At 39.2% G+C, this 106951-nt stretch overlaps 3 protein-coding genes across 6 annotated transcripts; 2 read left to right on the forward strand and 1 right to left on the reverse strand.

Moving 5' to 3' along the window:
* Window positions 1–3742: 3742 nt before the first annotated feature.
* LOC129771562 (ADP-ribosylation factor 1) lies at window positions 3743–31230 on the forward strand. Of its 2 annotated transcripts, none has more exons than XM_055775313.1 (5): window positions 3743–4218; window positions 17296–17765; window positions 17830–17939; window positions 18004–18129; window positions 29543–31230. In XM_055775313.1, the coding sequence occupies exons 2-5, from the start codon at window positions 17618–17620 to the stop codon at window positions 29705–29707; spliced, it is 549 nt and encodes a 182-aa protein (XP_055631288.1). In that variant the 5' UTR covers window positions 3743–4218; window positions 17296–17617; the 3' UTR covers window positions 29708–31230. The 2 variants fall into 2 exon arrangements, with proteins under 2 accessions (XP_055631288.1, XP_055631287.1); XM_055775312.1 differs by lacking the exon at window positions 3743–4218 and adding an exon at window positions 7473–7944.
* LOC129771559 (recQ-mediated genome instability protein 1-like) lies at window positions 23844–97390 on the reverse strand. 2 transcript variants are annotated; one of them, XM_055775308.1, is made up of 5 exons: window positions 96431–97390; window positions 95664–96368; window positions 79993–80100; window positions 79739–79931; window positions 23844–23955 (listed from the first exon to the last, which is right to left on the reverse strand). In XM_055775308.1, the coding sequence occupies exons 1-5, from the start codon at window positions 97295–97297 to the stop codon at window positions 23900–23902; spliced, it is 1929 nt and encodes a 642-aa protein (XP_055631283.1). In that variant the 5' UTR covers window positions 97298–97390; the 3' UTR covers window positions 23844–23899. The 2 variants fall into 2 exon arrangements, with proteins under 2 accessions (XP_055631283.1, XP_055631284.1); XM_055775309.1 differs by lacking the exon at window positions 23844–23955 and adding an exon at window positions 38661–38707.
* LOC129771561 (dicarboxylate carrier SLC25A8-like) lies at window positions 62943–79727 on the forward strand. Of its 2 annotated transcripts, none has more exons than XM_055775310.1 (4): window positions 62943–63308; window positions 73440–73784; window positions 78622–78919; window positions 78986–79727. In XM_055775310.1, exons 2-4 carry the CDS (start codon window positions 73653–73655, stop codon window positions 79582–79584), a joined length of 1029 nt encoding a protein of 342 aa, XP_055631285.1. In that variant the 5' UTR covers window positions 62943–63308; window positions 73440–73652; the 3' UTR covers window positions 79585–79727. The 2 variants fall into 2 exon arrangements, with proteins under 2 accessions (XP_055631285.1, XP_055631286.1); XM_055775311.1 differs by lacking the exon at window positions 62943–63308 and adding an exon at window positions 72877–73000.
* Window positions 97391–106951: the final 9561 nt, after the last annotated feature.

Below are 106951 nucleotides of genomic sequence, written 5' to 3' on the forward strand. Positions count from 1 at the left end.
CAATATGTGAAAACAGCAATATACTTCAATCTAGGATATTGTAACGTCCCAAAGATCACCACTGCAATCAGTCATCTTTTTATGTTCTTGTGACTACACTTTTTTATCACCTTTTTTTTACGAGCGCTGATTATTGTAGTCCGATCCTCACTCCACCCTCCTTTTCTTTTCCTCTCTATACCACTCCTCCTACTTCTGTTCAATGTGTCCATACCTTCATATTCAGGTATGCTATTTTTGAGATCAGTTGAGTGTAAGACCCTACAGATATTTTTTTTCTCAAGACAAGTTTGATTTTATGAATTTAAATATTCGACGAGATTTTTAAACAGCGCTTCTAAGTACACGATTTGTAGTTATAAAACAAAATTGCTGTTATAAATGTAGCACTGCATGGGGATCGACTGTTAAAATTTAAAATATTTGATATGATTTGATATGATATGACGAGCTTTTCGGAAAAGTGTTTTTTGAAAGAAAGAAGGCACGTGACTCTCATTGTGCTAAACGTCCATTACGGAAGATGTTAGGCCTGATTCTCGAATACACTTCACGGTGGAAACGGAATGAAACGTATCTGCGATGACAACGGTACGGTGTCGACATCTGGATACGAGATTAGTTTCCCACTAAACTTATCATTATAATATCAAATTATCTTCAGATGAAATTTTTATATGAGATTATTATATCACATGAAGAAAACAAAGTTTTCCACTCCCATTGAATACCAGTTTGATATGAAAAAGTTAATTTTCATTAATGATTTTTTATTTGAAAAGCGCTCATTCTGCCTGAAAACTCATTATTATCTTCGACACTTCACTAACTCGTAAAACGTAATTCAATGGCGTGCCGTTTATTTTGTTTCCACCGTGAAGTGTATTCGAGAATCAGGCCCGTTGTTATGCGAAATTTGCTGTCCCTGCTCGTTCATTCTATGCCATCAGAACGGATAAAAAATCACATCGCATCACGTTCAAATTACGTCACATTATAAGGGAAATGGCGCTTGCGCCACATCACTCCTCCTTCGGAAGGGAGAGGGGGTCCGAATAATTTACACATAATTCATCCAACCATATTCAAATCACACATATGGCAACTGAAAATTTTCGAAAACCTCGCAAGGATAGGACAGGATATGAATAAAAATGGATCGCCAAATGTGTTGGTGAGCGCAAACCTCGAGGAAGGATTCGCCCGATTTGAGATGTATTGCGCACCGCAATCAAAGCTTCATTCGACGCCACTACATACATTGTTTGACCGAAGCCGAATATTTCACACTTTCTGACAGATAAAATTTGAACAACGTGTACTTATCGAATAAATTCTACACCAAACACGAAATACAAATATTCAGTTATTGAATGCCTGATTTTTTTTATCTGTTCATCAAACCTGTCGGTACATGGTAACGTTAAATATATCAGTTGAATTGAAGACTGTTTGATAATTGAAGAATGACAAACATGTTTGTACCCAATTCAAACCAAACCAAATTATCAAAAAGTATCAAATATTTGACCTCTGGACAAACAGTGATTCGTCGACCTTTACAAAAAAAAGGTCTGCAAACACCAACAGGCTACCATCCGTTCTGATAGAAATTGAAATATAGATTATGAAGCTAGTCTTATAAACGAAGATAGTTACCGTATCACACTCCATATTCATCAATTCAACTGAGCTTCCCTGTATCGCTGGAAACTTGAACCAGCAAACACAATCTGGTGGCCCTATCTATATAAATAAAAATGGAACACCAATTTGAATTCTCATATATTTTACAATTACATCGTGACAAGCGTTGTCAGTCCATTCGGTGTTTGCGCTACAGATTTGATGTTTGTTCGTAAGTGGAAATGGATTTGCAGGTGACATACCGCACTTTAATATCTCTTATGTGGAGGCGATCTGGCGTAGTGGTAACATCCATGCCTCTCACGCTAAAGGTCACGAGTTCAATTCTCACTCCCGACATTCTTCCAAAAATGGAAGTAAAAAGTGACGAACCAGCCAAATGAGTTGAAAATCACTATAATACAGTTTAAAAAAAAAAATTATATCTCTTATCTATATAAATAAAAATGGAACGCCAAATATGTTGGAAAGCGCAAAACCCGGGGAAGAAGTGGTCAGATTTGAGCCGTCTTTAATTTGCGTCCCTGCCCGTAGATCAATGTTATGGTGAGAAACAAAAATAAAACTCATATGTTCTACAATGGCATCGTTGTTGATCCAATCGGATTTCATCACTTGTAGAAAATGTGTTACTTTATTACCAGAACACATTTTATACGAAAAAGTTCATTTTCACTCATAATATTGACGCAGTATTCGTTTATTCCACCTACTATTTTTGTTTTACTGGAACAGAACACTAAGTTTGATGCCATCAACGTCAAATTGTTGTCATATTTGCACAACTAGATTGGATGTATTAATACCAAGTTATGATTTCATATGCCGAATAATACCCCTTGAATGATTTCTGAGTGGTAAGCTGTAGACTACGCGTGACCACAGTGCAAGTCGGAAGAATTTTTTCAAAGAAAAACCTCTCGGCTCATAATAATGAGTGACGCTAACTACTCGGCGACAGGAGCACTACACTTCTCAAATCCGTATTGTAGTTGAATAACTCAGTAGTTCAATAAAAGAAAGATAAATTGAGTCATGGAGCCTGATTCTTGAATACACTTCACGGTGGAAACGAAATAAACGGTATGCCATTGAACTACGTTTTACGAGTTAGTGAAGTGTCGAAGATAATAATGAGTTTTCAGACAGAATGAGCACTTTTCAAATAAATATCATTAATGAAAATTAACTTCTTCGTATCAAACTGATGTCCAATGTGAATGGAAAACTTTGTTTTCTTCATGTAATATAACATTCTCATACAAAAATTTTATCTGAAGATAATTTGATATTATAATGATAAGTTTTAGTGGGAAACTAATTTCGTATCCAGGTGTCGTAACCATGCCGTTGTCATCGTGGATACGTTTGATTTCGTTTCCACCGTGAAGTGTATTTCAGAATCAGGCCCATAGTATAATCACTTAATATAATTTTAGCTTTGATGAATTCGTATTTCAACAATGTGGAAAAGTATATGGTGATTGTCATATGTATCAATTGTATGCTGCCACATCTTTTGCAGCACTTACTCAAACTTAAGCATTTCAAAAACCTTATATTGTCTCATTCCATTGCCAGTGATGTCCTCCTAACTGAATCATAAGTTTTTGCGCAATATTAGCTACAAATAGCATTGAATGCTTGTGTTCGGTATGTATTCAAATTTTACGCAAAAATAGTAGATCTGAGAGGTTTATGCTCGGGAAACATGCAATGACACTTTACTATTTTTTCGTGGAATGCATTCCAAACTGGACTTCATTGCTCAAACAAATGAAAATAAAAAATTGACTAGAGTATTTTAATAAACTCAAAAATTACATTAAAGCAACAATTAGTAACTTAAGAATCAGTAATGGTTCATCTTGTACATAAATCAGTATGACAACAAGAATCTCAATATAGTTATTAAAATTGAACAAATAAATGAAAGAATAGAGGAACACAAGTCTTTTAATCAATCTTCCAGTGTACAAAACCATAAGAGCTCCCTCGTCCGTTTAGTACAAGCCACTTGCGTACACGCTGACCGGCAAACGTCAAATGTGTACGTCATTTGTGTACGGCCAGTTTCGCCCGTTTTCACCTTGCGCTGCGTTGGTTGGTGCAGAAACTACACAAAAAGAAGGTTTCAAAATCGCCTCTCATCGTTCGCTACACACGGACGAGATAATCGCCGTCAGGAAAGTTGTCTACTTGTCAATATTCGCTTGTACCGTCGTCATCACCTTCGTTTGGTCGGTGTGATTTTCCACAGCTTTGTCATTCCCATTTACCAATCGTGATTTAGTGAGGGGCAGATAAGTTCGTGCGTAGCTATAAAGTAGCGGATAAAACAGGACCTTTTCAGCAGTCGGAAGATCGTGCTGATCCGGGAGGAGACGTTCACACACGTCATTTTGTGTAGCAAGTGCTTAGTGCGGATTCGCTGGAAAAGGGTGCGAGTGGTGGACGAATTTTCGTACGGAAGATTATTTGTTCATTGTTTCACGGAGTTTCTGTATGTAACGAAGATTGATTGGAGCTGGTTTGATTACCTGCACGGTAGTTGTGGATTGTAAAATTTTGGTGAGTAGTTTACTACATATTCTTTCCCATTAGTTTCAATGGCCGCTGTGCAATATGGTAGTTTGAAAAAAACAAGTATTTGTATTTATGTTCCGTTTCTAGTTTCTATTTAGTATGGCTAGATGGATGATCTATTAATGGATCAAGCTCAAAGGAAGATGCTGGAATATACGCAAAATAATGAAAAACCAGTTCATAAAAATCTTGTGCAATGATATATGGCTGCGTCCTGTTAAACTTCACCGAGCATTGGGTATTCTTATTTGAAAGTGCAGTTTATATGTAGTGAAGGGTGGTCCTGAAACGACCATCTAAACTGTAAAGGTCCCAAAGTTGCTAAATGTTCAAAAGACTACGCTAAAACTCGGCATTTTCAAAAAAGGAGGTACTAAAGCGTCATTCAGGGGGTTTAACAAACGTGATTATAATACCGCAATCCCATCTTCAAAAGGCAAGACACATATATAAGAAGAATAGTAAAAGACTTGACATTGAGTGATTTTTTTTATCACAATTAACAACAATTTTAAATGTTGAAACTGTCCTAGAAAACATGCAAGCTTTGAAATGGTTCAAAAAGCCCATAACTGAACTTCACATAAAATAAAAGACAAAAACATCGAAAATCATTTGGAAAATGTTTCTTCGAAAACTAGAAAGAACTGGTTTATTGCGTCAAGTAATTATTGGATATAGAAATTGTCAATAAAGATCTCAGCTTCTTCCTATTTATTATCGACAATTAACACGTTGAGCCCAGCGTCAGTCCCTAGGGGCCGACGTTGAGCTTTTTGGTAGCTGACTGACCTTTTTATTTAATCAAACCCCTATTGAAATAAAGCTCATTTCACGATTCAGAGTGACTAGAGCTATATTTGTAGAGAAGGAAGGATACTTCCAATCATGTTTCGAAAATTTCGAACTTCCAAAACCAATTTTATTAGGTTGGTGGAAAATAAATTCATTATTTTTTCGGTAGAAAATGTCGGTAAAACCACAGCAATAGTTGAAGTTGATCGGCATGCTAGCAGTCGTAGCATCGCTCAGGAGCTGAAAATCGACAATAAAACGGTTATAAAACATTTGTGCAAAGCTGGATTCAAAAAGAAGCTCGATGTTTTGGTGTCACATCAATAAACACCAAAAACATGATGGATCGAATTTCCATTTGTCTAATCGGAATGAAATCAACCCATTTTTTGAACGAATGGTGACGGGATGAGAAATGGGCCATATACGATAGAATTGTGCGAAAACGAACGTGGTCAAAGCGTAGTGAATCAGGTCAAACGGTGGTAGAACTAAGACTAATGATCAGAAAAGTTTTACTGTGTATTTTGTGGAAAAAGAATAATTTATTATGAGTTGCTTCCTTATGACCAAATATTAAATTCAGCTCTCTACTGTCAGCAACTGGACGGTTTGAAGCTAGCGATTGATTGAATACGACCAGAATTGACCAACAGAAGAGCTGTTGTATTTTATCAAGACAACGCAAGACCACATACGTTTGTAATGACTCGCCAGGAACTCTGAGAGATTGGTTGGGAACTTTTATTGCATGCACTATACAATTCGGAGCCTGCACTGAGGAATTACCACCTTCTCCTCGCGTCGCAAAACTTCCTGAGTGATGAGAAATTGGGTTCAATATTGTCATTATCGATTACTAGACTTTTTCGCCAATAAGGATCAAGACTTCTGTGAGCGAATCACCGAAACTTGCACAATGAGAATGGTTTGCTACTCCCAAGCGTCATTCAGTGTGTTCTTTGTGCAATTCGCTGTTTAAGGTCAATCACGGAGTGCAACTACGTACATTCTACCTAAGCTCAATCTCAAAAAGAACTCAATAAGGACCAAGACTTTTGTGAGAGAGGCATAATGAACCTACCTTTAAAATGACAACAAATTATACAACAAAGCGGTGCCTATTTGACACAAATCGGACAATCTGAAACATGTTAAATAAAGTTATGGTTTTCACGCAAAAATAATGAATTTCTTTTTCCCCAACCTAATATTTTGAAGCTCCTGAAATAAGGTAAGGTAAACATAATTTACCTAAAAAGGGGATAATTGTATATTTTTTTCGTTTACAATAACTCTACATACTATCAAGAGATAAGATCTTTGCAATGTTTCGCCAATACACTCGATCCATGGATGAGCTCTCCTAACTCGGGCTACTTCAACTATCCTGCTCCACCTGGAGTAGTCGATTAGATATTTTGTAAATTTCAATTTGGAGCTCCTCATAGCGGTCATTTTTTAAATTTTTAGCCAGAACATGGCTTTTCTTACTAGATTGTGCCACGTCATGAGCTTCCGATTGCAGGGTTGCCACCCATTCGGGAAATGCGGGAAAAAGTCGGGAAATGCTTCATGAAGTCGGAATTTTTTTGTTCAGTGTTTTTTCGGCGCTCTAAAACGATACTGTATGTGTTTTAGCGCGTTAAAACGTCGCACGAGATGCTTTGCCTTGAAAACCTAGAAAATTGAGATGTTAAAAAAGTTGAACTCGATTTGTAGTAACACTTATTAAAAATAATACCGTCATCCGGGGGCAAATTGATCAAATGTACTAATGAAAACAACGTGAAATTTTCGAAGGCATTATTCAATTAAATCTAAATTCTGTAGATTGGACATTTTTTTGTATTAGATATAAAAAGTTGAAGAGGATAGATACTTGAACGATTGTTTTTTGCAATACATTGAATGATTTAAAACTAATGGTGTGCATCCAGTAACGCGATTTGTTTACATTTGGCATATCGGACCTTTTTCAAAAGTTACGCGACTTTTGATTTGAACGTGTTACTTTCACAATTTTAGAAAAAATAACAATTTTTTTGTGATAAGTGAGAAGTGGTAGTACTTTTATTTGCAGAATTATAGTCTTTAATTACCGTAAGATTACACCACATACAGTGTGGTAATGATCGCGAGATTAAGTTAAATGGTTGGTAATTGACAGATGAGGTCGGTGATGAAACTTAATTTGTCGCTATGCATTTATTTTTTGTTTTCGAATTTCATGTGCAATTCCACTTTTCTGGGCAACTAAACGCGCTCACGGATATCACCATAAACATCATCAGCACGCAGCCTATCGTTCGAAGCACCCCTGCATTGACAGTGCTGTCAAACGCGACGAAACGCCATCTAATTTTTTAGTACTGGGGCGAAATAGTCCAAAATCACAAGCTGTTTTTTGGCAGGGAGGACGTGGCAGTGTTGCAGCGCAGTAGGGAGCGAGACATCCAACCACACCTCGGCTGCTTGGTCGTGGGTTAGAGTGAAACGGATTGCACAATTCGACGTCGTCGCCGTGGAGCACTGCCCCAACGAAGCGAGAACTAGCAGAGCACAGAGAGTTTCGCAGAGTCAGTAGCCAGCAACAGCAGCAGGAAAGGAAGAAAAAACTGATTCGGAGGAGAATTTCGCCGCCATCTTAACGTGTGAAGACCGTCGTTCCGTGCGTTCACATTTCGGTACCTCTGGATCTTGATGCGATTTGAGTTAATTTCGGATTCGGTTCGGCTTGTTCGTGGGAAACCTCCTGCCACAGGATACCAAGTAGTAGAGTAGTTGATTGGTATTGGCCGTAATAAGCTCTCCAGTGGCTAGGAAACCTGCTTGCGGCGTGCGACGTGAATGAATCAGGCGAAGGTTTCATCCAGCAGAACAGTACGTTTCCTTCGGAAGAAAAAGAAAAACAGTGTAAGTGAGGATATACCGTGAAACGATGTGAAAAACTGGATATAGTGCAGATAATCTCCTAAGGGAAAAAACGTTATCCTGTGACAAGATACCGTTTTCGTTCTACATTAGCGAGAGAAGAATTCGGCTGGAAAAACCTCGCAATACTCGTGAATATTGATTATGCCTGTGTATTTCTCCACTAACGTGAAAATGAACGTTCAGCCGAATATCGAGCAAACCAAGTAGTATCAGTGTCACGGAGAAAGAGTGGGTGGTTTCACTGACTGGGTGGCACGGAAGAAAGTCTACCACGCATAGTTTACACTTTTTTTTTTGTTGGTGACAGGTTTTTTTCCCTTCGTTTTGGATCACGAAGCACACAGTAGAGTTCTATCAAATAGTTGCTGAATTAGGCTAGGTTATGCAATGGTGTGTATTTGCTTCCGTCGTCGTCGCCGCTACTGCTGCTGCTGAATCATGTTTTTTTCCTCACCACGAAGCGGAATGGAAATCGGGGCAAAAGACTCGTCATCATTTACTACATACAGTGTGATGAGCAATGAGAAACGGCGGCTCCAGACAGTGCTGCCATGCGGGTTCCTATTGGGTCGAGCAAATGAGCTGCGTTTTCATGTGCAGGAAATAATCTCAGGGCGTTGTTTGATTATTATTATTTATCGTATTGTCAGGTTCTGTGATAGATTGGAATAAAGAGATAAAGAATAATAGTTAATGTTTTGATCTTCAGAGGTTTTTTCATTATGGATTGAAAACGTTGCGTTTTTTATTGAGAATATAACATATGGAGTTTTTGTTGTTGTTTTGTTTAATTTACTTGTTTACGCAAAATGATTTTTTATTTAAAAAAAAAATCTGAAGTATTGGAAGAATAAAAATAGATTACCGTGTGATCATTAAACGCATCGTAAAAGACAAACAGCAAGTTTATACGGTAATTACAATCCGACAGAGCGCTCCTAATGCGTTCTTATTTTCTCTGATCCACACAATTGGTGAGATGTTGGACCTTCAGAGCACACTGAAGGCTCCATTCAAGTGAATCAAGATTCTCGGCCTCAAATTCAACAATTGTAGCTGACTTGTGCTCCCTTGGCCGAGTGGTTAGCGTCATAACTAACATGCCGGGTGTTCGGGTTCGATTCCCGTTCTGGTCGGGGGAATTTTTCGTCAAAGAAATTTCCTCCGACTTGCACTGTGATCACGCGTATTCTAGAGCTTGCCACTCAGAATGCATTCAAGGCATGTTATTTGGCATAGAAATCTCAACTAAGTACTAATAAAAATGACGCAAGTAATACTACGTTGAGACGGCGAAGTTCCTCTAGGAACGTTAGTGCCATTGAAGAAGAAGAAGCTGATTTATCCATGTAGTCACTCGAATTCGCGTAACTCAAGGAATCAGGTTCTAGAGGCTTTACATCTTTTACATGATTGGGGCAACTCATGTGAGTTTAAAGAAAATGAACGAAGACTTCCATAGATTACACGCACGCTGGAACATGAATAGGCTTGTATGTATTGAGTTTCAATAAAACCAATGCCTTATCCATGAACAACTCTCAAACCAACATCATGCTAAAACCGATACTACAGCTCAGGAACTCAACAATAGAATTCGTTGAAGATAGTGTCAGCCTTGCTATTACTATTCAATCCAACTTCAGTTATGATCAATTTACATTCAACCCTCCTGTACTCGCGCGAAAAATTATAACTCATACTCGCGCACGGTGTCACAGATCGAAAGTTGACTTCTCTGTAATATTGCTGTTGCCTGTAAGAAAAGTTTTTCTAACGACTTTTTCCATGTTTCTTTGAAAATATACGACTAATCCTGATTCGGTACTTTCGTATTAGCGTCACCATAGCCGAAATACAATAGATATAATTTTTATTGTTTGCACTGGCATTCAAATAATATTTGTGTTGTTGTTACCTTGTTGTATGCAGTGTTTTGTCATTTTTTAGTGCTACGAAAATGCGTATTTGGGGTATTAGCGCAATTTTCATTATGAATTGGTTTTTCTTAATTAAATTTATTCTGAGGTCAACGTAATGTAATCAATCGAGGATAAGGAACAGAGGCGGCCCTTAGCCGCCGAGGTGACGCAATCCGAGTCGGCCGCCGACCTGCTGTCGGAAGCGGCGACCTTTCGCAAACAAACCTGTGTTCCATCGATTGCCCGGTTAGTTTAAAACATAGGAGACGATCCTTGAGTTAGGTCAGACCGAGCGTTAAGCCTGGTTTAGAGTTCCCGTGAACGTGAACTTGAACAGGTGGTGGAATAGTATGATCATTTCACGGTGAACTATATTGCGAACAAACAACTCAAAAAATCGTGGTGAATAGAACGTTTTCGTTCACGTTCACGTTCATATTAAAAGTTCGGCAGTGAACGTGAAGTATATAAACATTGAGCTTCAATAAAGTAATTCGGATAAAATATACAGTTGTTCACGAATCAAATCGAAGCAACGAAGTTTTTCAACCCGTGCAGAGATCTGATTAAATGAAATAGCATCCATATCAAACTTGAGAATTGCTAAACATATCCTTTTACAGTTCACGGTGAAATAATTCTCAGAATGCCTTGGGACATTCGAACGTGAACAAGAACGAGGAAACATTTTGACGTCTATATTCACCACTATTTCCACGTTCACGTTCACCGAAGTCGGTGAACTATGGTGAGTTCACCAACATCTCGATTCCACGGTGAAAATTCAGAATCGTTGTGAAATATTGAATTAATCCACTTTTATCAATATGAATTGTGTTTAAACATGTTTTTCAACTAGAAAATGTTTCTTCCTATCGTTTCAAGATGTTTTCCTCGCGTTTTATATATGGACTGATGAATTATTAACAAAAAAAGTGTTTGTCCGCGTGCACGTTCACGGGAACTCTAAACCTACCTTTAGCGAGCATACGTTTGCTCGGTTAAGTTTTGCTTTGAAATAGATCATTTATATTTCAGTGCAAAATTTAACCGGGCAAATGTATGCCGTCCGACGCTCGCTAATGGTCGGTCGGACCGGAAGTTAGCAGAGCATTCAAATCGCGAAAATCTTTACATAAAAATAAATTAAACGTTAATTTTGGTTAAAGAATGAAAGTAGGAAACTTTTTAGGTTTTCTTCAAAAAATATTAAACAAATTTTTGAAAAAAAATTCATTTAAAAAAAATTGAAAACTAAAATTTATTTTTCTCGAAAACATGTTTTTTTTAAATCTTGAAAATAGACATGAATAGCCCATACAATTTCCAACAGGTCACCCACAAATCGAAAAAGTTTATCGAACAACAACTTTTTCATGTTTTTCTTTGAAAAATTACTATTAATGTTTAATTTGTAACATTTATGTAGAAATTTTGGCGATTTACATGTCCCACTAACTTTTTGCTATTTAGAAACATGCAAATAAAGTGGCAAACGCGAGAATTTGCACACAAATATGTTGCGTGTAAAACATTTTTTCATTGTACAAAGTGGAACGTGATCTCCAGAATGGTGGATATCATTCGGGATGTTATCGGGGAATCGAATGACAGCACGTTCAATCATACAGGATTTAAGACAATCGCAGAAGGCGCTCGAATTTCATTCCAACTATTAGTGGGAGAGATTTTCCTTCAGTGACTGGATTGGCCCTTGATTGATCGATGTGTATGGCAGAATACGCGAGACAGATTACTTTTTTTTTGGCGCTGTCTCTTTGCAAAAATATGAAATTAGAAGACCATACATATTTGCTAGAAATGGCTGGTTCGAATCGGATGAAATTTTTCTGATCCGACGATTGTTTCTCGAATCTCATGTACATAGATCAAATTTTAAGTGCATCTATGTTCTTAGTTTATAGGGTTCCAATGTGCAACAAGGAAATTTCGACTCCGTGCGGGAAAAAACCACTCAAAGAAGATAAAGAGTGAATTCAGGGTTTTAATTTATAAACACTAAAATCGTTTAACAAAAAATTAAATTGTTATTGGGGGGTTAAAATTATTCGTTGCATTTATTTTGTAAATTTATTTTATGTAAATGTTGACTACGACTACGACTACGTTTGAGGTGACCCATACTTGAAGTCCAAGTTTGAGTTACTTTTTCGAGTAAATCGGTTGGTGTCTGACCGATGAGGTTGTCCTCTAGGGCTTGAATCTGTGCTGGTTTATCGGTATAAACATGTGATTCGACAAATTTTCTCAAAAATAGTCTAATCATATCTTGAAATGCTTGATGCACTGATGATAAAACCATTAAATTAATATCACAATTGCTTCTTTAGAGTAATCCCTTGGTTTCACTCTCACTTCATTTAAGAATTACATTTGAATTATTACATAGTAGGAAAAAAATTCATCCAAAATCCAAAATCCACCCATTATCGTTTGTGTTTGACGTTTGCTTAGCGTGATAACATAGAATTTACCCCTTCATCAATATTCAAATTTCTCTCGTGCTTCATCAGTTTTCATCATCGTTACCAGGTTACTGTGATTGCTTGGTAAGTGTTTCGCAGTTGATTATAAAATATAATCAAGTCGAGAAGCTTCAATGCGTCAACTTGTTAACAACAACTTCAAAATAAGCTTACGATTTGGCGAAACTAAGCATGAGGAAAACAAATCCAAAGCAGCGCCTAACCACAACTCAAAAAAAGTTGAAGGGTCTGATCCTAGGGGCACGGAAGAAAGTTTGACGTAGGACTGTAATTGTTCGGAACAATTGTTTTTTTTTGTAATTCTTTTCATTGTTCAGACATATGTTGTTTTGACTCTCGAAAACTCCAAATGGTTTCATATGTGTATAACTTCCAAACGGAATATAACGATCAAAAAACTAAATTAGCTTTCCAGCAGAGGCTCATCTGTGAAAATGTCTAATTGAAAATGATTAATTAATATCAGTGTGACACATAACAGAATGGAATGGTAGATGAAGTACATGTAGATTGGTAAATAAAAATGCTATATCGTCATTGATTACATTAAACATGAAGAAGAACCGAGAAATGTTTAAAATTCTTACATAAATTATTCATAAAAAATGGCTTAAACTCCAGAAACTTAAACAGATAGAAAGCTAACGTCTTCAACCAAAGTTCATCTCTATATATATATATAAAAATGTTCTGTTCGTTTGTGTACGCGTCAAAAACTCGAAAAGTACGGAACCGATTGAGCTCAAAGCTGGATACAATATACAATCCACTTCAAGGAGCTTTGTTACGACATAAAAAATTGGGAAATTTGAAGAAAAATGATTTTATATCTGACCAGAGTGCGTTTCTAAAATTGAGCTTCTAATGAAAATCGACTATTCAGTAATGAATATGTGTTCTATGTGGTGCAAACATCTTTTTTTTCCACATGTTTGACAAAATCGTGAACTGAAATTGTGCTTCGAAGTGATTTAAAATTGATCGATTTCCCTCATCTATCTCTATCTCTATATATATAAAAATGTTCTGTTCGCTTGTGTACGCGTCAAAAACTTGAAAAGTACGGAACCGATTGAGCTCAAACTATGATACAATGTATAAAACAACCAAACACATCTAGGATTGTTGTTACAACACAAACAAATGAAAAATTCAACTCAGCCATGCAACCACAATGTGCCACAGCAAAGTGTGGCAGGGTACAACTAGTATTTAAATAAGATCTAAAACATTGTCGAATATACTATAACAAAGCAAGGATTAGTTGTAATCTGTTCAAAGAAAATATGAAAAAGTTGTCAGAGAAACTTTTTTCCATTTTAATGCGCTCATCTTTCGATGTATGAACGACTTGATGGAATTTATAAGGGCTATTAATTTATTTTTTTTTAATTTAAAAAAATACGTTTTTGAGAAAAATGAATTTTAATTTTTTAAATAATTTTTTTTCAGCGAATTTTTTTTTAATTTTGGTATTTTTTTTATGAAAATTTGAACAATTTCATTTCATCCTTTGACCGCTGACTGATTGGGACTGACAGATACAAAAAAAGAATATAAAAATATATACGGTTTGTTTTCGGATGTTTTACAAAATGTGAATACTTTCTAGTCGAATTTCTGACTATTTTCTATTTGTATAATAAGTACTTTTGGGAGCTAGAAGCGATACTGATATTGTGCAAATGCTCTTGATGCGGGTCGAATGGAAAGCACAGCAAGGAAAAATCGGAGCTCAACGTGTTAAATGACCCATGTCTTTACACCCACAACGTTTCCCTGCTACCTGAGATAGTGCTGCCAACTCTTAAGCCGAGTTGGCATGAAATTCGTCTATTGTGTACTCAGAAAGTCTCTTCAAAGCAGCTCTCACCTCCATAGCAAGAAGCAGTTCTACACCTGGCAAAATCGAAAAGGAAGGCGACTATCCGCTGGGCATCCAGACAAAATGAGAACAAGCCTACCGCACGGTCTAAAATGAATGCGGAGACAAAATACGTAGCTCGAAAGCTGTCAGCTGCTGAGAATTCATCGACGGCCGAGTTGTGACGGCGTGATTCACCTCGACCGAGTTGTGACGGCTTGTAAATGCTTTCTCTGGAAAGAGGGATTGAAAGGGACTATTTACGACCAACTCGCAGTAGCCAAGTTACGGTAGACGTTATACAACGATACAAAATTCGTGATTATGATCCCAACGCAACTTCTTCTGTCCCCATGGGCAATTCAGCTGGACCGGACGAGATAGAATATCCACTTCTCGTGAAGCTTACCACAGCAGATAAAACAAAATTGCTGAAATTTAACAGGATCTGGACCGATCATGACTTCCCTCAAGAATGGTTTCAAAGCCTGGTTGTCCCAATTTAAAAAAAAAAACAGACAAATCCGAATACTCATCAGAAAACCATCCCCCGTTATAACTGATCTGTTGCGAGGTCATGGAGCGAATGGTGAATTGACCACTTCGTGTTTCTTCGGTATCCTCTGGAATGAAAAGGCAGACTACTTCGCTGGGTCTGATCAACTGGTGGAGTCCATAAAACAGTGGAACACGTACTTAACCGCTGCTCTCCGTAGGTAAATCCAAGGACAACATGACATCGCTGAATGCAACAGTGACACACTTGGAGACAATGTCATGACAACCCATATGGACGCGAACATGGAATCAACAACTACTGACTCACCAAGCATAGAGATCAGACAAGAACAAAGACAATGAAAGCCGAAATTGAATAAACAAAACAAAAAAATCTCACCCTCATACGTAAGGTGTAATAACACAAAGTGATCATATTCCCTGCCTTTTGAAAGAGTCCTATGTTTATGTTTATGATCCGAATAAAAATTAAAATGATTCATTCTGTACTAGTGTTATAGTTAACTTTGAACTGTATTTGTAAATCAATTTTTTAATCTTTTTTACGACACTTCTCAGTCGTCGTTTAACTCAATTAAAATCAAATTCATTTATTGGAAGATATCAACAGATGGTCTGAAATTTCATTGTTTAAGCTAACTGAATGTTTTAGGATTTACATCTGGAATGTTGTTGAAAAATTATTGGAAAATCAGGGAATATCAGGGAATTTATTTTCGAATTTTGAGTCGACACCATGATTAGAATTGCTATTTGTTTCTTATGTGGAATAATGGTAACTTGCCAGGCGATTTGGTTATGTCATTGCACTGTTTTCACTAGCATTTGGCATCAGCAGCTGCAGTTCAGCTTCAATCAATTCCCTCAATTCTTTTTCTTTTTCTTTCTCTTTCTTCTTAACAAAACTGCAAAGAGGCTGCAGTTGAATTTGAATGTCAGATTTTGGGATGAAGAAGAGGAATTTGTAAATTGTTACTTGACGTCAATGTTCTTGGGACGTTCTAAAGCATCATAGATCAACTTGCAGCTTTTAAAGAAGGCCTGGGAATCATAGGGGAGATGGGGGTAAGACGGACATGTTGAGGAACACTTCAATTGTATCTTTGGAAACTCATGTTTTCAAAAATTTAAAAGCAGTTTCTTACAGTTCAATATACTGGTTTTCGAAATAACTGGCCAATATTTTATAAAAATGTTTTTTTTTCATGTTTTTTACTGAAAATAAAACAAGCCGAAAAGTAGAATATTTTTATCGGTGCGGGTATAATGGACATGTAGTGGGGGGGATATGGACAGGTTCATAATATACGAAGCGTAGATGTTTATCGCTCGCGAGAGGAATAATTTCACTCTCTCTCAGTGTTTGTGCGTCCAGTAACTGAAATAGAACAAAAAGAGAAAGCAATATAAAAAAGAGTTCAATATTCTTCCCTTCACTTTCCATCATGCATTGGATGTGATTATGGATGTGACTGTCCATTCAACCCCCCCTAGTGCAATTATTTTAATAATTTAAATTTATCACTTACGAATGAATTTACTTCTCCGTACATACCTAATATCGCTTCTCTGTCAACTCACAAACCGAAATATAACCATCAGTGAATTCAATTTTGCAATTAAACCACTCAAAATGCTTCATATCGAAGCCGCAAAAGTTACATCCACACGCGGAATCATGTTCGATTTTCGGTTTTTGTTTCTATATTCCACTTTTGATCAGTATTCATTGTCATATGATGGTTTAAATATTATAGAATAGCATGTAGAAGGGATTCCCATCAACAGAAATTTGAAGTTCATAATGCAACTATACAATTCAACCACCTGTCCATTATACCCCCAATTTCCGTCTTACCCGCGGCTCCCCTATATTTGAACAAACTCATTCTTGTGGACGTGAATGGACCTTTCAAAATTAAGAAGAAAAATCTCGAATTTGGGTAGCTTCGGATTGCATATTTGATATGGTTCATAAAAGGCCTGTTCTAACAGTATCTTCGCTTTTGGAACCGTCGGTGTAAGGTAGGGTGTGTTCTTGAAAACGACGGTCAATTTCTCCCTGCACTCCATTAAAATTCGATGAGTCCCATACGATAAGAAGTTTTGGTCAATTCACTGACGATTTATAGTTCCTCGGCGTTGGCAGATCCTAGGAAAATCTATGATGGTAAAAATCTTGTCTGTTCTTTTGTCTACTTAGAGATAGGAGGTAAAATCTTTTGAGTTGACACTGTGCCGGACAGAGCAAACGTTGATCTTTTTTTCTGTAAACGAATCTATTGTTATATGCAGGGTATTTTAATAGAGACATATGCAGCCCTATTCTGTATTCCGACGGATTTCTATTTCGTTTGAAAGTGATATTTCGATCGAGTTCGATTTTATCATTCCCCCCTACTTCGATCGTTTTGCGTGATGTACAAATTACGTAACGCCAAAAATCCGGATTTCAAAATTGTACCTGTCGAACCGATAAACTCTTTTACTAATGTTAACATTCTCTTGTTCTTTCCAGATTCAATACTGAATACTGAGTTATTTGAGGAGAGATCACAACAACTACTGCGCGCGAGCATTACACGTCATCGCGATATTTTCCCTACTGCATAGAGCAGAGCATAGTTCCCAATCAAAACAGACCTAAAGTGTCCATCCGGCTCATTCCCCGAGCGACGATTCTCTTCAGGTTAGGTTTTTACACTTCGTTGATAAATAGTAGCAGAAAGCGCGCGCGCTTGTGTGTGTACGTGAGTGTCCGTGTGTGCGTGAGTGCATAAATCACCTCCAAAACAGAAGACAGCGGAACATAAGAGCGCAACACCCACCAGACAACCACAATGGGGAACGTTTTTGCGAATCTGTTCAAAGGCTTGTTCGGCAAGAAGGAGATGAGAATATTGATGGTAGGATTAGATGCCGCTGGTAAAACCACAATTCTGTATAAACTAAAATTAGGAGAAATTGTTACAACGATTCCTACCATCGGTGAGTTTTCAAAGCTGTGATGTGGATGAGGTATAGCTTATTGATGAGAGTTTGCTTTTTCCAGGTTTCAACGTCGAAACTGTAGAATACAAAAACATTAGTTTTACAGTATGGGATGTGGGCGGTCAGGACAAGATCCGGCCACTGTGGAGGCATTACTTCCAGAACACACAAGTAGGCTGCACACTCATGGGGTTGTTGAATAACCTGTTAAAATACTATCATACTTCATTTGTAGGGACTCATCTTCGTCGTGGACAGTAACGATCGGGAACGTATCGGTGAAGCCCGCGAGGAACTGATGCGAATGCTGGCAGAAGATGAGCTTAGGGATGCCGTTCTACTTATATTCGCTAACAAGCAGGTGAGTCATTATGAGCAGTCCAAGCTTGATGATTAGTGGAGTGCGATGGTAAATAGTTTCACTCATTCGAACCGAGACCAATTAACAACAATCTGTGGGCGATAAGTCAACTTGCGGGCTACTTCCTATTAAGTTTCAATGCTCTCAATGCTTGCGAGCAATTTTCATCGGCACATTTGAATTTCGGATCTGGAATTTTAGCGGCGCGTGGTGTTCCCTTTGTGCTGTATATAATATGCGATGATAAGGATGATTGATGACGAATGCGAACACGCTTTATGTGTTATCATGACCAATATTATGTTATACGCGTATTAAGAATTGTCCTCGTATTGAAGGTAGTGATGGAAATGTTTGTTAACATAAAAACATTTTTCACTTTTGTCTAGATCTATAAATCACACTCTTTCTCGTGGTTCAGTTTTTTATCACCTGCGAATATTTGATTTAAGCTCCTCAGCATTTTCAGCTGTTTCAGCGGTGTGAATCCTGTTCGATATGTATGGTAAACTACACACTGTCGCCTTTTCAGCGTTTCCAGTTGGAACAGTTGAAACGAGGCTTCCATTATTATGTCAATAATAGCACGAAGAATCCGATGTTTCTTGTTGCAAACAGCAGAACGTATATGGACGGAAAGACGCTCGATTTCCATCACTGTTTATTGATGCGTGTTGAAATTATTTTATAATGACTCGTGAAACTGGTCAATTGATGACCCTAAGGTTTGTCTTCCGGTCGGGTTTGAAGTGGTTTTTTTTATTATTATAGGCGGAGTCGATTATACACTGCGTTTCACTACTATAGAACCACTCTTTTTTTTCTGAGTTTCCAGAGATATGTATAAAGTCGGTTGAATTGAAGTATATAGTGTAGAATACAATAACTATCTTCATTTATAAGACTGGCCATTTCAACTTTATTGTAGTGTTCAGGCGAGAAACCTTCAAAAAACTAAAATTCCAGTGTTTTATAACTATAGAACCAGATGGAAAAACTCACACATTTACAAAATTAACGTCAATTCAACATGAATTACGATATGTTTTTAATACGTAGGTCATCTTTAGTTCTCAATCAGTTCAAAAAACCCATTCGATTTGGTTACGACCATGTTGTAGTATATATCTCGTTCTACGCAGAGGATACTGCCCGTTCAAGCTCTTCAAATGACTCATATTGCTTGTAAGCTGCATCTACTATTCGTCTAATCATTCCCCATAAGTTCCTGACAGGGTTTTGATTTGTTAAATAAGCTGACCAGTCCAGAATCTGGAGCCCCTATTCATTGAACCATGCCATAACTTTCCATATTTTATGAATTGATGCCAAATTGCCCAATTAGCACATTGTTTTTTTCATGCAAAAACAGCAGTAAATAATTCTGAAGTACTTCGTTGTACTTCTAACTGTTCAGTCGTGTTGATGGTAAACTATCTAAACCAGGCCTTTTTGAAAAAATTCTCCCGTAATCGTTCGATTTCCTTTTGTTTCCCTGGTTTGCAATGGGACAGTTAGCCTTTTCGATTGCGCGTGGCTGTTTTATGCTTTTAGTTGCATGTCGAAACTTGTTGCTATTAGAAATCATATTATGTGCAACTTAGAACATTTGATGGAAGGATGAGAATGATTTGAGAAGTGATAATTTAGACGCAAATTTCTTTTTTCGCACTGAAATGCATATAAAACATCGCAAAAAAACTAAATGGACGATAACTTTGTCAAATATGCTTCTTTTTATACACCGCACAAAAAAATCGTAGAAAAAAATCCGCACAAAAACATAAAACCACTTTTTTGGGAGAATTGTATATTGCACGTATCTGCATGATCGTGCTTTTTAGTCCTAATTAAGGAATCGTCGGACAATCGCGCAGGTTAATACCATCCTTAATAGGATGACCAACATTTGGATGCCGGCCAATTCCTTCTCCATGTTTAACACCTTCTGCCCTTCCAGAAGAGTCTTCGGGACAATTCCAGTTCCAGAGAGAATGACTGGGGCAATTCTTGAGGCCTCCCTTAGCCCCCGCAGTTCCTTGAGTTCCACGGCCAATTGCAAATTTTGCGACCGTGGGCCTTCTCAGATTGTGGTTCAGTGGAATAGCGACATCGATGATGATGACACGTCGTTTTTGTTGTAAACCATTATATCTGGACGGTTGTGATGGATCGAGAGATCGGTCAGAACAGTGTGATCCAAGTACAGCTTGAAATGGTCATTTTCCAGGACAGGTGCAGGCAGGTACAATTGGTTGGGTACTTTGTCTTCCAATAGATCACATTGTAGCGCCAGTTGTCTATGTACATCCGGCAATTGTCATCAACGTATTGATGCCAAACATATCGCTTGCAGTTTCTTGTCGGCAGTATCCTGTCCTGGATCATGTCGGCTTCTACTACTGAAGAGAGTTCATTACGCGATTGCCACAGATTAGACGCGACCTTGCCAATGTGTGGCCGCTCCAGTTGATGGGGGTTGGCACCATAGACTGCCTTCTGCTTCCAAGCTGCTTTATTATCCTCCACTATCTGCAGATTGCAGTTGAGTTGGTACTCCGTTTGCACCAAGTTCGGAGCGCTGTTTCCTCTGTCAGCGACGCAGACAGCCCGGTATAGCACGTTTTGGTTGGGGCGTTCCGCGAAGTACTCGCGCCGTTGTCGTACTTGGTTGATAGAGTGAAGATATGTCGACAATTCCAAGTCCACCTTTTTGCGTGGTAGTGTTACTCTCTCCAATGCCGATTGAGGATGATGCATTCCGGCCGCTGAATGCTTTCCTCATCCTCCTCTCAAGGTCTTTTAGGTCATTTCTGCTCCGTTTGACTACTCTAAAACTAAAGGTCAGCAGGGGAACTGCGAATGTGTTAATCACGCGTACCTTGTTCGTTGCCCACGATCAGGAAAATCTTTAAGACACAGTTTACTTGACTCTCAACTCCCGGTGGCGAGTTCCGGAGAGCTGTCGGAACCTACGATATATATGAGGCTGTCAAAAAAGTCCTGCGGTATTTTTTTTGAATTTTCATTTGTTCATAAAATTAGTTACAATCATCTGTTTTTAGTCAAATATGCGCCGTTTTGTTCGATGACTTGTTCCCAACGAGATGCCAACTTCATAATACCCCTGTTATAGAAGCTCGCTTCCTTATTGGCAAAAAACTCGGATAGCCAATTTTCACATGCCTCTTTTGTGGCTAACTTCTGACTACCTAGCTCGTTCGCCATGGACAAAAACAGGTGGTAGTCACTTGGTGCAAGGTCCGGACTATACGGCGGATGCAAAAGAACCTCTCATCCGAGCTCCCGGAGCTTCTGGCGCGTCACCAAAGAAGTGTGTGGCCTGGCGTTGTCCTGATGGAAGACAATGCGGCCTCTGTTTATCAAAGATGGCCTCTTCTTCATGAGTGCTACCTTCAAGCGGTCCAGTTGTTGGCAGTACAGGTTCGAATTGAGCGTTTGGCCATAGGGAAGCAGCTCATAATAGATTATTCCTTGACAATCCCACCAAACACACAGCAGAACCTTCCTGGCCGTTAATGAGGGCTTGGCCACCGTCTGAGCCGCTTCAGCGGGCTTCGACCACGACCGTTTGCGCTTCACGTTGTCGTAAGTGACCCATTTTTCATCGCCAGTCACCATCCGCTCCAGAAACGGGTCGATTTTGTTGCGATTCAGCAGCGATTCACATGCGTCGATACGGTCAAAGATGTTTTTTTGCGTCAACGTGTGTGGCACCCATACATTGAGCTTCTTTGTGAATCCAAGCTTCTTCAAATGGTTAATAACGGTTTGATGACTTATCCCCAGCTCTTGGCCGATGCTACGGCTGCTACTATGCCGGTCTTTCTCGACTAATCCAGCGATTTTGTCGCAATTTTCGACGACAGGCCTTCCGGAGCGTGGCGCATCTTCGACGACCTCTACACCAGAACGAAAACGTTGAAACCATCGTTGTGCGACACGTACGACACCTCGCGGAAATACCGCAGGGCTTTTTTGACAGCCTAATATAAGAGTCGCCATGAACTATATCCCTGATAAATTCGCCGTCGTAGACCTCGTAGCTTCCGGATTCTGTGAATTCTCCTTTCAGCAGATGGACACAGCGGCACTTTCTTTGGCAACCCGGATAGCTACTCCTAGACGTTGATGAGACGTGCTCCACTGCCTCATCGCATACTGCAGGGACCTCACGACGGTGGGATCATTTTTTTAGAGCTCCAATACCCGGACGAGAAACGAGTGATGTATGGAGTCATAAGCCTTCCTTTAGTTGTTCAGGCTCCGTTGGTTGCAAAGCGCTTGTTCGATTACGGCTGCGTCTATGGTATATTGTACAGACTAGATAGGCACGTTGTCGATCTGTAGTATTATGGGTTAAATGTGTTGCTGTCTTTTGGGAGGAAAAAGGTAATGCTACGGATGGCGAATTCAGGAAAGTTTTGTGGATCACGCAGCACCTGGTTGAAGCACTCAACCAAGTGCAGTGGAAGAATATACTTGTTCATAATCTTCACTGCACTGTGGGAATGCTGCAACTTTGGGATCCTGGGGCGCTATATGGGACTATATGATCGTCTCGGCGTAATGGACGACCAGATCGTGTAGTACTGTTAATCTTCTGGAAGTTTTTGTATTATCTTTGTCTCGAGATATCACTTGCTCTGTTATTCCTTAGCTTAGCTTAGTTTTCTCTACGCCTCCCATTCATCGCGTTCTGATCGAATCTCCCGACGAACTCTGGATACTGGATAAAGTTCATGTCCGTCTCCGAAGCAGTGCAGATGTAATAGGCATGTGAACATGAAGACTTTTTACTGGAATTGTTAGGATTGTTCGCTGTTCAAATGATGAATACGTTTAATGTCGATTTCTTCTTGGATGGCACTAACGTTCCCAGTGAAACTTTTGCCTCCTCAACGTAGGTATTACTTGCGTCCAGGGTCCGAAATCTTCGAAGGTGAAAAATAAGGACCGACTCTACTCTCAGTAGCTTCGCTTCGACTAGAACTGCTTCGGCAGTCGCCGGCAACAAGAAGTGACTTGACTAGAAAATTAATTGACTAGCGTTGACTAGCGAGGATGACTGGTGAACTAGTCCAGTCAGTGGTTATTTTAAAACGAAAACATGATTTCTGATGCAAAAAAGATGTTACCCCATCAATGGACGGTTTATTGTCTACCCATCGAGGAACCAACGAACTTAGACATTTATCAAGTATACTATAAAGGTCCTCGCGTTAGTATTAGTAAATAGTGTGCAGAATAGCGCGCACACACACTGCACGCTATTTTATACGTGTGAGTAATTTTCGTGTACGATACAAAAGAATCTAACTCACCTGTAGCGTATGTCAAACCACGTTGAACTCAAACATCGATGCACACTGAGATGAATAGTTAGTAAATACGACGAATTTTTTGGTACATGTTACCAATTCTCTAGTCATTTTCTACCCTACTAATCATTGGTACATATTACGAAAGAAAAATGGTAGGGACAAACATCAAACAAACTACGATTTGTTGGTCCAACATTGGTGCAATATCAGTGAAAATTTTGCTTCTCATTTGTGAGAGATAATCATCAGGGATAATAGAAATGTTTTTTAATAATTATTTTTAATTTAAAAAATTCTATTTGGTTACATTTAACTCCACATACTTAGAATACATTATAATAATAATATATAACTTATTCTATGAGCAGCGTACACGAGGAAAGTTCCCGTTCATCTTCCTGCTGCATCGCTCTAGTTAGCATTATTTAGGGAGTGCCGGTAGCACCAGCACGTTTCATCCGCATTTTGTTCTCTCGTGTCTCTATGAAGAAAAGAAATACATATGTTAATAATATTAAATATGTATATATGTAATGAAACGTCACAAAAATACTTACCTCCGAATCGCTTCATCTCCAAAATAGAAATGGCGATTTGCAAAGTGCGCACATCACAGATGTTAGGTATGACAAAAAAACAAAGTTACTTTTGGTATGAAGTAAAATCTACGAATCTCTGGTAGGAACGTTCATTGCGTCTGACATCGCTTTTACGCAATTTTGGTAATATTTACAAAACATTTGTATATTTTACCAATGTTTTGGCTACTAAAGATTTAGTAGCTGCTTTTACTAAACTATTTCTCCAGTGCATGCACACGTACATGGGAGAGAAAGAGAGGAACGAATTCGTTTTGGGGGAAGTCACTTTAAAATACAATGAGGACAATTTGACTGGAAAGAATTAAATGATTTAGTCGAGACGGTAGAGGGAGATAGTGACTAAACGCCCGACTGGCTGTTTCGTCGTTTTGGCGGAGAGACTGCGTGAAGAAGCCAACAGTAATTACTAACTGAATACGGATATAGTCAGTCAGATAGTCAGCTGACTATCCTCAGTTGACTTTGACTATGCAGAGCTCTGCTTGCGTCATTGTGGTCACGCGTATTCTAGAGCTTGCCCCTCGGAATACATTCAAGGAGTGTTATTTGGCTTAAGAAATCTCAACTGAATATTAAGAAATGACGCTAGTTAATGCATACGTTGAGACGGCAAAAATTCCACAGGGAACGTTAACGCTGTTCAATATTCAAAGCTCTAGAAAACGCGTGAACACAGTGCAAATCGGGAGAAATTTAGCCGATTCAAGATGATTTTCTAAGTTTCTTTTTGAAGAAATCAGAGCGTGTAAATAATCGGATTTCAGACGGGAATACTTTGGAACGAGACGGTCGTATTTATATGTTGTGGTGAGGTTGCGTTACTTGATGTGACATAGGAGGGAGGGGGGGGAGGTATATGTGTAGCCCTGATCGTTACGTAACAAAATTCCATTTTTATTCCTAAATAAATTCGTGCGCTGTATGCTGTATATGCTTGAGCAGCTAACTTCCATTCTGCAACCGAATTAAGTGCGTTTCCTGAGCCAAGGTGGTGATAAAACACGTGTTGTAATGGGCTTCACAGTAGTCAGTAAGCAGGCACTGATTAATGCATCTCGAATATAGTTTTGATCTACCGGATCATGATTTTGCCATTGATGCTAAACGTATGCTAGGGCACCTTGGTTGTGTTGAAGCTGTTGAATACAGTGGTCCAATGTACTTTGCAGTTTATTCAGGGAGGCACTATTTTTCGGACGCATTTTTTTTTGTGCTCGATTTTAAAAGGATGTGCGAGCTGCCTGAATTCGATGTTATTCGGTATCAAGAAATAATCAAGCCAGTAATCATAATTAATGTGGATGGAGGACCAAACGAGAACTCTCGTTTTGAAAAGGTAATAGATATCTTCAATTAATCAATTGAATCTTGAAGCAATATTCGTTGCTACAGATGTTATAGACAGTGCATTCAACCGAGTCTAACGTCGGATGGCTCTTCTTTCCCGGAAGTTAGCAGGTTTATTATTTTCTCATGATGATGAGGGATCTCATTCGGATGAAAAACTCAAAACAAAGGATCCGGATTTGGAAACGAAACACTTTGAGTATGCGGGAGAATCGTTAGCTGTGTTGAGTCTTCAAGACAAACTGTATTGACCTTGATGATAAGATACTTAGATAGAAAATAGGAGACAGGTTTTTTTAAGTTGTCAAAATTTTGTTTATTTCATAGTATTTTTTTACATATATCGCATTAATTGTGAATGAATTTTTGGTGGGATATCACCAATCTCAACAGGTGTGAGCATTGATTTTCCGTTTCTGTTTGCCAGAAATTCTATTTTCTCCCGAAGTCACTACTTGCATGTTAGGAACTTCCGTATGAACATTTGATTCCGACCTGGGCAGATGTCTGATTTCTGACGTTGATGTTTTCATTGCTTAGAAAAATTTGAAAATCCTTTTTCAAACACATCGCAGATGAAATTACATTGATATAGAGGCGAATGAACTGCAAAGTTTAAAGCCTCTTAAAAACAAAGAAAGAAGAAGATTACATTGATAAAGCCCTGCAAACTAAAAATCGGTACACTTTCAATCGGATATATCTCAGAATCTGTCTAATTTAGAATAAAACATTATTAGAAGAAAATGTTCTGTGTTTATTGTAGTTTAACCCTTTAACCCTTTGGGGCACGGTGGTATCGAACATGTCCCACCTTTTTGATGCGTAATAACGCATGGTGGGACATTTTTTGTGCCACCTAGAAATATTAAAATAGCTGTGTGGTCATAAATTTTGTTTCGAAACCTTCTTATTTAAAATAGTTGGCAACACCATTAGAAAATGTTAGAAATATATTCGATTGTGTTTCCAAAGTTTATCATCATATGACAACACACCAATTTTTTTCAATTCTGATTGATATAAAATTTCTGTGCAACATGGGCATTTTTATTTTCTAAAATTCTGTGCCTCAAAGAGTTAACGGGTAGTGGCAACTTTATTGCTACCAACGATTTTATTCTTTTTTTCTTTTTTAACAATAACTTATCACTTCTAGCCTTATCTGGTAAATAGTCTGATATATAGCAACATGCCTGACTTTTTTTCGAGTGGGAAAAAACAAAAAAACTATTCATTTTGGAGCCATTTTCGTGTTAACAACTCCCAATTTAGTGCAGCAAGAGCAAAACGTCATTGTCATTGAAAAACAGTCAATTTGTTGAAGTTTCCAATGCAAATGAACTGTTTAAGACTTGCTGAGTCTGATCATGAGTTTTATTAGTTGTTTTTGTTGAGACTAACATAAAAAATTCAAATATAAAAAAATCATTTTTACCATCAAGTGTTTTGCGTTAGACGGGCATGTGGTAACTATATTGCCACCAACATTTTGCGTTATCCGGGCAATGGCAACTATACTGCCCCCAATTTTTCAATGTTTTTATTGTTTTGTGTATTAAAGAAAAAGGTTTTGTGTATTTTAGCACGTAAACATGTCGTTGTATTGCAGTTTGCGTTGATTACATGCCTAGTTCTCACGTTCCGTTAAAGGGTTAAAGGCCCAAAATGGGTTATTCGAACGTAAAATAACGAACAAAATAACGTTTTGTCCAAACTGCTGGTCAACCTCAACGGATTCTTTTTTTTTCCTTTTTTGATGATAATCCAATGCATTTTGATTATGTGGTATTCTGAGCAGTTTGCGGGCTTCATCTCTTTTTTTCTGACGTCCAGTCCGTTATTGCGATACCACAGTTGCGCATATTGTGGTGCATCTCGCCAAATCCGGCCAAAACAGGAAGATATTTCGGTGGGATCTCATGAACTGCAATACATTTTTTTCATATCGAAGGCTTCCGGCCACAGTTGCAGATACCAAAAACACAGATAGTTTGTTGGCAACATTCACGTCCGAGAGTTCTGGATTCGCTTTGACGTTCTGACACAGTTTTAGTCCACTTTACCATTTTGGCACTTCGATTGAACCTTCCGACAAACAGATAAACTTTCTTGAAAAAAGGCTCATTTTCAGCACCTTTGAGATTCTTGTGCCCTACTATATGCCGGGTTTCAAAAGTCAATATTATGAAACACTAACGCTAAATTTTGCACAGGATTCCAAGAAAAGAAACCTTTGTTTCTTGATGTCAAAGATTCCAGAACCACCCTCTGGGAGCGCTGTACTGGATATAAAAGGGTATCAATTAACAATTGACAGCTTTAGTGACTGTTGAAGCCCTGATGGGATGCAGTTAAAACTAAAATATTCTGAAGATTAACCGTGTCGGAAAGTAGCCGAAATGTGCACTTGACTTCGATTCATCACATCGGTAAAAACCGCTAATTTAATTATTAAATTAAACACAGCAGAAAACCGAATTATTGTGCTCTATTATCGTTCGATCGAATCGAATCGGCGACAGGTGCACCGACAGTTTTCACTCGGTTTATGTGAAACGCGTTGCAGTTTATTTCCCTGGATTTTTGTTACTTTTCAAAATCATGCCTTAAGGGCTAAGCCCCTAGACTTCAGCAAATCCCGACTAGGGCAACCACTAACCCTTCGGAATCCGACGGCTCCAGAATCCGGAATGGTCCGTCCGAGTGAAGTAAGTGGTCTGCTTTTCGGTTTGGGATTTGCTCTGTTATTTCTATCAGTGTTATCAGGACTCCTTCCCTGTTAGGAGTTCTGGCGTTGCGGATTTTGGACTCGGCTGGTTGGGTTCGGCAGGCTGGACTCGGCTGACTTGATCCTGATGGTTAACTTGACTTTGAAACTAAATACCTCCTGGTTGCTTCCAAAATTGAACTGTTTATTTCCTTGCTATCATAATCCTTTTGGTTTGTTTAACTAAATTGAACTGAGGATTTGAACTAACTCATTGAGTTTGAATCCGGACTATATACACGAATTCTTACTATAGCTTAAAATTAAAAGAGAGAGAAAAGATCTCCCTTTTCTACTCAGATAACGAGAGCGGCCTCGCATCGGTTATCTGCCTGTCTATTTGCTACATTTTACGACATAACTATCTGCTCGATATCGATTGCCAGCAAAGGAATCCCTATCTATATTTTCCTGTTCTTATCCTCCACTGCGCCACCAACGTGGGATCCTAAGTAAATATTTTGTTTCTTTGTACTATTCTATCTCTGCCCTTCGGGCTCATTCCATGTGCGATAAAGGGTGAGACCTAAACACAACCGTTTTTATCATCTCTCGAGTGCCCCTTACAGCGCTCTCGCCTTGGGTGTTATCAAAACATGCTTCCCACAAAAAAGGGTAAAATGGGAAGCATCTAGCTAATTGTGGTTTCCTCCTTCTGGCATTATTTTGTTTTTCAAATGCGCGTTGCGCTACAAATTTGATATTTGATTATTATAATTTATTTTTAGCGCATTAATCGTAACTGGACACATTAAGGACAGCCATCCAGGGCAAACATGTATAATTCATCAATGAGAAAAAAGATTTTTTTCCGCCTTCAGGACAGTGTCTAGTTGGCAATCCGGCAATTTTTTTTTGCTAAACTGTAATAAAAACAAACTTACCACGCAACTCGGATGGAATATCCGACTTGCGTGAGAAATGGACCTGTGTGCATTGATTATTAATCTATGAAATGACCTCCTGTTAAATTTAATGTTGATCGAAATTTCGATTGAGCTCAATCGTATAATTGTATTCGGAAGGAACAACAAAGTCGATTATAAAAATGTGCGATAAATCTGGGAATCAGATGTAAATCCAATGGACACTTCAAAACATTCTTGGAGTCGTCACGATTTGCTTCAAACAAATGCACAAAACCATTCTAGCTGAGAATAATGTACTCATGTATCCAAACTGAACTTCAGAGTGGAAAAATTTAAATGTGAAGAAGAAAATTGAAATTCAACCGAAAAATTAATTTACATGCTGGGTCATGTCTTGTATCGGCAACACCACTTCAATAAGTGTAATGAATCAACACAAAATAACTTAACGTTCCAATTTTTTCCTCCTCCACTCCCCAGGACTTACCAAATGCAATGAACGCAGCAGAAATCACCGACAAGCTGGGACTGCACTCGCTGAGAAACCGCAACTGGTACATTCAGGCGACCTGTGCAACAAGCGGCGACGGTTTGTACGAGGGCCTAGACTGGCTGTCCAACCAGCTCAAGAACGCTAACCGTTAAGATATGCAGAACTGTGGGAAGAGTAAGAAGATGCAACAGCCTCAGCAGAAGAAGCGACGACGGACGTGGACGAGCAATGCGAGCGAGCGAGATCGAGATACATACTACTACTACTAAGAGCAAGAGCGAAAGAGATATGAGAAACAGAAGAAGCTCCGTTGATAAGAACACACAAGATAGGGAAAACCAACAACAAAGTAGCAGCAACAAAAACAAAAGAAAGAATGAATAAAAACAAAACAAACACAGAAATACCGACTCCCTCTTAATGAAAATAAGAAACATAAAAACACTAATAAGCAGAGCCAGCCAGGTGACGTGTGTGTGGATGATTATATTAAAATTTGAACAGAAATAATATAAAGTAATATAATGATTGAAAATAAAGGAAAACACACAGAAAAAAGCAAAAAAAAAACAGAAGCTGAAGCGTATTAAATAATTTAGCATGTGAAGATAAACATAAGCTAAGCTGTGCAAGAAGAAATAAGGTTACAAAAGAGCTGAAATAAAGTGGCCAGAGGAGAAAATGAAAACCGGAATATGTGCTTCTTATTGATTGTGCGCTACATCGCTTCGGACGCCACAAGCCTGTACTACTCTCTTGTGTTGCGAGAAGCAAAGAGGCATTATTTTGGTCTAGCTAATTTTTTTTCTCCGTATCTCTTGCTACGATCGACTTTTTCGTTTCCATTTTTGTTCTGTCCACTTCTGCTCGAAGCTGTAGAGCAACTACGGTTCTAAGAGATATTTCGCAGTTTTGCTGGATGAAGAACAAAAGGCTGCAAAATATAGTTTAGCGAGAAATTTTTCATTGTGCAAAAGAATCGATTTGTTTCGCTTATTATTCAGGAATAATCTTTGAACATATATTAAAATTAACTGAAGTAGTTTTTATTTATTATCTATTGCTCCTTATTTTAGTACACTCGATTTATGATAGCGCGTTGAAGGCGGTTGTCAAAAGGAGAAAACATACATTCGCATACGGATAAGGACTTTAGGGGAAGATGGAAGGAGATAGATTTTTTTTTGTTTTGTTTCGATTTGATTGCGAGCCGACACTTTGAGCAAGAAGCGTCTGGATGATTATGGCTTTGGATTTTTCTTTATAACTCGATTTAACATGAACACCGAATCACACACACATACACTACACATGATGGATGTGCAACTAGAAAGTGACACAGGACGATATAAGTTGATATCACAACATCATTATCAGATGGTTTGAAATGCAAAGGAATGATGCCCAATGGAAATACAGAACAAGAAAATGGAACATCAGGATTTTACATTGCAATAAAACCACCAGCCAATGACAGAAGCAGAAACCAATAAAAGACGCTACTATGTTGACAAATGAAAGAAAAACAAAACAGTATAACAGAGGTAAAAAGATATCCGGAAGTGACATCCGCAAACATTCATTCAGAATCAGTTTAAGGAAGAATAAAGAAACAGCTACAAGTGTAACAGTTACGTTTAATTAAGATGAATAAAACACTATATATAGACGAGAACATTTGTGGAGTACACTTTCTCAAAAAGAAACATATTGCTTGTTGCGGGATTTTTCAACAGACGGCGCCGCTAATAAATTAACAATATTCAATTCGAGAAGTTCATCTGTCACTAGCTTATGTGTAAAATTTCATGACATTTCTTTTATTTGTTCACATACTACAGTTGTTTGAGTGTCACAATCTGAGCCTTCGTGTAGAAAATGTAAAAAGAGGAATATCGTATTTTGATTAAACATTTTTTTTTAATTCTTTATTTTTGAGACTTTCAGCCTCCTGGGCTGGTTCGTCTCAGTAAAAACGGCCGAAACCACGCCGCAAAGTGCGCTTACTATCCATTTTACATGCACATACGGACAAGCAATTAACAATAAAACAATAAAACAAAAACAGATTTCGTCACGAGAATTTCTACGCATTTGAGCATTTTTTCCCCTGGTTTGACGAGGATGTCCGCTTGCCATGGCCCCAGGCCACAGATGGGGAATCCGCGCCACTCGAAGATGCCGACTGTTCTTGTTCCCCTTATCGCGAAGGGGAAGGAACAAGGATCTTCGATTTAATCACAAGTTTTTTGTTCAAATTTTAAAGTACAGATCGGCATCTTTCAAAAAACAGAGCAGAGCAGTAGTTTGTGTAGGGTCGTCGCCAAGCACATCTCGATGCTCCCGCTGATCCCGTGTAAGTTCCGGAGGTTCTCATACTTTGGGCAAATACAGAGGATGTGTTCGACTGAATTGCGAACCTCGCACAAGTCACAAAGGGGATGAAAGGGTCCTCTGTTGAAGTTGTGTGACATGTTGCAGTGGCCGGTTCTTAAACTGGATAAGATTCGTTGCTCTCTCATCGTCTTGATGTCTTCGAATCTGGTGATGGATCCTTTGATTCTCCGGAGGAACAGCGTCGCTTCAACGGACCATTTTTCCGCCCAAAAAGTTTTGAACGTGTTGGCGATCCATACTCTGATGTCGTCTAGCGGTACTTTGCGCGTCAAAAGTTGTCCAAGGTGACCGATTCCAGCAAAACGGTCGGCCGCTTCATTGCCGGCTATGCCACTATGTCCGGGGACCCACATGAGGACTGTATCCGGCAGCAGATACCTCCTGATAGCTTGTATCCATGGGTGCCTAGTTATAGCCGCGCCAACGGCATCGATGACGCTAGCCGAGTCGGTAACTATCAGGATCGATTTGCTTGACGGTATAGTGGCAGCTTCAAATATTCCGGCAGCTTCGGCCGAGAAAACCTGGCAAATGTCGACGAGCTTCTTGCTGGAAATAAGAGAGTTATTCTGACCGCTTACCCCGAAACCAACTCCTTGCATCCCTTTGGAACCGTCCGTGTAGCGAATTTCATAATTGTGATATTTTCTTGAGACAAGTTCGACAAAGGTTTGCTTCAGACCCACAGAGCTCGCCCCAGCTCGAAAGTTGTTCCTGATTGTATCATCCACTTGGACCACCGGCAACCTCCAGTCGTTAGTCCCAAACCAAAGCTGTTTAGCTATCGATGGAAGGTTTGAGTGTGTCACCTGCTGCAAGATTTCGTTCGTTAAAACAGTCAGGTATGTCTCCTTACCTCCGCTGGTTTTAGCGAGAAAGCTCGCAGTTCTGGAAACTATCGCCGCGGAGGTTCTCCTATTTCGGGGCATACCGAGGCTGCTGGTGTTGATGGTAGCAGACCAGAGATAATCCGTAGTGCATTGTTGTAAATCGGTGATAGAGTTTTTAGGAGTTTATCTCTGGCCAGGCATGTCACTTTGAGACCGTAGGTGAGGCGGCTATTGATGATGGCTTTGGCCACCCGTAAACGGATCGTTCGGTTGTTACTCCGGTGAGGTTTGGAGATGGTTTCTAAGAGGTTAAACCGGGTGGCACAGCTTTTCTTCACCTCGTCGAAATGGTGCTGGAAGTTCGGGTTGCAATCGACCACCACTCCCAGGATTCTCAACGTTCTACGGCGGGGAATGCGGTCGTTGTAGATTTTGACTCCCGAATTGCAACCTTGGTGTTTGTGACTGCATACCACCATGTGTCCACTCTTTTGCGCCGAAAGTTGAAAACCTCGTTCGACAGCCCATTTACCGATAGCATTGGTAGCTGCCTGGATCTTGATGCGTGGTGCCCTGTGCGTGTTCTCCACCACTACCAAAAGGATGTCGTCCGCATACGTGAATACGCATACTCCCTTCGGTATAACCCGGAACAGGCTGTTCATCGCTATCAGGAAGAGGGTGACGGCTAAGACGGAACCTTGAGGTACACCAGTTTCTTCATGAAGGCGCCTGGAGCTGGTGTTCCCGACTTTTACCTCAAAGGTCCGGTTTGTCACGAAGTTTTGAACAAAGTGCAGCAGGTTGCCGTCTACCCCCCAGTCAGCCAGTGTTTTAAGAACTAATGGAATCCAGGTTCGGTTGTACGCCTTCTCTAGATCCAGGGCTACCATCTCCAGATGCTGTCGATTTTTTCTGGCCTCAGCTACCACCTCTACAAGGGATGCGAAATACGTGTTTGTGCCCATCCCCGGTCGAAAGGTAAACTGTCGGCAGTCCAACTTCTTGTTTTCGGTCAGGTAGGTGACGAGCCGTCGGTTCGCCATCCTCTCTAGGGTCTTGGACGTACAGGAGGTCAAGGATATTGGCCGGTATCCTTTCACGGAGCAGCTGTTCTGGCCGACTTTGGGGATGGGGATCACAATACTATGTCTCCATTCCGCTGGGAAGTAGTGCTTCAACCAGAGATCATTAAAAATGTCGAGGAGAGTGGTTTGACCTAACGGGGACAGCTGCTTCATCATCTTATAACCGATGTGATCGGGACCAGTGGACTCCCCTTTGGTGGAGCGCAGAGCGACGATGAGTTCTTCGACGGAGAAGGGTTTGTTGAACGGTTTTCCAACCCGATCATTCGGAACCACGAATCGATCGACTGAGTTCGTGTCCGCTTTTTGCTGTCGGATGAACTCGGAATCGTATCCCGAAATCGAGGACAGTTCAGCGAAATATTCCCCTAGCATGTTCGCGGTGTCGATTGGATCGCTGTAGGTCGTGCCATTCGCTTGCAGGATTTGATCAAACATTGTTTTTTGATGGGAAAAACTCCTGAACAATCAATCCAGTGGTTGACGAAATGTTATTCAACTTCTGCTCCTTCGAGAACAACAGTTTATCGGTGGTTTTGGGGATTTAAAATTGGGTGTACAAGCACCGCAGAGCACCTCGCTCTGGAAGGCCAAAAAAGGGTACGAATCCAGAAATCTAACCACTTGGCCACGGGAGCACATGAATAAATATACATATATCATTTTCTTTACAGCATATATTAAATATCTCACGTAGCATAGGATTCCTTCCTACCTTCGCCTTGAATTTACAACTGAGCGAACAGATCTGATGAGTGGTTTTTCGTTTTGGGGTTTCCTCTTCTAGACTGGTTTGCTATGGCTCTTTACAGGGCCAGAGGCGAATGTACTGCAAAGTTACAAAAAAAAAACTTAAAAACAAAAAATCAATCAAAACAACTACATCGACTCGTTTTGAACAATTGTAAAGTGAAATTACGCGAGTTAGCTGATGCCGTAGGATAGATTTTGCAAGACATTTTGGACATGAAAAAGCTATCCGCGCGATGGGTGCCGCGTTTGCTGACCTTTGACCAAAAACAGCGATGCGTTCATGCAATTTTAAGACATAAGGTACCAAAAACCAAATTTTAAAACTCTATTCCGGTGATTTTTTGGATTTCTCTCAAATTTTAACGTCTGCGACACTAGTAAATGAAGTTCAAAATGAGCTAATATTTTGCATTGGGTATATTATCGTGCAAAGTGCACCAGTGACCGAGTGGTTAGCGTCTCACATTATCATGCCGGGTGTTCGGGTTCGATTCCCGTTCTGGCCGGGGGATTTTTCGTCAGAGAAATTTCCTTCGACTTGCCTGTGGTCACGCGTATTCAAGAGCTTGGCCTCGGAATACATTCAAGGCGTGTTAGGGGATGTCCACAAACCACGTGGACAACTTTAGGGGGGGTAGGGGTTATGAAAATGTCCACGGTTGTCCACGGAGGGGGTTTAGATACTATCCACGTGGGCACGATTCAAATTTTTTAATTGATGCGCATTTTCAAGAATTATCGAACTTTCCGCCCGCTCTTTGTATTCAGTGTTTATAAAAGAAGGCTTGAGCTACCTGAGTGTGGCAAACATCCATATTTTTCCATAAGGTTGAACTTCTTCCCTGAAACGTGTGTTTTGAAAGTCATCCACATGATTTGAGAGCAATCGATTTATTTTCATTGGTAGGAGAGAATCATTGTGCTCCCGTGGCCGAGTGGTTAGCGTCATAACTAACATGCCGGGTGTTCGGCTTCGATTCCCGTTCTGGTTGGGGGAATTTTTCGTCAAAGAAATTTCCTCCGACTTGCACTGTGATCACGCGTATTCTAGAGCTTGCCACTCAGAATGCATTGCAAGGCGTGTTATTTGGCATAGAAATCTCAACTAAGTACTAATAAAAATGACGCAAGTAATACTACGTTCAGACGGCAAAGTTCCTCTAGGAACGTTAGTGCCATTGAAGAAGAAGAAGGAGAGAATCATGCATTCCACTAGGATGAAGGCACAATCGAAGAATCTAACAATTCTATGACTCGACAAAGAAATTAGAGGAACAAAGTGTGAATTTGTAAAATTTAAATGATTTTTGAAATGCTGTAACCTCATGAAAAATCAACCTATAAAGATGGATATACATCATTTCAAAGTTCCAACTTCAACACTTCAAAGCTTTAAGTTCGGAATATCTACGGACGGATTTTTATCTTGGTTTGTGTAAATGTAATGAATAAAAATATAGGAACAAAACAAGAAAAAATCGATTTCTTTCTGTAATTTCTAGGTTTTTTGAGGCTTTCAGCTAGCTAAGCCAAGAAAACAAAAACAATGACCCTTATCAACCAGCTTTTATTAGGTTTTAAAAATTTTCCAGTAGTAGTTTTCAATACAAAGCTATTGAAAAATTGAAAAAGCGTTCCTCGAAATGAGCGATTTGTAACCTTCGTTTTATTGCGTATGTGCTGAAAATTCAAGTTTTAAGATTATTTAAAAATTTCGACTTCGCTCTCTGTACCTCTAATTTTTTTTCTCAAATGTATTAAAAGCACGACATTATTTTTATAGCTGTGGGTTTCGATACAGCTTCCGCTGCTCAGCTTCTATTAACTGAGATTTTGCGAAAATGAAAGGCGATCAACACATTGTTTGATGCGTGGGCCATATCTCTGCAGATCTATACCTCTATAGTAACTGTTAGTTGGCTTCAGAAGCTGAAATCTCAGCTTTCAGTGGAGTTCGAAAACTGTCCAAGTACCTACATGGCAGCTGAACACTTCTGAGGCGCGTTTAAGGGGGGACCCCGGTCTAGAAATTCAAAAAAATCGAATTTTTGTTTTTTGCATTTTTGGGAATCTTATGCCCTCAGAAATGTTAACCTAAATAAATTTTCTCGATCGACCTACTCGACCGATTTGGCTGAAATTTTTTATCTGCATGTAAAAATGGATTATCTAAAGCGTTACATAGCCGTTTTTTGATATCTAATTTTTTCGTTTTTTATGAGCTTCTAAACAGCGACTTTTCATGAAAAATTTGTCATTTGTAACAAAAATAACCGCCATTTTGGTAATTTTTCGAATTTTCAAAAACCCCTATGTAACGCTTTAGGTATTGTCCTAAAGTTTTAAAATATTCATTGGAATTCGTTTTCCGACCTTCCAGACAGGGGTCCCCCCTCAAGGCCAGAATTATCCAATATGATGGGGGTTGTATTCCTCCAGGACAATGCCAAACTTAATGTCTGTTTCACAAATCGGTTTGGCTGGACCCGCCATATTTACCCGATATTCCTTCCTCAGATTATCACTTGTTCAGGATCCTGTAAGAAGCTCATTAGATGGAATAAAAATACAAAACGGCGCATATATACTTGAAGAAATAAATGTCTATAAAAATAATGCGCTTGATTTTTTTTTCCAAAAAATCGGCACGAGTTTTCCGAGCAACCCAATATTTCTCACGATTAACGAAGCTGTACAGAAAAAAAATTGATGGATGAAATTATCAATCACGATGATAACGCAGGTGTTTTGTTTTGACTAGGTTCAGTGTAGCCACCATGCACTACCCAACCTGGTATTGTGTAATTCAAAATGATGCTTAGATGGGAAAATATTCTACATAAAGAGTGTTACGCGCGTTAGAAAGTCTCCCCGCGCGAAGGTTCGGGTTCGCGAGACTTTGTTAACCGACGAAACTGAGAGTACCGACGCAGCATCAACTGTTCTATGGCGGACCAATAAACGCACTTAGATGAGCTGATACTCGGCCTTTACCGCTTCCTTCTATTTGCCTTGCTATTAAGAAGGCCTATGATACTGGAAGGGAGAAAAGTGTTTCGCTCTTCTTAGTGCACTGGTTAGTTACAGTAGATTCTCTTGGCCTGATCCGACTTCTAGCTAGTTTCCTTACAATTTTGAAGGACTATGCACCTTGAAATGGGACCAAAGACAAACTTCTGTATAACCAGAGGATTTTCGGATCTTGACAAAACAGCAGTTGATATTGAACTGAACTTTATTCTAAAATTAGATTTTTTATATACAGAAAATTCTTATTCTAGTTTAAAACTAAAAAGGGAGAGAAAGATCTCTCTATCATATTCAGATTACCAAAAATGCATCCATTTTCCGCTTGACATGCGGGGGATTTTTCCATCTACTTATATTTCTATCCTTCGCTTGTAGTGCTAGGCTACTTTAGTAAATACAGCTGCCAAATCTTTAGTAGTCGAAACATTTGTAAAATGTACAAATTTTTTGTAAATATTACAAAAACTTTGTTAAACTGATGTCAGATGCAATGTACACCCCTACCAATGATTCGTACATTTTACTTCATAGCATGTGTAACCTTGATTATTTTCATTTCTGGCAACTGTGTGTATGCAACCGCCATTTCTCTAATGGATGCGACGCGGTACGGAGGTAAACATTTGCTTGTTTTTTTTTTCCAAAATATATTTTTTATTAAGGCACATGTGGCGTTAGCCTGACGGGGCCGGGAGTCCAATATTTTGACAATTTTTGTCTTACAACTATATTAGTAATATGTAACCGATTACTCGCGGTTGGCTCGAGGTTAGTATTACAAGTGTTCTCATAATTAGTATGTTGCAGTCTTCGATGCTCTGTACGTGTGCCCGACACGGGATACTTCCTATTGGGATGCAGCTGACCATTAATCAGCAACGCCCCCTAGTATGTACCCCATATCTAGCGTGGTGCGTCTTCTCGACTCGAGGAATCCAGCATAGAATGGTCACTAGCCGGCGCAATCATCAGCTCGTGTAGAGTTGTGATGAGCGGTACAACCTTTGGCTCTTGTTGAATGATCAGTGGACTGCACAACCTTCGGCCCGTGCATCTGTAAAGAGTGTGTGTATGTATTGCGACTAAGTAAAAGTTTATCGATCGGATAGGAGGGATATGAAACGGGGACACAACGAAGGAAACATCATTAAACGTTGACATCGGCGTTTCTGAGGAACAGGTATAGATGAAGCAGAAGATCAGGATCCCGGCTACCTAAGATATCCCGGACGGGGATATCCGATTGTCTGCCTTGTGCTCTCAGTGCTCTAGAGAGCTGAGAGCGAGCAGCATGGAACCGGATACACGACCAGACAACATGCTCGATGTCGTGGTAGCCATCGCCACAATCACAAAGATTGTTTGCTGCGAGCTCAATGCGATAGAGATGCGCGTTTAGGTTGTAGTGATTGGACATAAGCCGAGATATCACGCGAATGAAATCACGACCTACATTCAATCCCTTGAACCATGCACTCGTCGAGACCTTAGGGATAATCGTGTGTAACCAACGACCGAACTCATCTTCACTCCACATGCGCAGCCAACTAACGAGTGTGTCCTGACGAGGAATGTGAAAAAATTCATTATAGGCAATTTGCCTTTCAAAAAGTGTGCCTTCTAAAGCGCCCACCTTAGCTAGCGAGTCCGCTTTCTCATTCCCCGGAATCGACACTGACAATATCGTTGTTTTGTACAACTGAATGAGGTCTCCTGGATGGGCACCCCACCATGTTCCGGTTATTGTTTGGAGAAAATTGATTCTTTGCTGGCATTTCTGTTTCAAATACGCAATGTGTCTCCCCCAGGTACATTTAGAATCAAAATATACACCCAGGTATTTGAAAAACATAGAGTTACCTTCCATGCATCAACTCTACACTGAGAGAAACAATTAGTAAATATAACGAATTTTTTGGTAAATAGTACCAATCTATAGTCATTTTCGACCGTACTAATAAACACATATGTCAAGCAGAACCATGATTCGGAAGCCCAATATCGGCTACATTTTCTCGCCGAAAATGCACGTATCAGAATTGTTAAGTGATATTTCGAAATAATATGTCCAAATATATACCTCTATTCTCGTACATCTGTATACACCCCTCGGCATGATGTTCATTCAATAGACAAGTGTTCATCTGAATATTGTATTCATCTTGAGGAACGTATGTCTTTTCTACGTCACTTTTATTTCCCTTGCGTGTCACCCTTTTCAAGCTCTCTTTCCCGTGGATTTCATCAGCAACGGATCGTATCTGTGTAACAGCTATAAAATATCGTTCATTTTGGTCCTTCGAACCGGATCGGTTCACGGTAAGATAAATTACTTGTTAATTAGTAGCCTTATAGGTAGTGAAACAACATTTTCAAGTTAAACGACACACGGGTCGGCAAATTGAATTGCTTTGCACATAGTATTTGAATGCAAAAAACTTTCATCAAAATGGCGTCAAACAAGCTGAAAAATGGAACGACAATCGGGTCGACGTTCGTTCAATAAGACACATGGGTCTTTTCTGAACAATTTCGAGATGGAGTTTGGGCCATCGGGGCTAAATCCATCTATATTCTTGCAAATGCGACATTGCTTCAAACATGTGGGTTTGATGAAAACGAAAATTCAAGCCAACGGGGCTAAATATATCAAAATCATATTTGAGCTCACTGGGAGCAGCGTAGAACTTGTGTGTTCGTGAATATAAAAATCGACATTCGGGTCGGACTTGGATATCAGAGGTTGTCCCAGAAGGAAACGCTCTTTTCCGGAAAGATAAAATGGCGGCTCAAGCAACAAAAAATAAAAGTAATCATTTCATTTGACAGGTTAAATCATGGCGGAAGTCGACGACGTGGAGGTTGTTGTTACGGTTGCGGATGAAGAGGCTGAGCAGTCAAATTCTTCAGGAGCAGTGCTGCTCATCACGCAGGATGATTTTAATCGGTTAATCGTACAGCGAAATCACGCCTGTACCAGGATAAACAAAATTATTGAAAACATCTCGGCGTTCCAACACGATACTCTGTCGTTGGAAACAAGGCGCGAGATGCTCAAGAACTGTTACCAGAATTATGATCAACATCAAACAGCACTGGAACAAATTGTACCCGACGAAGCAAATAACCGAGACGAACTGGAAATCAAATACATATCGGGACTTAGCGAATTCGAAAGGATCATAAGAAGCAAGAAACCCAATGACACGGCAACTGCGAGCCATGATACCGTGCGCTTGCCAACTATAAACTTACCGGTCTTTTCGGGATCCGGTGAAAGTTGGTTAGAGTGGTTCGATAAATTTAACGCTCTAATTCATCTGCGCACCACATTAGCCACAATTCAGAAGTTCGAATACTTGAAACTCTCGTTGCGTGGATCAGCACTGGGATTGATTGATTCACTGCCCACAACGGAAGCAAATTACGAGGTTGTATATGACATGCTGGTGCGACGCTACAACAACCCTAAGCTACTCATCCAAAAACATACTCGAGATCTGTTCGAACTCAAGGCAGTTGACGTGGAATCAGCTGATGGACTGAGACATCTGTTCGATGGAGCACGAAAACACATGCGCTGTCTTCAAATTTTGAAACAACCGGTGGAGTCGTGGGATACGATCTTGATTCATCTGATGACCAATAAACTGGACCCAGCCACCCGTCGTGAGTGGGAAGCTGTCTCTTCAGGAACAGTACCTGCATCGTACAGCATGCTAGAAAATTTCGTCACGGACCGCTGTCAAATGCTAGAAGCTATACCTTCAAAGAAAAGATCTTATGTGGAAAGCACTATTCCTGCGAAAAGGGTTAAATTGGAAGGACGGGCACTGACAGTCACAAAACCATCGCAATTATGCGCAGCTTGCAGAGGGGAACACTTTCTTGGAAGCTGTAATCGGTATCGTGCAAAATCTATCGACGAAAAGCTGAAGATGATCAAGCGTTTCGCACTGTGCTACAATTGCCTCAAGTCAAACCATACTGCAGATAAATGTCGAAGCGGAGGCTGCTTCAAATGTGATGGGAAGCATCATACATCCATCCACCGAGAGAAGAAAGAATGTTTCTATTACAATGACAACCCACCAGATAAGCATCATCAAGAGAAAAGTGAGTAGTTCTTGTAGATTCCGTTTATATTGAGCGATAGACGAATAACTTTGTTTAATAAATATTTATACAGAACAAATAACGCAGACTTATCCATCGACACAAGCATCCTCCCTACGGCTATAGTTTTGGTTCACAGTCTTGACCGTGCCCCAATATTGGGTCGAGTCTTATTAGACTCAGGCTCACAGTTCAACTTCGCTACGAAATCGCTGATGAACCGTTTAGGAGTACCAACTCAGACGACCAAAGTTAACGTGTATGGCTTTGGACAATGCAAACAGCCAGTTCACGAAAGAGGTTGGATTTCTATCGAATCACGCGTGTCCGATTACCATAGGACAATACCAGTGCTAGTATCGGACAATGTAATCGGGAGCATTCCCTCGAAGGATTTGAATACAGACAACTGGAATCTTTCAGACGTAAATTTAGCGGATCCTGATTTCCATTTAAGTAGCCCAGTTGACATACTATTGGGAGTTTCGATCGTATTTGACATCATTCGAAGTGGCAACAAAGACATTGGTGAAGAACTACCGCGTATTCAAAATACGGCACTTGGGTGGGTAATTGGCGGTGGTAGGGCATACATAAAGGCAAACACCGAAGTATCAATGGTAATCAGTGGAACCAAGAACAGTTTCGTTCCTATTGAGTGGACTGAAGAGAAATCATTGTGCGAGCAATTGTTCGTAGATACCACCACACGCACAGAAGACGGCCGTTTTATAGTGCGACTGCCACGAAAACCCAACTCTGATCAACTGGGTGATTCTAAAACCTTGGCTCTAGGACAATTCTTGAAGCTAGAAAAAAGGTTTGAAGTGGATCCTTTGCTACATCAACAATATAGCACTTTTATTTCTGAATATTTAGAACTAGGTCACATGTCCAAGGTAAACGAAAAGGACTTAGACGGACTGAATGGCCCTGTGTTTTATAGTCCTCATCACCCAGTATTCAGACCTGAGAGCGCTACCACAAAATTAAGGGTAGTTTTCAATGCATCTGCAGCTTCTTCTAGTGGTCTATCACTGAATGACGTTCTAATGACTGGACCCACGATTCAGCAGGACACCTTCAACATTCTGCTCAGATTCCGGTTTCCCAAATACGTGTTGATTGCGGATCTCGAAAAAATGTTTCGACAAATTCTGGTCCACGAAACAGATTGTCAGTTACAGTACATTCTGTGGCGATTCTCTAGCGAAGAAGCCGTATCCACATACCGGCTCAACACTGTAACATATGGTACATGTTCGGCACCATACGTTGCAGCGCGATGCTTAAAACAAGTAGCAATTGAATCTAAAGCTAGGTTTCCGCAAGCTAGTAGTGTGATTGAAACAGACTTTTATATGGACGACATGGTGACAGGTCTCGACGATCTAGACGAACTAATTGAACTTAAAGAAGAAATTACAGCGATACTAAACGACGCTGGGTTCAAACTTCACAAATGGAATTCAAACTCATCTGCGTTAGTACCCGATGATAGGAAAAAAGATGAGGTAAAGATTCTAGGTCTACGATGGAACTCTAAGGTGGATGTTTTTGGGTTTCAAAGTGAACTTCAAATGCACACTAAGATCACAAAACGTAACGTGTTGTCAGATATTCAAAAGATCTATGACCCACTCGGAATGCTCAGCCCACTTGTCGTGCATGGTAAGCTTATAATGCAAGATATTTGGTCACAAAAATTGGACTGGGATGAACCGCTACCAGAGGCGATAGCAGACAAATGGAGATGGTTCTGTGTTCAAATATCGGAAATTCATAATATCGTATAACGACATCGGAACCGAGCCATAAAAATATTATTGAACTGCACGGGTTTTCGGATGCGGCTAAAAGAGCATATGGCGCAGCAATTTATGTGAGAACCATTACAGAAAATGGTGCTCAAATTCAACTACTTTGTGCTAAATCACGAGTTACGCCGACAAGTGAGAAAAACACGGATGAAAATACTACAATCCCCAGAATGGAGCTGAGAGCTGCTTCACTCTTGGTGCATTTAATGGAGAAGGTCAAAGCAACAGTGCATGTTAAAATTGATTGGGTATATTACTGGACAGACTCTACTGTCACATTGGATTGGATCGCAAGCCCAACGAAGCGACGGCCACAGTTTATAACGAACAGAGTAAATGAAATCAACGCGAGAACCTCAATAAAAGACTGGTACCATGTTAGCTCTGGAGAGAATCCTGCGGACCCTATATCTAGGGGTTCTTCAGTGAAATTGTTGGCCAAAAATTCGTTGTGGTGGTCCGGTCCTGATTTCCTATTAAACTGCAACCAACTATGGAGTCATAGTGAAGTGGAACAGATAGACTGCTTCATAACACGGAATACAGAAAGAATATCGGAACCAGATGACATTGCAAGTCCGATAAGGGATTATACCTTACTCGAGCGCTATTCAAGCATAGGAAAACTGCAGCGAGTGGTGGCATATTGCTTAAGGTTCAAGAAAAATTGTTTTTCGCGTGACAACAGAAAAATCGGCTCACTGGCAATGAATGAGCTAAAGGATGCTCTGAAACATATCATCAAGATTAGTCAGAAGAAGAAATTCACCTCGGAGATTCAACAACTCACAACAAACAAAAAACTGAGTAATTCAAGCTCGTTGTTAACGCTACGACCATTTTTAGATCAAGATGGTTTATTACGAGTTGGTGGTCGCATTCAGGCAGCTGGTCTGGATTATGATCAACTGCATCCAATCATCCTACCAGCCAATTGCAAATTAACCTTCTTGATTGCTGTCGACAAACATATATCGCATCTCCACATCGGACCTCAATCATTGTTATATACAATAAGATTGAACTACTGGCCGATTCATGGAAAAAACTTAGTGAGAAAAGTTGTTCACCGATGTTTAACATGCTTTCGAAATAACCCTCAATCACTTAAGCAAGTAATGGGAGAGATCCCAAAAGTACGATTAACACCAGGTAGACCTTTCCAAACTTGTGGTGTTGACTTTGGCGGGCCATTCACGATCAAGGAAAACTTTATACGAACTCAGAAGACTCTCAAAGTATATGTTGCGCTGTTCATTTGTTTACGTACGCGTGCGGTTCACATAGAACTGGTAAGCAGCTTGTCAAGTCCCGCCTTCATTGCAGCTCTCAGAAGATTCAGCAGCCAACGAGGTCAAGGCTCTACTATTTTCTGCGATAATGCTACCAATTTTGTTGGCTCTAAGAACGAAATTCAACGTTTAACCGAGCAATTTAAAAACCAGATTGAACCTGAAGTGCGAAAATTTTGTGCAGTCGAAGAAATCGAGTGGAAGTTTATCCCACCCAGGTCTCCAAATTTTGGGGGCATCTGGGAAGCCGGCATTAAAAGTGTCAAACATCACATGAAACGGGTCCTAGGTTCGACAATCCCCACATATGAGGAGATGCTAACGCTACTTAAACAAATCGAAGGATGTCTAAACTCAAGACCTATTTCTCCATTATCTACGGATGCACGCGATCCTAATCCATTGACACCAGGTCACTTTCTAGTTGGCGGACCAATTACAGCCATCCCCGATAAACTTTTTTGTGAGACATCGTCAACCCGATTGACAAGATATGAAGAAGTGCAGAAAAATCTTCAGCTCTTCTGGAATAGATGGAGAGTTGAATATCTCAACAACCTTCAACAGCGGACAAAAAAGTGGTCTTCGAAACAACCGGACTTATTGCTTGGACAACTGTGTCTAGTAAAAGACGACGCGTTACCAGCGAATACTTGGATTACGGGACGAGTGATCAAACTTCATCCTGGACCGGACAAGCACATTCGTGTAGCTACTCTGATTACGGCAAAAGGTGAAATCAAAAGATCGATAAGTAAGCTTTGCCCTCTACCAATTGAAGAAGACGTTGGTGGGGGTGGAGTATGTTAAGTGATATTTCGAAATAATATGTCCAAATATATACCTCTATTCTCGTACATCTGTATACACCCCTCGGCATGATGTTCATTCAATAGACAAGTGTTCATCTGAATATTGTATTCATCTTGAGGAACGTATGTCTTTTCTACGTCACTTTTATTTCCCTTGCGTGTCACCCTTTTCAAGCTCTCTTTCCCGTGGATTTCATCAGCAACGGATCGTATCTGTGTAACAGCTATAAAATATCGTTCAAGAATTATATCCTTATTATACCTCCGTATTGCCTTATGGGAGCAATGAAAATGGTTAATACGCGCTTTTCTCACCAGTTTTCAGATATGACAATATCCAAGCTTACTAATGTTATCGAGTAAAATATACTAATCTCTGGTAGGGATGCGGATTTTTCTAAGGGTAGGAAGGAGGTATTGGAAAATCGAAAATAATCACATTTAATGTGCAGCGGTTCTAAGCTAACATGTGGCTGAGTGGAGAATTTCTTATCAAATTTAAAGAACAAGTACTACCAATTTTGATCCGCATGTGACTGAAATGAATGATTTTTTCACTATGCAGCTTCCATTGGGATTTCCAGTAAAAATAGGTAAATGCTCAATTATTTTAAAATATTTGGCACTATGTTACGCAATTCGTTCTATTTTATAGAAATACCGCTGTTCCATGTGTTGAACGCGGTTATCATATTTGGCAACGTATTCGAATAAGAGACACCCGTGACCAGTGTGAGCCACATCAAAGAAAGCAAAGAGCGTACGGCATGCATTATCGAGGTTTACTGTTTCGATGTCCCGTTCGAGTACGTACGACGCGGTGTCGATTTCCGGCGTCAAATTATCTTCGAAGATGAGAACAAATTGATGCAATTTGCGATCCAGCAAAATTTGGCCAGTGTCCGAAAAAGCACACTTTTATGTACTGTGATATCCAACTCGCTCGCTAAACATGCAGGAAAAACTTTTCAATATTTTATTTTTAAATTTTTCAATTTAAAAAATAGGAAAGGATTAAGAATATTAATGAAAATAAAAATATTTTAAATAAAAATTTAATTGAACCAATGGAGAGCCAACAAATTAGCCATTACTAAAGCCGAAATTGAGCCAACATTGGACTTACAAACCATAGTTTTGTTTGACATTTGTGTCTACCATTTTTTTTTCGTAGGATGTACAAATGATTAGTAGGGTAGAAAATGACTAGAGAATTGGTAATATTTACCAAAAAATTGGTCATATATACTAAATTTTCCTCTCAGTGTATGCGTCTCAATATAAACAAGTGCATTATGCTTATACTTTAAATGCTCTGGTTAAGTGATATAGCTTGCTTGCGCTTTCCATCAAGGTCATAAAATTCTATTCTCATAAAAAAGCGAAGGAGAGAAAAGACACATGGTTTACTTCAGATAATTTATGTTTACATCTGTTTATGTTTTGGTCCTGCTATGCGGGGTGATTGAACTTATGTTTTGATTTTCGGTCCCGCTATGTGGGGTGATTGGACTAATTTCATCACGGCGGTAACAAAGATCTACGGATCTATTAAGTGAACGGCGTCAGAAATCAGGCACTGAATAACGTCTATGAGTTTGAGCGGCAATTCGCCCGTTCAACGAGCCAGTCTACGGAATACAACACAACACATTAATGACTTGAACAACGTGATGATATCCATATCGATTTGTATTTATACCACTGCTGTCTCGTTTCGAAATTCGTCTTTCTTTGATAAATTCCAATAACTGTTTCTAAACGAAGCCCTTCAGTTCATTGCCTGGTTTTCTTGAAGAATCAAAGAGCTCAACAAACTTGCGTCGACTTTTAACAAAAATATGCGAGATGAGATCCATGAGTAATATTTTTATTTGGACTTCATCGGACAAAAAAACTAAAGAGCTTCCCGAGCTCGGTAAAAAATAAAAAAAATAAAACAAACCATTTAATAGTAATAGCTAACATTTTTACCAATAGAAAATATAGAATATAACATAAAAAAAACAATTATTGTCTTTTAAAAATGGAGGAATGTCCACGCGGACAACAGAGGGAGGGGTATCAGGAATGTCCACGCTTGTCCACGAAGGGGGAGGGGGGTGTCCAAAAACGTGCTTTTTCTGTCCACGTGGTATGTGGACAGCCCCTTATCAGAAAAGTTTATTTTTGTTGTTTTATCATAAGTGAAACGTGTATACATAATCGAGGGTAATGCAATACACTAAAATAATGTATTATAATTGTCCAATAGTTGATTGTTTCAATAATCTAGAGAGTGGCCATCTCACCTCGGGTGGCCGTCTTCCTCCGCTTTCCCCTATTTGAATTTTGCACAATGATAATTCATCAGCTCAACTGTTGATCATTGTGAACGATTTTTTGATCTAAAATGACACGAATGTGATTGAACAAACATCGTACTCTCCAGATATGGCGCCGTGTAGCTTTTTTCATGTTTCCGAAACTCAAATTACAGCTACGGGTCCCACGAGAGCAATGAAGACGATGAAACGAACTCCCTGCGTGAACTGAATGCAATTTCTGAATACAGCTAGAAGAAGAAGTGTTTCGAAGGTTGTACGTTGGAAAGAGTGTATTGCTTCAGATGGAGCCTATTTTGAAGGCGATAATTTCAATTTAAATGATAATTAAAGCATTTTCTTTAAAAATATAAATTCTCGGTATATATTTGACAAAATGTATATGCCGGAAATCATATTAAAATAAAAATAGTAAAGAATTATCTTTAGAATAAAGACGAATTCATAGAAATTGAAGCCATTTATCGTTTTTCTTTGAATTAATTTCTCTATGCTTCAGGAACACCTAGTACGAAATTGTAGTTAAATGTTGATATTTCAATGCAGCATGGAACTACTCGAATGAGTGTTGTAGGACAAATTCCCCGCAAGTTAGAATATTCTATTCATCTAAAAATTCACTGGAAATTTTATTAAGAGTTCTATCATTGCGTGATTACCACTGACTCAAGCAAGGAAGTCACATGGGCAGAGAAAATGTTGGAACCGCTAATTCCGTCTATCATTGGGAATGCAACAAAGCCTATTAATTCGATAGATTAGATGCTGTTATGACTAATTCATTTCTTATCAATATTAAAACCCAAGCGATTAATCACAGCTTTCAATCGAAACACTCAACCATTTGTACTCAAAGGGTTAGAGTCCACCGGACTTTCTTCCTACGTTGATTGGAATTTCACAGCTTAATGACGACAGAATAAGTTACCGCTCGTGTCGTGTCGGAGTGTCCGGAGTGTTCAAAGACCAAGATGGCTAATTGGATGAGATTGAATTGTTTTCTACTATAGTGCCAATGCAAGTTCTCTCATCTGGTTGAACGTTGCAGGTGTGACGGCCCTTTTTGTTCAATCAAAATGAATGAAAAGCTGCATTCGCATGTTTGAACGAGCATATCATGCTGAAACACAGTATTTTCACAACATTCAACATGTGATCGGGTCGCGCCATATAATTTTATTCATCAATTTTCTTCAATTCTTTTCTTTCTTTTTAATCCAAATATCAAAAGAAAACGGAAGCCAAACATATAACGAAGTAATAAAATTGCGATAGCTGTTCTGAAAGTCACAACAGCATACAGGTCGGACTCGATTATATATAGTCGACCATTTTTTTCAACAATTAATTTCAAATCCTATACATAATCGAATCTCAAGAAAACGTTTTTTTTATTAATGTATGAATGTCAAACATTAATAGAAAAATAGCTTTTTTGTGATTCGAAAATTAACGTTCAAGTGAAATTGCGATTATATATAATCGAGTCCGACCTGTAATAGTCCGATTGCTCCAAGTAATCGCAAACCAAATGGAACACCAACAAAAGTGTTTACAGAATATAACAGCGCTGATAAAATGAGCCGATTCTATTTTAATCCACGTGAAGAGGTGTGTCCTTTGCGTGAACCAATCAGTGCGAGACGGTACGACGGTATGGAGTGGATGATTATCAGCCACCGGTAACAACCTTCATTGGTTTTCACTTTAAACTCCAGTAATGCGTCTGCTGGTCAGATACGATATATCATTGATACACTCATTGAAGGCATTTGGGATAATAAACAAACGCCCATCATCATTTGACGAAACGGTTGAACTAGATAAGAGATTGTGCGTAGTTTCTGTTGATTTACTGCTTTATCACCACGAAAAATAACGTCAATACTTCATTAGCTGAAACAATCAACCAAAGATTTATGGAACGATCAACTTTACGTGACAACGACGAACAATATTCGTAGTAAATATTAATATCTCCGCTTATCTTGTCGTCAGATGGTGGATCTAATTCACACCTCGTGCTGCTGGTACATACTCTGTTTTGACCAGCGCAAACAGCATCCCTTGGCGACAGTTCAGAAATAGGTACAGAAATCGGTTCATTTACCACCGCATATGAATAATCAAAACACCGGAGAGTGCGTCTGTTTGCTGAAGTCGTGATAGATGTTAAATTGAATCGATAAATAGAAACGATTGTTTTGTTCAAATATTGCCAATAACGTTTGGAGACGCAAACAAACGAGCGAGGACTTCACTGCAGTTTAGTTGAGTGATAGCCAATAAAGCTCAGGCTCAACCTTTCGCGGTGCACTTCGTTGACCTCAATTAGCGATTTTGCATATGACATATGTGAGGCATGGATGTTGCATTCGCAAAAGTTTCCTTCATTTTTAAAATCATAACAGCATCAGTAGAAAAAAATCGGAAGTCCAAAACTGTCATTAGATTAAAGACGAAACCTATCTTGAATTCAACAAGTTTATCAAATGCTTACATTACGTTTCATGGATAAAAAAACGGTTAAAAAAGTCACAGGAGGGTTGTGTCCGAGACACGACCGCATAGTTGACGTAGGATTCCGTTAGGCTATCTGTTGATTTTGGACATGTTTGAAGAATTACATCATTATACTCTTTGATAACGATTCGGTAGCCCTGAAAAAGGCCGTTTTGTTTGGTTGTTGGGTATTGTTTGTTCACTCCACCAGTGTTTACCGAGTGATGATGACAGAAGGATACTAAACAGTCGTTGGATGGTGCGTATCAGATAAAAGATACCGAAGTGGAACGAGATATGACGAAAACCTCTGTGATCCTAGACGAGATGCCTCCTGTGTTATGTATGGATGAAATAAAGAGAAAATGTAGTATAAAATAATTACCAATACCGAACACAATTGTCAATTTTCCTCATCAGTAAAAACATGTTACTTTATTATAGAGAAAACATATTTAAAATGGAAAGGTAATTTTCTTTTATAATTTTTACTTTCTGAGTGTCTATTCAACCCAATGCGAATTTTAATTGGACTAACAACACCTAATACTATATGTAGAGCATATGGGGAATCACTAATATTTCTTCACTTTTCCAATCTTTCTCGCCGTATAAACTTTCCTTGGGTGACAATGAACACAACAAAACAGATAGCTTAAACCAAACGATCCGTTCTCGAGCGGGAACACACCTAGGTTTTCATTTATGAAAATTGAAATAAATCGTTTCACATTTCAAGTCATTTTTAACACAAATGCTACCATATAAAATTTTACACTTACACTTGTACTAAATTTTTCACAATACACGATCGGTCATTGATATGAAATTTCACGAAGCAACCAACTTCAAGTTCCAAATTTAAATTTCATTGGCTTGCATTTATTTGCAATGCCGATTTCCCCCAAACAGCTTGGTTTTGATGTCTCTGTTAGGGAACACATTTCGGTAGGAACAAAAGTTCCCCCTACTTTCATGTATTTTCAATGTCGATTTCCCCCAGGCAGCTTGATTTTGATGTCTCTGTTAGGGAACACATTTCGGTGGGAGCAAAAGCTCCCTCTACTTTTATGTATTTGCAATGCCGATTTCCCCTAGGCAGCTTGGTTTTGATGTCTCTGTTAGGGACCCGCCGCATGTGTCGTCAATTTCGACCAATCAGAAATGGGTATTTCCGTTAGGGTAGGGGTTGAGATTTTTCAATTGTTCGATAGTTAATTACATTACATATATATTATTTTATTCAAGGTGAAAAATTGTTATAGAGTGCCGAAATCGTTTAATGCAAAAATCTCATCATTCCATCATGAAATGACTGAGCAATAAGCGTTTGAAATTGGACATTTTTCACGATTTTCGTTTTTTAATTTGTACCTCCATATGTTCCCGAAAGACGTAATCCTACGTCAAAAAATTCACAGGAGAGTTGTGACACGACACGAGACACGACCGAATAGTTGACGTAGGATTCGGTTAGACTGTGGTTAGACTATGTAAGACTGCCATGCTGATCACAAAATTATCACAATTATGGAAACAATTATCAATTTTTCTCACCACAAAATGTGAAATGGAAAACGTGATTTTCTTTTATAATTTTTGCTTTCTGGGAGTTTATTGAAGCCATTTCCATTTTCGCTTCAAACCCAACGGAACACGATGCTATATGCCTCAAAGCAAATTTTCATTGGACTGACAGCACCTAATACAGGGCGGACTCGATTATATACAGTCTCCGATTTCTTTTCATTGTATATAATCGAATAAATATATTTTTTTATATTTTTTTTAAATTTTCGTTTTTGAATATAAAAGAAGAATTTGATTTTTGATTCATCCTATTAGCACGCTAAGTCCCATTTTTTTCTTGCTGCGCTTTCCATTCAGCGCGCATCAAGAGCGTTTCCACAATATCAGTGCCGGCCCCAGTTCCCAAACATACTTCTTGTACAAATAGAAAATAGTCAGCAATTTGACTAGAAAGTAGTCACATTTTGTAAAACATCCGAAAACAAACCGAATATATTTTTATTTTATTATTTTGTAGCTGTCTGTCCCAGTCAGTCAGCACATTCCTACCAAAAAGCTCAACGTCGCCCCTGGGGACCGACGCTGGGCTCAACGAGTTAAAGTCAGAAAACACCTTTCTCAAATGAAAAAAAAATAAATTTATCAAGAATCTCTGAGGAGGTGATAGACGATTATATTTGATGAAAACATGCTTCTACTCATATGGTCGAATTTCAACAACGATAGAGTTATTAAATTTTTTTATTGTTCCGCGATCTGTTTGCCATAAAGTGATCCGTTTCAGAAAGTACGGTAAGTAGGGCGATTCTTTTGCTTCCATTTGAAGGATGAGAAAACTTAGTACAGGATATAGTTGTGAAACTTCAAAATTAGTGAATTCAAATAACATTTTGGAAGTGAAAAACTTAAAAGATAGTGGTTTCGAAGTTGTTACTATTAATTTAAGCCAAACATTCATAACAAATTTTATTGTTTATATCAACCAAATTGTAGCTCTCGAACCGTTCTACTATTTGTTCTTTGACACCCAACTTGTATCTTTCTTAATTTCGCTGCAATATCGTTATAAACAATTCCCGGTGACTTCTTACTTCACTGTACCTATAATAGCCAATTGAATCTCACCTTAACGTTGGAAATTTACATTTTTTCTTGAAATAAATCATATTTGAAATGTAAAAAATGGTCTTTTTTTCAAACGATCCGTTCTCGAGCGGGAATACACACATTGGTTTTTGGTTGGAAAATTGAAATAAATCGTTTCATATTTCAAGTCATTTTTAACACACCCACTACCATATACAATTTTACTCTTACACTTGTGCTAAAAGTTTTTACAATGCATAATCGGTTATTTGATATGAAATTTCACAAAGCAACTAAAAATAAGGTTCAAATTATGTTAGTTAGAACTATTTGTATCAGTCACTCTTCTTGTCATACATGAATGCCCCCGACTTGTCTATTATCGCAATGCCGATTTCCCCAGGCACCTTGATTTTGAAGTCTGAAGTTTCATAAAGTATTGGGCTGTCAAAAAAGTCCTGCGGTATTTCCGCGAGGTGTCGTTGTAAGCGCGTAGTTCTAGATGTATTAATTGTATCGAGTCATACTATAGCTTGTTGGAAAGGTATTTTTGCGCTATAATATAGTCCTTGACAGTGTTTTGTTTGGTTAAGTCGTTCGTGAGTTATAGTGTCGCAAATATGGAGAAAAATAAAGAAAAAATCCGACATATTTTACAGTACTACAATGACAAAGGCAAAAATGCATCTCAAGCTGCCAATAAAATTTGTGCAGTTTATGGACCCGATACAGTTTCCATTTCCACCGCACAACGATGGTTTCAACGTTTTCGTTCTGGTGTAGAGGTCGTCGAAGATGCGCCACGCTCCGGAAGGCCTGTCGTCGAAAATTGCGACAAAATCGCTGAATTAGCCGAGAAAGACCGGCATAGTAGCAGCCGTAGCATCGGCCAAGAGCTGGGGATAAGTCATCAAACCGTTATTAACCATTTGAAGAAGCTTGGATTCACAAAGAAGCTCCATGTATGGATGCCACACACGTTGACGCAAAAAAACATCTTTGACCGTATCGACGCATGTGAATCGCTGCTGATTCGCAACAAAATCGACCCTTTTCTGAAGCGGATGGTGACTGGCGATGAAAAGTGGGTCACTTACGACAACGTGAAGCGCAAACGGTCGTGGTCGAAGCCCGCTGAAGCGGCTCAAACGGTGGCCAAGCCCTCATTAACGGCCAGGAAGGTTCTGCTGTGTGTTTGGTGGGATTGTCAAGGAATAATCTATTATGAGCTGCTTCTCTATGGCCAAACGCTCAATTCGGACCTGTACTGCCAACAACTGGACCGCTTGAAGGTAGCACTCATGAAGAAGAGGCCATCTTTGATAAACAGAGGCCGCATTGTCTTCCATCAGGACAACGCCAGGCCACACACTTCTTTGGTGACGCGCCAGAAGCTCCGGGAGCTCGGATGGGAGGTTCTTTTGCATCCGCCGTATAGTCCGGACCTTGCACCAAGTGATTACCACCTGTTTTTGTCCATGGCGAACGAGCTAGGTAGTCAGAAGTTAGCCACAAAAGAGGCCTGTGAAAATTGGCTATCCGAGTTTTTTTGCCAATAAGGAAGCGAGCTTCTATAACAGGGGTATTATGAAGTTGGCATCTCGTCATCGAACAAAACGGCGCATATTTCACTTAAAACAGATGATTGTAACTAATTTTATGAACAAATGAAAATTAAAAAAAATACCGCAGGACTTTTTTGACAGCCCAATATATTATTTTATTCATTTTCACTATAATGAATCATGTGTGCCCAAAATGATTGATGCAAAATTCTTGTAAATTTATCAGAAAACGACTGACCAATATATGTGAATAAAAAGGGGAAGCTTGTATCTTCGATTTCGACCAATCAGAATGAGGTATTCCCGGTTGGTTAACGGTTGAGATTTTTTTTAATTATATTCGATAGCTAGTTTCATGAGATGTATTATTTATTCGATGTAAAAAATTGTTATGTAGTGCCGAAATCTACTGACACAAAAATCTCTTCAATCCATCATGAAATGACTGAGCAATGAGCATTTGATATTGGACATTTTTCACGAAACGATCTATTTTCGTTTTTCAATTTGTACTCCCAATATGTTCCCGAAAGACGTAATCCTACGTCAAAAATCTTAAAAATTTGAGCCTGTAAATTGATGTACGCGATAAAAAAAATTGATGTTCATTCATGTTTGCGAACCGTACCGTACGTGTAACGTTTCCAGACTGAATAATTAGTTGGTATCGGTTCTCAAAACTTGGCAGCTGATGAGTGTAATTCAGGTATTTATTGTAATTCAGCATGTAAGCATGAACAATGATTTTAAGTAATGGACATTGGTGGAATCTCTCGCAATTCGCATAATGGACCCAAGACTGAGAGAGGCTATCCCGAAGAAGTAGGTGACATAAGCTATAGAACTGATCTTGCAGTTCAAATAATCGCCTAGATCCTTAGCATAGTTGACTATGGTTAGCGGAACACCATACAGATGATGACCGGAATGAATTGGGTCTGTTCTTCTAGAGAAAGTATCGTGGAGCGAACCATCTTTGGAATATTTCAAAATGCCGCTGGAGAAATAATGCATCAACCTCAGCTTCCCGTGGAAAAACAGCTTCAAATCGTCAGCAGAGAAAAGTCGACTGCCCCCCAATACTAGATTTACATTGTTGTAGTAGATCAAGAATATTAAAGAAACAAGATGAGTTCCCTAAGGTATTCCTGATGTAGACGAGGAAAAGTTTCCCATCTCAGCTCACGAGAAACAGGTCTACACCATGATGCTTCCACCACCGTGCTTCATAGTCGGTTCTAGGTGCCGGTCCTGGAGGCCCTCGTCGTTCTTCCGCCACCTTCGGGGATGCCTTTTCTCCTTAAATAACCTGAATTTGGACTCGTCCGACCAAATAATGCGCTTCCAGAACTCGAGCGGCTCGTTAACATGGTCCCTCGTAAACTGAAGTCGTTTTTTTGTTGGTGCTGCTAATCGTCGGTCTCTTTTTGGCGAAGTAACTTTTCAGGTCCCGTTTAACCAAGCGTCGTCGAATGGTGCGGTTGGAAAGGTTCAGATTCAAACTTCCTTGAATCGCCAGAATGGTCGTTCGTGGGTTTTTCTTTACTTCCCGAATGATTAGCGTGTCTATTCTTGCATCACTCTTACATTTCGGTCCTCCTCCCGGACGATCGGCCAGGCTGCCGAGCAATTGATGCTTCTGAATGACCAACTGTACCGAACCACAGCTTACCCCATATTTCTCAGCAATGTTTCGTTGAGAATCCTTACGATGGATGTCACGCACAAAATCAAATTTAGAACCTGTGCTGAGATTTGTTTTCCACCCAGTTTTCGGAAGCTTCCTCAGCGTCACTAACACACTAACACTAACACTACGCAGGAAAAGTTCAATAAACAGCTAAGAAAATAATGTTTGTGTCAGATGTAAGCAACCTGCTGTGCATTGATGAAAAAACCAAGGGATTGCTAATCCATAACAACGGAATGCTGAACATATTTGCATCAATATTGACAACAAACAATAAACAATGCGTGAGCCTTAACTTTATGCTGCCTACAATCAATTTGTATTGGTTGGGATAGGGGTGCCAGGACTATGAAGAAAAAACGGTAAAACAATGTTACGCAATTGCTTTTTTATGTCATACCCTGCATGTACCCACTTAGGAACGAAAGTCATTTTTTGTTTTGACGTAGAACTACGTCTTTCATTAAGGGTGCCAAATCAGAAAACAGGTCACGTTTTTATGAAATAAAGTAAACGTTCATAACTATATATGACGCGAACGGATTTTGACGATTTACATACCAAACGAATCAGAAAAATCCCTAAGATTTGTCTTTTATGCTATATATTACAATCCCCTGGTAAATAAATGGTTTAAATTGATGAAAACTAGAAGCATTTCCATTCTCCCATACATTTGCCATTTGTGAGCATCCCTGCCAATGCCGTCAATGACGAGCAACTTAGGCGTCGTGCACAAATTACGTAACGCTAAAAATCCGGATTTTGGACACCCTCCTCCCATACGTAACGCAATTTCCTATCTCTTATACACAGAAAGTAACGCAACTTCGACCCCCCTCGCGTTACGTAATTTGTGCACGATGCCTTATCGGCGATCAAAGAAGGGGAATGATTTAAAGTCTCCGTGAACAAAGAAGAGAAGAAGAAGAACGAAGGGGAATATTTGCCTAGAGCATAAATATTGGATCTAGCTGAGGCTAACTTTCAGTATAGTTCTAGATACGAAGCAATGTGTGGGGAATCATCAAACTGGGCTATCATCGGCTCGCCAAGAAAATAATTGGAATTTTGTGTGTGATTTGGTTTTGCATGACAACTATCTCCACCAAGGATGACAGCTATGCCAATCGAGACCAGAAATATTAATAGAAAGGGCTTCTGTTGAGAAGAGAACAAAGCGGAGGACTTGAACAAAATAACAGCGTATTTCTACGTCAATAATGTGGTCGTATCTTGGACACAACCTCCTATAATTTGTTCTAGAAAAAAAATCAACGATACTGAAATGGAAAAAAGGTCTACTAATTACCTACTTGAACGTTGAATTGACTGGAATACCGAAAAATCTGAAAGATCTTTTAGTATTAAAATACATTGATTTCAAATGGGGGTGGATTTTTTTGCACTCATAAGTGTACGTCGTGCTCACAGGTCCTCTCCAAGCATTGTACACGTCTCGTGTCCGTAGAGGGCAACCGGTCTTGTGAGCGTTTCGTACAAGGAACACTTCGCACGGTTGCTAAGTCTGTTTGACCTAGAGTGTTGATCATAGCAGACACAACTCCCATTAATAATGTGTTTCCGGATTTCGAGGCTGGTATAATTGTCAGACGTTACCATTGAACCAAAGTAGACAAATTGGTGCACTACCTCGAACTCATTGCGGTCGATCACTACCAACAAATCTCCTATCTTGTGAACACGAATAATAGGCTACTTTATTTAGTGTTTTTCGATCTGCCTGACGTAACAGACCTTATTGAACCGTTTATCCCACATCATTATTTTGTTTAGCGACGTAAGTGTGGACGACCTTGCCGCAACTGAAGACTACAATAAAAATTAAGCATTTCTATCAGTTTTTTCTCAAACCATGGTGGACTTCTGAGCTGCGGGATTCGCAACACTCTTTGGAAGGCACGAACCGATTCTTTCGAACTACCGGCGATCGAGATTGGCGATTTATCAAACTTCTTTGCAAGAGAGATATTTGGTTAGAGCCGTCCTGCAGTTCAGACCAATCCTAATTTCAAGTTCATTTTTTCTATGTTTGTGGAACTGCGTTTTGACAGTATTTTGTCAGGGCACTGTGTAACAGGACCCTGACATAGCGGGCCGTTATTTTCGTTATGAGTAAATCCGTAAAACGAAACAAAAGAAGAACGGAAAGAGCGAGCGAGAACAGATCGTTAGTCGTTCTAACACTTGCATTACAAAAATTTGATAGCAATAACAGTTGAACTGCGAAATTTATGGCGAAAACAATAGAGCTTCGCACTCCATGATTTGTGCGTACTTCGTGTATCCCGTTGTAGAGAAGCGGACATCGTCAAGAACTTTGAGTCCGCCGGATACGCCCGTTCCGGTATCTATAATATCCTTACACTTCTGGAGTATAATGAGAGCACTGAACGAAAGGCTGGTTTCGGTCATTCGACGGAGCTACGCGATCGTAAACTGCAACTGAAGTTTAAGCAGAAGGCAGCGGGAAAGGTGGCTACATCGTTCCGGGCTTTGGGCCGAGAGGCCAGACGGAGCCAGACAGTGCGGAAACGTAGGTCAAGAACGGCCATGTCGGAACAGCAAGCTGTGACCCAGAAACAAATGCTGAAGGTGATGGAGGATAGTTCTTTCCGGCGAAGCGGAACGTCGCGGTCGTGATGGACAACGAGACGTATTTAACACTGAATGGCAACGAATGGTAAGGAACTAGCTTCTTCTTCTTGAATGGCGTTAACGTTCCCTGTGGAACTTTTGCCGTCTCAATGTATGCATTAACTACCGCCTTTTATTAATACTTAGTTGAGATTTCTTAAGCCAAATAACACGCCTTGAATGTATTCCGAGGGAGGGAACTAGCTACTTTACTGAATTTGAAATGAGACTTTAGAAGTTTGACTTCTGACACATGAAGAATGTGGGCCCTCAATTATATTGTATAAGCTACTGAATACTTTACTTTACGTCCCCCTCAAGTAGGTTGGTCGATTCTGGCCCCGTTCGTTACGCGAAGAAGTCGCTGTAGGAGATGAACCGCTTGAAAATAGATGTTGTTCCGTAGTCTGTCAACCCTCCGAACGTCGCTCAGCTGCATCCCATAATTCTGCATAATTTCTAGGCAAACCTGAAGCGGAGGGTCTACTCCAACAATTTCGTGGCGAAAACGAAATGAGAACCAATAAACAAAGCTAAGAAAGAACTGAAAAACGTACCGATGAGTATGTTTTTTATGGGAAATTTGTCCCATCAAATTATCTTTCGTGTTTTTTTTTATCACCATCAGAAAATTTCCATCTAGATTGCCCTGTCTTATTACAAGGAACCTTACACAATTGTTATTATCGACGAAAGTGTATTCTTGCCACCGAGGGTATTAAATAAAAGATATGATAATTCGTTATAATTTGAAAAGCTTTGCACATAAGTTTTTCAAAGTGTGACGATTTTGTTGGTGAATAATACCGTGCATTAGCCATTACCATTTGACGGATGAATTATTCGTACATATTACGCGATATAAATGGTATACGAATGCCAAACCGACGATATAAGCCGTCGATTCAACGTTGGTTTAACATATACCCTAAACATGTTTGGAAATGAATAAAAATAAATTAACTTTACGTATTGTTGCCATCCGCGATGTTACCAATACCGTGTAGATTCATTCTTTGGTAGAGATTATTATTGCTCTGACATTCATTTTACACACGGTTGATAATATGTACAGAAAATATGTACATTCTACACTGCGTTTCACAACTATAGAACCACTTTTTTTTTTGAGTTTCCAGAGATATGTAAGAGATCGGTTGAACTGAAGTATATACTGCAGCATATAATAAATATCTTCATTTAAAAGACTGGTGATTTGAACCATATTGTTGTGTTCAGGCGCGAAATATTCAAAAAACTTAAAAATCGAGTGTTTCATAACTATAAAACCAGATGGAAAAACTCTCACTCCTTTACAAAATTAACGTCGATTTCACATGAATTACAATAAGTTTCTACTTCGTAGGTTCATCTTTATTTTTTTTTTTCCAATTCATTTATTTGTAAGGCTCAATCGCATGAGCTTTGCGGAGCCACTAATTCATGATTTGTTTTTACAGAATTTCAACTTAAATCTATGTTTAGTAGGTTTCGACCGATTACTCGCGGTTTACTCGAGGTTAGAGGGGCAACAATGGTTCATCTTTAGTTCTCAATCAGTTCAAATAACCCATTCGAGGTGGTTTTGACCAAGCTGCGCCATGTTGTAGTGTGTATCTCGTTCTACGCAGAAGATACTGCTCGTTTAAGCTGATTTGACTCATACTGCTTGTAAGCTGCTTCTACTATTTGAACGATCACTCTTCATAAGTTCTTGATAGGTTTTGATTTTGTAAGCAAGCTAACCAGTCCAGAATCTGAAGCCCCTATTCAATAAACTATGCCTTGACTTTCCGGATGTTATGAATTGATGCCAAATTTCCCAATTGTCACGGTGTTTTTGATGCAAAAATAGAAGTAAATGATTCTGAAGTCATTCATTGCACATTGCATTGGTGTTGATGAAAAGCTATCTGAACCAGGCCGTTATGAAAATATTTTCCTCAAACCATCAAACTGCCGCCTGCAAAGTTACGAGTTGAAAAATTACATAACACGTTCTGTAAGTCCTTCCAGTATGAGGAAATTCTATTCAAGTTAGATTTCTTTTTATTAAAGAAGTTCCTGAAAAAGTGAAACACACGACATTAGCTTCCGGATTAGTTTTTGGACTCGCAGCTTTGGAGATGGGATTGTTATGATTTGGGTAGAATTTTCTCAAAAAAGGCCTGGTTTAGGTAGCTTACCATCAACACGAATGAACAGTCTAAAGTGCAACGAAGTACTTCAGAATCATTTACTGCTGTTTTTACATCAAAAACAATGTGATGATTGGGTAATTTGGCATCAATTCATAAAATCCGGAAGAACCTGGCATGGTTTAATGAATAAAGGCTTCAGATTCTGGACTGGTCAGCTTGTTTACAAGATCAAAACACTATCATGAACTTATGCGGAGTGATCGTACGAATAGTAGAAGCAGCTTACAACAAACAGTATAAGTGATTTGAAGAGCTTAAACGAGCAGTATCTTCTGCGTAGAACGAGATACACACTACAACATGACGCAGCTTGGTCAAAACCACCTCGAATGGGTTATTTGAACTGATTTAGAACTAAAGATGACCTACGAATTAGACACTTATTGTAATTCATGTGAAATCGACGTTAATTTTGTAAAGGAGTGAAATTTTTTCCATCTGGTTTTATAGTTATGAAACACTGGAATTTTAGTTTTTTGAATATTTCGCGCCTGAACACAACAATAAAGTTCAAATGGCCAGTCTTTTGAATGAAAATAGTTATTATATGCTGCAGTGTATACTTCAGTTCAACCGACTTCTTACATATCTCTGGAAACTCAGAAAAAAATTGTGGCTCTATAGTTGTGAAACGCAGTGTACTAATGTCTGATTACCAAAGATTAAGTAGTTTCATTGACCAAGGATTTGGTGCGCTAATTTTTTTGCACCAATTAAATAATTATGTACGAGCAATGTTTCTTTCGACACATATTTTTGTTCGACCTAATTTCAAGCATTACAATCGAAATGTGATCGGAACGAACTCATTTGTCTAATTCGCCTGATTTCTATTTTATGCATTTCATTCTGGTTGATTTGTACCATGAACTCGTCATTGTGGCTCGGTGGTCGAATTCAGCGGACGGTGTGCATATAAATTGTACCTTGTCTTTCTTTTCCAGACCGCACAATCACGGCAAACCGATGTCTCAATTGGCAATTGGCGAATAATTCGCAAACAATTTCATTCATTAGTACAATTATTTCCTGTACTGAAAGTGAAATTAATTTGCAAATTATCTACACATTTGTTTCGCTTTTTCTTCAATGTTTCAAAATAACAATAAGATACAAAGTCGAGTGGTCACAAAACGTCACATTCTCAATGATATACACTTTCGTTGCGCTCAGTGACGCGTGCTATATGACGTAGGTGAATACGAGTTTGTGTGTTCCGGTTTTGGACGCTTGGCGATTCGACAACATTGTATAAGTCATTGCTATTATCCCAAAATCAATTTGTTGTTTCCAATCTAAATACTATGAGACAGAAATAATGAGCGCATGGTCATACGTAAACAATTACAAGGGTCATAAGATGCGTCCGCGCGCCGATCGACTCGCGCCAATCGTTTCGGCCAAAGTTCACCACCAACCAGTGATAACAACAATAACAGAAACGGCGCTCATAAGCTGAGTTATCAATCAATCAGTCGCACACACCTCCAGCTACGCGAGGGTGTACGCGAATGGCAGACACGAAGCCAGAGTGCGACGCATCTTCCGTCTCTCCCACGACGACGGGATTCGACTCTGTCCGAGTCGTCCGTTTGATGGTGGTGAGACGCAACCGCTCCACCAATACTTGACGGGACATATGAGATATGTGTACGGTCCCGAGCGACTGCCATCTGGTAGCCTTAAAAACGGTTTATTTCCGCCGAGCGGGCTTCAGTCTAGCTCCCAGTGAGGTTGGGATCGCGACGGCGTGAAAAAAGCCTCCAAAAAAGGTCATTGTGCAATACCGAGTGCGCGCGAAACGGCGGTGGAAAATCTAGTGTGAATAGCATTCGTTGCGCTAAGCTTGTGCTGCTGAACAGCTGCAGCATATTGTAAGTGCCGGAAGTGGGCAGTGTCACAGAGTGAGCCACAGAATCAAAGTTGAATCCTGAAGTGGCGAAGGAGTGCTGAAAGCGTTTTTAAGACAAATCTGAAAGTGCAGGTGTCGGGATATTTAATGCAGTGATAATCGAATCGATTGGTGCTTTGATCTTATTGCGTATAGTAGTGACAACAGGTAGGTGGATATCGCGGAAATGAAACCATAAAAAAATGGTTGAGAAGAGCCTGACCATTGTATATTGTACAAATTTGATATTCATGCTTCAGAGATATTTAATGGATATGTCTAAAGTGCAAAGGGACCTTGTTCGGTATTTCTCAAATTACTGGAAGGGTGTTTCTATTTGATGCTGTTAATTATACTCAGTTGGCTCTAAACATATTTGTAAATATTATCGATAGAATTTCTGTCCAAGACAACACCCGAAAACATAAAAGAATCAATTGTTGACTACTCCAGTGAATTGAGGATGACGATGAGTATATATTTTTAAAAATATTATAAAAAAAGATATCAGTCTTCAAAAATAACAGGAAGATCTGGACATCTCGAATGATTTCATTCAAATCAGTGTATAATAAATTCATCACCATGCTAGTTGATTCCTCACGATATATAAATACATAAGTTCGTTTTAATCTATCCATGTAGTAGGAAATCCACGGAATTGCAGATTACCTCCTGTCGAAGATCGTTCCAAAGTGAAGGCGTATGAATTGTGATAAATTGTACTTTACTGAAGGATGTTTGGACGATTCCACAGGATTTGGAATGATGAACAAACTTTTAAGCGCCTCCCACAGTGTCTAGTTTCCTTTCTCAGAGTAAATTGTTGAATTGGCAGCGATTCACTGTGCGTTGGACAGCGTCAGCCTCGCGACCTTTTACCATTCTGTGTATTACATACAAGATGTATTCCAAAATCAAGCCCTGTCAATTTTGAATCGGTATGCTTTCAATCAGGTATATCTCCGAATCTGTAGGATTTAGAATAAAACGTTATAAAAAAACAGTACTGTGTTTATTGTAGTTGAAAGATCCAATATTGGTTTGGAAATTTTTAATCCTGTCGAATAACAATATGAACATCCTGGGAAAAACAGAAGCTTGTGCAGATGTTGTTACGTCTATCAATCTCTGCACAAGCTGCTGGTCAACTTCATCGACTGTTTTTATTTCTAGGATCTGGCTCTTAAAATAGCAGTTTTTAGCCATTTTTCCACTCTTCTTCAGTTTAGCTTACACATAATGAGCAATACGATTGGATAGAATTCCAGACAGTTTGAGAGGATCATCTCGTTCTTTACGTCTACATCGTTATCGGGACACCACTGCACAATGGTCCAGGAGATGCATTGAGGTGGAAGTTGGCATTTAGAGCTCGACAGTTATTCTCTAGACAAGAACTGTCTCCTCGACGGCGCCAGTGGTTGTATGGTTAGCGTAACAGCCTCACAATCCGATCGGCCTGGGTTCAATCCCAGCTGGCGTCGTTGGGATTTTCTGAGGCGAAAAATCTCTGGTTACGTCTTCCTTCGGAGCGGAAGTAAAAGAAGTTGGCCCGGCTCATGAGTTGTTGAGTCTGATAGGTAGGAACAGGTGGAGTCGCCTCCCTGATGTCGGTGATTGGCACTAAAGTGGCGGAAATAGGCCGACGAAAAATAAGCGAAGATAAAAAAAAAAAGAACTGTCTTCGACAAAGTTGTTACATATGACAAAGCGCTTATTTTGATGTTATCAAAAATAGGGTGACAAAAATTGTAGATGAAATAAAAAATAAAACTTTCTTATCTTGATAGACAGTTCGTGTTATTTGAGACATCTTTGTAGAACAAAGTTTTTTTTTTCTCTTGAAATAACCGATACATATAGCGCTTTTTTCTAGGTTGAGTTAGGGTCACCATGAAAAAAAAACTATATCTTTGCTCGAAAGACTTTTAGAACATACTAATTCAAACATTTTGCGATGCAGAACTTGTCAATATCTCAACATCACTCAAAGTTATTGATATTTTTTCCTAAAAAATATGCTCTCTTCAATTGCTTGCCATTCTTTTTGGGGCAAACTTTAAAAATTTTTGTTGACGGAATTTGAAAGAATAAATTTCACTCTATATAAAATGTGATTTTCAAAGATATATTATTTTTGTATTTGAGTAAATTAAAATTGAAATCACGAGTTTTTGGGAGACAACCCATCAAAAACTTTGAGTAGGATTAAGATATTGACAGATTCTGCATCGCAAAATGTTGGTATTGATAAGCTCTAAAAGTCGTACGAAGACAATTTTGATGTAGAATTTTAAATTTAAAAGTTAGAGTAAGAAACCGTTTTTTCCATGGTTACCCTAATGCAACTTAGTCAAAAAAAAAAAACAAATCTTTGTGGGTGATATTTATTCTTTAGACAAGAACTGTCTTCGACAAAGTTGTTATATATGATCGAGCGCTCATTTTTAGGTTATCAAAAATAGGGTGACCAAAATTGTAGATGAAATAAAAAATTCTAATTTTCTTATCTTTATTGATAGAGATAAACATAGTTCGATAATGTTGTAGCTCCAATTATTTTAAACAACTTTGTAGACCAACGCTTTTTCTATCTTTTGATATAATCGATTTAGCGCTTTTTTCCTAAGTTGCATTAGGGTGGTGACCATGAAAACGCGGGTTTTTTGCTCTAACTTTTAAATTTCAAATTCTACATCAAAACTGTCTTCGTACGACTTTTGGAGCTTAAGACCAACATTTTGCGATGCACAACTTGTCAATATCTTAATCCTACTCAAAGTTATTGAAGGTTTTTTTTCCCAAAAAACTCATGATTTCAATTTTAATTTACTCAAACACGAAAAATAACATAGTTTTGAAAATCACACATAATGTAGAGTGAACTATGCTCGTTCAAATGCCGCTTATAAAGTTTGTTTATGTTTGCCCCAGAAAGAATGACAAACAATTGCAGGTAGCGTATTTTTTGGGAAGAAATATCAATAACTTTGAGTGAAGTTGAGATATTGACAAGTTCTGCATCGCAAAATATGTGTATTAGTAAGCTCTAAAAGTCTTTAGAACACAGTTTGTATGTAGAATTAGAAACATAAAAGTTAGAGCAAAAAAAACAGTTTTTTTTCATGGTGCCCCTAACGCAATTTAGAGAAAATGGCGCTATATCGGTTATTTCAAGAGATAGAAAAAAACTTTGTTCTACAAAGACAGTCTTCCGAAAAACACTTACACATGTGCACGCGATGTGAAAATTCCATGTTTTTGTTTGAATTCGAACATGATTTTCGCTAGTGTTGAATGTCTATCCCAAACACGAACAATGATACACAAACATAAACATGTGAAACCAAACACGATGTTTATAATTCAAGAACATCATGTACAAAAATATCACCCGATGTCGCAGTATTCATAGCTTTCGTTTCGTTTCTTTTCATACACGGAAAGAGATTATTCATCCCAAAACATTTCTTCGTAGAATACTTTTTCACAGAAACGAACTAAACATGTAGTTCGCATTACAAAAGTTGCACGAACTAAGAGGCTATGAGTTCATGCACATTTTGTAAGTCTGATTAAATAATACTTGGTTTCATGCAAAGAAAACATTCTCTGAATAGGAAGAAGCTTTCTATGAGATTTTTTTTGCGTGCATGTTGGCAATTGAAGTCTGGGGAACCGACTGCACAGCGGGCGACGTCGTACAAATGCTGACCAAAAAAATAAATATCCAAAAATTAGTCTTATATGCATCCTTCAGCGGCACATAGCAGAACCAGCAGAGAAATTTCAGCGGCTAAAATACACCACTAATTTCTCGATGTTATCACAAACTGAATGAAGGAAAAAACTAAAAGCTACACTTATACTACACTACATATGCTATTTGTGCATGCGATTGCATCATCCTTTCTTCTCCTCTTCTTCGCTCGTTTTATAGCTCGGGTCGCGTTCGTCGCGAACAAGCAATATTGGCCATTTGTATTCAAATATCCTGCCAAAATTGTTGCTATCGTGGTCGAGTGGCTAGCGTCACGCCTAACATGTCACTGCTGAATAATTCTGGTACTTTAGATTCGAGTAAAACTATAGAAATATTGTAATCAAAATTTGTTGTGGGTAACTAAACATCTCCGCCACGCTCTATTCAATTTTAGTACTTGTTTAAATAGCTAATAATAGCGAATGTTACATGAATTCAATATATAAATTGATGCGTGCACTAAATAATGATATCAGTTATGAAAACTCTGATATCAATCGACGTTTATTTTGTTCAGAACAGATAAAGAGGTTTATTTTATTTGCCCAAAATTTTAGACGAAGCACCCATTGTCATGATAGGAAAGCATTTTTTTCATGTCAACATACCAACACACCACGTGTTGAGTGGTGGTGGTGTGGTGTCCGATTCGCTTATTCTACTCTACGTACTGCCGGTGCTTGGGGTGAAAATGCAAGAGAAACTGAACACCATGTTCGAACATCATGTGAAACATTAGGATTAAACATCGTATGTCCAAACAAACTACGAATACAAACATGTCACATTTTCAAACACAGGTACGAAAAAATCATGTTTGTATTCAAACACAAAACTGCGAACAGCAGCGTGGACATCCCGGACGCAGTGTTTTTTGTGAAACATGGAAGACTGTACAAAGATATCTCAAATAACTGAGACTACAACATTTTCGAACTATGCTTACCTCTATCTATAAAGATAATAAAGTTAGATTTGCTATTTCATCGACACATTCGGTTACCCTATTTTTGATAACATAAAAATGAGCATTCTATTATATGTATCAACTTTGAAGACAGTTTTTGTCTAGAGAATAACTGTCGAGCTCTAAATGCTAATTTCCACTTAAATGCATCTCCTGGACCAGGTGTTTTCAGATTTTTTTCATGGCAGAGCACTTTTTATCGCAAAATCATTTGACGGAGCACCTGGATTTTTTTTTATCAATAAAACAAATCTTATTTGCATTGACCTTACCCAACTGGGAGCAATTCTATTTTGGTTGCGAGTCGCAGTTACACGACAACTGACCCGGAGTGAACAAGATAAATCACTATATGCCCGGTGAAATTAAATTGAATAATGGTTTCCTTCAAGATGGGTTTTCAAGTGGGAGCATTTGCTATAACTTCGCGGAGTACAAATTTCCCGCGGAGCACCATTTGAAAACCCCTGTCCTGGACCATTGTGCACCGTTGCGCATTCTTACTATAGTGGCAACTTTCCGAATCCGACCAAAACTTGACAGGACCTCGGTGGGACCCAATGAACATTAGTTGAACCATAGTGCTCCCTCGTGTTGTTGGTTGTAATGACAATCGGTGTCTTCCGGCCACATCTACAGATTCCCTACCAGATCATCTGTGTAGGGGCGCTGGTTCTCCAGACAAGTGATCCCGTAGAAAACTGCCATTATAAAAACTGTGGATTATATCACGTGGAACACTGTATAAGTTTTTTTTTCGTAGCGAATGGAACTAGTCTTTCTTAGTAGGAAGTTTTTATAATGCCGATCTGCTCGATAAAATGTTATTATCAAGGCGGAGAGTTCCATGTCGATAACGAGATGCGAGAGGATCCTATCTCCTATTGTCACTCTCCTTCGCTCTGCGTTATGCAAAGCAGAGTAAGTTACTAACTGTAATTATCATCCCGATTCTGCATTTCAATCGATTCGAAATATTTCGATCGACTTGATAAAATTCCGTTCGATCTGCTTCCCTTCGAACGTTAAATGGGTAAAGCGTTCGAAATAGGTAATGCGAAATGATAACTCGAATGATATACAAATCCGGTGGAATGCAGAATCGTGGTATATAGCGAATTCATTTAGGGTAAACTTCTTCTTCTGTCGGAGCATTGTACCACTGCGATTAGTTTGATCTATTGTAGTAAAGGGTAAACTTAGTAATTTTGGCTAGTGCCTGAACCATTTGCTTACTGGCAAAATTGTCCGCAAGAACAAATTTAGATATCTTACATCTGGAAGCTGTTTGAAGTTCAATTTAACATATGTTTTTTCGTAATGTTTTACTTCACGGTCCTGTTCTGTATCTTAATAGCCCGATCTTTGAAGAAACCTTTCCGAATGTGTATATTCCGTATTGTACTGCGAACAGAACTGAGTTTGATGGCCACATTCACATTCGGTTTGTAAGTCGGGAAATCACTTTGAAAGCCTTGACGTTCTGACGCAGTTTTCGGTCCACTGTACCGCTTCGACGTCCTGATTGAATGTTCCGGTAAATGGACAAACCTTCCTTGACAAAGAAATACTCCGTAAACATACTGCTGTCAAATATTCCAGAACCGTCCACTGGGAACGTTTTACTGGACAAATAGTGTACCGGTTCTAGATTGGCAGACCTTTAGTATAATCCTATATTTCTGTGAAAACATTGATAATAAATGGTTCCGAATTCTTTGATTTACAACTCGTTTGAAGGTTATTCATTTGATATAACAAACGACTCTTTTCAGGGCAACCATTCGGAGTATTAGAAGAGAACTTAATTTAAAATCAATTGTTCCCAAAAATTACAGTCCTAGGTAAAGCTACCGTCCGTGCCTCTGGACATAGACTTTGCTACTTTTTCACTCTTGTGGTGCCTTCTATTGAGCGTACATCTTTCAATCAGTAAAACATCAATTAAGGTGTTAATGCACCCCTTTTCTGGATTATAACACTTACAAATATTGTATACATCATGCTTGCACACTAGAGATGGGCAAACCGTTCACGAACGGTACGAACGAACTAGTTCGCCGAAAAGAGTGAACGAACGGTCGTTCTTTTTCAAAGAACGGTAGTTCTCCCCACGAACGTACTGCGAGTTTGTGAACGAACTGATTCCGAAAGAACGGTTTGCGAGTGAACTGTTTGAGAGTGAACTGATGGAGAGTGAACTGCTTGTGAACGAACTGGTTCAGAACGAACTGTTTGCGGGCGAACTGTTTGCGAACGAACTAGTGCAGCTGAACTGATTTGCGCTGGACGGAATGAACAAATATAACGAGAACGCTTGTAAGGAAAATAAAACGATATTGTCATGATGAGCAAAATGTATCTAACGCAGGGTTTATTTTGTTAATGTATACTCAATTTTGTGTTAAAAATTAAATTAGATTTTCGTAGTTTTAAAAGCAAAAATATATATTTTCAATTACATGTATTCTTTCAATTCCGCCTAACATTCATATATTTCGTGATTATCAGAAAAAAATCTGGGGGAAGCTGGGGCGATTCATGGATTAGGTAAACATAAAATTTTATAGTGAGGGCATGTTGAGAAAAAAGTTTTTTCGTGGCTTTCAATTCATTGATTGGCCTATTGCTTGTACGTGTTATTGTGATTGTTTGTATGATTGATTGTTAGTGAAAATCACTGTTGATTTTTTTCCCTGAATGAATATTATGAAATATGTAATCTTACATGGAACCAGTGTGTTGTCCAAAAAGAGAATATGAAAAATTGCACATATTTTGTGCGGATCAAATTATTACATAAATACCATACGTACACTATCCAATCCAACGATATCAATTAATAGCTGTCTATTGATGTTGGGTTCCAGCCAACATTCTATGTTGTTCTTAATACCGCTGAACGAAAGAACGGTTCAAAAGAACTGATTCACGTAGATGAACGGTTCACTCACTAACCGTTCATCAAAGTGAACTGTTTTGCCCATCTCTATTGCACACCATTTGTATCAGATTTATAGATCAAAATCATTAATGCACCTCGATGACCTAAATTCTGATTATGGTTTCTCCGATGCACTGATGTTGGTTTGTTTACATGATTACCATGGCAGCCGCGATTACGATGCCGAAACTTTTGATGAAAAACTAGAGACGGGTTATGTCTCGGTATAACCGCAAAATTGACGTAGGACTATTGTTGGCTTAGTAATCATTTGTTTGAAGTTGCATCTGCAACAAGTTCTTCAGCTGGCAGCGATGTGTAATTGGTTTAAATTTATGAAAACTAGAATCATTTCCATTAATTAAATAACATTTAACATAATATTTGATACATGTAAGTATTACCATTTTTGTTGTTTCCATGCGGTGCCAAAGATAAATTGAAGTAGTCACGAGATGTGGAATAATGGTGCTAGTAGAGCAGATGTGTCTAAAACGCGCCTGCCGGGTAATTTAATCCGCCTGATTTTCTCGTAAACCAAGAATAGCTATGCAATGGTTATAGGCAATCGTGCTAGTCAATGGTAGAATCCTACCATGGAAGTTTTACATTTGTAACATGCTTTGAAAAAATAAGAAAAATATTTTTTGAAGCGATTTTCGTTGTAATTTGTACATCATTTCTATAAGAATTTCGTTGCTTGTAACCGATTCAGATGCGATTACTGTGCGTCATATTTATTGAGTCGAGTTCCCAGTGGATATCTCAGATGAAGAAAACGATAAAAAAGGATTCACTTTCTTCTCAATTAGACATTTTCCGCATCAGCTTTCCATCGGCCAGTACGGCATACCCTCGATCGGGGCAATTTGCTCGCTTTCGGCCGGATAACATTCTCACGAGAGAAATAGCTTGTATGTGAGGGATGCCAGATGATTTTTTCAAATATTTCTGTAAATAAATGTCTTCAAATTTAATCATAATGAACAAAAAAGAGCAAACCATCACGTCATTTCTAAATCATGTTCGATAAATCACACAAACAATTGTTTTCACATACTTTGAAATGACCTTAGTATGTTTTCACAAAAGTATACAATCGCTTGTAGCCGAGTGTATTTTATTAGCAAAAAAGGCCACCGGAATAGCGTTTGAGATAAATTTCCGATGCATTGACATGAAACAAATTGAGATATACGATCAGCTTGTGTATTGTTCTGCGAAGGCAAGAATGAATCGTTAATCAATTATCGGCGACTGATTCTACGAAAAAAAAAAACATTTCAGAGAGACCAAACCATTCTACCAAGCAGTTATTTCCAAAATTTCGCAGCATTTTGAAACAATGTCCGAGGCTATAAACAAGCGAATTGAATAAAATAGCAGTGTAGTCTTGGGTCAACAATGCGGTCGTGTCTTGCACATACCCTCCTATATTTTTTTCAAGGGAAGTTTGGTGGTATGGGCTGACTCGTATCAGCTCAAGCTCCAGTAATTTATGAAAATATCCCAAAAATGATCCTTAGAAATGAATATTAACTGTTCCACAACCTTGGTAAATAAGTTAAACTTACCAAGTTCACTGTTTGTGCAGTTGTATGACTGAACAGTCCATATCAGACTAAAATCATGCCAGGGAGTAGTCCAACTGAACACTCGACAAATACGCTAAAACAAGGTTTCCCATTCCACATAACTCGAACAGTTTGTTTATACTGCTAATAATTCCGTTTTCCATGAATTTTATTTGTTCAGAAATTTACAAATTTCAAACATCTTGGGTAAAAAAGAGGCTTAGTTTAATTAATCTTGACGAATTTGTCTGCAATGATTCAGTTACTAGAGATTTTATTTTCGTTTTTTACTAATTTAATTTCACTTTGATTTGGTTGAACTTCGGTCAAAATGCGTTTGTCCGCTTGAATAACTACACCTGATTGGTATAAATCTAAGTTCGTACTCCAGCATTTTACGATCTCTTTTGTAGGAGCATTGTATCACTGGGACCATTAGTTTGATCTATTGTAGTGTGCATTTACGATCGTTGTCAACATTGTACCGCAGAAAGCTACTTTTATACCGCTAATACCAGTTCAACGGACGATTCCAGGAAGCAACGCACCGTAAACGATATGAACCCGCTCTAATTTGATCAATATAGACGCATTATACTTTAAAAACAGGTACTGATGGCACTATCTAAACGGTGCGGCTACAACAAGTTACTTAATCGTTCGAATGGCTCACGTAGTTATGTTTGCGCTGATGCGAGAATGTAGTTTCGAAGGCCAAACAAAACTGACCTTGACGTTACATATGTATTTTGCTGACAGATTTCAACGCAAAAACTTGATCGGAACGGGATAACAGGTTGAAGAGAATTGTATATTGCGAATTTAGTTTTTTTTTTAATATGAGAACCAGAATGTTGTGTTGCCTTTTATGTAACTATTCAGATTTTTTGTTCCAACTAGTATTAATACATAACGTAAAACAGCTTCTTGTTCTATTACTTCGTCACAATAAACCACGAGCAGATTGTATGATAAAATATCTTGCAAACCAAATCACATTGATTGAACAAAAGCATCTTATGACAAACGAATCTCTTTCTCTTTCCAGGGCTGACCTCACAGTAGCGCATTGTCTCAATTTCCACTTGCCTCGAACTAAGCAGTCCAGTGTGAAAACCCGTCAACACAACTTTACAACGGCCCGTTGTGCTTTGTAACATTTCGTGTCAACCAGGAAAGGGAAATTTTCATCAATTCAGTGGAAACACAGAACAAAAATCAACTAACAACCGCGATAAAAACCCGCAATAGCGAACCCATAATGAACCGACAATTTCCACAACGACAAGAGCTGCAGGCCACCGTGCCAGTGAAGCTCCTAACAGCTGGGACAGCCGCATGTTGGGCCGATTTCGTCACATTCCCGCTCGACACCGCCAAAGTGCGACTGCAGGTGAGATTCTTTGGGTGCCTTTTTTCCTTCTTGGCGATTGTTCATTTCAGACCCATCAATAGTTGAGTGAATTGTATACTCCCTCTCGAACAAACTATCAGGGCATTACGCTGTGTTGTACTCTAAATTGTTATCGAATAAAGATGGAATGCTAGCGCCAGGCAACAGAGCAGGGATTACGTCTTAAAAAAATATTACCAATTTTCAGTACATTGAATGTTATAAATATATCAAGTTCAAAACCGGTTCAAACTAACAGGCAAATATGTCGTGTCTCCCGCTGGTAAGCTGTCGTTGTCTACATCGTATGTGTGGTTATTACGGCTGTAAACAGCTGTTCGTTCACTATATAGTACTAGAGTACATGTGGACTTTGACCGGTGACGAGGCATGCGGATATAACAGCATTATCAGTCGCAGTTGCTCTGCGAAATCGCCCGTGTGTGACGTCGATGTAAGTCATGCTCTCGTACCTCAAAGGTATAATCTAGGAGATCAATAGCTCATGACTGAGATGATTTTTTTGAAAATATACCTGAAAAATGGATATAGAAAGCCGTAGGCTGGTTCATCTCTATATGTTTTAATCAATCTGTTACTTGTAATAATATATAATACTATTGTGTTGTATTATTATTTCGAAATGCAATAACATTATCAAAGAAATGCCGTAATTACATTTTAATTTTACTTAGTTATGCTTCTGAACGCTAGAATTATGTTATTTGATTTTTTTTTCTTTCATAAGGAGGGTACCATACTCTGGAAGGTCGTTGGTAATAAAGTTGAGTGTTGGGACATTTTGATGATTGGCTAACGTATATTCGAAGATGTATTTTTTTATTTTTTGGGTGCTAATATTGGGATTATTATGCTGTTTTAGCCGCAATTTTGGCAATTTTTCAAATTTTCGAAAAACTTTAGATAAATTGAAATAATTTATTTTTACATGCCAATTTCAACCAGATCTTTCCACTAGGTTCTGAGAAAAATTAACATACTTCAGCTTTGTTTTTTTAATTTTCCAAAGTTTTTCCGTATTCAAGCTATGCTGCATCATCGTTTTAATGAAAAAACGCTTCAAATCGTGCAGTTAGACAACCCTCTTCACACTCCAGTACCTCTGACACGATGGTGTACGTGATAGGTGATGGAGCAACAGTTGGAATACCACCATTTTACTTCCTGTATCTCTCGTACGGAGGATTTTTTTAAAGAGGTTAGGAGAGCTCTAACAACCTTATCTGGGCGGGTAAACCAGACATCGTGTGGGGCTCTTACCCACTACAATCAAATCCTCTATTCGAAGCCTCATTTCTCCCGGGATCTAGGCGATTACTTCCAGGGGCGGCTGTGCTCATGCACTTCACCTGTTGCTGTTACCCTTTCCCTTTCTTTTTTCATTCCACTCCATTATGCCAGCATCCGTTCACCCGCCGAGACGTGTACCGATTAGGAATTGCCCTCCAAAGTCATACGCGCCCCGTCACAGTCACCCTCGCAGGATTTCTCTTTCCAACGGTGCGCCGATTAAATAGTGCTCACCAACATGACGCGCTACATCATAGCTACTCCCGTAGGGTACCATCCGTTACAGTAGTCCTCGCAGTTGTTCACCTTCCACCGTCAAGGGTTGTCGGCACGCTGGTCGGCCCTGGTACGATTACGCTGTTTGTTGCATTCCAGGTGTCCTCGTCGGAACACATGACCCCCACGATATTTCCAGCGCGAAGGTCAGCCAGCTTCGGAGTTTCTTTCACATCCTCACACTCCGGACAAAGATGCGATCTTGATGCCAAACAGACAAACACTGCGTTAGGTATAAAATTACCTCTCCATGTTTCCTATTCACCCAGCCCAGCCATTAGTGTCGGTATGAACCTGTGCGTCAAACTGCCGTTTTGAGCCGCGCTCCACTCCTGTTGCCACCTAGCCATCGACTCTGCTCTCATTGACTTTCGAATCCCTCTGATTCCCCTCCTCCTATAACACTCGCTGTCCTTTGCAAGATGATGTCGATAGGGACCAACCTGGCTATGACGCAAACCACTTCCGATTATATGGTTTTAACGTTTGCATTAAAAAATGGACTTTTTCGGACGGTGATAAAAAAAACTAAGACAGATAATTGACTTTGATAAATTTTCCATGGAAGGTAAAAAAAAATCTACGCCCTTGCGAGCGGCTTTCCAGCAGTTAAACGAAACATTCGCCGTGGCGGACAAAAACATGCGTGTAGGCATGTTTTTGAGTTCTTTCTTCTTTTTATTTATCAATGCCTTCTCAGTTTTCGCGACAAAATTGTTGGAGTAGATCTTACGTCTTAGGTTTGCCCAGAAACGTTGAACGAGTTTGCCGACTTGGGTACCAGATCGATATTTAACCGCTCCATCCCCTTTAATGATCGCTTGGAGTAGTGGGCCGACGCCAGATCCGGTCAGAACATCGCATCTTCGCCCTTATGGGATTTCATGATGAACGACGCAACTTCCGGAAGGCATTTTGTACTATAAATTCCATCGTCCACGGCCAGTCCGCAACTAAAGAAGAGCGGCTCTGACATCCCCTTTTCACTGATTGTCAGTCACAGTAGCACCTTCTTGGTGCGTGAAATGAATTTCACTTCGCAGCTCACTTCCTTCGTGGGGAAAGTAAAATACGAAGTGCCCTGCCAGTCGTTGCCATCCAGGGTGAGATAGGTCTCGCCGTCCATCACCACCGCCACGTCGCGATTCGCCGGGAAAATCGACTCGACCTGCCTCTGCGTCATTGCCTTCAGCTCCGAGACCAGTGGACGGGACTTCTGCTTCCTGACATGTATGTCCATATTCGCCAGGTATTTTTTCACTGTTTGGCCGGTTGCACCGACCTCCCTGCCAAGCGCACGCACCGGTGTAGCCACCGGACGGCCGACAACCGTGAGCGGCAAGAAGCTCAAAAGGATGCTGAAGAGCATCCTTTTGAGCTTCTTGCCGCTCACGGTTGTCGGCCGTCCGGAACCGAGCTTTCTTTCGGTGCTCTGATTGTTGTCCAAAAGTGCCAAGATGTTGTAGGTACCTGAACGGGCGTATCCGGCGTCTACAAAGTGCCACACGATGTTCGTTTTCGACGCGGCGGGGTACACGAAGATAACGATGTCATCCGCGAAGCCAATGATTCAGCTTTAGTACGCAATCGTACCATACTGTTCCAAAGCGATGGGCCCAGGATAGAGCTCTGCGGAACTCCTGTCGTAGTTTCAATCTGCGCCTAGCCCGTGTTTGTCTCGTACACCAGCACCCGGTTCTCGAAGTGGCTTCTCAGTATTCTGCACAGATAATCTGGGACTCATCTTGTGGGCGCAGTCGCAATGACATCCCAGCTGGCACTATTGAACGCGTTCTTAACGTCAAATCAGTTTCCTCTGTGCTTCTGTTTGGCTGCTTTGTTGGCTCTTTCGATCACTATGCGAATGGCATCTACCGTTGATCTCCCTTTCCGAAAACCGAACTGACTATCAGACAGTGCATGAGCTCCCTCCGTGCATTCCGTCAGACTGTTGATTCTCTCAAATTCTCGATTCGCTGGCGAGATGCTGTTCTACTCGATGATGAAGCGAAGGTGAGGTTGCTGCTGGGGAAGTTGGGTCCATCAGAACACGAGAGGTATACCAGTTACATTGTACCGAAGAACCTCAACGAAGTTAAGTTCTACAACACGGTGAACTAGCTCAAAAGTTTATTTGAAATCCCAGAATTGCAAACCACCGAAGATTACAAAACGTTCGTCTGTCGGGTAAACAAACTTTGTATAGAATTCGAACGGGGGAAACTTTGGGAGGATCAGTTCAAATGCCTCGTGTTCGTATGTGGACGAAAATCAGAAAGCGATGCGGATATCAGGATCGTATGCCAACGACTTCTGAACCTCAAGCACGACACGGCGATGATAGGGACAGCGTCTTCGTCGGCAGTAGTGTATGCAGTAGAGCAGAAGCAGTTAAGTGGGAACCGTTCCCGCTCAGGACGAGGATCGCCAGAATCAAGATCCTCAAATCAACGAGAAGCCGGTCCAGCATCACCTTGTTAGAACTGTGGTGCCATGCACTTTTCCAAGGATTGCTCTTTTCTCAAGAATCGGTGCAAGGATAGAAGTCAGATAGGCTACAAAGATGGCCTATCTGACTTCTGGCCTAGAATCTAGAACCAGAACCAGCCTAGAACCAGAAGTGTACAGGTTTTCACCGGAAGCGAAGGATGTATGTGGAAGCAGAAGTTAACGGCAGATCAGTCTCCAGTTCGGCACTGCATCGAATATCAGTATCATTTCCGAAAAGACATGGAGGAAGATTGGACAACCCACAACAAGCCCTGTAACGGCTCAAGCTGCCACAACGTCGGGAACAACTTTGAAACCGGATTCAGAGTGTTCCTGTGAAGTAGTGCTTAAGGGGAAAAAGCGTCATAGGCGATTCTTCGTGGTCAAGCAGCAACTTAATCCGCTCGGAGTAGACCTAATCGACACCTTTAGTCTCGGATCGGAGTCCATGAATCAGTTTTGCAAATAATGTCAGCAGCTATCCAAAATCGAAATCCTCTTTTCATTAGTGTTCGGCTACCCAGTAACGCAGAAACTGAAACAGCTGCCCAGGTGCCTCGTCATTCCTCTCGTCTTCGAAGACCGTCGCTAAGGCTAGCCTCGTACAGCTGTATTAAGAGGGGAAATGTTGGGAGCATGGATATCCCTAGTGGTCAATCGATCGATCCCGGTCGATTGGCTATTAATATCAAGCAATCTCTCTACATAATATTCCCAAACCATAATGAGTGTGTAATGTATATTTTCCTCATTATTTCAGATCCAGGGTGAACAACCAGTGCGCAGTGGCCCTCTCAGGCCCACTGTGGCCAGCAGCGTTGGCGGTGGTCCGATACAGTCTTTCAAAATAAGCCCAACGACAATTCCAGCGATACCTGCCGCACAACATGTTCAATACCGGGGGCTGGTCGGAACAATCACCACCATCACCCGCCAGGAGGGTTTTCGCACGCTATACAGTGGCCTCTCGGCTGGACTTCAACGCCAGATGTGCTTCTCATCGATCCGCCTAGGACTGTACGACTCAGTAAAACTATTCTATGCTTCTATTTTCAAAGGTTGGTATTATCTATCTTTACCAGTTAGCGATGGTTTTGTAATTTTCATTCTCGTTTCCCTTGCAGAAAACGAGGCTGGTCTTCAGATAATGACACGAATCTGCGCTGGAATGACCACCGGTGGGCTAGCGGTAATGCTAGCCCAACCGACGGATGTGGTCAAGGTGCGTTTCCAGGCAGCCTCTCAATCAGCGACCGGCCGTCGGTACGCTTCCACGCTGGAAGCTTATCGCACCATTCACCGCGAGGAAGGCATGAGGGGACTGTGGAAGGGTGCCCTGCCAAACATTGGCCGCAATGCCATCATCAACGTGGCAGAAATTGTGTGCTACGATGTGGTTAAAGATTGTCTCATTTCCTACGCCCAGATGCCAAACGACATCCGGTTACACTTCAGTGCTGCGGTGATAGCCGGTTTCACTGCCACCGTTGTGGCCTCCCCTGTGGACGTTGTGAAGACACGGTACATGAACTCACCGAAGGGACAGTATCAGGGAGCGATCGACTGTGCCATCAAAATGGGCAACAAGGAAGGAGTGGCGGCATTCTATAAAGGATTTGTTCCCTCATTCGCTCGGCTTGTCTCGTGGAATGTGGTCATGTGGATCACATACGAGCAGTTCAAGCTGATCATGTTTACGCCCAAAATTGACGAACGCCATTAGTTAGGGCTAATCTGATGTATATTTGTAACATATGACTGGAGATTTCAAAGATCCTTAATGTATATTTTTAAATTATATTGAGATTGTGATAAAAAATACAAACGATAACGAATCTTGTGTAAGGAATAAAAATCAAATAGCTATATTTTGTTACCATCTCGAAGCTGAGCGACAAACGCCGGCAAGTGTTTCACATCCTCTTTCGAAACCTTCTCGCGCAAAACGGTAAGCCTCGTTGAGGTTTTGTCGTATATTTCCATCACCGTGGGATGCTCACTACCCTGATGATAGCGAAGTCTCATGAAGGATCGTAATTCTTGGAGTTCATGTTGGAGTTTTTTCAGGTTCTAAGTGAAATTTATCGAATGAATATGATTTGCTGAGACATGTTTGCATGCTTTTATTTACCTCTTCTAGAAGCTTCATCATCTGAGGGTTGCGATCCTGTTTCAACTGTTGTACTGAGCTTGCCTCGTGGCCAATCATTTTGCTGATGATGGACGTGTGAAATTGAACCTTCGGAAAAAAATATTCAAATGAAAGAACATATTTGGTTGGGGAAAAGAAATCCAATATTTTTTCGATCGATGGCTGCAGTGATCGAAACCTCGTATAGAGCTTTGCACTCTGATTTATCGGGGTTTTCAATAAGAGCGCCACAAAAGTTTTTTTTTTGAATAAAACAAAAACGGCTTCCGAAGTCCGAAGTCCAGACGTTGAACACAATTTTCGACGGTTTTCAAGCATAAATCGGCCGATACTGCTGGAATTTCACGTTCAGTATTCGTACGAAGTTCATCAATCGTCGCTGGCTTGTTGGCATAGACCATAGACTTGACCTAGCCCCACAGGGAACGGCGTTATATCGCACGACCGAGGCGGTCAATTGACTGGGCAATTTCGTGAGATAACACGCTCACCAAACTTGGTTTTCAATAAACCGATTGTTAAATTCGCTGTGTGGCTTGTGGCGCCGCCCTATTGAAACCATATATTGTCCAAGTCCTATTCACCAAATTCGGGCCAAAAACAATCGGTTATCATTGTGCGGTAGCGATTCCCCTTCACAGTAACGTGTCGGCCTTGATTATCACGGAATGATAATCAAATCATCTTCAGCCTCATCGCTGAAGATGATTTTTCGATGAAAATCAGGATCATTTTCAAGTTGTTGCTCAGCCCAATTCACGAACATACGACGCTTCTGGTGGTCAAGCGGCTTCAGTTCTTGTGTCAATCGGATCTTGTGAGGATGTAGGCCAAGATCTTTTTGCCACAACAACGTCACAGAGATGCCCAACGCTTGAGAACGACGTGTGAGAGACTGATTTGGGTTTTCCTCAATTGATGCGCTGGCGGCAGTAATATTCTCGACACTACGGGCACTTCTTTGTCTCACTGTCACGGGAACATTTTGTACTGTGTCTGCGGATTCAAATTTTTCCACTAGACGCTCAATTGTTGATCTAACAGGACGATCATGACGACCATAAATTGGATTTAGTGCGATTAAAGTTGAGGCAATCGCCTCCGAATTTCGGTAGTAAATTTTAATAAAATCGACTCGTTGGATCGTATATCTTTCCATCATGAAAACTTTACTGAAGAGAAATGTTAAGAGAGCGGGAAAAAATATGGCGTCGTTTGCTGTCCCTATCGGTCTACTTTTGTAGCGTCCCTATGGAAATACCCGTTATGATAAGTGCGACTACTGCAACATGCAGTTTTAAATACTGGAGAAGCAACTAGGATATCCAACCTTCCTGCACGGGCAAGCATGCTAGACATATCTCTTTGCTCTTCTTCGTTATTCTTGTTGCATGTGGAAAGTATGATAGTGATCACCTACCAATAACTTGATCGATCGCCATTGAATCAAGATCTCGTGAATCAGTCGATATTTCGTATGACTCCACGAAAAATATTGACTGGAGAAAATGTGTGGAATTCATATCTGAAGCAATTGTTTCGATGAATGAATTCTCTCTCTTCTAACAGTATAGTTTTATATCGAGTTTGATTTGCGATAGTGCACTTCAAGCTCAAAAGAAACGTATACCTGTTACCACTTTCCGACGTCGTCCTCCATCACTTTGGTGGGACAAGGAGTGCCCAAAGATCTAACTTGAGAAATCATCCGCTTTGAAAAAAAATCAGGAAAGCTATGGATGGGTTATACCTAAGATATAACCGCAAGGTTGACGTAGGACTGCCGAGCCAAAGCGTTGTGTTCATATCGCTTTTGAAGTCCGCACAAATTCCGGAGTGCAAAAATGCATGCGGGCACGGAAGTACCCGCACCTTGTATCTATTTTGCAATGCCGATCTCCCCAGGCTCATTTGTTTTGAAATCTGTGTTAGGGAAACACACAGATTTCAGGGATCGTACATCAACCGCTGCGCAATCATAACTGGATTTCCGAGCCGACTATCGTTTATATACAGATTTGTGTGATTTCCACAGCCTGTTTTCAAAGCAATTTTTAAGATATTGAAACAAGTTTCCGGGTTAATAGTTAACAATATAATAGTTAACACTTGGAAATTTCATCTTACGAATGAAGTGAATATCATACCACACCGTTCAGCCGGCAAAGAGGTATTCACGTCCAAATAAAGGAAAATTGCTTATAACGATTTTTCCCACATACCGTGAGATTATTTTTAAGGTTTCGACGAGTGTAAGGTTCAAGGGATTGAATGTAGGCTGTGATTTCATTCGCTAGATATATCGGCTTATGTCATACCGCTACAACCTAAACGCGCATCTTTATCGCATTGGACTCGCAGCAAGCAGTCTATGCGATAGTGGCGATGGCCACCACGGCATCGAGCGTGTTGTCTGGTCGTGTATCCGTGTATCGTGCATTGATGATACAAGCCAGACAATCGGATATCCCGTTAACGTTTAATGATGTTTCTGTTGGCCACAACAATGTATTGAAACGAAATTCTTCTCTCTGGCGTTCGATACAAGGAGACGTCTCGACTCTCTCGGCTGCTTGGGTGAGTTCGGAGGTGCTTGTGAGTCGAAGAGTGAGCCGATGTACATTGTATATCTAACAGTTTCTTCCGTTGTATCCGTTTATTATATCCTTCCTCCGACCGATAAACTTTTACTTAGTCGCGGCAATACATACACATGCTCTATTCAGATACAAGCGACATGGGTCGAAGATTGTGCCGGCCAATGTACATTCTACCCTGGATTCCTCGAGTCAAGAGAGACGCACTACGCTAGATATGGGGTACAGAATAAAGAGGCGTTGCTGATTAATGGTCAGCTTATACTAACCTCGAGCCAACCGCGAATAATCGGTTAGATATTACTAATATAGCTATACGGCAAAAATTGTCGAAATATTGAACTAACTAACGCCATATGAGCCTTAATAAACATATATATTTTGAGAAAAAAAACAGTACTCAGTGTCCCTAACTGATCATCTTTGTTTGTTATTCTAGCTACAATGTCCACACAACAATCATCATGTGACGGTAATCCCAGTCCCTTACCGCTCACGTTTTCGGTCTGCTGCATCGGTAATTGGCACTATTAATAACATAACAATGGAAACCTCATATCAACAGTCCCGCTGCGAACAGTCCAACTGTGAACATTCGAAAAATAGGAATATTCTTACGCCGAAAAAGGCGACATGTGTTATGCATCGATAGAATCGGAATACTCTTACGCCTAAAAATGGCAACAGTGTAATATACAACAAAAGTTATCTTAAGATAAAAATATACACGAATGAATTCGGCTCTGTTACAGGTGAATTGATAAATGAGCCTAATAAAATAAACTATAATAAAAAATGATATAAAAAAACACTATACCATTCCATACAGAATAGCTGGAAGACTGGGAAATGCGCAATATCGTCAAGACTCTCTGTCAATACAATCTATATACATAAAACTCGAACACAACTGAACCGAACGACATGAAAATTGATATGTAGGGGTTTTTGGAGTCGAAGATGGTTCTTGAAAAAAAATCTTGAAGTCGAAGATGGAAAATCTTGAAAGAGAATTGTAATAATAATATAATTATAATTATATTCATTATAATAATATTCATTATAATAATATTATAATGAATATTATTCATTATAATAATATTATAATGAATATAATTATTATAATGACGAGTTTTTGTAGAAGTACTAGGAATTTTATAGTAAAAGGTAATTTTAAAGGGTAGATTAGAAGATCAATCAATGAACAGTTCTGCGATTGGACCCATGAACGTGCACTGAGTGAGAAAACGTGAATGTGAAAACGAAAAATAAATTTTGGGCGGGACGAAGTTTGCCGGATCAGCTAGTGTCTTATACAGCTCCACAGGGGTCATCCTGGTATACAACGGATGAAATCTATTGCAAGAAGCAACGTGTATTGGCCAGACAATGATATTAATCAGATTTTAGATACGTTTCTCCTCACGTATCAGCATGGTCTCCACACATCAAGTTCGACACAATCGTTCAATTCAAAAGATCTGGACTATGAAAAATTATACGCAAACAATAAATGGAGATGGGAAAATGGTATGGAAAAAAATCCATTCGCACATCAATCAACTTAGGAGACGAACAACAGCAGAAACGATCAGGTATAAACAAATGGATCGTTCCAATTTACCGCTGAGCATATTACTGGATGGGTGGATTCTGTCGAAATCTACCTTGGGTACGAGAAATTCTGCAGCTGTATTGAAACGAACCACAAACTCGTGCTCAGCATATGTTACAATCCATAGAACCATCTTCTTCATCATTGAACGCCATCCAATTCTTGTCCATCTACCTCAAGCGATTTCCAGTCAACAGCTGAATCTTCACCTGCGGTTCAGATTCCTCGACGCTCTTCGCGCAATCGATCTCTTAAAAGTTAAATATAAAGATAAAATTAAAGACGTATTTTTCGTAAAGTAGAAAAAAATAAATAAAGAAAATCAATATACATATCGTTCAAAGCCTGTCTCGTTGGTGGAAAACGCGCGTTAGCTTTTTCACGATAGACGGCTAAATTTATAACTCCTGGATCCAGTTGAATTGGGAAATCAACGATACGGCGGGCAACTTCAATGGAGTTGTTATAATTCAATCGAGGAGTATTCACGGTATTCTAATTTTGAAACACAGCCATATTGCATTTCAGATCTCAGCATGGGCCATAAACTATCAGTATCGAACAGTCATTCATATTTCTGAATTCGATTTATTTGAAATTCGATCGAATTTTACGATTCCTGAAGAAATTACACTATCGATTTCCTCAGGGCATATTTTGTCGATTAACTAAACTGAAAATGTGTGTATGATTGTATCCTCGGTTTCTCCATTCAAGCGAATAGAACCAGCAATATGTGGCACTCGTGACACTCGTAAAAATCCATCGAGCACACTCTCTTGTTTGTATCGTTTTTCCTATTCTCATATTTTGAAATAAGTCATGATAATCATTATGAATGAAGTACATGTGGCGGGATCTCGTATTGTTCATGCAATATCCGTGTTGTCCCTTCAAAGTGGCCAGGGAAATTTTCCGTTAAAGGAATACTACGTTGAGACGGCGAGTCTTGGGAAAGTTAGAACGTTAGTACAATTAAAGAAGAAGATGAAGAGCATCGTATAAACCAGGGTTTCACGAAATCGACCCCCTGGGGTCGATTTCGGTTTCCGAGGGATCGACGAAAACAAAAATTGATTTTGGGGGTCGACGAGGTCTGACAATAGACCCCTATTAAATAACACACATTATTATTTGAAACTTTCAAGATGCTGCATAAGGCGTGTGAACCACCTTAATATAAGAATGACTAATATTTCAACAGAAAATATTATCACTGTTCATTTTCAAAACTCAGCAAGACGATGAGCGTGTGCGCAAGATGAAAAGAAAAATACAAAAGTACGAGATGAAAAATTCGGCAGTTAAAAAAACGTGAACAGATTCGTAATATAACACGAAGAGAGATTTAAGTCATTACACCAGACTTAAGCACGAAGTTCAGCTACCATCTCAAATGTCTATGTCATCAGCGAAGCAGATGAATTGACTGGATCTTTTGAAGATCGTACCACGCAAGTTAAACGCCGCTCGTCTCATAACACTCCAAGCGCAATGTGGAACAGCAGGCAAGAGACCTGCCGCAAGGCGAAGATCTGGTCAGTAGTCGACCGACTTTTGATGAAGCCGGACTGATAACCTCCCACGAATCTGTTTGTAAGTGGCTATATACGACGGAATATGATTTGGGAAAGAACTGTTTGGAAAAGTACGCGGCATTCAGGACGTTGATTGCACGAAAGTTCTCGCAGTCTAGTTTGTCGACTTTCTTGGAGATAGGTCAAATAGCCCCATCTTTCCACTCATCCGGTAGCTGTTCTGTTTCCCAAATACTCACAATCATCCGGTGCAGACAATTAACCGCATCAGTCTTTACAATATTTTATGCGTTGAAGCAATTCTTCGAACTCTCGATTATTTGCTCAGCTATATGAGAAAAACATTCGTTGTTTCCACATTTGTCAAAACTATCACAAAAGCTTCAAGATTATGTTAAATTATGATATGTCATATGGACGCATTACACAAAAATTTTACTAAGATATTTTAGGATGTTCAAAATTTTCAAATTCCTCAATGGAAAATAACTCCGTACTATATCACAGCCGTGGAATGAGCCATGGTGATAATGCAGGAAAAGTTGATTATCATCAGCACAGATGAACAGCTCAAGCAGGAGCACAACCAAGGTTGTCATAAGTTCTGATTACAACGCAACATTGAAACACAGTACCCTGCGTTGTGGGACATTGCTGAAAAATATCTTCTCGTTTTTCCATCATGATACCTTGTCGAAAAAGGCTTCAGTGTGGTTACAAACAACCCGAAACCGAAGAAATCATTTGGAAATCAACGAACACGGAGATTTAAGACTGTAACTAACCAATATTAAACCTTATTTTGATATTTTAGTAGTTGCGGATAGATTGGATTGCGATTTGAATGTTTTTATAGTAGTAATTTGTATTAATAATTATTAATTACACTTGATATTTACTAAATTCAAAGTATCAGAAAACTTTACTTTTTTACTAAGAATTTTATTGAATATGATGAGAAAATAATGTCAAGTTTACTCATTGAACTAAGTTCAATATTTCTAAATTGATAATTATTTAGTACGAATAAAACTAAATATAGGAATCAAAAAAAATTGCTAAAGGGGTCTGAGGTTTGACTTCATTCTGGAAAAGGGGCCTATTGCTCAAAATAGTTTGAGAACCCCTGGTATAAACGAATCACAATTTCTCGGGTTACTGTGCCATTTTTTTCAGAAAAGTTTTTCAACAACATGCTCATTGAATCTAAACACGTGCTCTCCAGCCGCTGTTTTATCAGGATTGAGGACAATAGTGTAATCCGAGCATGTGTGATTTGAAGAATATCAATAATTCAATGCACTCGTTCAATGAAGCCCGCCGGCGATGTGCCTGGTTTTAGGAGAATTGAGATTACTCGTGCATGTGTAAATGGAAGTTTTATGAAGTGGACGTAGCGACTTCTATCATCAATTAACGTAAATAAATGTGTTCTGTTTGAAAAAACGGACCACGTATGAAATTTTTGGAATATTGTTTAAACAAAAATACAAAATTTGCGAAAAAAAGGTAATGGTGGAAAAAGTTTGGGGTTGCATGGGGTAGCCAAACTAAAAAAAAATACAAAAATAATACAAATTCAGAAATATTTTCCCTTTCAGCATAGGGCCACCTTGATCGTTATTGAATATGCGGTAATCGGTAACCTAGCGGTATCATATATACTTTACGACCTATTCTTATGTCTATAAAGTATTTCGTGTATAATTTCAAATTCGATCGAGCTGTTTTGAAGGAGTTCGACCACAAACACCGTGACACGAGATTTTTATATATACAGAAGATAGATTTCAATTTATATATTACATTTTCGCTTTGAATGGAAGATACAAAACCAATAAAGACCAAGACTTCTATGAGAGGTGCATTATGTGTATAACTTGAAATTTTACATCAAAACGGTGCATGTCCTATTTCAAATGAACTAAATTGTTTCCTTGACTTGTTGTTTACTAATTGCACAGAAGATTTCCATGTTTCGAAAGTGGAATGTCTTTTTTGAAAAAAAAGAAAAATTCCACACCGCTATAGAATACTCTTTATTTATCGATAACACAAGTACACACCCCGCCGATTACGATTTTGAGATAAATTTTAATCTCAAAAAGGCTAAAGACTACGAACAAATTAATTGTAAGCTTAATTATATAAATTGGTCATTTCTACTCAAAGATGAAAGGAACATAGACAAAGCTGTTGAAATTTTTGATGATAATCTGTATAGAATCATAAGCGAACATGTTCCAACAAGAAAGAAAAAACTTAATACAAATTCAAAAACACCAGTATGGTTCACCCGTGATATTAAAAATCTCAAAACCAAAAAAACAAAAAGCTCATAAAAGATACAAAACAAACGAAACTTTGGATAATTTAACCATATACAACGATATTTGTAAAAACCTTGAAACGAAAATATCACTACAATATGAAAGCTATATTACAAGGATAGAAAATAATATTAAATCAAAGAAACATCAAAGTAATTTATTAATAAAAAAATTTGATACAAATATTTGATAACAATGACAAGGGCCGATAAATAAATGCTTTCACTGAGTGAAGAGCGCGAACTTTTCGCGAAGCAATTTGAGAAGATTGTCAAATTGATTCCAAGCATTGAAATGTACTGTTGATTGCTCGCTGTCTGGAGAACTGAAACTGAAATACTGATCTTCTTGAATTTCCAGGTAGTTTTTCAGTATCTCTTAGCAAAAATACATTTTCAACGCAGAATGAAGCATCTCAGAAGACGTAGAACGGCAACAGGAAATTCGAGTTTCTTTTCTGCTTTAATTTTGCTATACACTATGCTTGTTTCTTGCATATTCTGAAGATCCATTCTACAGTGAAAAACATTTTTCAACACAATATAAAAATTGAAATTGAGATTGGTCAGGGCGAGCACAATATATAGAGAACATTCACTGATAGCCAACGACATGCATCAACAAATCTCGACTACGAAGGACTCATATTTATAGATTTTGGTGATTTAAATAGTTCTATTGTAACAAGCTTTTGGTTCATTAAGTAACCAGCATATACGAGGGCGGTCCGATAAGTACATAGCTCTTTGCCCGATGGTGTCAGTATCGCAAGAGAGATTACTTATCGTGTAGTACATTCTCGTAAACGGCTACTGTCCAAATTACAGCCGAATCGGACTAGTAGTTTTGTTTCGACCGTGGAAATTTCGCCGTCGCCACGGCCAAATTGGTCGAATTGCACTACGAACTGCTGCTTGTATTCTCCAGATTTGGCCCCGTGTAACTTTTTTCAAGTGTATCGAACTAAAAGGAGACTATGTTGAGAAATAAATGTCACTTTTCCAATATTTTTGTTTTTTTTTTGTAGGCCAAGTACTTTGGACTGCCCTCGTTACTCGTAGACATTTGATTCTTCGAATGAAGTGGTTATCAGGCGAATTCGTTCAACCGACAAAAAAGTATTAACGGTTTTGTGCGTTGCTCCCTAAACGTAACGTTCTGTACAGATTCAAATGTGATGGGATTCGAAAAAAACAGAGGCACTTCTCACCAGACGGCGTACAAAACGACGTTGTGTCCCACCGAACAAAACCGCATCATACTGAGCGATATCTATCTTTCATTCTTCCTTCAATCGAGCAAAACCGCTATGTGACATCAGCATTGAGAAAGACTGCTGTCTGATAGTTGGAGCGAGATGACTTTGATGATGTTGTTGTTTCAAATTATAGAGGCTTTAAAATTCATCAGTTCTTTCGCCTCTAGCCTTGAAAAAGTTCAACTTGAAAAAGTAAACTTAACACTCGGCCTTAAGAAAAATCATTTCGAAAGCCTCCCTGCTGTCTGGTCGCTAGTTAGATGGCTGATAATTTGTGAATACTGTAATTTGAATTCGCGAATGGCTTGTTCACTCAATTAATAGAATACGGTGGAGCTTAGATTGCAATGTTTTGTCTATCCACATTGTCCTTAGAACGAATACTGCATTTGCATTTCGAATGACAGATTTATGCTCATCCGATTAGCAGTGATATTTAAATATTGCACCTCGACCACTGGAACATGATAGGAACAAGTGTATTCTTCCAATTTTCGTTAAACTTTAAACGTATATGGGTTAGGGAACCGTAATGTATTACGTTCCGGAAAAAAGAGAATTTGTGATTCGATAGGAATGCAAACCATCAAAATCCGTTCTGAGCTAAAATAATTATTAACGTTAAAACTATTTCATAAAAATGTGACGTGCTTTCTGATTTGATAGCAACGATAAACATAGTTGTATGTCAAAAAATCTATATAAATAAAAAGACGGGTGGGTAATGTCGGGGACATAACCGGAGTGACGTAGGACTATACAAAGGGGACATCTTTCGTTAAATATATATTTTAGATATATTGTTTTATTTTCTTCTCCTACGTGAATACCTACCTATCTACCTGAAAAATGGATTAGTTTACTGTTTACTCTTTATGAATATGTTGATGGTTCTGAAAAGAACCTTTGGTGTTGTGTTTTTGTTATCACTCGATATTCCCATCTTGTTCTGTTAAACCTTCCTGTTTAGCTATTGCGTTTGCCACTCGCCACAGCTATCACAGTTGGAAAAATTCTTCCCATCCAGCTTGTGACATGTTGTTCAGTAAATTACATTTAATGCGACGTGCCAGAGAAACACTTTGCCACTCACTGAAACTAATTGTTGCCTTGATGAGCGCCGAACCGAAGCTGCTCTGTTCTTGATGCGGGTTTTCTGATTGTCGTGAGCAGCTTTGCAAGCCAACTCGAGCACTCCGACGGCCGAAACTCTATAATCGTTGTTAGGTATACTGGGGCTCCGGCACCAATCCGTTCGGCCTAGTTACCCTTGCGGAGCAATCAGTGAATGCGACCAACAGGGAACTGGAGACCTGCACGGTTCGAGTGAGACTTTGCCTTTCCCTTAACTTGTCCTCCTTTGTTACGTCCACGATGCCGATGCCGTACAACCACACGGGTTTACGGTTTGAAAGAAAATAAGATTTTTTTTGGGGTCCGCGTGTTTAATACTCTAACGGTACACACTCACAGGATAGAGACAAATCGGCAGACTCAGCCAGAGGGGCGAGTCCAACGAGACGAACGAATGAGCGTTAAAAGGGAGCGATGGCAAAAAAATACATTCATTACGATTTGTTCGCTCGTTGGATTCAGATGCAGGCTAAAAAGGGTCCTTTTCAGGATCACAAAATTATCTTCAATCTAAAGAGTTTATTGTTTTGTTATCACTCGATATCCCCATCTTGTTCGGCTAAACCTTCCTGTTTAGCGATTTGTTGCCACTCGCCACAGCTTTCACAGTTGGAAAATTTCTTCCCATCCAGCTTTGTGACATGTTGTACAGTAAATTACATTCAATGCGACGTGCCGAAGCACCACTCAGTGTCGCATTTTAACCTGTAATTGAACATTTGCGATGACAGTGATACAGTGTCGACTTTCAATGTGGGGTCATAATTTGTACCCCGAACTCTATGTTTACAAAAATGTCCAACTAAATAAGTCGCATTACATGTCCGTCCAATTAGCTAAATGTCGAACTAATTGTAAGTTACTGTACTTTCAATCTGGAAACAATTTAAGAATTGGTGAAAATTGAATAATCAGGAAAGTCCCCAACTATCAATAAGCTCAGAACAACTGCCAATTCACATACTCATCAGATCCTGGCAAACAAATTATGAAAAAATCAATTTGTGTTTTATTATTATTTTGGATAATGTTTCAGAAAGCATTGAACTGTATTTCCTAAACTCTTTTTTGGAAGGTTTAATGGCCCTGAAAAGCGCCTTGTTTTATGGAATGGTTCCAATTTAGAAAACTTAGTACTCGTGGTTTTGAAAAAACCATTTCGAACGCCCTCGATGCCGCCTTGTTCTGGATTTGCCACCAAAGCAGTTTGTATAAAGAACAAACTTTTTTCTTCTGCTACCCGATGCCGTTTTGCGATTGCGTTTGCCACTCGCCACTCGCTGCAACTGCCTGTTGTCTTGATGTCCACCGAACCGAATGTGTTCTGTTCCGAATGCGGGGTTTCTTATCGTCGCGAGCAACTTTGCCAGCTAACTCGATCACTTCGGCGGCCGAAACTATATAACGCCGGCTAGGTGGACTGGTGCACTGGTACTAACGCGCTCGGCCTAGCTACCCTTGCGGGGAACTCCAGATCAACACGGTTCGAGCGGAATTTTGCCTTTCCCTTCACTTTTCCTCCTTTACCATGTCCAGACATGGCTGCTTGGGTTGGTTTGTTGATGTGTTGTGATGCGAACCGATGTGGTGTACGGTTTGAATGAGAATGATCGTTACGGAAGGAAGGAAGGTCTTGTATTATAGAGACTTTAAACTTTTGCAGTTCATTCGTCTCTAGCCTTGAGAAAGGCCCTTTGAAAACTCTACTCTACTCCAGCGCTACCACCTCCGCCCTCTCGCCTTGAGAAAGGCACTCGATCCCTCGCCGTCCAGCCCGTCCAGCAACGATGTTGTCCAGTCGGTGTCCACACAAAGAATGGATCGTTACGGCAGCGGAGCGGGGATTTTTAAGCTGACTGGCTGGCTCGAGAATTACGCATGTGTGAGACCGCGACCAATGTTTCGTTAATTTTTTTCTTTTTCCTTTCCAATCGTGCTTCATTCTATTTCGCTGCTGCTCTGGTTGCCCGTTTTAGTCGGTACGATTTGAGGAGCACAAAATGGACCAATCAAAAATGAGCACATAGTGCATTTTGACAATGCTTGATATTTCACAATTATTCAATTATTTATCTCAAGGAAAATGAAATGTTATTCGTTATGATAGATACGTAGATATATTTCCTATCAATTGATGCAAAAACCTTTGCGATCTATTGAGAAATGCTCGAGTTATAAGCGTTCCAAATCTTGCATTTTTTCCTACTTGTTCAGTGCCTAGATTTCCATTTCACCCCCTATATCTTCCGGTTAGACGTAGTCCTACGTCAAAATGATTTGGTGTCCGTTCCTCGCGATTTAACTCAAGAACGGAGCAACAGATTTGAACAGTCAGTATCAGGATTGAAGTGTCTCAGTCTGCATCAAATGCATACGTTAAAAAAGAAATTGTATGCTGCGAATATAGGTCGAGCACAGAGAAATAATTTTCGCGGAACATGAGTGTTCGAAATTATATAAATCAGAAAAGCAATTGTGGGCGTGACGAAGTTTGCCGGGTCAGCTAGTAGGTAATAATTTCATATTTATTCACTAACGTCAACAAGATTAGCCCGGATTAAATATATTTAATAAATATTTGATCTACTAATATTACTTTATGGTAACGGATCAGATGGGCCAACCAAAAGAGCCCGGTGGGCCGCATGCGGCTCGCGGGCCACAGGTTGAGTATAGCTGATCTAGATTCATCTAAAGGTCCCGGGTCGGATGGTATTCCTCCAATGTTGTTGAAAAAGTTGGTATCGGCTTTCGTTCATCCTTTGTCCTTGCTTTTCAATTTATCGCTAAAAATCGCAATATTTCCTTCTGTCTGGAAAAAATCATTCCTACCACCCATATTCAAATCTGGTAACCGTTCTGACATAAATAAATGTCGTGGCATCGCCATGTTATCTTGTATTCCCAAATTTTTTGAATCCATTATCAATACTAAAATGTTCAATCAGTTAAAACATTATATTTCACCGAATCAACATGGCTTTTAAAAAGGAAGATCCACTACCACAAATCTGTTAGAACTTGTATCCTATTCTCTTGCGGTAATGGATAGAGGCAACGTTGTCGAGACTCTTTATACAGACTTCAGCAACGCTTTCGACAGAGTAGATATTCCAATGCTTATTTTCAAGCTCCAACGTATGGGAGTTATTGGAACTCTATTGAAGTGGGTAGAATCTTACGTCACCAATAGAACACAGTTTGTTCGCTTTAGAGGAAAAATCTCTAGTCCAGTGAATGTCACATCCGGAGTTCCACAAGGTTCTCACTTTTTTTTTATCCCATTTATTTATTTAAGGCTCATTAGCATTTTAGCTGTAACAGAGCCGAATTTTAATCGTGTACATGTCACATGGTTATCATATCTATAATTAGCACATTACACAGTTGCCATTCGTCAGTATTCCTTCTATACCATTACATATGGTACATTCACACAGTAGCCATTTAGGCGTAAGAGTATTCTTTCTGTTCTTCCATTATCCAGTTGGACCACCGGACAGCGGAAACAGTTGATTGATCATTGTTGAGTTATTTATAGAACAGTAGCCCGATGTGTCTGGCAGAGCAGAGCAGTTGTATGGATGGATCGATCTTCATTTCGACCGTGGATCGATCTCCATCGCTGATGATTGTTGCGTGGATGTAGCTATTCTGTAACAACACAAAGATGGTCAATGAGGGCCCTGAGTTTTGAACTCACGATCGATCGCTTACTAAGCGAACGCGCAACCAATGTGGCTACGGAGACCCCCCTAGGTTCTCACTTAGGCCCTTTACTTTTCATCCTATTCGTAAATGATGTGTCACTAGTTCAGTAGAACCTCGATTATCCGCGAGCGAGGTACGGATTATCCGCGAATGCGAGTTCCTTAGTAATTCTATTAACCTTCCCGAAATTTGTCAGTGAGTGGTAGAGTCTTGCTCTTTTGTTTTGGTCATGGCTTTCACATTATCTGATCACTGATGTAAACGACCTTACAGATGGATAGTTCAACAATTTCTGTATTGATAAAACATGGGTTTCATGCTGAAATGTTAGTACCTCATTTTTAGCCCTTTATTGCGTTATCCGTGATTTTCCGTGATACGCGGTGATCTAGCCCGACTATTTCGCGGATAATCGGGGTTCTACTGTATTAACTAACCTCAACATTCTAATATATGCTGATGATATGAAATTGTACATAGAAGTAACCAAATGTAGTGATCTTGTGATTTTCCAACAAGAAGTAGATATTTTCATCGAATAGTGCGTGAAAAGTATTTTAGATATTAATGTGAAAAAATGTAATATTATATCGTATACTCGAAAACATGAAACTTATGACTTCATATGTTCTCTAGGATTTGAAACTGTAGAGAGATGCGTCAAAATTAGAGATTTAGGTATAATTCTTGATTCGAAACTCACTTTTGGTGAACATTACAATACAATGATCGATAAATCAAATAGTATGATCGGTTTCATAAAAAGATTTAGTTACAATTTCAGTGATCCATACACAATAAAAACATTGTATATAAGTTTTGTAAGATCTATTTTATAATATTGCAGTGTTGTATGGGCACCCTATCAAGAACTGCACTCCTATCGAATATAATCAGTACAAAAACAATTTTTTATTATTTATCCTGAGAAAGCTAGGTTGGACAACATATCCCCTTCCCCCATATGAAGCCCGTTGTATGTTATTAAATATTGAAACACTTGAGAAACGCAGAGAAAATGCCACAATTTCATGTTCAATTGACTTAGTTTCACACAGGTTTAGTTCGGAAAACTTACTTGAAAATCTAAATTTTTATGCACCAACACGAGCCTTGCGAGCACGGAATTTGTTCAAAACAACTTCATTTCGAACTTTATATGCTATGAATGGTCCACTTAATAGAATGATGAGAACGTACAATAAGTACAGTAATGTAATTGATGTGACAATGACGAAGAAATTATTGAAAGTCATTGACTAAAAGATCATTGTATTCGTGAATAACAGTTTTGTCATATATGTTTGCTGCGTTGCATTTCGTAATTCACTATTAATACAAAATACATGATATAAGAAATTTGACCCAAATCGGACAATCCGAAACATTTCAAAGAATGTTCTTAAAACGTAAAAATAATGGATTTCTGTTTCCCCAACCTAATATTTTGAACAGCCGTCAACTCACCGGTAAAAATCTCTCCGACCAGTCGGTTATCATTACCCCAAGTTTCCAAGCATCGTTCCTGACCCGTATTCGCTGGAACACTTCCTCCACTTCGCCGAAAATCACAAACGTCCGTTCCTCTCTTTGTGCGTCGCTAAGTTTAAACAGTTGCGGTACGGTCACTAAACTGAACCCTTCTATCTGGAACTGATAATTCGGGGAAAGAATATCGTCCCTTCCAGCTTGGGACGATGCATCTTCAACCTCCTCAAGTATGTCTCCGAGGGAACTGTCATCGAAAAATGCCGAAATGGAACAGTTGACAAAATTCTTGCTTGTGGAAGGTCGCTGGTCGTCTTCTGTGACATTGGTTGAGTGTTGCACCTGAGTGACCTCCTCGGTCGAAAGCAGACGAGGTCGTTTGGCGGAAATCTGTGGCGTGGATGGTATCGTTGGCCCTTCGTATTCTACCCTATGTTGAGTCTGCTGTTCATTGCGTATTTCTTCTTCTAAGAAGTTTAATGCGTCAATATCGTCGTCTGGTCCATCGTAAGATGGAAGGCGGTTCGCTGGCCTAACAGGACGAGTGGCAGGAGGCGACTGGGATATTTTCGTTGATGTGACTTGTTGGTCCATAATCTTCTCCTCCGGTAGTTCAATTATTTCCAAATCATCATCGTCATCCATCAATGTGCTGACTGTTGGCACCTGTTCCGGAGAGTTTTCCTGCAATGGTCAAATGTTTTAGCATATTTTTTTTTTGTTAAAACACCCCGAGTGATCCATACCAACTTTTTATTTCCATTCGATGCTTCTATGTTATCTAAGTTGATACCCAAAAAGACATCATCCTCCCAATCGTCCTGAGGTGGTTCATTACCGTGTTTCCCCCCACTGTTTTTGTCGGACGACGGAAATACCATAGGAATCGACGGAATGCTACCATATCCATGATTTTGGTTCTTCTCCACAACCACGACCTCCTCGTACTCGGTTCTTGGGTTAGACTTCAGCGGCTGACCCAGGGCCTTCAGGAGAACATTTTCAAATGCATGCGTTATCAGCAGGGTGTCAACTTCTCCCCCAAGTATTCTAACATTTTTGGGTCCAAGAAATAAAACCTTGTTTATGCATCGTATCGGGCCAATCAACAGGATCTTGACACCGGGCGGCAGTTTCGTGTTCAACGCCGCTATTGGGGTGTGTTCCATCCCGATAACCGTGCGCTTACCGTCGGTCATCTCAAGCTTAAGCATGCGTCTCTTTTTAACATGCTGGTTTTGATTTTTTCTGAGCTGAATTTCGTCATCCGCTTCGTCGAGCTTTTTGTTGTACAAATTTCGCAACTGATCGTAGCATGGTTCCGAGATATCGATAAGAAAATTCAGCTGTACCGGAAACTTCCCACTCAACGTGAAACATTTGACTTCCGTTTGGGTGGTCTCCGGCAAACATGACACCCCTATCTCGTTGAGGTCGGCTAAGATCCACTGATCGAATGCAAATTTGAAAAGTGTATCGTTTGATGTTCTGGGGTTCTCTTGTAGACAGAAAGCGACACAACCGGTAAGCCACTCTTCCACCACTTTTATGTTGTACTCACGTAGCAAACGAGTTTTCACTTGTACCGAGTGATTCTCTTCAGATTGAATCATTGCGACAATGAAAGTTGTCGTTCCTCACAACATAAACATAAACATTTGAAAAGAATGAGACACTGTGATTATATGCAAGGCGCGTAGAAGTATATTCTAAGGTGGGCCAACTTGCTAAAACCACTTTTCAGCCATCTTGGAAGTCTACTGTGTTTAGTTTGTAAAAAAAACACAATACACTAGTGCCGAAGCTCGTTCCTGATCAGTCTGTCTCTTTCACGCATCAAGCAAATAATTCCCCTTCTGCTTTCTTCCGTACTGTTTTCATATACCGCTCCCCTAACCAACTTAGTGACGAAACGGCCTCACCTAGTACCATAGACCCATCTTGATTATATGCGCGCGTTGTTTGCAAACACAAAAAAGGTGAGAACGTGTACCCATAGGTTGGCTCGATTGGTTCAATGTATTTGGGCCAACAAATTCAAAGCATTCATTAGGCTGAGGACATAGTGAATGCGATGCGATGCGGGCGCGGAATCATTTGCGGGAAAGTTTTTTTGTTTACTACTGTGGAAATCAAATGCAAACCGCCCGGACCTGACATAGTAAACGCGATGCGAGCGCGATTTCAATGCGGCGAAACTGTGTGTGGAGTGTTTTACCGCGAGTGAACGCAAGTGGTGGTTGCCAGACGATTTTCATAAATATTTTCACAATCGAACTCATTGAACGAAAATAAAGATTGAGTTGTTAAATTATTATTTTCGTTTGTTCGATGAGTTATATAACTTTATTCTAATTTACATAATGCATATAACAAAAACGTTACGTTAAGGGTTTTCTATTTACCATGTTCACAAAAAACAAAGATCTCACAATTCAACTGTTTACAAAATGAAGACATGTTATCATATCTGGCATCCTTGTGCTGGATTGTTTACATGAAAAATGGAGTGGAATGAAACATCAAAAAACGTGCGATCTAAAGCGGTCAGTATGCCATAGCACGCGGTGAGCTCCAATTAATCGCTCCGCATCGCATCGCATCGCACCGCACCGCGTTTACTATGTCCTCACCATTAAGCCGGGTTCAGACGGTGCAAGTAAGCATACGAGTCGGTCTAGTCAGTTACTACAGTGCTGCTACTCACACCGTGTGAACACATCATGCCAGTTAAGGTGGCCGTACACTGTTTGACCGGAGGTCAAATATTTGACACTTTTTGACAGATAAAATTTGGTCAAAATTTAGTACAAATTCCATATTTGACTAAAATATTTTATAGTCATAATTACACCTATTTGTTTTTGTTAAAAATTTGACATAAAACTATTTGGCGAAATACAGCTATTTGGAGTGAATGAAAAACACAGCATAGTACACTGTTTGTTAAGTCGAATAATATTTGTGTGCGTCCGCTGTCATTTTTCAAAGAAAAAAAATGATGTAAATGACAACGGCCACTGAAGACGTCATATGCTATGTGCTAAGGCTGTTGTCCAAGCCGCTGCACCTAAGACAATTGGAGAGAATCAGAAAAAAACGAAAAAGGGTCCCTAACCGCAGCTGTAGATGAACGAGTGGATCAAAAAACCCTAAACGCGATTTTACGTGAAACTGTCCTGAGCGCTACACCTTTAATAGAAAAAGAGAATACACAAATGCGGAAAGCGATGTGCATTGACATAAAGATTTTTGACAACCGGTGACAATTTTGTGTCGCTACAGTACCTTCTTAGGATCCCGGAAACAACTTTGTTCCATATTGTACCCAAAGTACTAGATGCTATTTTAACAGCATTAAAGAATGAGTCTTTGAAAAATATATTTATCTTGTTGTGAGCCCTCTATTGGCGATCTAACGTACAAATCTACACCTAGGTGGCGCTGCGGTGAAAGTGATGATGGTTTTAAATTTTTCCATGTGAGCTTATGGAAGGTTTGTAGTTCTTTCCATAAATTACAATGTTATAATCATAAAAGATTATTTGATTGCGATGAGTTTGTAAGAAATTTAATTCTGCGCAATTTTATATATAACATGTTATTCATTTACCTCTTTCAGTAGTGAAAACTATAAAAATGTTGACAATGGTTAAATTAAAGAAGGAAATTCGAGAGCACAATCAAACACAAGTAGAAAAATGCACGATTCCTGCATGTGAGAACTACCTTGGAAAGCCCGGAAGTAAAATATACGTGTTTTGTTTTTGAGTTTTAGGTTACATTAGCATCATTTTCTTTGTTCAAAAACAAAATCCAGATGTCTCACCGATCGTTTACGTTTTGCGTTAGATCGCCAATTTCTGCCGACTCCGTATTAACCGTTTATCCAAGAAATGTTTTTTTTTTTATATTTTTTATTATTTATCCAAATTAAAGTCACTTAATTATGTTCTTTCAAATAGAAATGATTATACTATTAATGATTATTTTCTGCTTTAAGTGCGATTCACATACAACATCCACGTCATGTTCACGTTCCGTCACGTCACTTTGCGTCAATTTTTCTTCCATGGAATTCCTATTGAAACATTCATATACACCAGCAACGGCAAGTCGAAGTTGCCGTTGCCGGTGTATGTGAATGTTTGCATAAGAACTGCTTGGAAGAATAATTGACGCAACGTGACGGGATGGAACGTGAACGTGTCGTGATGTTGTATGTGAATCGCACTTTAGCCATCTCAACGTTACCCTGGACGTTGTCCAATCGAGCGCCCAGCCAGCGCCCAGTCATTGGTGGCCAGCATCTTGGTGGCTTCGGTCATATCGGAAAGTTTCTCGTCAAGGAAGCAGTCTTCGTTAGAGCGGCCACTCTCCAGGATGAGCGCGATGGTTTCCTCGGCAGCCATTCTTACATCAAGATGGGAACTCTGTAGCATTTCGACGAGTTTTTTGATCGATGGTATCATGGCGTTGTAACTTTTGACAAGAGAAACCAAATCCCCCAAGGGAACTGGCGTGAGCAGTAGAACCCAAGCGCGAAAAGCGTAACTGTAAAGGGCAGTAGCATTGACATTGGATTCCCATAAAACATTTCATCAGCGGCAGAATGTCTCCAATATCATCCGAACCGAGGAAATTGAGCAAACCCAAAGCCATACAGCACTTCGCCTGGCCGTCGTATGAGGCGGCGGTATCCTGTGCGATCACCAACAGAACCGGCTTCAGCACTTTGACACGTTCGTGAATATCGTCGACTTCCATGACAAACTCGCAACTCACAAACTCGAGATCAATGTACATCTTGTAACATTTATCGGTCGATTGTCGGTACTGGGGACTCCGGCAAAATCTATTGCCAGAAACTCCGCGAAGTTTTGCAAACCCCCGCGACGCCTAAACCAGCTCTTCCGGGAAACTACCGCCATGTGTTGAATTATATTAGATCGGTTAAAACTTCAAAGTTGATTTCTTTTATCTGAAAACAGAAATTCATTGAATGTTATGAAACTCCCAAAAAAACAACAAACTAACGTTAATCTTCTCGAGAAGATCAATTATAAACCTGATTACCAGATCCTTTAACCAAGTCAGATGGTGCATATTGAATTTATTTGGACAGCCGTTCGGAATCGGCAGTGAGTTAGGTATGCATCACCGAGTTGATATCATCAATACAGAAGGCAATGTCGGGTGATTCGAACCGTGTTGATGCATACTCCTCGCATATTGTCTGCAGGTTGTGCGCTTCATCTTGAATTATTATTGTGTCCGAAAACCTAGCAATTAATCTCAATAAGAATATAATCTTTTATAGAAAATAATAAACTTACCTTTCGGCCATATTGCGAAAAGTTTACTAATGTTTACTTTCAGGCATGAATGCCAGATGCACATATTGATCCGTGTTGATCAATTTTTTCAATGTATGTATTTTCAATGTATCTCCAACATATGTTGGAGATACATCCTGAAATTCATTGATTAATTTCGTTGGGGTTGATGAAATATAAAGAATGACAAACTCGGCTGAACAATTCAAATAGAAAATACGCAGATTACACAGATTTTCACTGATTTGGAAATGAATGAATAAAAATTACAATAAAAAGATCTGACATCCCTTTCGGTAGTTTTATTTGCCACTTGCCACTTTGTTTGCCACTCTTCAATTATCACAATGACAAACATCAAAAATACAGAAAGTTTGATGGAAATATTTAACGTACGTCAGTACATTGTTTGACAAATTGGTCTAAAAAAGTTTAAGCAAACAAGTACTAAATATATGCTCGTCGTGTTCTGTGTCGAAAATATTTGATCAGTACACGTTGATAAAATTTTATCTGTCAAAAATAGTCAAATATTTGGCTTCGGTCAAACAGTGCATGAGCACCCTTAGTGTCATGTGTAATCCGGCGTGCGAGCTACTTCAAAGTTTTTTTAATTCACTCGAACTCGCATCTCTCAAAACGTCAAAAACAGAATTTAGCGTTCGAATAAGGGATGCCAAATGTAAAGATATGTCTCTATTTTTAAGATATTTGAAAATATGCGAAGGTATTTATAGACTTGAAAATTATTGGAAAAACAGATAAAACTCTCATAGTTTCTAAACGAAATCGTTGTTATTTTGATATGCACGCTGGCTGGGCACGCTTTTTTTTTTAGATAGTTTCTTGAGAATCTCTAATATAGAATCATTATCAGGCACAATTTTCATTCAAAAATCACTCACAACTTGCAAAGAAAGTATTGTTCTAAAAAACAGAATAAACGTGGGACATATGATGAAGTCACTAATTGTGGATAATGGAAATCCAACGTGCCCCACGATTTTATTTTAGTCTTATCAATGCCCTAGACTAATGAAGGAGAGGTGTGATAACTTCTAACTGCTATTTGCCTAATTATTTTCTAGCTTTTAGTACATTATTATGTTTAATCACAAATAAACCGTTTAATTTAAAAAGTTTTTTTTACTCATTTTATTTTCTAGTTTTTAGTACATTACCTGTTTCATTAGAATATTTCTCTACAATAAAGGCATTGTACTGTATTCTATCAGTCAAAAAAATTTCATTTGATACCGATATTGAGTGGATTGCAGAAAATACATAGTGTGTTCTCCAAGTCAAGTTCGTTGGTTTGATACACATATCTCAATCAACCTTTTTTTTTGAGATGATATGGAATCAGCTATTTTGTAGTGGCGGCCAAATTGGATTTTTCAAGATAAGCAGTTTTAAAATGACAGCAGAGATAAAGGTATTTTATAAATTCGGTCAGTTCCTATTGGTCAAATTTCTATTGATGTGGGACAATCCTACAGACATACAAACATAAATACGAACAGTTCAAGCTAAATAAAACCGTTAAATAAAGTAATTTGCTATTTTGTGATTGCGGCCATTTTGGATTTTAATTTTCCATGATCTACTGTGATCTACTATTTAAGCCCTTTCATTTGATACCCATATTAATGGTGTTTTGACATAATATGTAGTCCGCCATTTGGTAGAATTTTGATGGATTTGCAATTTTTCATAAATAACCGTGTTCTACTAGTCAAGCCCTTTCATTTGTGTCGTAACCAATTATTTCTTTTCTTCCAAAAATCAACCATTCGAACCAACAATAATCCAGAGAATCAATTGAGTTTGTTGTTCATGCATCTAACATAAAAGATTCGCTCTCGTTTATTACTCTCAGTTTCTTATAGGCTCTCTCATTACATTCTACAGTTCCTTCTCCTTTCTTCTTCCTATCGTGGAGAGAGAGAGAGTACAAAGCTTGTCAGCAGTTGGGTCAAAGCTACGTAACAGATAGTTCGATTCAACGAAATTCAAACGAATTCCGAACACTCCGACTTTCCACTATCATTTATATTCTTTAAAATTGCATCATTAATACTATCTCCCACATTACTCCCATTCTCTATCCTATAAACAAATTATGTGGAAAATTATGTCATTACACGATTGATTACCAATATATAAAATAATTTTCGCATTTCCAACTGTCATTGCTAACAAAAAAAATGTCTCAATTGAAAACATAAATAAATATATTCCGAAGAAGTTCATTCTTAATACGCGTTCCATGACTGTTCTTTTCTATTATTTTATTTCATTTTGTTCTAGCTGCCGCCTTTATTTGATGTATTCATAACATCATGCACATATTTTCCATACATCGCAACTAGTTAACGTTAATCTTGATATTTGCCCTTTTAACAGTTGTCATTTCATTTCAACAAATCATCATCGTATTCAAAAAATTACATACACTACTTCAACTTTCATGGTTTACATCTCCTTTATCCAACATTATCACACTGATTCACGGAATCATACATTCTCGACCATTCACCGTACGAATCGCTACTTCGCGGAACCTAGCAAAATTGTATGCTTCAGAGCCAAATTATACATTATTCTATGTATGTTCAACAAATAACCAGTTCACCCGACGAGTTAAAGAAACATAGCTTCGAGAAAAAAATCTTCATTTTGTCACTTTTTCCAGCGGAGGCATTTTTTAATACACTTTTAAAGGTTTTTTTTTCCATTTCCAACGACAAAAATCGTTCCACACATCGTAAAATGTTATTTAGGAAAACAAATCATGTAACTTTCGTAATTAACAATCGATTTTTAGATTTCCTAGCTTTGAAATTAAATTATTCCGTTTCTTTGTTACTTCCGTAACCTGTTTGTCCCATGAATGGCCGAAATTTCTCTACCCATAACTGCTAAATCTAAACATATTCAATAAATGTTATAGCCAACGAACTTTACTTCGTCCTATAAAACGGCAAATATATCATCACTCTTCCATCTGCTTCATGTACGCTATTTCCTTATGTTCTCGTTGCATGACTGATAAGCCTCAACATATCTTACGACTTCCATTGCCTACGAAAACTAATTCATCCCTTTTCGTCTCATGATTTGTCCCATGACTGACATTCCAATTTCCTCTGCATGGCCGATAAGCTTTAGCTTATCTCACATCTCTCATGGCTGACGAAATCATCTTCTTCCCATATTTTCTTTGTCCCATGAATAGTCATGGCCAACAATCAACTTTCTTCGCATGGCCGATAAGCGTTAACTTATCCCACGTCTTTCATGGCCGACGAAATAATCTTCGTCCCACGTTTCTGTTTTTTTGTCCCACGAATAGTCATGGCCAACAATCAATTTTTCTTTGCATGGCCGATAATCCTTAGCTCATCCCACGTCTTTCATGGCCGACGAAATCATCTTCGTCCCACGTTTCTGTTTTTGTCCCACGAATAAACATGGCCGACAATTATTTTTTCTTCCATAAGTTTAGCTTATCCCATGTCCGTCATGGACGACGAAATCACCTTCATCCCACGAATATGCATTCTTGTAACAATTACACTATGTTTGCTCCACGCATATACATGGCCGACACAATAACACATTTGTTCCACGAATCTACATGACCGAAAAATTGGAAAAATTACACATCCACATATTATGCACTACACCTTTCTTTTCACGTTTGATTCCTACGAAAATACACCTATAATGCACTACCGACTGCGCCATTGTCGTAACCAATTATTTCTTTTCTTCCAAAAATCAACCACTCGAACCAACAATAATCCAGAGAATCAATTGAGTTTGTTGTTCATGCATCTAACATAAAAGATTCGCTCTCGTTTATTACTCTCAGTTTCTTATAGGCTCTCTCATTACATTCTACAGTTCCTTCTCCTTTCTTCTTCCTATCGTGGAGAGAGAGAGAGTACAAAGCTTGTCAGGAGTTGGGTCAAAGCTACGTAACAGATAGTTCGATTCAACGAAATTCAAACGAATTCCGAACACTCCGACTTTCCACTATCATTTATATTCTTTAAAATTGCATCATTAATACTATCTCCCACAATTTGATACCCATAATAATAAGGTTTTTAGAAAATATGTAGTCCGCTATTTTATAGTGGCAGCCATCTTGGATTTACATTTATCATAAATAACCGTATTCTGCTAGTCAATCCCTTTTATTGATACCCATATCAATGAAGTTTTGAGAAAATATGTAATCCGCCATTTTGTAGTGGCAACCATCTTGGATTTGCATTCTTCTTAAATAACCGTATTCTACTAGTCAAGCCCTTTCATTTGATACCCATATTGATGGGGTTTTGGAAAACCCAAATTGATGAAGTTTTGAGGAAGAAAGGGATCCGTCATTTTGTAGCGGCCGCCATCTTGGATTTTCAAGATCATGAAATACGCAGTTTTGTAATGACTACAGAGATAAAGGTGTGTTCCAAGTTTCAAATCAATCGGTCAACAGGAAGGGAGTCAAATTTCTATTAATGTGGGTCAGCGCTACAGACAAACATGTTACAAACATACAAACATACAAACATACAAACAGATTACAGGGCAAGCTTGAGCTTGAGCTTGGGCTTGGGTAGACTGTACAATTCGTAGTTGCTCTCCGTGATTGACCTGAACCAACCAAATTGCACAAAGAACACACAGAATGACGCTTGGGACTAGCAAATCATTCTCGTTGTGCAATTCTCGGTGATCAAACAGATTACAGGGCAAGCTAAATAAAACCGACTTTCCTCTGACTTGCACTGTGGTCACGCGTATTCTAGAGCTTGCCACTTAGAATGCATTCAAGGCGTGTTATTTGGCATAGAAATCTCAACTAAGTACTAATGAAAATGACGCAAGTAATACTACGTTGAGACGGCGGAGTTCCTCTAGGAACGTTAGTGCCATATAAGAAGAAGAAATAAAACCGTTTAATAACAACGATTCCGCTTGGAAACTAAGAGGGTTTTATTTGTTTTTTCAATAATTTTCAAGTCTTTGAATATCTTCGCATATCTTCGAATAACTTAAAAATAGAGACATATAAAGACAATGTAAAGATTTTGCATCCCTGATTCGAGCGCCAAATTCTGTTTTTGACGTTTTGAGGGATGCGAGTGCTTTAAGGTGGCCGTACACTGTTTGCCCGGAGGTCAAATATTTGTTATTTTTTGACAGATAAGGTTTGATTTGATATTTGCACAAACACTATTTTGTTTGCCACTCTTCAATTTTCAACAGTAGTAAACAATATCAAACACCGAACATGGAAAAAATCAACTGAAATATTCAAGGTAACCTAAACATGTACCGACAGGTTCGAAGAACAGACTGAAAAAATATTTTAGGCATCCAATAATTGAATATTTGCTTGTCGTGTTTTGTGTAGAATATATTTGATCAGTACACGTTGACCAAATTTTATCTGTCAAAAAGAGTCAAATATTTGGCTTCGGTCAAACAGTGTATGAGCACCCTTAGAGTGGGTCTGTATACAGTGGTGAAAACTCGAATTCGTACACCACTATGTAAATCTCGTTTCCCTGCTTCTGAAAGCCGAAAATAATATTCTATTGAGACAAATTACGAGGAAAAAGTTTTGCAATCAATTTTTAAGGAGGAATATTTTTGTTTCTCAAAACAATATTGTAGATTAGCGAATGTATGAAAATTCACCCAAACTCATATTCGCACAGTAATTTATAATGTCAATTTGTATGTATTTGTATGTAATGTATTGATCAATTTCAGGATCCAATATTAAGTATGGTAACCCTTGTTCATATCGTGCTCCCGTGGTCTAATGGTTAGCATCCCACATTATCATGCTGGTGGTTCGGGTTCGATTCCCGTTATGTCCGGGGGAATTTTCTTTTTACTATTCCAAGAAACACA

This window comes from Toxorhynchites rutilus, chromosome 2 (assembly GCF_029784135.1).
Source record: "Toxorhynchites rutilus septentrionalis strain SRP chromosome 2, ASM2978413v1, whole genome shotgun sequence".
NCBI classification, from domain to species: Eukaryota; Metazoa; Arthropoda; class Insecta; order Diptera; family Culicidae; genus Toxorhynchites; species Toxorhynchites rutilus.

Bases quoted from the DNA above. Each gene is read 5' to 3' on its own strand.
- LOC129771561 (XM_055775310.1), top strand. From the start codon at position 73,653: ATGAACCGACAATTTCCACAACGACAAGAGCTGCAGGCCACCGTGCCA. The intron at 73,785-78,621 runs GTGAGATTCTTT...TCATTATTTCAG, and splicing joins CCGCCAAAGTGCGACTGCAG to ATCCAGGGTGAACAACCAGT. The intron at 78,920-78,985 runs GTTGGTATTATC...TTTCCCTTGCAG, and splicing joins CTATGCTTCTATTTTCAAAG to AAAACGAGGCTGGTCTTCAG.
- LOC129771559 (XM_055775308.1), bottom strand. From the start codon at position 97,297: ATGATTCAATCTGAAGAGAATCACTCGGTACAAGTGAAAACTCGTTTG. The intron at 96,369-96,430 runs GTATGGATCACT...TGACCATTGCAG, and splicing joins CGAATGGAAATAAAAAGTTG to GAAAACTCTCCGGAACAGGT. The intron at 23,956-79,738 runs GTAACAAAATAT...TTTTCTTCATAG, and splicing joins TGTCGCTCAGCTTCGAGATG to AGACACGAGAGAACAAAATG.
- LOC129771562 (XM_055775313.1), top strand. From the start codon at position 17,618: ATGGGGAACGTTTTTGCGAATCTGTTCAAAGGCTTGTTCGGCAAGAAG. The intron at 17,766-17,829 runs GTGAGTTTTCAA...TGCTTTTTCCAG, and splicing joins TACAACGATTCCTACCATCG to GTTTCAACGTCGAAACTGTA. The intron at 18,130-29,542 runs GTGAGTCATTAT...TCCACTCCCCAG, and splicing joins TTATATTCGCTAACAAGCAG to GACTTACCAAATGCAATGAA.